Here is a 121,896-nt window from a genome sequence, read left to right on the forward strand (position 1 = left end):
AGGCGGTGTAGGGGCAAGTGCAGCACTTGTCCCACTTGCAAAGATAACTGCCAGGAGGGAGATCAGTGTGAAGGGACAAATGGTTAAGGGAGTTGTGTTGGCAGTGATCCCTGCAGAAAGTAGAAATGGTGGGGGGGGGGGGGGAGTGGACAAGATGCTCATCCTCAGAGAGTCCATCTTCCTCTCACCCCACCTCTCCTGAATGCCCCAACCCTCCCCTTTCCTCAGACAGTACCAATCCTCTTCCGCCTTCTGATCCATGCTGGGTTTTCACAATTCCCTCTGACCTTCTCCTCTTTGGGGCAGGATGTTCTATCCTCAGTCTAGGCCTCGCCTTTGTCCCCTTGCATCCACATCCCAGTGGGTTCTTCCGATGCCCCCGTCTCCGTGCCTGCTTCTTTGCAAGGACTGTCCAGCCCACACTGATCACCCCTTTTCTTACCTGCAACCCTCCCCTGCTTCCTGGACACCTCACTTTGGTCTTCTGCCTACTCTGGATCTTTTCCTTATCAACTGCCTCAACTTTAACACTCCTTTCGCCAATTCTAACCTCACTCTTTCCAAACACTCTGTTCTCCACTCCCTCCGCACTAATCCTACCCTCCCTATCAAACCTGTATATAAGGGAGGTGCTGTAGTAGTCTGGTGGACTGACCACTATCTTTCTGAGGCCCAGCAACAACTGTCAGACATCTCTCAAGTAACCCCCTCAAATAGAACCCCACTAGGGAGCACCAGGCCATTGTCTCCCGCACTGATTTTATCAACTCAACTTTATCCACTACCACCAAACTCATAGTTCCCTCACCCCACACCTCCCATTTTGACCTCCTTCTCAAGATCCATAAACCTCCTGTCCAGGTAGGCCCATTGTTTCTTCTTGCTCCAGATCCACTGAACTCATATCTGCATACTTCAACTAAGTTTTATTCCACCCACCCCTCTGGTTCAATCCCTTCCTACCTTCATCCATGAAACTTGAAATACTCTTGATCATTTCAAGTCCCCTGGCCCTGGACTACTCATTTTCACCATGGATATCCAATCCCTATACACCTCCACCCCCCAACAGGATGGCCTTAAAAGCTCTCCGCATCTTTCAGGACAACAGACCCAGCTTGTTTCCCTCCACCACCACTCTCCTCCACATGACGGAACTTGTCCTTACTCTCAATAATTTCTCCTTCAGCTCCTCCCACTTCCTTCAAACCGAAGGTGTAGCCATAGGTACTCGCATGGGTCCCAGCTATGCCTGTCATTTTGACGGCTATGTGGAACAGTCTATGTTCCAAGACTACACTGGTATCAATCCCCAACTTTTCCTACACTACATCGATGACCGCATTGGTGCTGCTTCCTGCTGAACTCCTCAACTTCATCCACTTTGCCTCCAACTTCCACCCTGCCCTCAAATTTACCTGGTCCATTTCCGACACCTCCATCCCCTTGCTCAATTTCATTGTCTCAGTCTCTGGAGACAGTCTATCATAAACCCACTGACTCTCACAGCTATCTGGACTATACCTCTTCCCACCCTATTACTCACCATCCCACTCTCTCAATTCCTCCACCATCACCGCTGCACTCAACCACATCTCTTCCATTTCATGCATGTCTGCTCTCATCCCTTCCTCCTGCTATCCTACCAGGGATAGGGTTCCTCTTGTCCTCACCTACCACCCCACCAGACTCCGTGTCCAGTACATAATTCTCCGTAACTTCCGCCACCTCCAGCGGAATCCCACCACCAAGTACATCTTTCCCTCCCCCCATCTTTCTGCTTTCCACAGGGTCATTCCCTAGGCAACTCCCTTGTCCATTCATCCCTCCCTACTGATTTCCACATCGTTCCCTCCCCCTCCCTTTCTGCTTTCCACAGGGTCATTCCCTAGGCAACTCCCTTGTCCATTCATCCCTCCCTACTGATTTCCACATCTTTCCCTCCCCCTCCCTTTCTGCTTTCCACAGGGTCATTCCCTAGGCAACTCCCTTGTCCATTCATCCCTCCCTACTGATTTCCACATCTTTCCCTCCCCCTCCCTTTCTGCTTTCCACAGGGTCATTCCCTAGGCAACTCCCTTGTCCATTCATCCCTCCCTACTGATTTCCCTCCTGGCAATCACCTAAGCTCTGACTGTCAGAAAAAGCAGGATCTCCCAGTGGCCACCCATTTTAATTCCACTTCCAATTCCCATTCAGACATGTCCATCCATGGCTATCTCCACTGTCGTGATCAAGCCACATTCAGGTTGAAGGAACAACACCTTATATTCTGTCTGGGTAGTTTCCAACCTTATGGCATGAACATCGATTTCTCAAACTTCCAGTATTATCCCCGCCCCCTCTCTCTCATCTTATCTCCTTGCCCACCCATCGCCTCCCTCTGGTGCTCCTCCCACTTTTTTTATTTCCATGGCCTTCTGTCTCTTTCACTAACTTCCCACCTCTTTTCTTCATCCTTCCACCCCCACCCCAGGTTTCACCTATCACCTGGTGGTTCTCTCTTCCCTCCCCCCACCTTTTAAATGTACATCTCAGATTTTTTTTTCTCCAGTCTTGCCAAAGGGTTTCGGCCCCAAACGTCAACTGTACCCTTTTCCGTAGACCCTACCTGGCCCGGTGAGCTTCTCTAGCATTTTGTGTGTTTTGCTTGGATTTCCAGCATCTGCAGATTTTCTCGTCCCCATGCTGAACTCATTGATTTCATCAAGTTTGCCTTCAATTTCCAACCTGCCTTCAAATTTACTTGATCCATTTCTCCCTTTTCTTGATCTCTCTGTCTCCAGCTCCGGAGACAGTTTATCTATTGATACATTTTATGGACCCACTGATTCTCACAGCCACACACACAAAAAGTTGGAGGAACTCAGCAGGCCAGGCAGCATCGAGGAAAAGAGTACAGTGGACATTTCAGGTCGAAACTCTTCAGTGGGATACCTGTTCCCACCCTGTCATTTGTAAAAATCCCGCCCTCTTTTCTCAGTTCCTCCGTCTATGCCTCATATGCTCTCAGGATGAGGCTTTTCATGAGATGTTATCCTCCTTTCTCTACTATCAATGCTGCCCTCAACTGCATCTCTTCCATTTCATGCGTGTCTGCCCTCACCCCATACTCCCACCACCCCACCAGGGAAAGATTCCCCTTGTCCTCACCTTTCGCCCCACCAACCTCCACGTCCTGCACATAATTCTCCATAACTTCCACCATCTCCAGCAAGATCCCACCTCATCTATTCCTCCCTCCCCCCAACTTTCCACAGAGATCACTTCCTACGTGACTCTTTTGTCCATTCATCATCCTTCCCCACTGATCTCTCTTCTGGCACTTACTCTTGCAAGCGGAACAAGTGCTATACCTGCCCCTACACCTCCTCCCTCAACACCATTCAGGGCTCCAAACAGTCCTTCTGGGTGGGGTGACACTTCACCTGTGAGTCTGTTGGGGTCACTTACTGTATCGGGTGCTCCTGGTGTGGCTTCCTGTTTATCGGCGAGACCCAACGTAGATTGGAAGTCCACCTTGCTGAGCACCTTTGCTCCATTTGCCAGAAAAAGCGGGATCTCCCAATGGTCACCCATTTCGATTCTACTACTCATTCCCATTCCAACATGTCCATCCACTGTCATGATGAGGCCACAGTTAGGTTGGAGAAGCAACACCTTATATTCCATTTGAGTAGCCAACCTAATGGCATGAATATCAATTTATAGAATAGTACACCACATGACAGGCCCTTTGGCCCACAATGTTGTGCTGACCCTCTAACCCTGCCTCCCATATAACCCCCCACCTTAAATTCCTCCATATACCTGTCTAATAGTCTCTTAAACTTCACTAGTGTGTCTGCCTCCACCACTGACTCAGGCAGTGCATTCCACGCACCAACCACTCTCTGAGTGAAAAACCTTCCTCTAATATCCCCCTTGAACTTCTCTCCCCTTAACTTAAAGCCATGTCCTCTTGTACTGAGCACTGGTGCCCTGGGGAAGAGGCGCTGGCTGTCCACTCTGTCTATTCCTCTTAATATCTTGTACATCTCTATCATGTCTCCTCTCATCCTCCTTCTCTCCAAAGAGAGAAGCCCTAGCTCCCTTAATCTCTGATCATAATCCATACTCTCTAAACCAGGCAGCATCCTGGTAAATCTCCTCTGTACCCTTTCCAATGCTTCCACATCCTTCCTATGGTGAGGCGACCAGAACTGGACACAGTACTCCAAGTGTGGCCTAACTAGAGTTTTATAGAGCTGCATCATTACATCACATCTCTTAAACTCTATCCCTTGACTTATGAAAGCTAACACCCCATAAGCTTTCTTAACTACCCTATCTACCTGTGAGGCAAATTTCAGGGATCTGTGGACATGTACCCCCAGGTCCCTCTGCTCCTCCACACTACCAGGTATCCTGCCATTTACTTTGTACTCTGCCTTGGAGTTTGTCCTTCCAAAGTGTATCACCTCACACTTCTCTGGGTTGAACTCCATCTGCCACTTCTCAGCCCACTTCTGCATCCTATCAATGTCCCTCTGCAATCTTCGACAATCCTCAACACTATCCACAACACCACCAACCTTTGTGTCGTCTGCAAACTTGCCAATCCACCCTTCTACCCCCACATCCAGGTCATTAATAAAAATCACAAAAAGTAGGGGTCCCAGAACCGATCCTTGTGGGACACCACTAGTCACAACCCTCCAATCTGAATGTACTCACTCCACCACGACCCCCTGCCTTCTGCAGGCAAGCCAATTCTGAATCCATCTGACCAAACTTCCCTGGATCCCATGCCTTCTGACTTTCTGAATAAGCCTACCATGTGGAATCTTGTCAAATGCTTTACTAAAATCTATGTAGATCATATCCACTGCACTATATACCTGGTCACCTCCTCAAAGAGCTCTATCAGGCTTGTTAGGCACGATCTACCCTTCACAAAGCCATGCTGACTGTCCCTGATCAGATCATGATTCTCTAAATGCCCATAGATCCTATCTCTAAGTATCTTTTCCAACAGCTTTCCCACCACAGACGTAAGGCTCACTGGTCTATAATTACCCGGACTATCCCTACTACCTTTTTTGAACAAGGGGACAACATTCACCTCCCTCCAATCCTCTGGGTACCATTCCCGTGGACAACAAGGACATAAAGATCCCAGCCAGATGTTCAGCAATCTCTTCCCTTGCCTTGTGGAACAGCCTGGGGAATATTCCGTCAGGCCCCGGGGACTTATCCGTCCTAATGTATTTTAACAACTTCAACACCTCATCTCCCTTAATATCAACATGCTCCAGAACATCAACCTCACTCATATTGTCCTCATCATCATCAAGTTCCCTCTCAGTGGTGAATACTGAAGAGAAGTATTCATTGAGGACCTCGCTCACTTCCACAGCCTCATCTTCCCACTTTTATCTCTAATTGGTCTTTTGGGACCAAAGCTGTTTACCATTTACGTTAACAATTTGGATGAAGGCATAGAAAATAACATCAGCAAATTTGCTGATGATACTAAGCTGGGTGACAGTGTGACATGTGATGAGGATGTTAGGAGAATTCAGGGTGACTTGGATAGGCTGGGTGAGTGGGCAGATACTTGGCAGATGACGTTTAACGTGAATAAGTGTAAGGTTATCCACTTTGGGAGTAAGAACAGGAAGGCAGATTATTATCTGAATGGTGTAAGGTTAGGTAAGGGAGAAATACAAAGAGATCTAGGAGTCCTTGTTCATCAGTCACTGAAGGTGAATGAGCAAGTGCAGCAGGCAGTGAAGAAGGCTAATGGAATGTTGGCCTTTTTTTACAAAGGGAATTGAGTACAAGAGCAAGGAAATCCTCTTGCATTTGTACAGAGCCCTGGTGAGACCACACCTGGAGTATTGAGTGCAGTTTTGGTCTCCAGGGTTAAGGAAGGACATCCTGGCTGTAGAGGAAGTGCAGCGTAGATTCACGAGGTTAATTCCTGGGATGTCTGGACTGTCTTACGCAGAGAGGTTAGAGAGACTGGGCTTGTACACACTGGAATTAAGGAGATTGAGAGGGGATCTGATTGCAACATATAAGATTATTAAGGGATTGGACAAGATAGAGGCAGGAAATATGTTCCAGATGCTGGGAGAGTCCAGTACCAGAGGGCATGGTTTGAGAATAAGGGGTTGGTCATTTAGGACAGAGTTAAGGAAAAACTCCCAGAGAGTTGTTGGTGTCTGGAATGCACTGCCTCGGAAGGTAGTGGAGGCCAATTCTCTGGATGCTTTCAAGAAGGAGCTAGATAGGTATCTTATGGATAGGGGAATCAAGGGATATGGGGACAAGGCAGGAACCGGGTATTGATAGGAATTGATCAGCCATGATCTCAGAATGGCGGTGCAGGCTCGAAGGGCCGAATTGTCTACTTCTGTACCTATTGTCTATTGTCTTACCTTCACTCCTGTCTTCCTTTTGTTTTTCACATAATTGAAGAATGCCTTGGGGTTTTCCCAAGGGTAAACTACTAGGGTTTACTAGGGTAAACTACTCGCCAAGGCCTTCTCATGCTCCCTTCTTGCTCTTTTCAGCCCCTCCTTAAGCTCCTTTCTTGCTACCCTATATTCCTCAATAGACCCATCTGATCCTTGCTTCCTAACCCTCATGGATGCTGCCTTCTTCCACCTGACTAGATTTTCCACTTCACTTGTCACCCATGGTTCCTTCATCCAACCATTCTTTATCTTCCTCACTGGGACAAATTTATCCCTAACATCCTGCAAGAGATCCTTAAACATCGACCACATGTCCATAGTACATTTCCCTGAAAAAACATCATCCCAGTTCACACCCACAAGTTCTAGCCTTATAGCCTCATAATTTGCCCTTCCCCAATTAAAAATTTTCCTGTCCTTTCTGATTCTATCCTTTTCCATGATAATACTAAAGGTCAGGGAGCGATGATCACTCCCCCAGATGCTCACCCACTGACAAATCTGTCACCTGACCCGGTTCATTACCTAATACTAGATCTAGTATGGCATTCCCCCAGTCAGCCTGTCAACATACTGTGACAGGAATCCGTCCTGGACACACTTAACAAACTCTGCCCCATCTAAACCATTGGAACTAATCAGGTGCCAATCAATATTAGGGAAGTTAAAGTCACCCATGATAACAACCCTGTCATTTTTGCACCTTTCCAAAATCTGCCTCACAATCTGCTCCTCAGTATCTCTGCTGCTACCAGGGGGCCTATAGAATACCCCCAGTAGAGTAACTGCTCCCTTCCTGTTCCTGACTTCCACCCATACTGACTCAAAAGAGGATCCTGCTACATTACCCACCCTTTCTGCAGCTGTAATAGTATCCCTGACCAGTAATGCCACCCCTCCTCCCTTTCTCTCCCCCCCCCCCCCCGCCCAACCCTTTTAAAGCACTGAAATCCAGGAATATTGAGAATCCGTTCCTGCCCTGGTGACAGCCAAGTCTCTGTAATGGCCACTACATCATAATTCCAAGTATGTATCCAAGCTCTCAGTTCATCACCTTTGTTCCTGATGCTTCTTGCATTGAAGTACACACACTTTAGCCCTTCTACCTTACTACCTTTACACCCTTTATTCTGCTGCTCTTTCCTCAAAGCCTCTCTGTATGTTGGATCTGGCTTTACTCCATGCACTTCTTTCACTGCTCTATCGCTCCGGGTCCCATTCCTCTTGCAAATTAGTTTAAACCCTCCCAAACCATGCTAGCAAACCTACCAGCATGGATATTGCTCCCCCTTGAGTTCAAGTGCAACCCATCCAATCTGTACAGGTCTCAACTTCCCCAGAAGAGATCCCAATGGTCCAAAAATCTAAAACCCTGCCCCCCGCACCAACTCCTCAGCCACGCATTCAACTGCCATCTCCTCCAATTCCTACCATCACTATCACGTAGCACTGCCAGCAATCCTGAGAACACCACCCTTGAGGTCCTGTTCTTCAGCCTTCTGCCTAGTCCCCGAAACTCACACTTCAGGACCTCATCCCTCTTCCTGCCTATGTCGTTGGTCCCAACATGTGTCACGACTTCTAGTTGCTTTCCCTCTCGTACCAGGATGTCATGCACCTGGTCAGAGACATCCCGGACCCTGCCCACCCGGGAGGCAACAAACCATGTGGGTGTCCTTCTCACGTCCACAAAATCTCCTGTCTGCTCCCCTGACTATAGAATCTCCAATGACAACAACTCTCCTCTTCTCCGTCCCATCCTTCTGCTCCACAGGGTCAGACTCAGTGCCAGAGGCCCTGCCACCGTGGCTCACACCTGGTCAGTCGTTCTCACCAACAGCATCCAGGACAGTAAGCTTATTATTCAGGGGAATGGCCACAGGGGTGCTCTGCACTACCTGTCTACTCTCCTTCGCTTTCCCCCTTGGACTGTCACCCAACGACCTGCTTCCGGCAGCCTAGGTGTGACTACCTCCCTGTAGCTCTCATCTATGACTGCCTCATTCTCCCTTATGAGTCAAAGGTCATCCAGCTGCTGCTCCAGATTCCTCACACGGTCTTCCAGATTGCCCAGCCGCATGCACTTCTGGCAGATGTGACTCTGCAGGAGAGGGGAGTTCCCCCAAGACTGCCACATCTCTCAGGAGAGGCACATCACTGTCTCAGTAGGCATTGTAAAGACTAACTGGGAACAAGCTCATCCTCCACCTCTTCTTGTCGAAGCCTCTTGAGACAAAGCCTCAAATCTCCACTCCTTCACTGGCCCACTCACTCACTGGCTGCTTTCCACAGGCCGCTCCACTTGAGGTAACCCTCTATTTATTTGTTTGAGTGTTTCAAACTGCTTGGTCACCTGACCTTGATTGCCCAATCAGCTGCTTTCTGCTGAGTCTGAGCTATTCAAATCTTGATTGACTTGATTGCACAGTCCAACTGCCAAAACTGCCAGAATCTCTGAGTCAAAGCCTCAAATCTCCGCTCCTTCACTGGCGGCTTTCCAGTGAGTGATTTCTCAGATTTCTGGTAATTCCACCCCCCTTCCTTCAACATTCCCCATTGAATAAGAGGGGAAGATTCTGAGCTTGTGTTCTCTCTCTACATGGCCTCTTTAATCCATCAATCAGGTTAATTCAGATAATGTGTTCAGCTGCCTCATTATAAGAAGAATGCAGAAGGTTCAGAGAGGGTGTGGAGGTGATTTACCAGGAAGCTGCTGGATTAAGGAGCATGTATTATTGAGGGTAGGTTGAGCGAGCTAGAGCTTTTCTCTTTGGAGAGGAGGAGAATGAGAGGTGACTTGTTGGAGTTGTACAAGAGGCACAGCTCGAGCAGATAGCCAGAGACTTTTCCTCAGGGCACAAATAGCTAATACAAGGGGCTATAATTTTAAGGTGATTGGGGGCAAGTATCAGAGGGCACATCGGAGTTAAGTTTTACACAGAGTGGTGAGTGTGTGGAAAGCCTTGCCAAGGGTGGTGGTAAATACAGGTTCACTAGGGGCATTTAAGAAAATTTAGGCACATGGATGATAGAAAAATGGAGGTTACAACAGTGTGGGCCAAAGGGCCTGTATTGTCCTCTATGTTCTATTAAACCAGTTTGCAACCCTGTATCTAAGGAGAGATGTGCTGGCACAGACGAAGTTCACAAGAATGACTGCAGGAATAGAAGGTTTGATACGTGAGAAGCATTTGATGTCTTTGAGCCTGTACTTGGTGAAGTTTGGAAGGATGAAGGAGGAGTCTCTTTGAGACTTGAAGACAGGATGTTTCCATTAGTAGGAGAGTCTAGGATCTGAGGGCATAGCCTCAGACTGAAGGGATGTCTCTTTAGAACTGAGATGAGGAGGAATTTCTCCAGCCAGCCCGGTGGTGAATCTGTGGAATTTGTTGCCGCAGACAGCTATGGAGGTCAAGTCAGCAGGTGAGCACCCCATGCTGTAACCAAGATTGGAAAAAGGGCAGATGAAACACGGCAGAGATTGACAGGTTCCTGATTGGTAAGAGGGCTAAGGCGGATAAATGCGGTTTAAACAAACTAGCCTTGAATCAGCAGAACAGACTCAAAGGACCGAACAGTTTAATTCTGCTCCTACATATTATGGTCTAATTCATTAAACAGTGGCAAACCTGACAGAGATGTCCTCTGTGTCCTCACCATCCCACCTGCAGCTTCAAATTGTTTTCTCCTTTGCCAGCTGCCTCTGATTGGTTTTCCACCTGGCGCCTCTAGGCCCTACCCCCTCCCCTATCTCTATTACTGGGCTTCGGCCCTCTCTTCAGGCCTGATGAAGGGTCTCGGCCTGAAACATTGGCTACTCTTTTCTCACGGATGCTACCTGACCTGCTGAGTTCTTTCAGCGTTGCGTACGTATTCTTTGATCCACAGCATCTGCAGTTGTATTTTTGTGTTTTAACTTTTTCTCTCTCCTCAAATGCTGCTGACTGGCTGAGTGTTCCTGCAATTTTTGTCATATTTCAGACTTCCAATATTTGCCAAATTTTGATTTTCACACAAGTAAGGAATGCAGAAAAATGACCAAGGAGACTGAAGTAAATCAAAGTGAGAGATGGGAAAATGTTCCAAATATTTATTACTAAAAACACTGAATTATGTAATGGTTATTACATTGCAAGTGCTAATATTGAGCTAATTGTGCCTAGTTACACCAAGGTCCAATCTTAAAAGGGTCAGGCTGGGAACACTGGATCTCCTGACTTGGATTCTGAGATACATTATTGATCATATCAGTTACTTGAGTATTAAGTAATGTCAATGCTTTTTTGACAATTTAACAATTTATAAAATTATATTAATTTATAATTATATAAACACATAACCATTTATAAAATTAATTTGTCTTTTAGTTACCCTGCAAACATTACTGATAAACACTGCACAGTTTTGTGAAGATATATTACATAAGTTTCAATCAATTTGGTTCCGATCACCAGGCTGGGGGGAGCTACTCCTTGGAAGAGTCTGATGGCAGGGTAAAGGCGGTTGGCGAGACAGGTCTGGCCTCAGGCAGGTTGGCTAATCGGTACTTCTCGATGTATGGATAAGCCACTTCCCAAACCTGTGGGGAGGAGGAGATCAGTCACCAAGGAAGGACCACAACAGAATGGCTGCCGCATTTGAGAGCAGTTGTAGAGACTTGCCCTGGCATGAGGCAAGAATCTGGCTCTCAGTTATACTCTACTAATCACACTAGATCATTATCTCGTACCCCTAGAATCAATAACATTCATAAGAATCATAACATTGTTCAGCACGGAGCCTGGCCGTTTGCCACCTTTCCATGTTAACCCTGTTGCCCAGCACTTGGCCCACAGCTGTACACGCTTAAACAATATCAGTGTTAATCTGGGCACACAAATGTTACCAGTAAAATGGCTGCAAGCACCCTCTCCATCAGGACATCCCAGGTACTCACCACACTCTGGGTGAAAAAGATACCCCTCTGATCCCCTCTAAACTTGTTCCTCCTTTCCCCGAACCCATGTCCTCTAGTTTTATCCACCACTGATATGGTGAAACCTAATATAATTAATTATTCCAGCACCTTTCTATGAGTCACCTATACATATCTGCTCTTCCAGCTCCCACTGTCTGTCAAGTAGCCTGCAGTATAACCTCAGCAAATCATTCGCCCCTGTTAATTTCTAAACTCTACCCACATGACTTCATTTGAAGATCTTTCTACGACATCCTCTGACATTAGTGTAGCGAATAATGTCTGAAACTTCTAAACCCTGAAGCATTAAGCTGCCCTGTATTCAGCCATGACTCAGTGATTGCAACAGTGTCACATTCCCACATACTGATCAACATTCTGTTTATCTGCCATATCAAGAGCCTTCATTAACCAAGCCAGCCCACTTCAGATCCCTGTCTGCATCTTCTTTTGGACTGAATTCTTGAATATTCTGTAATAATGCAGCGACCATGGACAGAATTCAATCAGGCTTGTGAAACATGGCCTACCCCTCACAAAGCCCTGCTGAGTATCTCTAATCAGATGATGCTTCTGCAAATGTTCATAAGAATCAGTCTCTTAAGAATCTTCTCTGATAATCTGCTCACCACTGAAGAAAGGCTCACTGGCCTATAATACCCAGGGTTATCCCTACTCCATCTCTTGAACAAAGGAATAATATTTGTCACCTCCAATCATCTGGTATTGCTCCTATGGCCAGTGAGGACACAGAAGGTTGGACGTTTTTGTTTAAATATGTTTTGTGGGTTGGACATTTTTATCATCTGTAAATGTGGGAGGTACCAACTCGCCTTTTGCTCCAGCAGTAACCGATGGACGACATCAATGTCTGGTGCCATGAATCGGTCTTTAATCCAGGGCCTGGAAAGTGAAGGGCAACAAAACATCAAACGACTTGCAGCAATCTCAGTCAGCACTCCGACATGAAACTTCGTGGTTAGCAGCACACCTTACAGCGCTCAGCTGGAAGATTGGGATCTGATTCCTGCTACTATCTGTAAGCAGTTGTATGCTCTTCCCATGACCATGTAGGTTTCGCTGGGTGCTCCGGTTTCCTCCCACCGGTTAGGATTAGCCAGCGCCGGAAGCTGGGTGACATTTGCGGGCTGCTCCCCGCACGTCCTCGCTGATATGATTTGATGCAAACGATACATTTCACTGTATGTTTTGATTTGATGCACGTGTTTTAAATAAAGTTAATCTTTAAAAAAAAGTGAGTCAGTCATCACTCCAAACATACCTCACTACGGAACGAACCAGATCGTAGACCTTTTCCAGAGGAGTGGTCGTCTTGAGAGGCCGTAAAAACTCGATCCCCTGGCAGGCAGCAAGCAACTCTATGCTGAGCACTGAGTGAAGCAGAAACAGTCAATCCTCAATTATCCAGTTCAGGCACACACAGTCAAAATGGCAATTAACAAGCTGTCCAAATAACATCATCAAAACAGTAATCGACATATCAGCAAAATGCAAGATCCTTTATTGGTATCAAAATACTTTCTAACAGGGTCAGCACTTTCTTAATAGAATGTAGGCCCACCCACAGCATCTCATCAAAAACTCCCAATGTGGTGACTACAGAGGAATGGATCACTCAACCTAAATCCATGCCAATGCTGGTGTTTGGCAACCAAGTCTCACTTTGCCCCAACTACCACCATAATGTCCAATCCCTCCGCCGTGTACTTCTCCAGTTTACCCTTGAATAGTATCTACACTGTCCAACCATTCCCCAGGCAGTGTCCTGGGACTGGGAATGATCTGCTTCTGGTCCAGGTCTGTGGGTTCTGAAGTGGCTGATAAGGCATGGGAAGCAGAGAGATGGTGGATGGTGGGACTCAGGCAGTGTAGTCCTTGCACTGCAATAAATGGCCATGAGGATCAGGAATTGGCTTATTGTTGTCATATGCACTAACATAAAGTGAATAGATTGTTTTGTGTGCCATCCAAACAGATCATGTTGTACATCACTACTTTTAAAAGGTAAACAGAATACAAAATACAGTTGGCCCTCCTTATCTGCAGGCTCCGCATGCATGGATTCAACCAACCACGGATCGGGAAAACCCGGAAGTTCTCTCTCCAGCACTCGTTGTTTGAGCATGTACAGACTATTATTTTCTTGTCATTTTTCCCTAAACAATACAGTATAACTATTTACATATTATTTGCATTGTATTAGGTATTATAAGTAATCTAGAGATGATTTAAAAATACAGGCAGTCCCTGGGTTATGAACGAGTTCCGTTCCTGAGTCTGTCTTTAAGTCGAATTTGAAGTCGGAACAGGTACATCCGGTATTACTTAGCCTCAGTTAGTAAAACGTTTGTCTTAGTATATAGTATATATTTTACCTTTCTATGCATATAAAACACTTAAATATGTATTTCAATAATTAAACCATTGCGTTGCTTAGTAATAATTGTAGCTTTCATCGGGGCAGGGCCTTTCACATGCTCCATTAAAATTGTTCCGATCGTTGACTGTCTGTAGTCTCACACTTTTCGAATGACTGATGGCATTCCACCTCTTTCCGATTGCTTTATTACTTCCACTTTATTTTCAATCATGATCGTTAAAATTTTCGTGAACAGAAACCCTGCGGATTCAGAGCTGTGCCAGATCCTAAAGTCCACCGCACTGATACATGTTAAGTAAGGTCCGGGTTTCCTCTGGGTCCTAAAGACCTCCACATTGAGCCAGGTTAAATAAGAGACTTGAGCATCTGCATTTTTTTGGTATCCACGGGGGCTCCCGGAACCAATCCCCTGCGGATAAGGAGGGCCAACTGTACAGTGTTACAGTTCGAGACTAAGTGCAGTGCGAGGTAGACTGGGAGATCAGAAGCTCATCCTTCAACATAAGAGGTCCTTTCAGGAGTCTGATAAGCTGCCCATGAGCCTGGTGGTACATGCTCTCAGACCTCAGTATCTTCTGCCTGATGGGAGAGGGGAAGGGGTAAAGTCCAGGGTGAAAGGGATCCTTGATAACACTGGCTGCTTTACTGAGGCACTGGGAAGTGAGGACAGTGAATGGAGGGGAGCCTGCTTTGCTTGATTGACTGGGATGCATCCACAACTCTGCAGTTTCTAGTGCTCTTGGGCAAAGCAGCTGCTATAACAAGCCATGATGCAACTGGATAGGATGGAGCCTCTATAAAGACCGGGGAGGGTCACTGGAGAAATGTGGAATTTCCTTACAATCCTGAATTCTCCTTCTCCCCAGGAGACTGAGATAATCCGCTCTGAATTGTTTCCTGTCCTCCTGAGGTTGATGTTCACAATCACACGTGCTGCAGGTGAGTGAGAGATATGGCCAGCGAGAGGACACCGGTGCTGGTTCAGTTATCCTGCTGGTGGATTAAGAGGGTTTTCTTTCCAGTGCTCTGAAATATGTGCTGTAGGGTGACCTTGCCTCAAGAGCATCAATAGGTCAGCAGATCACATGCCTCAGGAGCAGAATTAAGTCATTTGGCCCATCGAGTCTTCCGCCATTGGATCATGACTGATTGATTTTCCCTCTCAACCTCATTCTCCTGCCTTCTCCCTCTAACCCTACTAACCAAGAACCTATCAAGCTTGTTATTAATTCTTTAATATAAGTATAACGTTCTTGTTCGGGTGTAACCGATAACACCAAATTAAACGCCGAGATAAACCACAGTCAATGAAAACCAGGTCGCAGTAAGATTAACCATTTACTGTTCACTCTTCACATTAACATATGGTGAAAACTGTTGATAAAACAATACAAGATTGATACAGTATTTGTTCCTTTCTTAATATCACATTCCCATTGTAAATACTTGTAAAAGTGACTATAACTACATTACATTAAGGTGCAGTATACAGGCAGAGTTTACCTATGCCATTGACTACTTTAAATACACTTCAATGCAAACTATCCGCAACTCTTTAACTAACGAAAACATAAACATTATCGACCGTCGTTACTTTTAACAGGATCGGCGTTAACATCTTAGTTCAATATATCGATTATCTATTAACTTACAGCGTTGCTCTCACTGTGATTTCTAATGCTTGCAAAACAACTCCTGCTCAGGTCTGCCTTGTGGTAAGCCCCCCACCTTCGCGTTGATCTCAAACTGGTATTTTCCCACGAGACACGGCGAAACCGGATGTGACGTCATCACATGCCGATATATTTTACAGGCAATGAATATACTTTAAACACTTCTAATTCTAACTAGAAAATACTAACAAATGAATTACTAAGCGAAAATATTATAAACTAAATAACTGTCATAAAGACAACACACTCCCCGCCTGACCTTCGTAAGGTCACAATGAACAGAGTGCAAAACTCAGTCTCTTAATCAGTCATTAGGTAGAAGTAGAATAACTTCTGTAACTGGCCTTTGGTAAATTTTCACATCGCCTTGGTCGGTGGTCTTCAATTCGATCTTCCTGACATGTCCATCCCCACTAGGGAATGTAGCAGTGATTCTGGCCATTGGCCAGCTGTTGCAGGCGATTTGCTTGTCCCTGAGCAGGACTAAGTCTCCAACTTGAAGATTCCTGCGGGGTTCTGTCCACTTTTGTCTGTGTTGCAACAAAGGTAGATATTCCTGTCTCCAGCGAGACCAGAACCGATTTGCCAGAGCTTAGACTTGTCTCCATTGCTTTGTGTACAGATCCTTGTCTGAGAAGTCTCCTGGTGGAGGGGGAGCTCCTGCCTTCTGCGTAAGGAGCGTTGATGGCGAAAATATGAAGGGGTTTTCTGGGTCAGAAGACACAGGTAGGAGTGGTCGCGCGTTTATAATGGCTGTGACCTCTGCCATTAGGGTGCACAGCACCTCGTGGGTCAATCAGGTGCGTTGCTGCAGAAACATTGAATCAAGAATTCTTCTGGCGATACCAATCATCCTCTCCCATGCGCCTCCCATGTGAGAGGCGTGTGGTGTGTTGAACTCCCAGTTGCATCCCTGCTGACTGAGGTACTTTTGCACTGTTTTGTCCATCCCCAGCTCCTCTGATGCTCCAACAAAGTTCGTGCCACAATCAGATCTTAACTGTTTTGCAGGGCCTCTTATCGCAAAGAACCGCCTGAGAGCGTTAATGCAGCTGGATGTATCCAAAGATTCAATGACCTCAATGTGTACCGCTCTTGAACTCATGCAGCTAAACATGATGGCCCACCACTTGCTCTCTGCTTGTCCTCCTCTGGTGTGTCTAGTGATGATAGTCCAGGGGCCGAATACGTCGAGCCCCACATATGTAAAGGGAGGGCATGCTTCGAGGCGCTCAGGTGGGAGGTCCGCCATGCGTTGAACTTCTAATCTGCCTCGTAGTTTCCTGCAGGTTACACATTTATGAAGTACTGAATTGATCAGTGTTTTACCTCCCAAGATCCACAGTCCCGCTGCTCTTATTGCTCCTTCGGTAAGGTGACGGCCCTGGTGCTTTACCTGTTCATGATAATGGCGGGCGAGCAGTAAGGATACATGGCTGTCTTTGGGCAGGATTACTGGACTCTTTTCTGCGGCCGGAAGTTGGCAGTGTATTAACCGGCCTCCAATGCAGATGATATTGTTCTTCAGGATCGGGCTGAATTTCTTCAAAGGGCTGTCCTTTGGTATTGGTTTGTTGACTTGGAGAGCTGAAAACTCCCCTGCGAAAGCCGCTCTTTGCGTTGTTTTGAAGATGACATCCTTTGCCTGGGCTAATTCGTCCGCGGTGCGAGGTAAGTTACATTTGTGCCATCCCCTACCTTTACTGTTTCCGGATGAATGTTTGTGAGATCTGGCCATATGAATGAGGAACGCAAGTCCTCTCACTAAAGAATTCAAAGTGGAGAACCGCCAAAAGCGTTCGTTAGTACGTATCGATTCTTCGAGGTAGGTGGCTCCTGTTTGTATTTGCGGCCGAATTTCCGAGTCTCTCTCGGGTTCGATCAGTTCAAATGTCTCGTTCATTTGAGTCCTTTCCGATGGTGGCTGATACAGAAAGGGGGGTCCGGTAAACCAGGTTGTCTGAGCCAGACGGGATGCAGGTAAGGATCTTGATGCATGGTCTGCAGGGTTATCCTCTGTACGTACATAATGCCATTATTCGGGCTTTGATGACAGGTGGATACGTTGAACTCTATTATGAACGTACACGTAGAAGCGTTTTGATTCGTTGTAAATATAACCAAGCACGACTTTGCTGTCTGTGTAGAACTTGATATCATCCAGCTCTAGGTCTAGCTCGTCCTGGATAAGGTCTGCCATTTCCACGGCCAGGACGGCTGCGCACAGTTCAAGCCTTGGAATTGTCGGCTCGGACTGAGGAGTGAGCTTCGCCTTACCAGTTACAAATCCTACTTCAACTTGGCCATCCCTCCCGACTACTTTCAAGTAAGCCACAGCACCGATGGCCTTGGTTGTCGCATCTGAAAAAACACACAATTCTGTGTGCACTGCCTCGGTGGGTGAGGTCGCAGTGTATCTACGTTGGATATGAAGCTGTTTTAAATCTGGGAGTGAATCTCTCCAAGCCTCCCACTTGCTTAGCTTGTCTTCTGGTAGGGGAGTATCCCAGTCAGAGGGCTCAGATGTAAGTTCTCTGAGAAGGACTCTTCCCTGGATCATAACTGGTGCCAGTAGACCCAAGGGATCGAAAACACTGTTGACAGTGGAGAGGACTCCACGGCGGGTAAATGGTTTGACCACGGTCGGCACGGAGAATGTGAATGAGTCGGTCGTTATCTCCCAGAGGAGACCAAAGCTCCTTTGTGTAGGTATGGTTTCTCCATCTAAATCTAGGTCTTTGATTGCTGGAGCACAGTCATCGTGTGGAAAGGCCTCCATTACTGCCTGACGGTTTGATGCAAACTTATGCAAGCGGAGGTTTGACTCCGTGAGTGAGGCTTGTGTACGTCGGAGCAGATCGATTGCTTCCTCTTCTGTCTGTAGTGATATCAAGCCGTCGTCGACGTAGAAGTGCCTTTCTACAAACTTAACGGTGTCGTCACCGTGCTCCTGTGCACCCTCTCTGATGGCTCTTCGCAGCCCATAGATGGCCACGGCAGGTGACGGACTATTGCGAAAACGTGGACTTTCATCCAGTACTCGATAACTTCCTTGTTGATGTTGTTGTCCTTATACCATAAGAAACGGAGGAAATCATGATAGTCCTCCTGTACTAAGAAGCAATGGAACATCTGCTGGATGTCCGCTAAGATTGCGACCTTCTCCTTCCGGAAGCGCAGCAGGACCCCGAGTAGGGTATTGTTAAGGTCGGGGCCTGTGAGAAGCACATCATTTAGGGAGACGCCGGCACACTGGGCACTGGAGTCGAAGACCACCCTTATCTGATTGGGTTTTTGTGGGTGGTAAACTCCAAATGTTGGGAGGTACCAGCACTCCCCGCCTTCCGGCAGTGGTGGTGCTACTTCAGCATGTCCATTAGCGAAGATCTTTCCCATAAATACTATGTATTGTTGTTGCATCTCGAGTTTCCGGTTCAGGGTTTTTTGTAAGGACATGAACCGCTTGACCGCTTGCTCTTTGTTATTTGGCAAGTGCTGGCGTGGTTCTCTGAAGGGTAGTGGGGCGACCCAATTATTTGCTTCATCCCTGAAGACTTTGGTGTCCATCATTTTTAAGAAGAAGACGTCTTGAGCTGATGGAGCAAGTTTATTATCATGCTCCGTTTGAGCGAAGACTGACTGGCCCAGCGACTCGTCAGTTACCTCGCGCTTGTTAACGCCTTGTTGTGCTTCCTTGATACATATGGAACTTGTGCAGGGTTGAAAAATTGAATGGCGGCCACTCTCTAGAACATTGGTCTTGAGTGTGTTAACCGTCGGTTTGTGTACGTCACCGAGACACACCTCTCCTATCACCACCCAGCCCAGATCCAGACGTTGCGCGAAGGGGGCGTCGAGTGGTCCATTGACCTGCTGCCTAACCTTGTGTACCCGGATAACATCTCTTCCTAATAGCAGGAGTATTTCCGCTTTTGGATCCAGTTCCGGGATGTGTTTGGCGATGTGGTGGAGATGTGGCTGGTGTAGTATCGCACTTGGTGTCGGGATCTCAGTGCGGTTATTCATGATTTCATTGCACTCTAAGAGCGGAGGGAGACAGATGATGACTTTACCATCCAGGGACTCGATCTGGACGCCTTCTGCCTTCCTTCCATAAGTTTCTATGTTGCCTGAGCAAGTTCTAAGGTAGTATGGGAACTGATTACTCTCAATGTTGAACAATTTAAAGAACTCCGGACTGACTAGTGAGCGATTGCTCTGATCATCCAGAATCACATAGGCTTTGATGGCCTTGTCTTTGGCTCCTTTAGGGTACACCTTAGTGAGGCAGATCTTGGAACAAGAACGGCTTGACTGAGCTTGACCGCAAACTTCTGTACAGTTCGTGCTGACAACTGTTGACCTAGAGTGAGCCTCTCCCTCCCTGCCGTCCTGTTGTGGGGGTGAAGGAGCGTCGTCGGTTTGCGGTGACAGGCCGGGATGCATGGCCCCGACGTGATCCGTGCTATCACATTCCGGACACTTCACGGCGATCGTACACTCTCTGGCGAGGTGAGAGGTCGAGGAACAGCATTTAAAACATATTCTTTTCTCCTTGAGAAGGGCCATCCTCTCTTCAAGGGGTTTTTCCCTAAGCATTCTGCATCCTTTGAGGGGGTGAGGTTTGTTATGCAATGGACAATACTTGCTAGGGTCGTTGTTAGTTGTAAGGGCTTCAGTCTTGAGCACTGAGACGGGTTTATCAATGTTGAAAACATTCGAAGAGGATCTACCTGGCTTGGTGTAAATCATACTGCTTCCTGGACCCGCGAGGCTAGGGTCATTTCGCTTCGTCGCCTCCCTGCACACAAACCTAGTGAGGAGCTTAAAGGGAGGAAATCGATCATCGTGGTCTTCCTTGTAGTCTAAAGCAACGGACAGCCACCTGTCCTACAGCCCAAATGGAAGTTTGTCCACAACTTGTCTAATCCCAGATGGAGTATCTAGGTATACTAGACCAGCTGAGTAGCCATCTTCTTTGGCGCCTTGGATCTCCATGAGTAAATCTCCGAATTCTCTTAATGTGATCTTTGGCTGACACCTTAGGAAAGTTTTCCAGACGTCGATATAGCGCCGCTTCAATAATTTCAGGGGCCCCATAGCCCTCCCGAAGTCTCTCCCACGCTTTGCTTAAGGCTAGTTCGGGTTTGTTGATGTACACTGAACGTATGCGTCTCACCTGTTCGCGTGATTCTTTTCCCAGCCATTTCGCCATAAGGTCCAACTCTTGGGTTGCTCTGAGCTGGACTCCGTCGATAGCGTTGGTGAATGTGGAGTACCATGCACGGTAGTTTTCAGGGTTATCGTCAAACTGGTACAGTCCCGAAGTGACGAGATCCCGTCGTGCTAAATACTGCATCGGGGGATCAACTGTAAGTGGCATGCGGACTGGAGAAATACGTTGGCGCATATATGACATATATAACATTTCTTATGGAATTTGCCGTCCTGAATTCAACCTCTGCATCTCTTCTCACCAAATCTTGTAAGTTTGGTGTTGAGAAGTATTGGTTGTCAGCTCTTTCATTCTCGACTTCGTCACGGAGTTGCGAGGGTAAGTTGTCTTCCTCGTATGGATGTGATGCAATCGAGCCTCTCTGAGGTTCCTCGTGGCTTGGGATGTTATCAAATACATATGAAGAGGAAGGACGAGCCTGCCTGTCTATTTGGGATCGGACATAGTTGATTGTGCGTTCCAACCTGGTCCTTTCTGAAGTAGATCTTACTTCGGCCAGAGCATGCATTCCTTCAGCTTCTTCTATGTACTCTGCTTCCGCCTTGGCAGCTTCTTCTTCTCTTTCTAGCTGCAGCACTTGTAACTTTGTCGATATCCTTGCCATTTCCAACTGGGTTTCGGCATCTCTGGTGGCCGCTTCCATTTCTCTGGCAGCCTTTTCCTTCTGAATTCTGGCTTCTCTGGCTTCTCTGTTCCATTTTCAAATCTGCTTCTTGTCTGGCGTAGCGCAGTCGCACCCTGGCGGCTTCTGCCTTGGCTCTTGCCTGGGTGGACTTACCTGATGTCGTTCTACTGCCCTTGTCGCTGGGTGGCATCGACTTGATGCTGGATCCAGATGACATTGCAGCACTTGAAACACCTGATAATGCCGCTTTTTCACTATAACGTTCTCGTTCGGGTGTAACCGATAACACCAAATTAAACGCCGAGATAAACCACAGTCAATGAAAACCAGGTCGCAGTAAGATTAACCATTTACTGTTCACTCTTCACATTAACATATGGTGAAAACTGTTGATAAAACAATACAAGATTGATACAGTATTTGTTCCTTTCTTAATATCACATTCCCATTGTAAATACTTGTAAAAGTGACTATAACTACATTACATTAAGGTGCAGTATACAGGCAGAGTTTACCTATGCCATTGACTACTTTAAATACACTTCAATGCAAACTATCCGCAACTCTTTAACTAACGAAAACATAAACATTATCGACCGTTGTTACTTTTAACAGGATCGGCGTTAACATCTTAGTTCAATATATCGATTATCTATTAACTTACAGCGTTGCTCTCACTGTGATTTCTAATGCTTGCAAAACAACTTCTGCTCGGGTCTGCCTCGTGGTGAGCCCCCCACCCTCGCGTTAATCTCAAACCGGTATTTTCCCACGAGACACGGCGAAACCGGATGTGACGTCATCGCATGCCGATATATTTTACAGGCAATGAATATACTTTAAACACTTCTAATTCTAACTAGAAAATACTAACAAATGAATTACTAAGCGAAAATATTATAAACTAAATAACTGTCATAAAGACAACACAATAAGTTTCTACACTACAACAGAAAAAACACCAAAAGATTTTTACAGTGCAAAACGAATGTGTCTAATACACAAATCATAACAATACAGAAAAAGCACCCAAAATGAAATCAGATAATGTTAGTATCCTGCCCACCCCCTCACTACAAAACTCCAAGCCAACCATTACAATGTAAAAAAAGCTTTCATCACCACAGAGCTGTAAATATAAAGAAGTATAATGCCGACTACCTAATCTATAATGTATTTCACAACAGAAAAAAACTGTAAAACTTAACCAGAAAAAAAAGCTGAAAGTAATGGATTGCAATACAGAAAAGGATAAACCTTTAATCTAAGGAGGAATTATGAAAGTATTGAAGAAAATGTCCCCACGTCTTATGAAACTTAATGTCTGAATTAAGAAGTGAATAATGAATCTTTTCAAGGTCTAAGCAGGACATAATGTCTCTAAACCATTGAACATGAGTGGATGTGGCAACATCTCTCCACCTAAGAAGAATTAACTATCTAGCCAAAAGAGATGCAAAAGATAATGTTTGACGTTTAGTCGGACTCAAATGCATGTCAACTTCACCCAAGGTGCCAAAAAGAGCAATCAAATGGTTAGGTTCTAAATGGCAATTAAGAATATGGGATAAAGTTAAAAAAACATCTCTCCAAAATTTCTCCAAACTAGGACAGGCCCAATACATAGGAATAAGAGAAGCCTTGCTCCCTTTACACTTATTACAAAAGGGACTAATATCAGGATAAAACCACGATAATTTAGTTTTAGACATATGAGCCCCATATTACCATATAACAATTACAGCACAGAAACAGGCCATCTCAACCCTTCTAGTCCGTGCTGGACGCTTACTCTCACCTAGTCCCACCTACCTGCACTCAGCCCATAACCCTCCATTCCTTTCCTGTCCATATACCTATCCAATTTTACCTTAAATGAAAATATCGAACCTGCCTCTACCACTTCTACTGGAAGCTCGTTCCACACAGCTACCACTCTCTGAGTAAAGAAGTCCCCCCTCACGTTACCCCTAAACTTTTGCCCACTAACACTCAACTCATGTCCTCCTGTTTGAATCTCCCCTACTCTCAATGGAAAAAGCCTATCCACATCAATTCTATCTATCCCCCTCATAATTTTAAATACCTCTATCAAGTCCCACCTCAACCTTCTATGCTCCAAAGAATAAAGACCTAACTTGTTCAACCTTTCTCTGTAACTTAGGTGCTGAAACCCAGGTAACATTCTAGTAAATCTCCTCTGTACTCTCTCTATTTTGTTGACATCTTTCCTATAATTCGGTGACCAGAACTGTACACAAAACTCCAAATTTGGCCTTACCAATGCCTTGTACAATTTTAATATTACATCCCAACTCCTATACTCAACGCTCTGATTTATGAAGGCCAGCATACCAAAAGCTTTCTTCACCACCCTATCCACATGAGATTCCACCTTCAGGGAACTATGCACCATTATTCCTAGATCACTCAGTTCTACTGCATTCCTCAATGCCCTACCATTTACTATGTATGTCCTATTTTGATTAGTCCTATCAAAATGTAGCACCTCACACTTATCAGCATTAAACTCCATCTGCCATCTTTCAGCCCACTCTTCTAACTGACCTAAATCTCTCTGCAAGCTTTGAAAACCTACTTCATTATCCACAACACTATCTTAGCATCATCTGCATACTTACTAATCCAATTTACCACCCCATCATCCAGATCATTTATGTATATGACAAGCAACACTGGACCCAGTACAGATCCCACACCACTAGTCACCGGCCTCCAACCTGACAAACAGTTATCCGCCACTACTCTCTGGCATCTCCCATCCAGCCACTGTTGAATCCATTTTACTACTTTAATATTAATACCTAACGATTGAACCTTCCTAACTAATCTTCCATGCAGCCTTGTCAAAGGCCTTACTGAAGTCCATATAAACAATATCCACTGCTTTACCCTCGTCAACTTTCCTGGTAACCTCTTCAAAAAATTCAATAAGAACCTTGAACTGCAAAAGGCAGTGATGAGCACATAAAGAGGTTGAGTTAACTGACTTAAGAATTGAATCCCAAACCTCATCAGACAGAGAAATATTTAAATCATGCTCCCAGGCAGTTCTGATTTTATTGAAGGGAGCACACCTCAAGGTCGCTAACTTATCACGAATAATAGATATTAAACCTTTGCCCGATGACCACAACATTTTTCTCCAGCACCTCAGAAAAGTTTGATATTAAAGGGTTAATAACATGTCTAATTTGAAGATATCTAAAGAAATGAGTATTAGGTAGGTTAAACTTTGCAGACAGCTGTTCAAAAGTTGCAAATCAATTATCAATGAAAAGATCTTCAAAACACCTAGTGCCCTTTCTGTACCAGTCATGAAATGTTAAGTCCTGCATAGAAAGTCAAAAAAGATGGTTATGTAAAATAAGACTAGAAAGAGAGAAACTGTGAAGGCCATTATATATTCTGAACTGAGCCCATACTCTCAAAGTATGTCTAATAAGAGGAGTAACAATTAGTCCAGGCAAATGACAAGCAAGTGTGGATCCAAGAAGTGCAGAAATGGAAAAATCCTTACTAGAGTTCAACTCCACTGCCTCCCATTTAGGGCAGTCAGGCTGATTATGAAAGAAAGACCAAAAAGTAAGACAATGAATATTGGCTGCCCAATAATATAAACGAAAATCGGGCAAGGCCATACCGCCTTCCCTTTTAGGTTTTTGAAGGTGAACTTTATTAAGTCTGGAACATTTGCCCTTCCATAGATAGGACAAAATAATAAAATCTAACGAATGAAAAAAAAGATTTAGAAATAAAAATGAGTAAAGACTGAAATAAGTATAAAAATTTAGGAAGGATACACATTTTAACAACATTAATTCAACCTACCAGAGACACAGACAGGGGTGACCACTGTGCCATACTCTGTTTTGTAGAATTTAAAAGATCAGTAAAGTTTTCTCGAAAAAGACTCTTAAAGTTCCTTGTTACTGTAATGCCGAGGTAAGTAAATTTATTATTCACTAATTGAAAAGGGAGGTCATGAAATTCTAATATTTCTTCTTCTCTACTAATTGGGAAGAGTTCACTTTTATGTAAGTTAAGTTTGTATCCGGAAAGCTGGCTAAATTTATTAGGAAGTGAAATCATTGGGGGTAAGGAATTCGGCGGATTTGATATAAAAAGTAAAAGATCATTGGCATAATGAGAAACTTTATGCTCAACACACCCCCTCCAAATCCCCATCAATTCAGCACAGCTACGAAACACAATCACCAGTGACTCTATGGTCAGATCAAAAAGTAAGGGACTTAAGGGACACCCTTGCCAGGTGACTAAAGGGCTGGGATTGCTGAGAGTTAGACAAAACAGAAGCAATGGGACATGAATATACCAATTTAATCCATGTAATAAATCTTCATCCAAAATCAAATTTTTCTAAAACTGCAAAAAGATAATTGCACTTCTCACGATCAAACGCTTTCTCCGCATCAAGAGAAATGACACATTCAGGAATCCCAGTTGAGGGTGAATATAAAATATTAAATAGATGCTGTATATTTTAAAAAGAGAGGAGATTTTTTAATAAAACCAGTTTGATCTTCAGAATTAATTGAGGGTACAAAATTCTCCAATCTACAAGCCAAAACTTTAGCCAACATTTTATCATCAACATTTAACAAAGAAAGACGAGCACTCTGTTGGATCTTTTGCTTTTTTGGCTAAAAGAATGATACTTGCCTCATTGAATGATGCTGTCCATGTTTAAACAAATCAGATAAAACTAAGAGTAATTGAGACAAAAGCAGTGAGGAAAATGGTTTATACAATTCTGCAGAAAACTCATCAGGTCCAGGGGATTTACCCGACTGCAGTGCAGAAATGGCTGAAGATACTTCCTCTAGTGATATTGGCTCATTGAGTTTTGCTTTAAGATCAGAAGAAAGCGAAGGAATATTTAAACTATTTAAGAAATGCTCAACAGAAATACCATAATTTAAAGATTCAGACACTCTAAATTAACTGTATAGAGTCAAGAATAATAATTCTTGAATGTGTCATTAATTTCAGAATGATTCAAAGTGATGTTCCCATTTCCTATTCAAAGTTTTGTAATTTGTTGTTTAACTTTAGAGTGACTTAATTGGTTGACTGAAAATTTACTGGATTTATGACCATCAATATAAAATTGGCCCTTACTTTCTAGAAATTGGTGTTCAACTGGGTGAGTGGAAATAAGGTCAAATTTAGTTTGAAGTTCCACTCATTTCTTGTACAGTTCTGGATTTTTGGTCTGGGCATATAGTTGGTTTGTTGCTTTAATTTGACTAATCAAATCTAATCGCTCTAAATAGGTCTTTCTTTCCAGATTCACAGTATGTGAAATTATTTGACCCCTCAGATATGCTTTCATTGCATCCCAGACAACCAGAGATAAGATTTCAGATGACATATTAGTATTTTTTAAAAAAGTTATCTGGTCCTTCATAAATTTTACTAAATCATTATCTGACAACAAGATTGGATTAAAACGCCAATGCTTATTAATTTGAGGGAAACCAGGAAAAATTATAGACAGGGTAACTGGGGCATGATCTGAAATAAGTATACTCTGATAATCACAAGCGAACAGATGGAATCAGCAGGTTATCAATTAAAAAATAATCAATTCCAGTAAAAGTATGATGGACACGTGAAAAAAAAGAATAATCTCTCTCACTTGGATAGAAAAAATGCCACACGTTGGAGATACCATAGTTAGAAAGGAAGGACTGAATCAATAAAGCAGATTTACTTGGTAGTCTAGGAACAGAGGACGATCGATCCAAAACTGGATCTAACCAACAATTAAAATCACCACCCAATATAAGAGGATATAAACTCAGATCAGGCAATAAAGAGAAAAGACAATCAGAAACTCCACATCATCTGAATTGGGAGTGTACAGGTTAGCCAAGACTATCCTAGTATTATACAATTTCCCAGAGATAATAATAAAACGACCATTTGTATCAGATACTTTGTTGTGAAGCTCAAAGGGAACATTTTGACTAATAAGGATTGAGACCCCCTGGCTTTAGCCAAAAAGATAAAATGGAAGTGCTGCCCAACCCACCTTGACATGAGATGAGAATTATCAGACTACGAATATGTGTTTCTTGCAAAAAAGTAATTGCAGTACTTAAGCACCATTTTAATTAATCAGACAGAGTCTGAGGAAGTCGAAGTGACAGGGAGACTTTCGATAAATTTCTGAGCTTCCGTAACCAATTAAACCACTTCTTGTCTCCAGTACTAAGCGTTATTTAAAGATGAGCTAGAAAACGCAGAGAGGGTCTGAATCTGCGATTATAAAACTCTTTCATAACTCCTTTACACTCGACGTGAAGGCTCAGAACTTGGGGAGCATAATCCTCAAGAATACGAATAGAATGACCCTTGTAATCCAACTTCCCTCTCCGACGTGCTTCCATAATCAAAAGGTCTTTTATCTTATAACGATGAAAACACAGAATTACTGGGCGTGGCCTGTGGCCCATCTGGCTTAAGCGCGAAGGTACAATGAGTTCTGTCTAACTCAGGTGGGGTCGGAAGAATGTCCTTCCCAAAAATCTCACAGAGTACAGAAGAAAAAAATTCAATGGGAGATCCACATTCGGTAGCCTCTGGCAAGCCAAGGATTCGTAGATTATGACGTCTGCTCTGACCTTCCAGGTCAGTGACTTCAGATGTTAACTTGCTGTTATGTTCTTTCAAGCTGGAACAAACAGCTTCCAAATCATGAAAACGACGTTCTAAATCATCAGTAGCAAACTCAAGATGAGGAAGACGTTCAGCATGAGCCTCCACTTTGGAATGAATTTGATCCAATTTAGACTCCAACAAACTGAAAGACTTAAATTCAGATATTATGTCATGTCGGTGCTATTACAAAATGGAGACAATCTTGGCTGAGGAACCAGTCGCTGAAACTTCTTTTTTCCCGCTTTGGCGAGCTTTGAAGCCATTATAAGACAGGCGTATAAGATAGGCGTAAGACAGGAAGGAGAATAAAAAAAATTAATAATCTGGAGTGAAAAAAAAAGGAGAGAAGAAGTGCGGAGATAAGAAATAAAATGGAGCGATAGTTTTAAGTGACTAAACCATCGCCAAATTGACCGAAAGTCCCCTATCAACCTATTAACAGTGTTGATGTTTTTGATTACTGATTTACTTGTTCAGCACAACAATGAGGGCCGAAGTGCCTGTTCCTGTGCTGTACTCTAATATGTTCAAGCCTCCATTTTAGATATACCCAATATCTTGGCCTCCACAGCAGTCTGTGGCAATGAATTCCACAGATTCACCATCACCTAGCTAAAAAAAAACCCTCCTCATCTCTGTTGTAAACAGACACTCTTCTAATCTGATGCAGAGCAAAGTCATTGGGTGTATTTAAGGTAGAGACTGATAGGTTCTTGATTGGTAAGGGGGTTAAGGGTTGGGGAGAGGTAAAGTGAATGCTGTTGGAAAAAAAATCAGCCATGATTGAATGGCAGAGCAGACTTGATGGGCTGAATGGTCTTATGTTACACTAGGTGAAGACTTGGGAGATTGGGGCAGGGAGACGTGTATCCATGATTACAGACTGTTGGTGAAATGGAGGGCATTGGGCTACTGGTGGTGTGCTAGGACAGGAGCTGGGAACACCAGTATTTGCAACATGTGTAAAGTCAAAGTCATGCAGTATAGAAAAAGGCCTTTCGGTCCATCTGGTCCATTCTAAACAAGATGTTCCATCCAAGCTAAACCCATCTGTCAGCGTTGGCCTGTAACCTTCAATCCAACAGTTTCCCATTGGTTCTCCGGTTTCCTCTCACATTCCAAAGATGTGAGGGTCAGTAAATTATGCGCATGCTCTGTTGGCATGGCGACTCTTGCAGGCACGTGTCCCCCAGCACATTTACACTACGTTAATCATTAGCGCATAATGACGCATTTCACTGCACAGTTTGATGTATGTGTGACAAATAAAGCCAACCTCTATCCAACTAGCCAGTTCCCCCGGATGCCATGTGATCTGGTCTATCACTGAGTCAGAAAATACTGACAGCAAGGCAGCTGGGTTTGCTGATGATGTGAAGGGGAGTGTGGAATAGTGTGCAAATAGTCGCAGATTAAGCTGAAGGACCTGATGAGAATACTGCAGTGTGAAACTATTCCCTTTGCACAACAGGAGGTAAAATCAGAATCCCTAATAAGTGCAATCACTTCTCACTCTGCTGAAGGCCTGAGAAGAGGTGCCATTTTCTATTATCCTAACACTACAGTCCTCTCACCCCACGAGCCATCAGTAAACATTCAGCAGACAGAGCAAAGGTACTGAGGGATTTCTGGATCACTGAAGAGTAACACACAAGCAAGCCAATGTAGAATCTGGTCAGAGCACGTGGAAGTCATGTGCACTGTGCGAACCAGACTTGGGAGGACAATGTATCATTCTGGGCCAGCCCTGAGGAAGAGCACTCTTGGGTTTACATGGATTAAAGGCAAGTTTATTAAAAAATCCCTAGAGGGCTGAACAAGGTCACAGGAAAGATCTTATGTTGATGCATAGTACAGCAACTGTTCTGAATGTGACTGCAAGAAATTGCAGAGAGTTATGGACACAACTCAGAAACCAGTGTCTCATCCATGGATGCTGCCTATACTTCTCATGACTCAGTAAATCAACCAGCATTATCAAAGACCTCACCAACTCTGGACATTTTCTTCTTTCATCGGGCAGAAGATATAAAAGCCTCAAAGGACCCACCACCAGGCTCAATGGCAGCTCCTACCCTGCTGTTATAAGTCTGTGAAATGGTTCCTTAGTAGAATAAGGTGGGCTCTTGACTTTACAATCTACCTCATCATGATCTTGCAGCTTCATGTGCTGCAGCTTCTCCGTTGCAGTGACACTTTATTCTGCATTGAATAGTTTTACTTTGTACTACCTCAATGCACAGTGTAATGATTTGATCTGTATGAATCGAAGCAAGACAAGCTTTCCACTATATTTCGGTAATGTGATAATAATAATTCAATTCTAATTCCAATTCAGTGCTATGATCCTGGTTCCCCGGCTGGGGCTTAAATTCTCTTCTTAAAATTCAGGACTGCACAACAGAAATGAGGGGAATTTCTTGGGTTAAAGGAACTCTCTATCTAAGATAGCAAACTTGCAAGAATACTCAAGACTGAACACGGAAGATTTTGCCTTGTTGAGGGAATCATTGACAGGGCAGGAAAGAAGGGTCAATTCCTCAGTTCTGCCACAACTTTACTCAATGGTGACACAGACCGAGATCAAACAGCCTAATGTTACTTGTTACTTAATACTAGTGAACTGGCTACAAATTAAGGAATGTCTCATCCTCTCTCCATGCTGAACTACTCTTGAGGAGAACATAATGAACATAACACAAGGAAATAAATGAGCAGCATTTCCCAGCTCTTCCCAATGGTTGGCAGAGTATCCCAGCCACTGGGAGCTTGTCTCACCTTGCTCCACGTGCTCGATGACTTTCAGTGCCTTCCTGGCGGACCATCCCCCCATAGAGACGTGGTCTTCAGTGGCAGCACTGGTGGACAGCGAGTCAACAGACGATGGGTGGCACAGGACCTTGTTCTCAGAGACTGGAGATTAAAAATATTATTTCCAAATCAAACCGGTAATGGAAGGAAAATGACAACAATCATTTCTGACCTTCAGCAGAACCAGAAATAAGCAAACCGTGGATGGAGTGGCAAACCTATGGCACACACAAAAATTTTGTTGCTGCACATCATGCAATGCCAACCTTCAATTCTTTAAATCCCACGAATAATAAAAAATATTTAACGGTTACCTTTACTGGCAAATAAAGCAGTGAATGACTTTTAACAACCCAAGAACAGTAAAAGTCCTATTTTCACAGGAAACGTCTCACACTGGTCTGGTGCCAGCTAGATGGTTGTGAAAATACGTGACATTGGGTGATACGTTTGGAAATACTCACGCTTGTATATCTTAAGCTATACAGTATGCGAGGCTCAATAAAATAGTATTTATAATAATGTTGTTTTTAATTGTCTTTTTAAATTATTTAAATGATTTTTGAACAGGCTTTCTAAAATGTTTCATTTATTTCACTTATCTGTGTCTTCTGTACATTTCATAACAAAACAATGAACATTCATAAATAAGCCACAGAACTAATCTTTTTTCCTTAAAAAGCCTTAATTATTGTGACTAATTCATTAATTAATGATAATCTCTGCTCAAATTACCATGGCATATGAGAGAATTTTTTTGAAGATTTATCATCAATTTGAACAAACATTCTCAAAAGGTTCATCACCCCTACCTAACCCATTAATTGGTTCCCTTTTCTTCTGCATAGGTGCGTCTACCCTGCTTTCTTGTTCACATTCCTCCACCTTCAGTCAGAGATACCCAGCACTCAAACTGACCCTTCAACCCACACCATCCGACCTGGGCACTGCAGCCGACTATACCAATCTCAGTTTCTCTTATGAGGTCCACTGACAACCAGTCGAGGCACAGAAGGCAGCAGATCTGATGTGAGTTCAAGGAATTAGTATTCCATTGTCTTTTGTTTCTTAAGTGTTGTGAGAGCATCTGTCTTCACCAGCTCTTCATGTTCCAAACTCAAGCACCCAGCATGAAAATATCTCCAGAGAGGTTTACACTAAACCATCCCCCTTCAAATGTATGCCATCTTGTCTGAGCATCTCCAACACCATCACACTGAGCACAGGGGCCCCTCAGGGCTGTGTGCTCAGTCCACTGCTGTTCACTCTGCTGACCTACGACTGTGCTGCAACACACAGCTCAAACCACATTATCAAGTTCGCTGATGACATGACTATGGTGGATCTCATCAGCAAGAACGACGAGTCAGCTTACAGAGAGGAGGTGCAATGGCTAATGGACTGGTGCAGAGCCAACACCTGTCTCTTAATGTGAACAAAACAAAAGAGATGGTTGTTGACTTCAGGAGGGCACGGAGCGACCACTCCCTGCTGAACATTGACGGCTCCTTGGTAGAGATCATAAAGAGCACCAAATTTCTTGGTGTTCACCTGGCGGAGAATCTCACCCAGTCCGTCAACACCAGCTCCATAGCAAAGAAAGCCCAGCAGCCTCTCTACTTTCTGCGAAGGCTGAGGAAAGTCCATCTCCCACCCCCATCCTCATCACATTCTACAGAGGTTATATTGAGAGCATCCTGAGCAGCTGCATCACTGCCTGGTTTGGAAATAGCACCATCTCGGATCGCAAGACCCTGCAGCGGATAGTGAGGTCAGCTGAGAAGATCGTCGGGGTCTCTCTTCCCACCATTACGGACATTTACACTACATGCTACTTCCACAAAGGAAGCAGCATAATGAAAGACCCCATGCAACCCTCATACAAACTCTTCTCCCTCCTGCTGTCTGGAAAAGGCACCGAAGCATTGGGGCTCTCACGACCAGACTATGTAACAGTTTCTTCCCCAAAGCCATCAGACTTCTCAATACCCAGAGTCTGGACTGACACCAACTTACTGCCCTCTACTGTGCCTATTGTCCTGTTTATTATTTATTGTAATGCCTGCACTGTTCCATGCACTTTATGCAGTCCAGTGTAGGTCTGTAGTCTAGTGTCGTTTTTGAGTTTCACGTAGTTTAGTCTAGTTTTTGTACTGTTTCATGTAGCACCATGGTCCTGAAAAACGTTGGCTCGTCTTTACTGTGTACTGTATCAGCAGTTATGGTCAAAATGACAATAAAAAGTGACTTGACTTGACATACCTTCATCATCTCACCCCTCAGTCTCTTCCACTACAAGAAAATTCAGCCTAACCTATCCAGCCTCCTGTTATGGAAATGTTCCATCCAAGACAACATCCTGGTGATTTTCTTTTGCACCCTTCCCAGTGTGGTGGCCAGAACTCCACTCCAGGCAATATTCCAGATGTGGCCTAACCAATGTCTTAGATAGCTGCATGGTGACACTCTCCTCAGCTGATTCACGGGTTTGAATCAGTTCTATCAGTGGAGGTGATAGGTTGCCTTACAGGGGGCAGGATTTACCGGACAGTAGTGTTTAACTTTAATCTACACTATTTGGCATGTGCAAAGCGCAGGGAATTAACTCCAGTGTCAACATGGGCGGCAGGCAATGAGAATCAGAATCAGGTTTATTGAGGTAGCTGGTGAAATGGAATCGGGATTGATGGCAGTACCCTTTGCTAAGGAATGGGCTATCTCACGCCAGGGTTATGCAGATGGAAACAGAGTACCCCATTGAGAGATCATGGGGCTTACAGAGCAGAATCCTGGATGAGATTTAATCCAAGCCTCTTCAAGGTGGAAGGAAAAGACCCCGTGGTGATAACTGCAGAGGAGGCAAGTCATCCCCCATGTTAACATCAACAAGAGCCACTGTCTCAATATGGTGACATCTAACATCAAGGTCCCACCATCCGGGCAGCACAGTAGCGTAGAGGTTAGCACAATCACTTTACAGCACCAGCATTCACCGATTAGGGTTCGATTCCTGTTGCATCCTGTAAGGAGTCTGTACCATCTCCCCATCACCATGTGAGCTTCCCTTGGATACTCTAGTTTCATCCCACATTCCAAAGACTTACAGGCTAGAGTTAGTAAGTTGTAGGCATGCTATGTCTGTGCCGGAAGAGAGGTGACACATCAGCAGCATTTTTGCTGATTTGATTGGTGCAATCGACGCATTTGACTCTTATGTACTCTATATGTGACAAATTAGGCTAATGTTGAAAAATCTGATCTTCTCACAGCTACCATCAGTAGGAGATACAGAATCCTGCAGTCCCACACCACCAGGTTCAGGAATAACAAATTCCCTTCAACCATTCAGTTCTTGAACTAACCTGCACAATCCTCAGCAACAGAACACTTCAGACCACCTCTCACTCCCATGGACCTATCTCTGTCTGTGTCTTTTCTTTACACTCAGGTCTTGTTTCTGCATCTTCTTTCACTGTATGGTATAAGCTTGTATAATTGTCTGCACCTACGTGCCTGTGATGCTACTGCAAAAAGATTTGCTGTACCACACGCACACACGACAATAAACTACACTTGATATCCAGATAACATACATCCATCATGCTTGTGAGCATGTATGGATGGTTCCATATTACAAGATGGATAAAGAGCACAGGTGATCCTAAGGCAAGGGAGTAAAGACCATAAGACAGAGGAATAAAATGGAGTTTATCAGCCCATCAAGTCTACCCTGATATTCAATCATAACAGATTATCCCTGTTCTCCTGCCTACTCCCCATGATGCCCTTTTCTAATCAAGAACCTATCAATCTTCACTTTAAATATACCCAATGACTTGTCCTCCACAGCCAATGAATTCCAGATTCACCACCCTCTGGTTAAAGAAATTTCTCTTCATCGCTGTTCTAAAGGGATGCCCTTCTATTCTGAGGCTGTGCTTTCTTATCCTAGACTCCCAACTAATGGAAACATCCTCTCTATGCCCACTCTATCTAGGTCTTTCAATTCAGTAGGATTCAATGAGAACAACCCCCACCATTCTTCTAAACTCCAGTGAGTACAGCCCATAGCCATTGAACACTCCTCATACTTCAACCTTTGCATTCCCCAAATCATCCTCATGAACCTCCTGTAGACCCCAGTAGATGGATAGGGTAAATAAAACTGATAGATAGGATAGATAGAATGGATTGTGTGGATAGAACTGTTGTTCCCTGATGACACGACATGACAGCCTAGGTTCAAGGCAAGAGGAAGGTGATTTAGATCCTGGAACTGACTCAACGATTGGTAAACATGGCGGATGGCTTATTTTGCTGCCACTTTCAGGGACCGAAAGACTTGTATCCCAAGGTCCCTCTGTCTTCCCAAATGCATCACGTTGTCACATCCAGCCCAGCCCTTTGCTCCTTTCTCCTGGTGACAGCCAACTAACCGAGGTCCTCACTACAATGCAGCAACACGGTAGTGAGTAGTGCCTGATCAGATCGTGACTCACCTAAGGCAGCTGCTGTGCAGTGAGCAATCATGAAACCAGAGTTCAGACCCCCTTCATTAACCAGGAAGGGGGGCAATTCACTCAGGGACGGGTTACACAACCTCTCGATGCGCCGCTCACTGATCGCAGCCAGCTCATGTACAGCGATCGCCAGATAGTCAAGGGCCTGTGGAAACACAAAGCAATCAGTCTCCCAGGTTATCACTGCACTCTTGATGACCCAATAACAGTCCATGTGAAAGGGAATTCCTTTCCAGACACTGCCTTTGAAACACATTGTGGTTCCTGCTGTTGAGATGTTGGGTCTAATGTCTGACAAAGTTCAAAAATCTGTTTCATCCACTTCAATATTTCACTTGACATTTTTAAAATATCTGTATCAGTAAAGGAGAAGTAGTCTATAAATAAACCAGCAACAGGTCCTGCACCTGTAGACGAGGTCTCGGGTATCTACACAAAATTTAACCTCACAGCACATAAGGAGATTGTTTGGCCACTGGCGACTGTCCAATCTCTCCATGGGGTCTCTGAGATTGCTTCAGTCATAACCAGGTTTTTTCTTAATTATCCGTTTCAAAATCTTAAATTTTCAAACGGGCTTGGTCTGTACTGACCTTTATTGTGAGTTTTGTTGACATTAAATTATCTGACCTCCTGACCAATGAAATCCTCTGTGGATTTGCTGCCACTTTGCCCTCCCAGAAGTGCACAATCCAGAATCTCTATCCCTAATGAAACATAGAACACAGAACAGCACAGTGCATGCCCTTCGGCCTATAATATTGTGCTGATCCTTTAACTAACTCTAAATTCAATCTAACTTTTCCCTACATAGCCCTCCAATTTTCTATCATCCACGTGCCTATCTAAGAGTTTCTTAAATGTCGCTGATGAATCTGCCTCTGCTGGGGCATTCCACACACTCCCCATCTGTGTGAAATACTTACCTCTGACATCCCCCTGTATGTTCATCCAATCACCTTAAAGTTATGGCCCCCTCCTCGTATTAGCCAGTTCTGTCCTTGACAAAACTTCCTCGCTATCCACTCTGTCCATGCTCTTATAATCTTGTACACCTCAATCACATCATCTCTCATCCTCCTTCACTCCAAAGAGAAAAGCCCTAGCCCTATCTTCATAAGATGTGCTCTCTAATTCAGGCAGTATCCGAGTAAATCTCTTCTGCACCCTCTCTAAAGCTTCCACTTCCGTCCTATAATGAGATGACCAGAACAGAACACAATACTCCAAATGTGGGCTCACCAGAGTTTTACAGAGCTGCAACATTACCTCACAGCTCTTGAACTCAACCCCCTGACTGATGAAGGCCAACACACCACACGCCTTCTTAACCACCCTATCAACTTGTGTGGGATCAATGAACATGCAACCCAAGATCCCTCTGTTCCTCCACACTGCCATTAACCCAGTGTTCTGCCTTCAAATTCAACCTTCCACAGTGAATCAGTTCACCCTTCTCTGGAGTGAATTCCATCTGCCACTTTTTAGTCCAGCTCTGTATCTTGTTAATGTCCCACAGTAACCTATGACAACCTTCTACATTATCCATAATTCCACCAAATTTTGTGTTATCTGCAAACCACGAACCCACCCTTCTACTTGCTTATCCAAGTCATTTATAAAAACCATAAAGAGTAGGGCATCAGAACAGATCCCTGTGGAACACCACTGGTCACTGACCCCCCAGACCGAATTCTCTTCATCACCTACTGCCCCTCTGCATTCTATGGGCAAACCAACTCTGTATCCACACAACCAGGTTCCCCTGGATCCCCTGCTTCATCATTTTCTGAATGATCTTACCATGAGGAACATTATCAAACATCTTAAACCATAGGTATAAATTCCATATACACCACTTTATCTTCATCAATATGCTTTGTCATATCCTCAAAGAATTTAATCAGGCTCATTAGGCATGACCTGTCCCTCACAAAGCCTTGCTGATTATGCTTAATCATTCTACGATTCTCCAGATACTTGCAAATTCTGAATCTTCTCCATTAATTTTCCCACCACTGAAGTCAAATTCACTGGTCTATAATTCCCAGCGGTAACCTACTCACTCTCTTGAAGAAAGAAATAACATTTCCCACCATCCAATCTTCTGTCACTACTCCCGTGGCCAGTGAGGACAGAAAGATCCTCACCAAAGGAACAGCAATCTCTTCCCTCACTTCCCGTTGTAACCTGGGGTATATTTCATCTGGCCCTGGGGACTTATCTATCCTAATGTTTGTGAAAAGTTCCAGCATACCGTCTTTCTTAACATTGAGAGGCTCCAGTGTTTTACACTGTCCTTACAAACATTAAGGTCCCTCTTGCTGGTGAATACTGAAGCAAAGTATTAATTAAGGACCACCCCTACCACTTCTGGCACAGCACATGATGATCAAACCTGCTTCTGACTCCAAACACGTTTCCTCTGTTACTCCTGACAAGCACTACCCTCACTCAAGTCAAGTCCTGCAGTTCCTGAGCTGGCAGGTTGAAAGCCCTGTGACAGGTGTGACACAGGTTCTAGGGAATGCCCTTAAGGTGAGGGGAATAGCTTAAAGGAAAGGTGAAGGACAAGTGCTTCTAAGTTGAGTATGGCATACCTGGAATGGGCTTCCAGGGTGGATGTGAATGGATGTTCAGAAGAGGCATTTGAAAGATATTTAGACAAAGACATCAATCTGCAGGGAATGGAGGGATGTGGATTACATGCAGGCAGAAGAGATTTAGTTAATGTTGGTATTATGTACAGTACAGCCATTGTGGGCCAAAGGGCTATTCCTGTACCATTCTTCCAACTGAGAGATGGAAAGGAGAAAGCTGTTTAATATTTTTAACTGAGGCAACTCAGATACATTTAATTATTTTCATTTAAATTAACAGGGTAAATTTTCAATAGAATTGTGAATATCATTTGTTGCAGAAGCCCTTTCCCCTCCCAGTGTGACTGTGTGGCTAAGCACAGCTCCATGCCATATTCAAGTTTACTAATGACACCACTGGCATAGACCAAATCAATGGTAGTGATAAATCACCATGAGGAAGGGAGATTGAAAATCTGGCCGAGTGGTGCCATAACCACAACCTCTCACTCAGTGTCAGGAGCTGATTATAGATGTCAGAAGAAGGAAAATGGTAAGTCCATGACATCCTCATTGGAGGATCAGAGGTGGAAAGGGTTAGTGTCTTTAAATTCTGAGGTGTTATTAATTTGTAGGACCTGTCCTGGGCTCAGCACACAAGTGCAGTTATGAAGAAAGCACAGCAGCATTTCTTCTTCCTTAGGAGTTAGCAGAGATTCAGCATAACATCTCAAACATTGAGAAACTTCTATAGTTGTGTGGTGGGAGCATATTGACTGGCAGCATCACAGCCTGGTATGGAAACACCAGTGACCTCGAATGGAAAATCTTACACAAAGTAGTGGATGGAGCAGAGTCTGTCACAGGTAAACTGAGCACATCTACATGGAGCACTGTCGCAGGAAAGCAATATCCATCATCAGGGATCTCCACCTCCAAGGAATTGCTTGCTTCTCACTGCTGTCATCAGGAAAAAGATACAGGAGCCTCACACCACCAGGCTCAGGAACAGTTATTACCCCTCAACCATCAGACTCTTCAACCAGAGGGAATAATTTCACTCAACTTCACTTACCCCATCACTGAAATGTTCTCACAACCTGTGCGCTTACTTTCAAGGACTTATCATCTCATGTTCTCGATATTTATTACTTATTTATTTTTATTAATATTTTTCTTTTCTTTTGTGTTTGCGTAGTTTGCTACTGGCAAGATGACGGCGTGACTGGTCACAGCAGCTTCTACAGTGTCAACAGAAGCTGCTACCATTCTACTTACACATACATCCAATGATCGCAAGACCCTGCTATAAGTTAAGAATTTATAGTACTGTGGGTTCTCCCCATCCACAAGTTGCTCCCTGGCGGGGACAATGAAGGAGTTGCACGATGTGCTGCTGCCGGAGTGGGTGGAGGATTACAGACAAATACTGAGTGGCCGTCACGGTCGCGTCTCCTGTGATCACAAACTCCCTTTGGACCGTGTGGGTCTGGCTGTCACGGTCGCTTCCCCTGTGACCACAAACTCCCTTTGGACCGTGTGGGTCTGGCTGTCACGGTCGCTTCCCCTGTGACCACAAACTCCCTTTGGACCGTGTGGGTCTGGCCGTCACGGTCGCGTCTCCTGTGATCACAAACTCCCTTTGGACCATGTGGTTCTGGCTGCCCTGGTCGCTTCTCCTGTGATCACAAACTCCCTTTGGACCGTGTGGGCCTGGCCGTCACGGTCGCGTCTCCTGTGATCACAAACTCCCTTTGGACCGTGTGGGTCTGGCTGTCACGGTCGCTTCCCGTGACCACAAACTCCCTTTGGACTGTGTGGGTCTGGCCGTCACGGTCGCGTCTCCTGTGATCACAAACTCCCTTTGGACTGTGTGGGTCTGGCTGCCCTGGTCACTTCTCCTGTGACCACAAACTCCCTTTGGACCGTGTGGGCCTGGCCGTCACGGTCGATTCTCCTGTGACCACAAACTCCCTTTGGACCGTGTGGGCCTGGCCGTCACGGTCACTTCTCCTGTGACCACAAACTCCCTTTGGACCGTGTGGGCCTGGCCGTCACGGTCGATTCTCCTGTGACCACAAACTCCCTTTGGACAGTGTGGGTCTGGCCGTCACGGTCGCGTCTCCTGTGATCACAAACTCCCTTTGGACCGTGTGGGTCTGGAGGTCACGGTCGCGTCTCCTGTGATCACAAACTCCCTTTGGACCGTGTGGGTCTGGCCGTCACGGTCGCTTCTCCTGTGACCACAAACTCCCTTTGGACCGTGTGGGTCTGGCTGTCACGGTCGCTTCTCCTGTGACCACAAACACCCTTTGGACCGTGTGCGTCTGGCCGTCACGGTCGCGTCTCCTGTGACCACAAACTCCCTTTGGACCGTGTGGGTCTGGCTGTCACGGTCGCTTCTCCTGTGACCACAAACTCCCTTTGGACCGTGTGGGTCTGGCCGTCACGGTCGCTTCTCCTGTGATCACAAACTCCCTTTGGACCGTGTGGGTCTGGCTGCCCTGGTCACTTCTCCTGTGACCACAAACTCCCTTTGGACCGTGTGGGCCTGGCCGTCACGGTCGCGTCTCCTGTGATCACAAACTCCCTTTGGACCGTGTGGGTCTGGCTGCCCTGGTCACTTCTCCTGTGACCACAAACTCCCTTTGGACCGTGTGGGCCTGGCAGTCACGGTCACTTCTCCTGTGACCACAAACTCCCTTTGGACCATGTGGGCCTGGCCGTCACGGTCGCTTCTCCTGTGACCACAAACTCCCTTTGGACAGTGTGGGTCTGGACGTCACGGTCGCGTCTCCTGTGATCACAAACTCCCTTTGGACAGTGTGGGTCTGGCCGTCACGGTCGCTTCTCCTGTAATCACAAACTCCCTTTAGCCCATGTGGGTCTGGCCGTCACGGTCGCTTCTCCTGTGACCACAAAACCCTTTGGACCGTGTGGGTCTGGCCGTCACGGTCGCTTCTCCTGTGACCACAAACTCCCTTTGGACCGTGTGGGTCTGGCCGTCACGGTCGCTTCTCCTGTGACCACAAACTCCCTTTGGACCGTGTGGGTCTGGCCGTCACGGTCGCTTCTCCTCTGACCACAAACTCCCTTTGGACCGTGTGGGTCTGGCCGTCACGGTCGCTTCTCCTGTGACCACAAACTCCCTTTGGACCGTGTGGGTCTGGCCATCATGGTCGCTTCTCCTGTGACCACAAACTCCCTTTGGACCGTGTGGGTCTAGCTGCCCTGGTCACTTCTCCTGTGACCACAAACTCCCTTTGGACCGTGTGGGTCTGGCCGTCACGGTCGCTTCTCCTGTGACCACAAACACCCTTTGGACCGTGTGGGTCTGTCCGTCACGGTCGCTTCTCCTGTGACCACAAGCACCCTTTGGACCGTGTGGGTCTGGCCGTCACGGTCGCTTCTCCTGTGACCACAAACTCCCTTTGGACCGTGTGGGTCTGGCCGTCACGGTCGCTTCTCCTGTGACCACAAACTCCCTTTGGACCGTGTGGGTCTGGCCGTCACGGTCGCTTCTCCTGTGACCACAAACTCCCTTTGGACCGTGTGGGTCTGGCCATCATGGTCGCTTCTCCTGTGACCACAAACTCCCTTTGGACCGTGTGGGTCTAGCTGCCCTGGTCACTTCTCCTGTGACCACAAACTCCCTTTGGACCGTGTGGGTCTGGCCGTCACGGTCGCTTCTCCTGTGACCACAAACACCCTTTGGACCGTGTGGGTCTGGCCGTCACGGTCGCTTCTCCTGTGACCACAAACTCCCTTTGGACCGTGTGGGTCTGGCCGTCACGGTCGCTTCTCCTGTGACCACAAACTCCCTTTGGACCGTGTGGGTCTGGCTGTCATGGTCGCGTCTCCTGTGATCACAAACTCCCTTTGGACCGTGTGGGTCTGGCCGTCACGGTCGCTTCTCCTGTGATCACAAACTCCCTTTGGACCATGTGGGTCTGGCCGTCACGGTCGCGTCTCCTGTGATCACAAACTCCCTTTGGACCATGTGGGTCTGGCTGCCCTGGTCACTTCTCCTGTGACCACAAACTCCCTTTGGACCGTGTGGGTCTGGCCGTCACGGTCGCTTCTCCTGTGACCACAAACACCCTTTGGACCGTGTGGGTCTGGCCGTCACGGTCGCTTCTCCTGTGACCACAAACTCCCTTTGGACCGTGTGGGTCTGGCCGTCACGGTCGCTTCTCCTGTGATCACAAACTCCCTTTGGACCGTGTGGGTCTGGCCGTCACGGTCGCGTCTCCTGTGATCACAAACTCCCTTTGGACCGTGTGGGTCTGGCCGTCACGGTCGCTTCTCCTGTGACCACAAACTCCCTTTGGACCGTGTGGGTCTGGCCGTCACGGTCGCGTCTCCTGTGATCACAAACTCCCTTTGGACCGTGTGGGTCTGGCCTTCACGGTCGCTTCTCCTGTGACCACAAACTCCCTTTGGACCGTGTGGGTCTGGCCGTCACGGTCGCTTCTCCTGTGACCACAAACTCCCTTTGGACCGTGTGGGTCTGGCCGTCACGGTCGCTTCTCCTGTGATCACAAACTCCCTTTGGACCGTGTGGGTCTGGCTGTCACGGTCGCTTCTCCTGTGACCACAAACTCCCTTTGGACCGTGTGGGTCTGGCCGTCACGGTCGCTTCTCCTGTGACCACAAACTCCCTTTGGACCGTGTGTGTCTGGCTGTCACGGTCGCTTCTCCTGTGACCACAAACTCCCTTTGGACCGTGTGGGTCTGGCCGTCACGGTCGCTTCTCCTGTGACCACAAACTCCCTTTGGACCGTGTGGGTCTGGCTGCCCTGGTCGCTTCTCCTGTGACCACAAACTCCCTTTGGACCGTGTGGGTCTGGCCATCACGGTCGCTTCTCCTGTGATCACAAACTCCCTTTGGACCGTGTGGGTCTGTCCGTCACGGTCGCTTCTCCTGTGACCACAAACTCCCTTTGGACCGTGTGGGTCTGGCCGTCACGGTCGCTTCTCCTGTGACCACAAACTCCCTTTGGACCGTGTGGGTCTGGCCGTCACGGTCGCTTCTCCTGTAATCACAAACTCCCTTTGGACTGTGTGGGTCTGGCCGTCACGGTCGCTTCTCCTGTGACCACAAACTCCCTTTGGACCGTGTGGGTCTGGCCGTCACGGTCGCTTCTCCTGTGACCACAAACTCCCTTTGGACCGTGTGGGTCTGGCCGTCACGGTCGCTTCTCCTGTGACCACAAACTCCCTTTGGACCGTGTGGGTCTGGCTGCCCTGGTCGCTTCTCCTGTGATCACAAACTCCCTTTGGACTGTGTGGGTCTGTCCGTCACGGTCGCTTCTCCTGTGACCACAAACTCCCTTTGGACCGTGTGGGTCTGGCTGCCCTGGTCACTTCTCCTGTGAGCACAAACTCCCTTTGGACGGTGTGGGTCTGGCTGCCCTGGTCGCTTCTCCTGTGATCACAAACTCCCTTTGGACCCTGTGGGTCTGGTACACTGCAAGCTCGATTTTGCTGATTTATTGGATGCGAGGAGGAGCGAATGGAGGGGTGAGGACTAGGCCTGAAGCCTCGGTGTTGCCTGTTTGCAGCAGCTCTGAGTGAGGGGATGAAGACACTGCACTTCACCAGGGGAGGTGTCCAGAATGGAGTCGGAGCTCAAACTGCAGGCTCCAGAACAGAGTCATAGCTGCTCTCCCAGGGTGGCTTGCTTTTCAGCTGCTGGTGCAGAAGCGTCCACGCTATATATATATTTGTCTGGTTTTGATTTTACTAATCTATTTGTGCGAGGACTGGGACGTAAAGCGACAGGTTCGCTAAGCGAGAATTGAGCATACAGGTGAGGACTGCACCTCAAAGCCCACACACACATTCTGCTTCACTGTATTTTTACAGAATTCTATATGGGTTTGAAGACTTGTGAGCATCAAGTCGAGGCCTCAGGACTCTCGTAACATGATTGTGATCCTGTGTGTGCTTACTGTGTGTGACTGTTAGTTATGTGCCTTTGTACCTTGACCCTGTGGTAATGCTGTCTCATTTGGCTGTAATCAGGAGTATTCCTGTATGGTTAAATGACAATTAAACTTGAATTGAATTGAACTGAATTCTGCAGACTGTTTGAAAGCCCTAGTTGAGCGGTCTTTCAATGATTCTGTTTATAATTCATTGATTATGTTTATAATTATAAAGATTTATTAGGTTTTCCCCACAGGAAAATGAATCCCAGGGCTGTATATGCTGACATATATGAATTTTGATAAAAAACTTTAATTTGAGCTCTCAACCAACTCACATTGGTAGAACGGCTAGAGGCTGGATCACACAGAAAACACATGCCTTCTGGGATATGGACACCAGACCAGCAGATGGTTTCTGAGACCTGGGAACCAAACCAGCAGATGGCTTCTGGGACCTGGGAACCAGAGCAGCCGATGGTTTCTGGGACCTGGGAACCAGACCAGGAGATGGTTTCTGGGACCTGGGAACCAGAACAGCAGACAGTTTCTGGGACCTGGGAACCAGACCAGCAGATGGTTTCTGGGACCTCAGAACCAGACCAGCAGATGGTTTCTGGGACATGGGAACCAGGCCAGGAGATGGTTTCTGGGACCTGGGAACCAGAACAGCAGCTGCTTTTTGGGACCTGGGAACCAGACCAGCAGATGATTTCTGGGACATGGGAACGAGACCAGCAGATGGTTTCTGGGACCTGGGAACCAGACCAGCAAATGGTTTCTGGGACCTGGGAACCAGACCAGAAGATGGTTTCTGGGACCTGGGAACCAGACCAGAAGATGGTTTCTGGGCCTGGGAACCAGACAGTTTCTGGGACACGGGAACCAGAGCAGCAGATGGTTTCTGGGACCTGGGAAATAGAGCAGCAGCTGCTTTTTGGGACCTGGAAACCAGAGCAGAAGATGGTTTCTGGGACCTGGGAACCAGACCAGCAGATGGTTTCTGGGACCTGGGAACCAGACCAGCAGTTGGTTTCTGGGACCTGGGAACCAGAGCAGCAGATGGTTTCTGGGACCTGGGAACCAGACCAGCAGATGGTTTCTGGGACCTGGCAACCAGAGCAGAATATGTTTTCTGGGACCTGGGAACCAGACCAGCAGCTGCTTTTTGGGACCTGGGAACCAGACCAGCAGATGGTTCCTGGGACCTGTGAACCAGACCACCAGATGGTTTCTGGGACCTCGGAAACTGACCAGCAAAGGGTTTCTGGGACCTGGGAACCAGAGCAGCAGATGGTTTTTGGGACCTGGGAACCAGACCAGCAGATGGTTTCTGGGACCTGGGAACCAGACCAGCAGATGGTTTCTGGGACCTGGGAACCAGACCAGCAGATGGTTTCTCGGACCTGGGAACCAGACCAGCAGATGGTTTCTGGGACATGGGAACCAGACCAGCAGATGATTTCTGGGACCTCGGAACCAGACCAGCAGATGGTTTCTGGGACCTCAGAACCAGACCAGCAGATGGTTTCTGGGACATGGGAACCAGACCAGCAGATGGTTTCTGGGACCTGGGAACCAGAGCAGCAGATGGTTTCTGGGACCTCGGAACCAGTCCTGCAGATGGTTTCTGGGTCTTGGGAACCAGACCAACAGATGGTTTCAGGGACATGGGAACCAGACCAGCAGGTGGTTCCTGGGACCTCGGAACCAGACCAGCAGATGGTTTCTGGGTCTTGGGAACCAGACCAGCAGATGGTTTCTGGGACATGGGAACCAGACCAGCAGATGGTTCCTGGGACCTCGGAACCAGACCAGCAGATGGTTTCTGGGTCCTGGGAACCAGACCAGCAGATGGTTTCTGGGTCCTGGGAACCAGACCAGCAGATGGTTTCTGGGACCTGGGAAACAGACCAGAAGATGGTTTCAGGGACATGGGAAACAGACCAGCAGATGGTTCCTGGGACCTGGGAACCAGACCAGCAGATGGTTCCTGGGACCTGGGAACCAGACCAGCAGTTGGTTTCTGGGACCTGGGAAACAGACCAGAAGATGGTTTCAGGGACATGGGAACCAGACCAGCAGATGGTTCCTGGGACCTGGGAACCAGACCAGCAGATGGTTCCTGGGACCTGGGAAACAGACCAGAAGATGGTTTCAGGGACATGGGAACCAGACCAGCACATGGTTCCTGGGACCTGGGAACCAGACCAGCAGATGGTTCCTGTGACCTGGGAACCAGAGCAGCAGATGGTTTCTGGGACCTCGGAACCAGAGCAGCAGATGGTTTCTGGGACCTGGGAACCAGACCAGCAGATGGTTCCTGGGACCTGGGAACCAGACCAGCAGATGGTTTCTCGGACCTGGGAACCAGACCCGCAGATGGTTTCTGGGACCTGGGAACCAGACCCGCAGATGGTTTCTGGGACCTGGGAATCAGACCAGCAGATGGTTCCTGGGACCTGGGAACCAGACCAGCAGTTGGTTTCTGGGACCTGGGAACCAGAGCAGCAGATGGTTTCTGGGACCTCGGAACCAGACCAGCAGATGGTTTCTGGGTCTTGGGAACCAGACCAGCAGATGGTTTCTGGGACCTGGCAACCAGAGCAGCAGATGGTTTCTGGGACCTCGGAACCAGACCAGCAGATGGTTTCTGGGTCCTGGGAACCAGACCAGCAGCTGCTTTTTGGGACCTGGGAACCAGACCAGCAGATGATTTCTGGGACATGGGAACGAGACCAGCAGATGGTTTCTGGGACCTGGGAACCAGACCAGCAGATGGTTTCTGAGACCTGGGAACCAGACCAGAAGATGGTTTCTGGGCCTGGGAACCAGACAGTTTCTGGGACACGGGAACCAGAGCAGCAGATGGTTTCTGGGACCTGGGAAATAGAGCAGCAGCTGCTTTTTGGGACCTGGGAACCAGACCAGCAGATGGTTTCTAGGACCTCGGAACCAGACCATCGGATGGTTTCTGGGACCTGGGAATCAGAGCAGCAGATGGTTTCTGGGACCTGGGAACCAGAGCAGCAGATGGTTTCTGGGACCTGGGAACCAGACCAGCAGATGGTTTCTGGGACCTGGGAACCAGACCAGCAGATGGTTTCTGGGACCTGGAAACCAGACCAGCAGATGATTTCTGGGACATGAGAACCAGACCAGCAGATGGTTTCTGGGACCTGGGAACCAGACCAGCAGATGGTTTCTGGGACCTGGGAACCAGACCAGCAGATGGTTTCTGAGACCTGGGAACCAGACCAGCAGATGGTTTCTGGGACCTCAGAACCAGACCAGCAGATGGTTTCTGGGACCTCGGAACCAGACCAGCAGATGGTTTCTGGGACCTCGGAACCAGACCAGCAGATGGTTTCTGGGACCTCAGAACCAGACCAGCAGATGGTTTCTGGGACCTCGGAACCAGACCAGCAGATGGTTTCTGGGACCTCAGAACCAGACCAGCAGATGGTTTCTGGGACCTCGGAACCAGACCAGCAGGTGGTTTCTGGGACCTTGGAACCAGACCAGCAGATGATTTCTGGGACATGGGAACGAGACCAGCAGATGGTTTCTGGGACCTGGGAACCAGACCAGCAAATGGTTTCTGGGACCTGGGAACCAGACCAGAAGATGGTTTCTGGGACCTGGGAACCAGACCAGAAGATAGTTTCTGGGCCTGGGAACCAGACAGTTTCTGGGACACGGGAACCAGAGCAGCAGATGGTTTCTGGGACCTGGGAAATAGAGCAGCAGATGGTTTCTGGGACCTGGGAACCAGAGCAGCAGATGGTTTCTGGGACCTGAGAACCAGACCAGCAGATGGTTTCTGGGCCTGGGAACCAGACAGGTTCTGGGACACGGGAACCAGACCATCAGATGGTTTCTGGGACCTGGGAACCCGACCAGCAGATGGTTTCTGGGACATGGGAACCAGACCAGCAGATGGTTTCTGAGACCTGGGAACCAGACAAGAAGATGGTTTCTGGGACCTGGGAACCAGACCAGCAGCTTCTTTCTGAGACCTGGGAACCAGAGCAGCAGATGGTTTCTGGGACATGGGAACCAGACCAGCAGATGGTTTCTGGGTCCTGGGAACCAGACCAGCAGATGGTTTCTGGGTCCTGGGAACCAGACCAGCAGATGGTTTCTGGGACCTCGGAAACTGACCAGCAAAGGGTTTCTGGGACCTGGGAACCAGAGCAGCAGATGGTTTCTGGGACCTGTGAACCAGACCAGCAGATGGTTTCTGGGACCTGGAAACCAGACCAGCAGATGATTTCTGGGACATGAGAACCAGACCAGCAGATGCTTTCTGGGACCTGGGAACCAGACCAGCAGATGGTTTCTGAGACCTGGGAACCAGACCAGCAGATGGTTTCTGGGACCTCGGAACCAGACCAGCAGATGGTTTCTCGGACCTGGGAACCAGACCAGCAGATGGTTTCTGGGACATGGGAACCAGACCAGCAGATGATTTCTGGGACCTCGGAACCAGACCAGCAGATGGTTTCTGGGACCTCAGAACCAGACCAGCAGATGGTTTCTGGGACCTCGGAACCAGACCAGCAGATGGTTTCTGGGACCTCAGAACCAGACCAGCAGATGGTTTCTGGGACCTCGGAACCAGACCAGCAGATGGTTTCTGGGACCTCGGAACCAGACCAGCAGATGGTTTCTGGGACCTCGGAACCAGACCAGCAGATGGTTTCTGGGACCTCGGAACCAGACCAGCAGATGGTTTCTGGGACCTCGGAACCAGACCAGCAGATGATTTCTGGGACATGGGAACGAGACCAGCAGATGGTTTCTGGGACCTGGGAACCAGACCAGCAAATGGTTTCTGGGACCTGGGAACCAGACCAGAAGATGGTTTCTGGGACCTGGGAACCAGACCAGAAGATAGTTTCTGGGCCTGGGAACCAGACAGTTTCTGGGACACGGGAACCAGAGCAGCAGATGGTTTCTGGGACCTGGGAAATAGAGCAGCAGATGGTTTCTGGGACCTGGGAACCAGAGCAGCAGATGGTTTCTGGGACCTGAGAACCAGACCAGCAGATGGTTTCTGGGCCTGGGAACCAGACAGGTTCTGGGACACGGGAACCAGACCATCAGATGGTTTCTGGGACCTGGGAACCCGACCAGCAGATGGTTTCTGGGACATGGGAACCAGACCAGCAGATGGTTTCTGAGACCTGGGAACCAGACAAGAAGATGGTTTCTGGGACCTGGGAACCAGACCAGCAGCTTCTTTCTGAGACCTGGGAACCAGAGCAGCAGATGGTTTCTGGGACATGGGAACCAGACCAGCAGATGGTTTCTGGGTCCTGGGAACCAGACCAGCAGATGGTTTCTGGGTCCTGGGAACCAGACCAGCAGATGGTTTCTGGGTCCTGGGAACCAGACCAGCAGATGGTTTCTGGGACTTGGGAACCAGAGCAGCAGATGGTTTCTGTGACCTGGGAACCAGACCGTTTCTGGGACACAGGAACCAGACCAGCAGATGGTTTCTGGGACCTGGGAATCAGACCAGCAGATGGTTTCTGGGACCTGGGAACCAGACCAGAAGATCGTTTCTGGGACCTGGGAACCAGACCAGCAGATGGTTTCTGGGACCTGGGAACCAGACCAGCAGATGGTTTCTGGGACCTGGGAATCAGAGCAGCACACGATCCACAGGATCAACTCGACCCGACCTCCACATTTTTATGGCCAACTCCTTGCAATACTGAACACCCTGCCACTTGCCTTCCTTTTCCCTTTTTCCTTTTCAGTTTTTCCTTTCCCATTATTTCATCAAACATTTTAATTCCCAGTGGCTCTTCCATTAATTTCTCATCTGTAAATATTTTGAGAAACACTTACTTTTGCAGGATATTCGCCATGAAAGTTTCCACCAGAAATTGTCTCCCCTCGTTCTGCAAACACCATCTTAAGCAAAGTTAAGGCTCATAAACATAAGCTGTGAGGTTACCAGAGGTTAAACCCTGGAACCCAGGTTAATCCCTGCTTTCCAACAGAGTTGAACTATGTGAGAGGATTTAAGATTATATTTTGTGATGGCCTGAACAAAAACTGTTTCAAAAGTCTCAGTTACTAGCCAACCCCCATCAACACTCTGGCTGCAGTGTGTATCATCTTCACTACCTCCAAAGCTTCTTCAACACCTGTGCAGACCATGGCATGATTTGATGCTAACACGGCCATCTCCAGATACCTGAACGTACAGTACCGGACAGATCATTCGGCCCACTATGTCTGTGCTGACCATGCCAAATTAAACTACATCTATCTGCTGCACATGATCCATCTCCCGCCATCCTCTGCATGTTCACATGCCCGTACAAATGCCTGTTCAATGTTGCTCATGTTTGCTTCCACCACTGCATCTGCCTGTGTAAAGCACCTCACATTTCATCTGGATATCCCCTAATCTGATGACACTAACATCAATTTCTCTAACTTCCAGTAATTTCTTCCCCATCCCCCTTCTTTTTCCATTCCTGTTTCAGCTCCTCTCTTACTCTCTTTTCTTCTCCTCACCTGCCCATCACCTCCCTCTAGTTTCCTTCCTCCTTCCCTTTCTCCCTCGGTTCACTGTCCGCTCTTGTTGGCTTCCTTTTGCCCTTTATGTCTTCCACCTATCAGCTCCCAGCTTCTTATTCATCCTTCCCTCCCCCACCCACCCACCATTTCCCCTTTTGATCAGATCTATCATCTGCTAGTTTATAATCCTTCCCCTCGACCTACCTTATTCTTCCCTCTTCCTTTCTCAACCTGAAGAAAAGTCTCAGTTAGAAATGTTGACTGCTGATTCCCCTCCACAGATGCTGCCTGACCTGCTGAGCTCTTCCGGCATTTTGTGTGACTCTCCATTTAAATTATTTTTTGGCCACTTTGCACTGGATGGAATCCAATGCCATTTTACTGATTTCCATCCTATGCACATCCTTCACAAGACACGGTGTCAGGAGTTGATAAAGGATACTGGGTTATCTGTAGCACTGTTGATTTCAGTCTCAATGATATTTTTGACAAAGGCAATCGTGTCATTCACAACCCCATGTACCTGAGGGAAATAACACAAGTACACAAACTGAATCTTTACTTTTCCTTTTAAAATAATAAATGCAAACAATTAATGTAAACATTGAAAAAGCCAACAGAAAGTGCTGGATACAGCCCAGTCCATCACAGGCAAAGCCCTTCATATCACTGACACATTCACAGAGAGCGCCACCACAGGAAATAGAATATAGAACAATACAGCAGAGTACAGGCCCTTCGGCCCACAATGTTGTGCCGACCTTTAAACCCTGTCTCCCATATAACCCTCCACTTTATATTCCTCCATATACCTGTCTAGTAGTCTCTTAAATTTCACTAGTGTATCTGCCTCCACCACTGACTCAGGCAGTGCATTCCACGCACCAACCACTCTCTGAGTAAAAAATCTTCCTCTAATATCCCCCTTGAACTTTCCTCCCCTTACCTTAAAGCCATGTCCTCTTGTATTGAGCAGTGGTGCCCTGGAGAAGAGGCGCTGGCTGTCCACTCTGTCAATTCCTCTTAATATCTTGTATACCTCTATCATGTCTCCTCTCATCCTCCTTCTCTCCAGAGAGTAAAGCCCTAGCTCCCTTAATCTCTGATCATAATCTATATTCTCTAAACCAGGCAGCACCCTGGTAAATCTCCTCTGTACTCTTTCCAATGCTTCCACATCCTTCCTATAGTGAGGCAACCAGAACTGGACACAGTACTCCAAGTGTGGCCTAACCAGAGTTTTATAGAGCTGCATCATTACCTCGCGACTCTTAAACTCTATCCCTCGACTTATCCAAGCTAACACTCCGTAACCTTTCTTAACTACTTTATCTACCTGTGAGGCAACTTCCAGGGATCTGTGGACATGTACCCCCAGATCCCTCTGCTCCTCCACACTCCCAAATATCCTGCCATTTACTTTGTACTCTGCCTTGGAGTTTGTCCTTCCAATGTGTACCACCTCACACTTCTCTGGGTTGAACTCCATCTGCCACTTCTCAGCCCACTTCTGCATCCTATCAATGTCTCTCTGCAAACTTCGACAATCCTCAACACTATCCACACCACCACCAAACTTTGTGTCATCTGCAAACTTGCCAACCCACCCTTCCACCCCCACATCCAGGTCGTTAATAAAAATCATGAAAAGGTCCCAGAACCGATCCTTGAGGGACACCACTAGTCACAACCCTCCAATCTCAATGTACTCCCTCCACCACGACCCTCTGCTTTCTGCAGGCAAGCCAATTCTGAATCCACCTGGTCAAACTTCCCTGGACCCCATGCCTTCTGACTTTCTGAATAAGCCTACCATGTGGATCCTTGTCAAAAGCTTTACTAATATCCATGTAGATCACATCCACTACACTACCCTCATCTATATGCCTGGTCACCTCCTCAAAGAACTCTATCAGGCTTGTTAGACACGATCTGCCCTTCACAAAACCAGGCTGACTGTCCCTGATCAGACCATGATTCTCTAAATGCCCATAGATCCTATCTCTAAGAATCTTTTCCAATGGCTTTCCCAGCACAGACGTAAGGTTCACTGGTCTATAATTACCCGGACTATCTCTACTACCTTTTTTGAACAAGAGGATAACATTCGCCTCCCTCCAATCCTCCTGTACTATTCCCATGGACAACGAGGACACCCATCATTCAGGCACTTCCACCGTACAAGCCGTGCTCTCTTCTCACAACAACCATTGGGCAGGAGATACAGGAGCAATGGGTCCCAAACCACAAGGTTCAGGAGAAGTAGACCACCTGGCCCGTTGAGTCTGCTCTATCTTTCAATAAGATCAGGCTGATCTGACCATGGACAGCTCCACCTACCTGCCTTTACCCCCATGCTCCACCTACCTGCCTGTAATTCCCTGCAAAGCAAAAGTCTATCTAACTGTGATGAAATGATTAAATATATTAATGAGGTAGCTTCTACTGCTTCCCTGGGCAGAAAATCCCACAGATTCTCCGCTCTCTGTGAAAAGCAGTTTCTCATCTCCCCCAAACCTGTGTCACATAGTTCTAGTCCACTCCTTTCAAAATGTTATGTTTCTATCAGATCCTCTCAGCAAATAAAGTCCCAGATGACTCGATCGTCATAGGCTTAACCCTTCGACTCTGGTATCATCCTCTCTAAAGTCAGTATTTCCTTTCTCAAGTAAGGAGACCAGAACTACCCGCAGTACTCCAGGGGCAGCCTCACCAGTACCCCGTACAATTGCAGCATAACCTCATGTCTTTTAAACTCAATCCCTCTATAAAGTTCAGTCTACAACTGGAGGCCACAAAGGCTGAAGTATTTCGGCCGCAGCCTAGGTACATTCCCAAAGCAGAAAAGAGGCAGAAAACTCAGACCAGAGCTTCATGTGTGACCTGTGTGGAATCCGCCTACTTTTGTTGCTGCCTCAGAAAGCAGCCAGCGTAATCAAAGACCCCACCCACCCCAGGCATTCTCTTCTATCACACAGAAGACACAAAAGCTTGAAAATATGTAGCACCAACCCTATAGGCAGTTCCTACCACGCTGTGATAAATGGTTCCAAGACAGGTGAAACCTAATGCTGAAAAATATTCTGCTAAGAAGAACGAGAAACAGGTATAGACCACAGGGCTTCAGATCAGGAGGGAGTATGAAGGTGATAGTGCAGGCTGAGTGAAAAATATCAGGGCTCCCATGTTCAAGAGTACGAAGAGCACGGAAGTTCAGGTGAACCTTTATAAAGCACGGTTTCAGCCACAAGTGTCCATTCTTTAGGTAACATATGAAAGCTTTGGAGAGGATGCAGAAGAGACTTACAACACTGAGGCACTCTGTGATATTTTTAAATGATGTATGAAGAAGTGGAGGGTGGGTTAGTAAGTTTGCAGATGACATGAAGGTTGGTGGAGTTGTGGATAGTCTGGAAGGTTACTGTAGGCTGCAATTGAACATTGACCAAATGCAGAGCTGGGATGAGAAGTGGCAGGTGGAGTTTAGATGTTAAGAGGGTGTGTGGTGTGTTGGCATTCATCAACCATGGGATGGAGTTCAAGAGTCATGAGGTAATGTTACAGCTATACAAGACCTTGGTCAGACCCCACTTGGAGTACTGTGTTCAGTTCTGGTCACCAGGAAGGATGAGGAGGCATAGAGAGAGTGCAGAGGAGATTTACAAGGACGTGGATGCCTGGATTGTGGAGCATGCCTTATGAGAATAGGTTGTGTGAACTTGGCCTTTTCTCCTTGGAGTGACGGAGGATGAGAGGTGACCTGATAGAGGTGTACAAGATGAAGAGAAGCATTGATTGTGTGGGCAGCCAGAGGCTTTTCCCCAGGGCTGAAATGGCTAGCACAAGGGGGCATAGTTTTAAGGTGGTTGGAAATAGGTTACCGAGGGGATGTAAGGGGCAAGTTTTTCCACACAGAGGGGTGGGTGCCGGCAATGGTGGTCAAGGCCGATACAATAGGGTCTTTTAGAGGGTTATGCAGTAGGGTAATTCTAGGCAGTTTCTAGAGTTTCATGGTTGGCACAACATTGGGGGCTGAAGGGCCTGTGCTGTAGATGACTATGTTCTATGATTCACTTTGGAAGGGTGAATTTGAAGGCAGAACGCAGGGTTAATGGCAGGATTCTTAGCAGCGTGGGGGACAGAGGGTCATTAAGAAGATGTGTTAGCCTTCTTAAGTCAGGCAATTGTATTAAAGAGTCAGGAGGTAATTAGACCACACTTGGAATATTGTGTTCAGTTCTGGTTGCCTCACTATAGGAAGAAGGTGGAAGCTTTGGAGAGGGTACAGAGGAAGTTTACCAGGACTCGGCCAGGACTGAGAGCATATCCTAACAGGTAAGCTTGGGCTTTGCAAGAGGTGACTTGATGTACACGATGCTAAGAGGTACAGATCAAGTGGACAGCCAGATATTTTCCCAGGGCGGTAACAAGGGAGCATCATGTTAAGGCAATCAGAGGGAAGTATAAGGGGGACGTCGGAGAAAGCATCCCAAGTTTCTCCAACCTCTCCTTAGAGTACATGCCCTCTAATCCAGGCAGCGTCCTGACATACATCTTCTGCACCTCTCCAAAGATCACGTCCTTCTGCAGTCCTGCTGACCAGAACTGAATGCAGTACTCCAGATGCAGTCCAATCAAAGTTTTTATGAAGCTGCAACTTGAATTTAAAACAATAAAGAGTTTGACCAGAACAGATGAAGTAAGTCATTTGGTGGAGACGTTAGCCAGGGGACAGAGAATGATGGAGATTGACAAAGGAACCAAAGAGGCCTAAGAGAAAGTGCTTTTACACACTGGGTGTGTGGGTGGGAAAGGGGCTTGTTTTGCTGCAGGGGCTTTGTTGCCTGTTGCGTTCTGTGTTGTGGACGTTGCTGGTGTCAGAATGTGTGGCTGCCCACAACACATCCCTAAGTTGTGTTGGTTGTTAACATAAACAAGGTATATTACTGTATATTCTGATGTACACATGATAAATAAATCTGAAAGACAGTGGTTGAGTCTGAAAGACACTGATGGGGTAGTTGTAGATGCAGGTGCAATTACAGCATTCAACAAGGAACTAGATAAGTGTGAGGGAAGGAAGCCATGGAGGAAGGGGTGGTGGGACTTGACCCTGCACCTGGACAGGAGTAGGTGGAGAGAAACTGCTTCAGTTGGCAGAGGAGATGGTTCAGAATGAAGGTGAATGAATAAATTCTGTTTCTCTCTTCACAGATGCTACCTGACCTGCTGAGTGTTTCAATGTTTTATATGCTAGGATACGGAGGCTTTGGAGGGGACTCAGGAGAGGATGTCTGGATTCAAGGGTTTAACTATAGGGTAGGTTTGGTTTGGCTTACTTTGGCATCATGCCAAGCACAGACATGAACTGAAGGGCCTGATTGTGGGCTGTACTGCTCTGTGTTCAAAGCTCTAAAGTTATCAACACTCTTCATCAGACCTCTCTTTTCAAAACTTAGCAGCTGTTTCTTACAACTGGGACTATGAAGTGGATTGGGATATTAAAAATTGGTGGCAGACAATTCAAGAACTAGAATCAGGATAGGAACAGCTCATCACTTGTGTAGTGGGTGGAGGGTTGGCTTGTCTGACAAGACCTGCACCATCAGTGGGTACCGCCTTACCTGTGGGCAGCACCTCAGGGTGTAGGCATCCTGTACACGATTACAGAACCGGTGGCTTTCTGTGAAGGAAGAACAAGGTTATAAGAAGGCAGAGAGGAAACAGATCCAACTTATTCTCTGACCCCACCGTGTGAGGGAAGCTTTACCTGCTATCTCAGAGGGATGATGATCAGAACCCAACAGTGACCTGAACCGGAAGGCTACCTCCACCTGACCAGGGTGTGGCCGCAGCTCGTGGATGTCTAAACACGCGGGAAAGGGGAGAAGGTTAGACCAGCAGTGATCAATAGGCAAAGTCAACCTTAGATTTTTGGAAAAGCTGTAATGTCTTGTCATGCAAAGCTATCTTCACAGCCTCCCTCTCCATTGCTGTTCTAAAGTGATACAGTATGGAAACAAGCCGTGCTGTCCAAGTTTCCTAGCAAAGCTCATCCATTTGTCCATGTTTGACCCACACAGAGTCTCTATATCCATGTGCCTGTTTAAGTAAGTTTGAAGAGTTGTTAATGTGCTTTTCACAGACCCAATGCTCTTGCACAATTACTGACTTTATTCACTTGGGGGGATCTCTTCCTCTCCCTTGCCAACTTCAGCAACACAATCACCTGTGGAGTAGAAGGGTCACAAATCTATCTCCTTCAAATCAGGACTGACACCAACGTTACTTGCTACATAGATCGAGTTGTCAATGGATTCACAAAGGCAGAGGTGGCTAGATATGTGGTAAGAGACATACTTGAGTGAGTAAGGGCCTCTTAACTGAGCCGCGAGAATATTTTATGTAGAATCGAGTCAACCCAGCACCCACATTATAGTTCAGTTTTGGATGTGCATTCCTAGCCGCGCCCATGCTTATATACCACCCATCACTACCACATGTCCTGTGCAACGTGAGGGTTTGGAAAAGCACCATTAAACATGTCATAGGACCCAAGAAGCACTCACCACTGTCGAAGGCTCTAGTGGTCCCTTTGAGAACCTCCAGTGTAAGAGCTGCAATAATGTCAGCCTGCCGGGCTATTGCCGTCGCTCTCTCCACCGCCTCTGCACCCAGCGAGGTGATCATCTGTGTCCCGTTGATCAGCGACAGTCCCTGGGGTGAACACAAAGCACCATACACTGATAACACAGCATGCCCTGTGACTAGAAGTTACTCGTCATTCAAAACCATGAGGAGGCAAGTTAGAGGCATCAGGACAGGAAGGGGAGATAATGCTGTCTTCCTGTGGAATGGTCCAGTCGATGAAAGGACAGTGATAGGCTGTAAAGTGTATGAATCAGGATAATGCAGAAGGAATGGTCTAGCTGGTGGTGATAACCCAACACTGCCCCAGTCACTGACCCATCCCACTGGCACTGCTCCAGCATCGCCAGCACAGCCCACTGGCACTTCCCTCATGTCACTGACCCAGCCCACTGGTACTGTACCCTCAAGGATGATTTGACGAGTCAGTCCACTGACTGGGCATATCCCTCACCAGAGAATGAAGACACCAGCAGCCATAGGAAGGGTACTGACTACCCATCCCTGGTCGAGACTCTACCAACAGTGGACAGGAAAGTGGCCAGTTTACATGGGAGGCAGGGGCCAATAATGAAGGTGGGGCGAGGGATGATTGTGCAGATGGAGTGGGAAGCCATGGTGAGGTTATCTGACAACATATTGAAGCCAATGTGTCAGAAGAAACATTCAGACCTTACTGTAAAATAAAGCCAACAGATCTCTGACATCTGACAGGTAACCAGCACCAGGTCAACACTGCACTGGAGGACAGTTACCTCCCTCAGCTGGAGGAAGGTGAGCCCTCAGCTATCCCATCCAAAGGTCAGGGTGTAGATGGCAGGCTGTAGCCAGCATGACACAATGACACATAGAAACATACAAAATAGGTGCAGGAATAGGCCATTCGGCCCTTCGAGCCTGCACTGCCATTCAGTATGATCATGGCTGATCATCCAACTCAAAACCCTGTACCTGCTTTCTCTCCAGACCCCCTGATCCCTTTAGCCACAAGGGCCATATCTAACTTCCTCTTAAATATAGCCAATGAACCAGCACAGGAAACAACTGTTTCCTGTGGCAGAGAATTCCACAGATTCACCACTCTCTGTGTGAAGAAGTTTTTCCTCATCTCGGTCCTAAAAGGCTTACCCTTTATCCTTAAACTATGACCCCTCGTTCTGGACTTCCCCAACATCGGAAACAATCTTCCTGCATCTAGCCTGTCCAATCCCTTTAGAATTTTATACATTTCAATAAGATCCCCCCTCAATCTTCTAAATTCCAGTGAGTATAAGCCTAGTCGATCCAGTCTTTCTTCATATGAAAGTCCTGCCATCCCAGGAATCAATCTGGTGAACCTTCTTTGTACTCCCTCTATGGCAAGAATGTCTTTCCTCAGATTAGGGGACCAAAACTGCACACAATACTCTAGGTGCGGTCTCACCAAGGCCTTGTACAACTGCAGTAGAACCTCCCTGCTCCTGTACTCAAATCCTTTTGCTATGGATTGACACACAATGTCAAAGACCTCACCTAACCAGATTGTCCAAATCTCTCTCACAAAAGGCAGCGCAAGCCCTTGCCTCACCTCTCTGCGAGAAACAGGGAATAGCCGGAGGAGAGAAAGGGCCTTCACTTGTCCCAAAAGGTCGGGGGGGGGGGGGGGGAGAAGCTGATGCTCTTACAACCATCCAATACACTGATGCACTAACATCGCTGGTGAAGATCTGAGGGGTGACTTTGTCTGCAGAGGATGACCTTTAGCCAATGGTTTACAGCAACAGCCTTCAAATGCAGCCAATGTTTGCACAGTGGCACAGGTCAGCAAGGCTGACCCATAGATAGGGCGGCCACAGCTTCTGGCTCTGGACAGAGTCTGACCAGGATGGTGCGTCCATGGGGCAGAGGGTGCCTGTGCCTGTTCAAAAACAGTTCCATCCAGAAGGCTCTAGCAACCAGCACCATCTTAAGTCCCGGCATGATTGTGCTCCCTGGGCATTAGAGTCTGAGAGTCAACACCGATCCTTCAGCCCATCTATTCCATGCCAAACCATTTAAACTGCCTACTAGTATAGCTCTCCATACCCATGTACCATCCATGGACCTATTCAAACTTCCTTTAAACAATGAAATCAAGCTCCCATGCACCACTTGTGCTGACAGCTTATTCCACACTCTCATGACCCTCTGAGTGAAAGTTTCCCCTCATGTTCCCCTTAAGCTTTTCACCTTTCACCCATGACCTCTGGTTGCCATCCCACCCAACATCAGTGGAAAAAGCCTGCTTGCGTTTACCCTATCTGCACCCCTCATAATTTTAAATCTCCTCTCAGTCTTCTACACTCCAGGGAATAAAGTTCCAGCCTTTCCTTATAACTCAGGTCTTCCAAACCCAGCAACATCCTTGTAAGTTTTCTCTGTACTCTTTCAACCTTGTTCTTTCCTGTAGGTAGGTGACCAAAACTGCACACAATAATCCAAATTAGGCCTCACCAATGTCTTATACAATGTCAGCATTACATCCCATCTCCTGTACTCAGTACTTTGATTTATGAAGGCCAATGTACCAAAAGCTTTCTTTATGACCCTATCTACCTGTGATACCACTTTCAGTGAATTATGGACCTGTATTCCCAGATCCCTTTGTTCTACCACACTCCTCAGTGCCCTACTGTACACTGTGTAAGACCTACCCTGGTTGGTCCTACCAAAGTGCAACACCTCACACTTGTCTGCATTAAATTCCATCTGCCATTACTTAAGGATTAATTGACCACAGAAGCAGAACACAATCTGTAAGCTCGCCCAAAGCCAAAACAAATGGCCTCCACAAACAGCCCAACAGGGATCTGGGCAGCACAAGAGATCCCTGCTGTCTGCTCCCTTGAGCCTTTGTGAGCAGCCGGCTCAAGTTGTCTGCAGACACTGCCTCAGTGGGTAAGCTGGATGACACAACCATGTAACAACACCCTCCTTCTGGTCTCATAGTGAAGACAGATGAGAAGTATTCACCTCAGACCTGACCTATGTCCTCCGGCTCCACACACCAGTCTGTCTCCAATGGAGCTCTACTCTTTCCCTTGTTACCCTCTCGCTCTCAATACACTGACAACATACTCTGTGGTTTTTCTTAATCTTGCCCCAGTGCTATTGTCCCTTCCAGTTAAGTCTTTGGTTACCCCACTGTGCTTCTTATACTCCTATGGGGCCACTCCTGTTTTTAGCTTGGCCTAAGTGTTGAATGCCCTCCCATTACTAGCCTGGGATTCTTGCTTCTCCTGTGTAGCTGAGTCACAAACCCAAAATCAGACCCAGAGCAGCATTCATCCCCACTGTCTCCTGGAGTGGAGAAGTAGTTCTGGAGTGACTAGTTTTAGAAAACTAATTAATATTAATTATTATTGGTATAATATTATATTACATTAGATATTAATATTGAAGTAGTAAAATGGATTCAACAGTGGCTGGATGGGAGATCCCAGAGAGTAGTATCTGTACTGGGTCCAATGTAGTTTGTCATATACATTAATGATCTGGATGATGGGGTGATAAATTGGATTAGAAAGTATGCAGATGATACTAATGTGGGTGGCGTTGTGGATAATGAAGTAGGTTTTCAAAGCTTGCAGAGAGATTTGGGCCAGTTAGAAGAGTGGGCTGAAAGATGGCAGATGGAGTTTAATGCTGATAAGTGTGAGGTGCTACATTTTAGTAGGAATAATCCAAATAGGACATACATGGTAAATAGGAGGATGATCTCCTCTGTAACATAGTAACCAGAGTTGGTTTAGTTGGTATCTAGAAGGGAAATGGAGCAGGTGGACTGGAAGGGAAGTGGAGTAAGTAGTCTGGATTTTGGACAGGGAGTGATCTAGGAATAATGGTGCATAGTTCCCTGAAGGTGGAATCTCATGTGGATAGGGTGGTGAAGAAAGCTTTTGGTATGCTGGCCTTTATAAATCAGAGCATTGAGTATAGGAGTTGGGATGTAATATTAAAATTGTATAAGGCATTGGTAAGGCCAAATTTGGATATTGTGTACGGTTCTGGTCACCGAATTATAGGAAAGATGTCAACAAGATAGAGATAGTACAGAGAAGATTTACTAGAACGTTACCTGGGTTTCAGCACCTAAGTTACAGAGAAAGGTTGAACAAGTTAGGTCTTTATTCTTTGGAGCGTAGAGGTTGAGGGGGGACTTGATAGAGGTATTTAAAATTATGAGGGGGGTAGATAGAGTTGACATGGATAGGCTTTTTCCATTGAGAGTAAGGGAGATTCATACAAGAGGACATGAGTTGAGAGCTAGGGGGCAAAAGTTTAGGGGTAACACAAGGGTGAACCTCTTTACTCAGAGAGTGGTAGCTGTGTGAACAAGCTTCTAGTAGAAATGGTAGAGGCAGGTTCGATATTGTCAATTAAAGTAAAATTGGATAGGTATATAGACAGGAAAGGAATGGAGGGTTATGGGCTAAGTGCGGGCCAGTGGGACTAGGTGAGAGTAAACGTTCAGCACTGACTAGAAGGGCCGAGATGGCCTGTTTCCGTGTTGTAATTGTTATATGGTTATATGGGTTTCTTGACTACCTGCCTGCCTAGTCTTTCCTCTGCCTGGTCATCTCTCATTCCCTCTCCAAATGTCTGCTCCTTTTCCCATGTCTCTGCATCTTCATCAGAACATAGTAACCAGAGTGGGACCAGTCCAGGCTTGAATGCAAGTTCAGAGTAACTTCCTTAATTTTCATCCCTCTCAAGTTCAGTTTGTCATTTTTATGCTCTTGCTAACCAGGAAGGCAATTTTTGGTATGTGTCAGGAGACCCTTCCCACTGCCTATCACACCTAGGCCCCACCTCCCATGTCTTCACCCACTTCACATCCATCCTACCAACATACACTTCCTTCATTTGACCTTTCTGCAAGTCCATTAGTGCTATCTGTTTGACTCTCCCACACGAACTTAGAATGTCTATGAATGTAAATAATGATGAGCAGAAGACCCAGTGCCTATGAAAAGACCGGCTTTCAGTAACTCCTCCTGCCCACTCTCAGTGTGAAGCCAACCAACCATTCTATCTTCTTCTTTCCTGACTCTATATTCTCTGGCCTTATTCATTAGTCTATTATAGGGATTCTTAACAGAAGACCTTATGAAAATCTGGATCAATTACATTGAGTGCATTCTACAACTTCCACAAACAAAATAGTTAACATTGATTAGACTTTCCCCTTTGCAATCCATCCAATTTATTTTATACTTCTAATCTCTGGATGTTCTTCTGATCCACTATTTTAGGCATTCCATTGCCTTTCCAACAACCTGTCCTGTGGTCCCACACCATTTCCTAATGAATTATTAAATATTAGTGGCTCTGTTATCTCCTCCCTAATGCAACCAGAAATTTAGCCTCTTTGAGTCTGGTTTATCTAATACAGCCACTTTTCCAACTTTAAATAAACTTGCTTCATTTCTCCTCCCTGTCCAAAATCCAGACTACTTACTCCACTTCCCTTCCAGTCCACCTGCTCCATTTCCCTTCTCGATACCAACTAAACCAACTCTGGTTACTATGTTACAGAGGAGATTTAGCAGTATGTTGACTGGACTAGAGAGCATATCTTATGAAGAAACATTGAGAAAACAAGCGCTTTTCCCTCTGGAGTGAAGGAGGATGAGAGGTGACTTGATAAACCTGTACAAGATGACACGAGGCATAGATCAAGTGGACAGCCAGAGACATTTTCCCAGGGTGGAAAATGGCTAATACCAATGGGTACAATTTTAAGATGACAGAAGGAAAGGATAGAGGTAATTTATTTTTACACGGAGAGTGGTGGGTATGTGGAACACCCTGCCAAGGGTGGTAGTAGAGGCAGATTCATTACAGACATTTAAGAAACTCCTAGGCACATGGATGTTAGAAAAATAGAGGACTAAGTAGGAGAACAGGGTTAGATTAATCCTCCAGTAGGTCAAAAGGTTGGTATAACATGGGCTGAAGGGTCTGTTCTGTGCAATAACCTCATCTAGAGAAGTTATAAGCTATGCTCATTCCCCATTATTTGATCCACTGCTGCATCCTCCCTCTTTGGATATATATATATATATGCCTTTGAATGGAAAATCCTACAAAAGGTAGTGGATTTGGCCCAGTACATCACGGGTAAAGCCCTTCCAATGACCACGCACTTCTACATGAAACATTGTTGTAGGAAAGCAGTATCTATCATCAGAGATCCTCACCACCCAGGCCATGCTCTTTTCTTGCTGCTGCCATCGCTAGAAGGTACAGGTGCCTCAGGACTCGCACCACCAGGTTCAAGAACAATTACTACCCTCAACTACCAGGCTCTCGAACAAAAGGGGATAACTTCACTTGGTCCATCATCCACAACTAATGATCTCACTTTAAGGACTCTACCTTATTATCTCAATTTCTCGTTATTTATTGCTGTTTATTTATATTTGAATTTGCACAGTTTGGTATCTTGAGCACTCTGGTTGATAACTGGTCTATAGATTTGCTGAAGTCTGCCCACAAGTAAACGAACCTCAGATCTGTATATGATGACATACACATACTTTGATAATAAACCTTAGTTTGTAGGAATCCTGTTCCCTGATCACTTTTACTAACCTTTGCCATCAATTAACATTGGGGTTATTAAAATTGAATTGAATTGACTTTATTTTTACATCACATATATGAGGGATAAAAACTTTTACATTAGATCTCCATCTAAATGTGCAATGTGAAATCATAGTAATTTATAATAATTTATAAGTAGAACAGTCAATGTAATACAGAGTACACTAAGTTAGTGTGAGTTAAGCAGTCTGATGGCCTGGTGGAAGAAGCTGTCCCGGAGCCTGTTGCTCCGGCTTTTATGCTACAGTACCACTTCCCAAATGGTAGTAGCTGGAATAGATAATGGCTGGAATGGCTCGGGTCCCCAATGATCCTACAGGCCCATTTTACATACCTGTCCTTGTAAATGTCCTGAAGAGTGGGAAGTTCACAATTACAGATGTGCTGGGCTATCCATACCACTCTCTGCAGAGCCCTACAATTAAGGGAGGTACAGTTCCCATACCAGACAGTGATGCAGCCAGTTAGGATGCTCTCAATTGTGTCCCTGTAAAGTTCTTAGGATTTGGGGGCCCAAACCAAACTTCTTCAACTGTCTGAGGTGAAAGAGGCTCTGTTGTGCTTTTCTCACCACACAGCTGGTGTGTACAGACTATGTCAGGTCCTCGGTGATGTGGATGCTGAGGAACTTGAAGCTGTTTACCCTCTCAACCCTGAATCCATTGATGTCTCCATTCCTCCTGTAGTCCACAACCAGCTCCTTTGTTTTGGCGACATTGAAGGAGAGGTTGTTTTCTTGACACTACTGTGTCAGAGAGATGACTGCTTCCCTGTAGCCCACCTCGTTATTGTTTGAGTTAAGCCCAGTCAATGTAGTGTCATCGGCAAATTTAATTAGCAGGTTGGAGCTGTGGGTGGTGACACTGTCATGGGTGTACAGCAAGTAAAGGAGGGGACTCAGTACACAGCCCTGAGGGACTCCTGTGTTAAGAGTCAGAGAGGTGGAGGTGAGGGAGCCCACTCTTACCACCTGCCAGTGATCTAACAGGAAGTCCAGGATCCAGCTGCACAAGACAGGGTCAAGGCCGAGGCCTCTGAGCTTCTTGACGAGCCTGGATGGAACTATGGTGTTGAATGCTGAACTTAGTTCAAGAACAGCATTCTCACATAAGCATCCTGCTTCTCCAGATCCTTCACTTCCCTGATTCTTTCCTCCACCTTTATTCAGCTCTTAGATAAACTAAACTCATTCATGTAACAGGGTCTCCACCTTTCTTTTCAGTCCACATAGTTGTGCTGTTCACTGTAGCCATTTTACTCTTCCCAGCAAGCATGACCCATCCACCCCTTTCACCTTCCTTAACTTTTCTAAATGTATTGCATCCTATATACTTTAACATCTAACCTGATGTCTCCATAGCTACAGTTACCACTGGCCCCGTTTTATCATTGCATCACCACACAGAAGGATTTTTACTCATATTTCTCACTACTTAGTGGTTTTAAAAGACCCCTTTCACTCCTATACCATTACTGCCCTCCCCTAGTTTCCTTGTTCTGTTGAAATCAGGAAGGAAGCTCGGATGCTGAAGCTCCAGTGGCTGGTGGCCATATCAGTAAGGAAGGAGGGAACTAAGGTCAGCTCTGAGGGGGAAAGGCCACATATGGAATCTCATGCGGGCACTTGGGTGGGCAGGCCAAGGAAGCCCAGTGGGCATCATAACAGCATGCCTGGTACATGGCATTCAAGCTAAGATGAGCTTATAAGTACAGTGAGGTACCAGAACAATGGAAAACTTGCATGCAGCAGCATCACGGGCATGTAGGTCAGATAACACACATAATATAAAGTAATGCCAAGGAGAAAGCCACTGCAGTTAGAGACTTTGGGAAGGGGGGAGGCGGCTGGATATTCTACACCACGTTTTCATGAAAGAGGGAGGAGGTACAGTACCGTCAGTCACCTTATACACAGACACTCCTGTGCCTAGATTCACTTTATGGCCCCAATCAAACTCTATATATATATATAATATAAAGAATCTCATACATTTATATTTATTGTGTTTTTATCCTTATTATTGTGTTCTTTACTGTTTGTGTTTTTTGTGCTCGATTGGATCCATGAAACAAATATTTTGTTCTCCTTTACACATGCACAGGAAATGACTTTAAGCAATGTTCAGGGGGCAGGGTTCATAAAGGCAGATAAACCCCCAGGACCTGAAGAGTTCAGGCCAGGCTACTGTGGAAGGCAAGGAAGGAGATTGCTGACCACAGGTGAGGTGCTAGATGAATGGAGGACAGCATTTTTTGTTCAGTAAGAGCAACAGAGATAAGCCAGGTGATTACAGGCCAGGGAGTCAAACATCAGTGGTTGAAGAAATTATGGGTAGAAGTTCTATGGATGGCATTGACCTGCAATTGGAAAAGCAGATGCATAGCCTTTTTGTAGCAGATTTGGCCTGACTAACTTCAATGAACACTGAAGAGGTAATAACATGTACCGAAGACAGCAGCACAACCAACATTGTCAACATAATCTCAGTAGGGCCCTCGACAAGGTCCCTAGTCCAGAAGGTGAGAGTCTACAGCAGGGGTCCTCAAACTGGGGTCCACGGCATAAAGAAGGTTGGGAACCCCTAATCTATGGAATCAAGACAAATTGGCAAACTGGATTCAAAACAGGCTTGGTAAAAGACATGGGGTGGTGGTGATGGGTATTTCTGAGATTTTCAAAGCCAGTGAGCGGTTTTCAAAACCGTATGGTTCGGGGCTGGGGTTCATCCTGTTTGCTACATACTGTAATGATTTGTACATGGATGTGGGAAATGATATGATTGTGTTGCTGACAGTCAGGCGGATAGTTGCGGGCTCCAGCATAATACTGATCAGCTGGGAATATGGTCAAAGCAATAGGAGATGGACCAATAGCACCTGTTTGTGCAAGGTGATACACTCTGGGAAGAGTGATAGAGCCAGTACAAGAATCATATATGGTCGGGCATAGACTGCACCAAGGAGCAGAGAGTTTTAAGGACTAAGAGAGGCTACAGAGACTCAGAGGGTAGGCTCATTTTCAAGGACATTTTCAAAAGGTGATGCCTCAAGAAGGCAGCATCCATCATTAAGAGGTCATGCCCTCTTCTCTTCACTACCAAACAGGGAGGAGATACACAAGTTGGAAGGTTCACAGTTTGTGTTTCATCAACAGTTTCTTCCCTCCATTGTTAGATTTCTGAATGGTTCCTCCCTCTTCTGCACTATTTATTTATTTTTTGTAACTTTTATGTATTTCTGGTAAAAAAGAAACATTTTCTGACATACATCAGTGATAATAAACCTGGTTCTGAAGTAGGCAAATGGGATACCTGTCTTCTTTAAAGTGATAGAGCACAAAAAGAGGCCCCTTTGGCCCAAATGATCCACATTTACCAAGATGCCCATTTTCCAGCATTTGGCCCATGGCCTTCTCAACCTTTCCTAGCCGAGGCACCGACACAGGCAAGGAGGCTATACCATAACGTTATGAAACCTCAGTTTGGTCACACTGGCCACTGTTCTACAGGAGAGGGTGCAAAGGAGATCCACCAGGATGTCAGCTGAGGTTGAATGGATTTGTTTGCACCGAGGCCAATGGGGGATTTCACAGAGGTGTGCAAAATTTCACAGACGGGTTAAACCTTAATAGGCAGGGAACCAGCATTGTGGCAGACAGGTTTGCCACTGCAACACGGATGTGTTTAAACTAAGTAGTGGGGGGGGAGGGGATGAACTGGAAATATAAAGATGGAGTTAAAGGGAAAGTGAAAATAAGAAAAGTTAAAAAGGACAACAGAATCAATGGAGGAGAAAGCTCAAGAAGAGATCATACAGTATGGCCAAGTGAAATAGGAATTGATATGAAAGGAGAGGGGAGTAATGAATTAAAAGTATTATATATGAATGCACAAAGTATAAGGAATAAAGTAGATGAGCTTGAGGCTCAGTTGGAAATTAGAAAGTATGATGTTGTGAGAATAACAGAGACATGGCTTCAAGTGGACAGGGCCTGGGAAATGAATATTCAAGGATATACATCTTATCAAAAGGACAGACTGACTGGCAGAGGGGGTGGGGTGGCTCTGTTGGTGAGGAATGATATTCAGTCCCTTGTGAGGGGGGGACATAGAATCAGGGGATGTAGAGTCAGTATGGATAGAACTGAGAAATTCTAAGGGTAGAAAGACCCTAATGGGAGTTATCTACAGGCCCCCAAACAGCAGTCTGGATGTAGGGTGTAAGTTGAATGAAGAGTTAAAATTGGCATGTCGCAAAGGTAATGATAGAGTTGTCATGGGGGATTTCAACATGCAGGTAGACTGGGAGAATCAGAATGGTACTGGACCCCAAGAAAGGGAGTTTGTGGAGTGCCTCCGAGATGGATTCTTAGAACAGCTTGTACTGGAGCCAACCAGGGAGAAGGCAATTCTAGATTTAGTGTTGTGCAATGAACTGGATTTGATCAGGGACCTCGAGGCAAAGGAACCATTAGGAGGTAGTGACCATAATATGATATGTTTTAACCTACAATTTGAGAAGGAGAAGGGAAAATTGGATGTGTCAGTATTACAGTTGAACACAAGGGAACTATGAAGCTATGAGGGAGGAGCTGGCCAAAGTTCAATGGAACAATACCCTAGCAGGGAAGACAGTGGGACAACAATGGCAGGTATTTCTGGGAAAAATGCAGAAGGTGCAGGATCGGTTCATTCCAAAGAGGAAGAAAGATCCTAAGGGGAGTAAGGGGTGGCTGTGGCTGATGAGGGAAGTAAAGGGCAGTATAAAAATAAAAGAGAAGTATAACATAGCAAAGATGAGCGGGAAACCGGAGGACTGGGAAGCTTTTAAAGAGCAATAGAAGATAACAAAAAAGGCAATACACCAAGAAAAAAATAGGTACGAAGATAAACTAGCCAAGAATATAAAGGAGGATAGTAAAAGCTTCTTTAGGTATGTGAATAGCAAAAAAAGTTAAGACCAAAATTGGGCCACTGAAGTCAGAAACGGGTGAATTTATTATGGGGAACAAAGAAATGGCAGATGAGTTGAACAGGTACTTTGGATCTGTCTTCACTAGGGAAGACACAGACAATCTCCCAGATGTAATAGTGGCCAATGGAACTAGGGTAAAGGATGAACTGAAGAAAATTTATATTAGGTGAGAAACGGTGTTGGATAGACTGTTGAGTCTGAAGGCTGATAAGTCCCCGGGACCTGATGGTCTGCATCCCAGGGTACTTAAAGAGGTGGCTCTAGAAATCGTGGATGCATTGGTAATCATTTTCCAATGTTCTATAGATTCAGGAACAGTTCCTGTTGATTGGAGGGTGGCTAATGTTGTCCCACTTTTCAAGAAAGGAGGGAGAGAGAAAACAGGGAATTATAGACCGGTTAGCCTGACGTCAGTGGTGGAAAAGATGCTGGAGTCAATTATAAAAGAGGAAATTACGACACATTTGGATAGCAGTAGAAGGATCAGTCTGAGTCAGTATGGATTTATGAAGGGAAAATCATGCTTGACTAATCGTCTGGAGTTTTTTGAGGATGTAACTATGAAAATGGACAAGGGAGAGCCAGTGGATGTAGTGTACCTGGACTTCCAGAAATCTTTTGATAAAGTCCCACATAAGAGATTAGTGGGCAAAATTAGGGCACATGGTATTGGGGTCAGAGTACTGACATGGATTGAAAATTGGCTGGCTGACAGGAAACAAAGAGTAGCAATTAACAGGTCCCTTTCAGAATGGCAGACTGTGACCAGTGGGGTACCGCAAGGTTCGGTGCTGGGATCACAGCTGTTTACAATATACATTAATGATTTAGATGAAGGGATTAAAAGTAACATTAGCAGATTTGCCAATGACACAAAGCTGGGTGGCAGTGTGAAATGTCAGGAGGATGTTATGAGAATGCAGGATGACTTGGACAGGTTGGGTGAGTGGGCAAATGTATGGCAGATGCAGTTTAATGTGGATAAATGTGAGGTTATCCACTTTGGTGGCAAGAACAGGAAGACAGATTACTATCTAAATGGAGTCAAGTTAGGAAAAGGGAAAGTACATCTAGAAAGAAACATCTAGGTGTTCTTGTATATCAGTCAATGAAAGCAAGCATGCAGGTACAGCAGGCAGTGAAGAAAGCTAATGGCATGCTGGCCTTTATAACAAGAGGAATTGTTATAAAGCTGTACAGGGCCCTGGTGAGACCCCACCTGGAGTATTGTGTGCAGCTTTGGTCTCCAAATTTGAGGAAGAACATTCTTGCTATTAAGGGAGTACAGCGTAGGTTCACAAGGTTAATTTCCGGAATGGCGGGACTGTCATATGTTGAAAGATTGGAGAAACTGGGCTTGTATACACTGGAATTTAGAAGCATGAGAGGGGATCTGATTGAAACGTATAAGATTATTAAGGGATTGGACATGCTGGAGGCAGGAAACATGTTCCCACTGATGGGTGAGTCCAGAACTAGAGGCCACAGTTTAAGAATAAGGGGTAGGCCATTTAGAACAGAGATGCGGAAAAACTTTTTCACCCAGAGAGTGGTGGATATGTGGAATGCTCTGCCCCAGAAGGCAGTGGAGGCCAAGTCTCTGGATGCATTCAAGAGAGAGTTAGATAGAGCTCTTATAGATAGCGGGGTCAAGCGATATGGGGAGAGGGCAGGAACGGGGCACTGATCAGCCATGATCACAGTGAGTGGCAGTGCTGGCTAGAAGGGCCGAATGGCCTACTCCTGCACCTACTGTCTATTGTCTATAAAATATGAGCAGAGACAGGGTAGATGGTAGGAATTTTTTCCCATATCAGAAGCACCTAAAAAACTAAAGTAAAAGGTTGAGAGAGGAGCTGAGGAAGGACCCTTTCAGCCAGAGGGATGCTAAACCCTGGAATACAAGAGTTGAGGGGGTGGTGGAGGCAAGCACTCTCTCAACAGTTATAAAGTGCAGTATCTCAAATGGCATATAGAACTATAAGGCAAGACCAAGATTAGCATAGATGGTCAGATGGACATTGTGGGCTGAATGGCCTCTTTTACTGACATCATCTGCCGAGAAGCATTGCATCATCACAGGCCCCCTTTTACTGCCCAGCATTTCCAGAAGGTGAGAGTGATGAGCTGCCTTCACTGTAATAACACACAAAGTGCTGGAAGAACTCAGCGGGTCAGGCTGAATCCGTGGAGGCAAATGGAATTGAAGCTTCTGGTTGCAAGCCTTCATTAGGACTGAAAAAAGTGAGGTAACCAGTCTTTAAAAAGGTGGAGGGAAGGGGAGGGTGGGGCAAGAGGTGGCAGGTGACAGGCAGATGGTGGAGGCAGAAAGATATCAGAAGTTGGAGCATGGATTTAAGAGAGGGTGGTGGGGCGGGGGGAAACCAGTGGGTGGAGTGTGTAGGTGAGGGGCATGTGAAGAGGGAGGGGAAGGGGGAAGAGATGCAATGCAGACCATGTGGGGGCAAGGGGGGAGTGGTTATCAAATGTTTGAGAATTCGATGTTCACACTACCTAGTTGGAAACTGCCCAGACTTCTTGTACTGGCCATCTTCCTCTATCTTTCAGTCCGATGAAGGGCCTCAACTCAAAACGTCGACTGTCCATTTCCCTCCCTTGATGTGCCTGACCCATCGAGTTCAGCCTGCAGGTTACTGTCTTGTGTCTCCCTCTGGCTTTTACTGCAGTCTGACAATGTTGATGTTATAAAGCTGGTCTGTTATGTGCACTCCTCCTTTCGTGCTGCGCCCTGATAGTCAGCAACCATTTGTGATTGGGAGATTCGGCTCTACTCTATTCCTCAGAAGGTTGGAACAGTTCTCATGCTGGCCATGGATGCTGAGCCTATCCTCACAAAGTAGTCACCTTGACAAGATTGAACAGTAGGACTTAACCCTGAGAGATCATGAGGCTGGTACCTGAGAGAGAGGTCACTGACTACTACCCCTGATCCAGGTGGCTGGGGGAATCTGTCAAACAGACTGACCAAAGACCTGGACCTGATGAGTGGCATCTTCACACCTCACCCCAGAGTAGTAGGTACACTCAGAAAGCTTCCAGGGAGCAGCAGAGTCGCCATTTCAGGTCAATGGAAAGGTGACTGAAAGTGGCAGGGAGGGGGAGGGGGAGGGAATAGTGTGTGATAAGGTGGTTAACATAACAATTAATTTTAAAACTAACATATGAAAGAAAATAAGATACAATCCAAACACAGTTTTGGAGCAGAGGGCACAGCAGTTAGAACAGAGATGAGGAGGAATTTCTTTGGCAAGGGTGGTGCATTTGTAGAATTCATTGCCACAGGTAGGACTGGAGGCCAAGCCAATGGGTAAATTTGACAGGTCCTTGATAGTAAGGCTAAAGGTTATGGGGAAGGCAGGAGAATGGGGCTGAGAGAGAAAATAAATCAGTCATAATCGAATGGTGGAGCAGATTTCACGAGCCAAGTGGTTTAAATCCTATTAAATTGAAGCAAAAATGCAGCCACTAAGGGTGGGCTGCATAGTTGACCTGAAATTGTTAAACTAAATTGTTTCTCAGACTAGAGGCTGTGTTTAGTGATGCATTATAGTGCTGGGACCTTTACATAAATGATTTGGACGTACAAGTATTGGGTATGGTTAGTGAGATTGCTGATCACACTAAAACAGATGGTATCATAGACAGTAAAGATTAGCAAAAATTACAGGGGAGTCTTCATTGGTTTGGTACATGGGCCAAGGAATGGTAAATGGCTTTCAATGCAGAAGAGTAGAAGGTGTTGTACTTGGGAAGTCAAGCCAAGGTAGGACTTATACAGGTCATGGTCAGAGCCTGGGGAATGTTGTGGAACAGAGGGACTTAGGATTGCAGGTACATCATGTGTTGAAAACTGTGTTACAAGTAGACAGCATTGAGAAAGCAGTTTATACCGCTGACTTCATAGGTCAGTGAATTAAGTATAGCAGTTGGGATGTTTTGTTGCAGTTGTACACACGGAGTACAACACACTGTTTTGGTCGCCCTGTTCAAGTAACGATATCATTATCCTGGAAAGAAGATTTATGAGGATGTTACTATGACCTTCGGAACTGAGGTGTCAGCAGAAGTTGGATAGGTTGGAACTTTATTCCTTGGGGCATAGGAGGTGAAGGGGTGAGTTATAAAGGTATATAAAATCATGAGGGACACAGATAGGGGTGAACACAGATACTCTTTTCCTTGGAAAAGGGGAACTAAAAACTAGAGGACATAGGTCAAAGGTAAGAGGTTAAAGATTTAAAGGGGATCTGAGGGACAACTTTGTCACACAGAGGGTGCAGTGTACATGGAACGAGCTGACATAGGAACTGAATGAAGCTATACAATAACAATGTATTAAAGACTTTTAAATAAGTACAGAGATACGAACCATTTAGAGGGTTATGGGCCAAATACGGGCAAATTAGACTAGCTTGGTGTGGTTAGAATGGATAAGTTGGGCTGAAGGGCCTGTTTCCATACGGTATGACCACAAAATACTAAATCCAAGGGTTACACCAACATGCCTGGTTTTGATACTCGGGTTTACATCATTAATTATGTTGGAGACCAACAATGGGAATGAGTGGAGAAGCTCAGTTATCCCTGCAGAATGAATGGTGGTATCCTGGAAATCACCACCAATGCACAGAAGACTGCGCCGTGATCACTAAATGCAACACATAGACTGGAGAACAGCAAAGGAAACACACTTCAGCCGAAGGGATTCCTCGTGTCCATGGACGATGAGAAGGGAAGCGATGAGGGGGCAGGTGTGGCGGCATGCTTGATCCTCCCTGAGTGAGATTGTAGCCATGCAAAGACAATGAGGTTCTGCAGCACTACCCTCACTAACAGACATGGCCCACTCTTGGTACTTGCTGACTTAAACTTCTCTATGTGAATTGGGTAAATTTAACCCGTTCATAATATTCAGTGTGAAGTTCTCTCTGTTAATAAATGCTAAGAAACTTCGTAAAGTTTGCAGCACGTGTATTGTGTGATTGGCTCATCAAGATGTACTCCAGGCATAACCCATCAGGTGTGGGTATTCCTTCAAGTGCACTGTGTCAGACTGATGTGAAGAGTGCCGAGCAATGATACATGCACCTCACAGTGTCAGCACACTACAAATTTCCTTACAGCTCAGGTCAGCCCCACAGTTACTGGTTGTAAACCAGTGAGAACCAAAGCCGGTTATGTCTGGCTTAGGCCAACACATTTGTGACTGGATTAGAAGGTTAAGTGTTTAAAAGCACACAGCAGTTTTGAGCACCAAATCCAGGATGGCGTTACAGGAGAGACCCCTCCTGAGCGCCATCAACTAGATATGATCTTACACTGATCCTCACGTTACGAGTTGAAGATTAACACTGCTCTTTCTGCAGTCCTGATCAACTCTTGGAGTCTGCTAGGCACAAACTGGATGCTGAGTTTTGCACCTCAGCCTCTCCTCACTCCCCTTTCCAGTACATCACTGCCCACACAAGCACTTTGCTCAGATTAGTTCTACACAAAATGCTAAACTTTTGACTGACCAAGCAACAGCTAAACAATCGAGCTGATGGTACACATGCAGATATATAAACATTGAAAGAGGGTGTTAATGTAAATGATGCAAATTGTAGTTCGTGAGCAAAAAGAAAACACAAAATCTGCAATTACCTCCTTTGGTTTCAGCGAAACAGGTTTCAGTCCATGTGCCTGCAAGACCTAGACAAAAGATCATTCCTTATTGTATTTATCTCCAAACAAAACCAACATTTATGACTGCAAAGTTACTGCAAGATATCTCCTCTTAACTGAAAACAGAACACTGGAACCACTCAGCTCAGACAGCAATACAGTACACTCAGCTCAGAATGCTGTTCTGAACTGTTAACCTACTCGAAAATCAATCCAACTTTTCCCTCCATCCTGCTATCAGTGGAGAGCGAAACAGTTCCCGTTTTAGGTCAAAACCTCACACCTGTTCCACTGGAGATGAAGGACCTTTGGCCTGAACATTTTGATTGTTTATTCCTTCACAGGTGCTGCCTGACCTGCTGAATGCTTCCAACATCTTTGGTTTTTATTTCAGATTTCCAGCATCTGTATTTTGATTTAGACAGACATCATCCAGTAACAGATTAAATCCACAACACTCACCAGCCCTGAGAATTGCAGCAGGCTGGAAATGCATCCCTCTGCATTTCAATAGAACAACTGAAAGATCTGGCGAGCACCCAGTGGAGATTCACAAGAGTGACCCCGGGGGGGGGGGGACATCACGTGATGACGTAGGATCGAGACGCTGGAGCCCAGCCCTCCCGTAAAAAAGTTAATAAATTAATGTTTAAGTGAAGAAAAGTTAATCAATACTTTTTTAAGGTTACTTATAAACTACTCCGGATTGTTTTAAGCCATGCCTCATAAACAGAGGACGAAGAAAACTACTACCGCGAAGACAGCTCAAGTTGGAACAGAATCAAGGCCTACTTCTACCGAAGAACCGCGGACTCAGGTACAACACATCACCGGTGAAACAGAACAGGAGACTGCGGCAACATCGGCCACTTCTAAAGGAAAAGATCAACGAGAACTGCGCAAGCGTAAAGGAACGAGCATGCGCAAAAGAGAGCAACCAGAACTACAAAACCCAGCAACGACTGAAACCGACAGTGAAAGTGAGTCTGAGAGAGAGGCGGACTCTCTGGAAAAATCAGACGAAGATGGAGAAGAAAGTTCCTCTGAAAATACAAAAAAGACTTTGAGGCAAATAATGCATAAATTAAATGCATTAAAAGTAATTAAAGAAAAAATAATAAATATGGAGACTATGTTTGATAAAATGACAAAGAAACAGGAAAAAATGGAAAAGAAAATTACAGATTTGGAAGTCAAAATAGAAGATATGGAAGGAAGAATGAAGAATATGGAAGACGATAATATTGCCTGGACATCAGAAAGAAAACAACTCGTGGAAAAAATTGATAAGCTTGAAAATTTTAGTAGACACAACAATATTAAAATTGTTGGACTTAAAGAAGATACCGAAGGAGAAGACCCAATAAATTTTTTTCAAAAATGGATTCCTGAAAAATTGGAAATGGGAGAAGAAACTTCAATTGAGATTGAAAGGGCGCACAGAGCCTTAAGGCCAAGATCTCAAGATGATCAAAATCCATGATCAATTTTGTTAAGATGTTTCAGATACCAGGATAAAGAAAAGATTTTGAGGGCGGCTGCCCAAGGTGCCAAAAGAAGAAAGGGTCCATTGATGATAGCAGAGAAACCAGTTCTTTTTTATCTTGATATAAGTTATAACCTTTTGAAGAGAAAGAAAGAATTTAATCCAGCTAAAAAAGTCTTATGGGAAAAAGGTTATAAGTTTTTAATGCGTCACCCAGCAACACTGATAATTTTTTTGGAGGAGGGAAAAAGATTTTTTCCCGATTATCGAGATGCAGAGGTGTTCGCACAAAAACTTCCATTTATTCACTAATTAAACGTAGAGACTTCTAAATGTAATGGTTAAAGACGAAGACAGAGATAGCAAATGGAAATGATGGACATTTAAGGATGATATAAGGGAGAAAAGTAAAATTTTAGAAATATTAATTGAGATTAGCATGTTTTTTTTCTTTTTTTATATATATACTTTTTATGTTGCGGGGGGCTGGGGAGCTTTGAATTGGTTACTACGGGATTCACGTGTGTAATCATGGCGATTGCCATGACCCGTACAACAGAGGGGGGTAATGTTGTGTTCTTTTTCTTTCACATTAGTAGAGGGGTATTTTGTTTTTTTCTTTATATTCTATTTTTCTTCTATTCTTTTGCCTGGATGATTGGTGGGGACACACATAGCAACATGGAGACTTCTAAAAAGATTTCCCAGGATACCATGAAAGTTGAAAGATTAGGTATTATTATAGATTGGAGTAACATAATTAAAAATAATGACTAATTTATTGAATTGTTTAAGTTTTAATGTTAATGGGCTTAATGGACCAATAAAAAGAAAAAGAATTTTAACATATATTTAAAAAATAAAAATAGATATAGCTTTCTTACAAGAAACTCATTTAACGGATATAGAACATCAGAAATTAAAAAGAGACTGGGTTGGAAATGTTATTGCAGCTTCATTTAACTCAAAGGCGAGAGGAGTTGCAATTTTGGTTAATAAAAATTTACCAATTAAAATACAAAATGTATTAATTGATTCGGCAGGAAGATATTTAATTATACATTGTCAAATTTTTTCAGAACTATGGACTCTTATGAATATTTATGCACCAAATGAAAATGATGTAAAATTTATACAGGAGGTCTTTTTGAATTTGGCTAACGCACATGATAAAATATTAATAGGTGGAGATTTTAATTTTTGTTTAGATCCAGTTTTAGACAGATCAACAAAGGCTATTACAAAATCAAAAGTAGCAAAATTAACTCTATCATTGATGAAAGACTTAAATTTGACTGATATATGGAGAAGAATCAATCCAAAAGAAAGAGATTATTCATTTTATTCAAATAGACATAAAACATACTCAAGGATAGATTTTTTCCTATTATCAACAAATACTCAAGATAGAGTGAAAAATGTGGAATATAAAGCAAGAATATTGTCTGATCACTCTCCTTTAATGACAATGATAATGATAGATAAAGAGGAATCAATTTATAGATGGAGATTTAATTCAATTCTACTAAAACGTCAAGATTTTTGTGATTTTATGAAAAAGCAGATTCAGTTCTTTTTAGATACAAATTTACATTCAGTTGATGATAAATTTATATTGTGGGAAGCAATGAAAGCATATTTGAGAGGCCAGATAATAAGTTATACTTCTAAAATTAAGAAGTATATGATAGAAATAGATCAATTGGAAAAAGAGATTATAAAATTAGAAAAAGAATCTCAAAGAAATATGACAGAAGAAAAATGAAGACAACTTATTAATAAGAAGTTAAAATATAATACACTCCAGACATATCGAACAGAAAAAGCAATTATGAGAACTAAACAGAGATATTATGAACTAGGTGAAAGATCACATAAAGTCCTTGCATGGCAGTTAAAAACAGACCAGACTTCTAAAACAATAAATGCAATTCGAACAAAAGTGAATGAAATTACTTATAAGCCTCTAGAAATTAATGAGGCTTTTAAGAATTTTTATTCTGAGTTGTATAAATCAGAATCAAAGAATGATGACGTTAAGATAGAAGGATTTTTATCACAAATAACTCTTCCAAAATTAAATACAGAAGAACAGAAGGGATTAGGTATGCCTTTTACATTGAAGGAGGTTGAAGAAGCTCTGGGATCACTTCAAAGTAATAAATCTCCAGGAGAAGATGGTTTTCCGCCTGAATTTTATAAAAAGTTTATAGATTTATTAATCCCTCCTTTTATGGAGTTAATACAGCAAGTGGAAAGAACGCATAAACTTCCAGAATCTTTTTCAACAGCTATTTTAATAGTATTGCCAAAAAAAATATAGAGACCTTTTAAAACCAGCATCATATAGACCTATTTCTTTATTAAACACGGATTATAAAATAATAGCAAAAATCTTATCTAATAGATTATCTAAATGCTTACCAAAATTAGTGCATATGGATCAAACAGGATTTATCAAAAATAGACAATCGGCAGATAATGTAGCCCGGTTATTTAGTATAATCCATTTAGCGCAAAAGAGGGAGGAAACGACTGTGGCAGTTGCTTTAGATGCAGAAAAAGCATTTGATAGATTGGTATGGGATTTTTTATTTAAGGTATTAGAAAAATATGGATTAGGAACATCATTGATAAAATGGATTAAAACCTTAAATACTAATCCCAAAGCTAAAGTAGTGACAAATGGTCAAATTTCAACATCATTTCAGTTAACAAGATCAACTAGGCAAGGTTGTCCATTATCACCTGCTTTGTTTGTGTTGGCAATAGAGCCACTAGCTGAATTAATTAGAATGGACCCAGATATTAAGGGTTTCAGAGTTAATCAGGAAGAATACAAGATTAACTTATTTGCTGATGATGTTCTACTTTATTTAACAGATCCGTTACATTCACTACGCAAATTATCTTATAGATTAGAAGAATATGGGAAAATATCGGGTTATAAAATAAATTGGGATAAAAGTGAAATTTTACCTCTTACTAAAGGAGATTATAGTCAATGTCGATTAATAACTCAATTTAGATGGCCGGCAAATGGTATAAAATATTTAGGTATAAGAGTTGATAATGACATAAAAAACTTATACAAATTAAATTATTCACCACTTTTGAAAAAATTCAGGAAGATCTTGATAAATGGATGGCATTACCAGTAACATTAGTAGGTAGAGTAAATACTATAAAAATGAATATATTCCCTAGACTACAATATTTATTTCAATCATTACCAATACAATTACCCCAACAGTTTTTTCAAGAGTTAAACAAATATGTGAGGAAATTTCTCTGGAAAGGTAAGATGTCAAGAATATCGTTGGAAAAATTGACATGGAAATTTGATCCAGGAGGATTACAACTTTCAAATTTTAAGAATTATTATAAAGCAAATCAACTTAGATTTATTGCATTTTTTTTCGAGAAAGATAAACTGGCATGGATTAGAATAGAACTAGATAAAATAGAAAATGTACCAGAAGATTTTATATATAAATGGGAATCTAAATGGATACGGGAAAAGAAAGAATCTCCTATATTAAAACATTTGATTGACTTATGGAATAAGATAAATGTTGATGATGAGACAAAAAAATCTTTATTAGCAAAGAGATCTTTAATTCAAAATAGACGTATTCCTTTCACAATGGACAATCAACTTTTATATAATTGGTTTCAAAAAGGGATTAGATATATAGGAGATTGTTTTGAAGGAGGTATGTTAATGTCATTTGATCAATTAAAGAATAAATATAAAGTATCAAATAACACTTTATTTTGTTACTTTCAATTAAGGGCTTATTTAAGAGAAAAATTAGGTCAAACAATGTCATTGCCGAAATCTAATGAAATAGAAATTTTAATTCAAAAAGGAAATATTAGAAAAATTTATATCTTGTATGTATAATTTGATTCAAAAACAGGCAATTAAACAAGGAGTCCATAAGTCAAGACAAAAATGGGAAAGTGACTTGAATATTAAAACTGAAGAAACAAATTGGTCAAGACTATGTCTTGATAGTATGACAAATACAATAAATGTTCGGTTAAGATTAGTGCAGTATAATTTTCTACATCAATTATATATTACACCACAAAAAATAAATTAATTAAATCCAAATTTATCAGATCAATGTTTCCGATGTAACCAAGAAACTGGTACTTTTTTACATTCTACATGGTTTTGTTCTAAAATTCAACCTTTTTGGACAAATTTAAGACTTTTACTGGAACAAATTACAGGAACACAATTTCCTCATAATCCAATATTACTCTTACTAGGTGATATTGAAGGGATAAAACCGAAACTCAAACTAAATAAATATCAGAAAGAATTCATAAAAATTGCACTGGCAGTAGCCAAAAAAGCTATTGCAGTTACTTGGAAATCGGATACATATTTAAGTATAGACTCTTGGAAGAAAGAAATCTATGGCTGTATTCCATTAGAAAAAATTACTTATAATTTAAGAGATAAATATGAAACATTTCTGAAAATTTGGAGCCCTTATTTACAAAAGACAGGACTAAATATATAGATGCTCTGAAGATGAAACAATTGGTTATTTGGGGAAATAAATAAATATACATATTAAAGTTATTACGAATTCCATGGAGCATATGGAGATCTTCCAACAACCAGGCACTCTTTCTTTCTTTCTTTTTTTTTCTCTTTCTTTCTCTTTTTTTTCTATAGGGTAGTCAGGGGGGAGGGGTTAAGGGGAGGGGGAAGGGTTATATACATTTTTTCCATACTTCACTCTGTAATTACTTAAAAATGCAATAAAAAAAGTTTTCAAAAAAAAAAAAGAGTGACCCTGGGAATGAAAAGCTTAACTTATGAGGAGTGTTTGATGTCCCTGGGCCTGTACTCGCTGGAGTCCAGAAAGGTAAAGGGAATCTCACCGAAACTTACTTTGGCCGAGGCAGAGTGGACACCAAGAGGATGTTTTCATGAGTAGAAGAATCTAGGATCTGAGTTCACAGCCTCCGAATAAAGGGAAATCCCTCTATAACTGAGAAGAGGAGGTTAACCTAAAGGTTAATTTGCAGCTTGAGTCTGTGGTGAGGAAGGCAAATGCAATGTTAGCATTCATTTTGAGAGGACCAGAATATAAAAGCAAGGATGTAATGTTGAGGCCTCACTTGGAGTATTGTGAGTAGTTTTTGTCCCTTTGTATTAGAAAGGATGTGCTGAAACTGGAGAAAGTTCAAAGGAGGTTCACAAAAATGGTTCCAGGATTAAATGGCTTATCATATGAAGAGCATTTGATGGGTCGGCCTGTATTCACTAGAATTCAGAAGAATGAGGTGTGATCTCATTGAAACCCATCAAATGGTGAAAGGTCTTGATAGAGTGGATGTGGAGAGGATATTTCCTATGGTGGGAGAGTCTAAGACCAGAGGACACAGCCTCAGAATAGAGGGACGTCCTTTTAGAATGGAGATAAGGAGGAATTTCTTTAGCCAGAGAGTGGTGAATCTGTGGAATTCTTTGTCACAGGGAGCTGTGGAGGCCAAGTCTTTGTGTATATTTAAGGCAGAGGTTGATAGATTCTTGATTGGTCAGGGAGGGCCCAGGAAATAGACCAAAATGGGATGTGCAGTGGGTTTGAGGACATCTTAGAAGAGCAGGTGGTAGGAGACAAAGCTTTCACCACAGAATCAGCAATCGGGCATCCTGGTCAGACTGGAGATGTCATTGGGACCAGACCAGATGCAGTGGCAGAAAAGCCAGACAGTAAAGACCACTCTGAGTCAGCCAATTTAAAATACATTGTAGCCTGGCTTCCTGACTCAGCACTGTATTCATAACTTTCTCAAAATGACTTTGCAACTTAGAAATACAAATAAAACTAAAGGACTCACGTATTTAGCATCAGCCCAGCCACTTTTTGGCGACCACATTTTCCCTTCACCCATCAGTCCAAGGGCAAGGTGGGCAAGGGGAGCAAGGTCCCCACTGGCCCCAACGGTTCCCTTCTCTGGGACGTAGGAGAGGCAGGAAGCTGCAGAAGGCAGAACATCTCTGATTACCAATAGCACTGAACACACATTACTTTTAAAGGTTTAAATATTTCAACACATTTTTTTTTAGAAAACATGCCAAAGTAAATGATTCTAAAGCAGTGGTTTGCAACCTGGGGTCCACAGACCCCTCGGTTAATGTAGGGGTCCATGGCATAAAAATAATTGGGAGCCCCTGTTCCCAAGTGAAACAACAGCATGGTGGCATGACTAATAGAGCCAGACACACAGGTTCGATCCTGACCTCGGCTGCTGTGTGGGATTAACACGTTCACCTTGTGACCATGTGAGCTCCGGTTTCAGTTCCAGATTTCCATACTCTAGCTTGACTGACCGCTAGAGTGGAGGCAGCAGTAGGAGCTGGAGAGAGTTGACCGGAACATGGGATAAAATGAGATGAATGTAGGATTTGAGGTATAAATCAAGTGGATAGCCAGAGACTTTTCCCCAGGGTAGAAATGGCTAACACAAAGGGGTATAATTTGAAGGTGATTGGTGGAAAGTATAGGAAGTATGTCAGAGGTAGGATTTTACGCAGAGTGGTGGGTGTGTAGACCATTCTACCAGGGGTGGTGGTTGAGGGAGATATACTAGGGACAGTTAAGAAACTCTTAGATAGGCACATGACAACAGAAAAATCACCTGTTTATTATCCACTGATGGTAGGAAAGTATCCGTTGTTCTTTTGAAATGCATTTCTAACCTGCTGCAATTCTCAGGGCTGGTGAGTGTTGTGGATTTAATCTGTTACTGGCTAATGTCTGTCTAAATCAAAATACAGCAGATGCTGAAAATCTGAAATGAAAACCAAAGATGCTGGAAACACTCAGCAGGTCAGGCAGCATCTACGGGGGGATAAACAGTCAATGGTTCAGGTCGAAGGTCCTTCACCTGCTCTCATCTTTCAGCTGCAGTGGAACAGATGTGAGTTTTCCACCTAAAACAGGAATTTACTCTCTCCATTGATTGAAAAGTGGGGGTCTATGTAGAAAGGAAGGGTTAGATTGAATTTAGAGTAGGTTAAAATGTCAGCAGAACATCCTGAGATGAAGGGACTGTACGATGCTGGAATGCTCTATGCAATTGGGTGGTGTGTGGACTCCAGGGTGAAGGGGATGCTACTATCTGTATAACCCTGGAAGGTAATTTTCAGATGCAGACACAATGCTTGGGGAATCCCCTGGTGTGCTGCAACAACTCAGTGAAATTAGCAGAATATGCATAAGTAACTAACAGAAATGTTAGTGAGGATACCTTATGCTGTTATGGAAGCTGATGCTCTTAACTCTCACTCAGAATTAGCACCCAAAAATATAACAATCCACAATAAAACTGGTTAAAGCTTCAATTAATTCAGTGTCGGTAGCTCAACATCCAACGTTAACTTGACATAACAGTCCATCAGATTATCCTGCATGATCTCTAAACTAAAGGCCTTTAACACAGAGTAAAGCATGCCTACAGGAAATGCCTAGTAGAATAGTACAGCGTAGTACAGGCCCTTCAGCCCACGGTATGCTAACCTATATAAACTTATTCCGCGACCAACCTAACCCTTCCCTCACTCACAGCCCACGACACTGTTTTTCTTACATCCATGCTCCTGTCTCTTTAATGTCCCTAACACATCAGCCTCTGCCAGTAATGCTCAAACACTCAAAAGGCAATCTTACTTTCAGTGATGGGAAATTGTGTGGCTCAATTAGAAATGAAGTGCTTTGTCCTAACCCACCACATTAATCCATAAGCTGGATCTTGCAGTATTGCAAATATCAGGTCAAATCTGGATCAGTGATTTGGAGGAGACCAGAAACAGTGGATTCCAGTTCACCTGGCCACTTTCAAGCCCAATTAATTAGCTGCCCCAATTAGTCAAAGTTTCATGGAAATAATTAAAAAGATATGAATAAAAGAAAATACCATTTATCTGAGTAACAAATTATGTATTTAAATGAAATACAGAACAAATTAGAGCAGTACCAATACTACTACAGTACTATAAACAGTATATTAATTCCTAATAGTTATAAATGGAAGAATTCATCCAGTGTACACTGTGGTGTTCTTTTGGTTGGCTCTAAATGAACAAGATTAGTGCAGACACCTAGTGCAGATAATGGACTGCAGTCATACAATGCTTTCAATGATCACATCCTCTTAATCTTCAGAATGAATGAGCAGAGATTATATTGAAACTAATTAATCTTCTCATCCCAACAAACACAGATCATTTTTAAAAGCTTTTCACATAAAAGGATATGAATGCTGCAGAGGGAGTGTGGTGATGATTCACCTGACTGGCTCCTGGCTACAAGGAACATCAAAGAATACAGGGTGGCCTCTTCAAAACACACAAAAGCCATAAAGTGCTTGGCAGCGTGGACACAAGGAGAATGTCTCCCCTAGCTGGGGAGATTAAAACCAGGTCTTCTAAATCCAGAAATAAAGGGTCTGCCATTCAAGGCATGTTTGGGTTTTTGGTGGGTGGGTCCATAGTATTTCCTCATCACTGGCCTTCAGCAGGAGAGTATGACATTGCTGCCATTCAAGCAAATGCTTGCCAAGTATTTCTATTTCTTAAAAAAGATTAATTTGATTACATTTTAAGCGGTTCTTTCTAAAATAAAAGCACAGCAGGTAAGCAGGTCTTGTGTGTTGTGAAGTTTGCAGCCAGTGGGAATTCTAAGATACTCCTTGTGGTTTGGACTGGGGTGGCTTTGAAGGCAGTTCAGAGGAGGTTCACCAGGTTGATTCCAAAGATGAGGGGGTTAGACTATGAGGAGAGATTGAGTTGCCCGGGACTGTACTCACTGGGATTTAGAAGAATGAGAGGAGATCTTATAGAAACATATAAACTTATGAAAGGCATAGATAAGAGAGGTAGGAAAGTTGTTTCCACTGGTAGTTAACATTAGAACTAGGGGACATAGCCTAAAGGTTCAGTGGAGAAAATTTAGGACGGAGATGAGGAGGAACTGCTCTTCCCAAAGGGTAGTGAATCTGTGGAATTCTCTGCCCAGGGAAGCAGTGGAGGCAATTTCAGTTAATAAATTTAAGACAAGGTTGGATAGGTTTTTGCAAAGTAGGGGAATTAAGGATTATGGGGGAAAGGCAGGTAAGTGGAGGTGAGTCCATGACCAGATCAGCCATGATCTTATTGAATGGCGGAGCAGGCTCAACCGACTAGATGGCCAACTCATGCACCTATTTCTTATGTTGTTATTTTATTTAGCAATACAGCAGGGTGACAGGCCCTTCCAGCCCAACAAGCACACTGAGCAATTACACCCAATTAACCTGCTAACCATACATCCTTGGAATGTGGGAAGAAACTGGAACACCCAGGAGGAAACCCTTGTAGTCACAGGGAGACTACAAACTCCTTACAGACAGCTGTGGAAATTAATCCTGGGTTCAATTCCCACTGTGCTGTAACCACTACACTGCTGTCCCACTACCACAGGGCCACTCCGAGAGTCTAGGGCACTGACAGTTGTTAATGTTGGGAGATAGAATTCCTACTCCCCCAACACCCATCAGTGCCCAAGGCTCATACTAACTCTTAGTAATTATGAGTCACCAAAGACTGAGGTGCTCTGAAGCAAGGTATCATTGTACAGTGACTGAGGTTAATATTCCACACGGTGCTGGTGCATTTGAATAGGGACTGATGCTTCACAAAGTGCTCCAACACTCTGCCCGAACTCTCAACAACATACTCCATCACCAGGCATCACCCAACGAGTGGCACAGCAGGCGGAGTACTGTCTCAGCTCCAGAGACTCAGGGTCAATTCTGACCTGGAGCCTGCAAGTTCTCACTGTAATCATTGCCCGATTCCCTCCCACCTCCACAGGGATACGCAGGCAGAAGAGATTTATTCAGTTTAATTTGGTATCATGGCCCATCCCTACACTGTACTGAGTGTGAGAGTGTGAGTGTGTGAGTGTGCACCCTTAACTCCTGGTGGAGTTGTCGGGGCGCCGTCATGACAAGCTTTTTGCACCGATCTTTTTTTGGTGATTGCTCATTGTACAGCGTGTCAAACCTGAATTCTGAAATCTGAATCCTAGCAGTGCCCATCCCTCTCCAGGTTTTTCTTTACGAGGTCAAGTTGCTAGCTCGACACTCAACCCAGGCACGGATGGAGAGCGTGCAAGGGAGCTGGCCAGATTCAAATTCTTGACCAATTGCCCCAAAGTCCAGCGCTGATGCCACTACGCCACCAGCCAGCATTGTTGTGTGTGTGACTAGTGATTTGTGTTGTGAGTGGTGGGATCTGGGGAATTGGTTGGAATATGTGGAGAATAAAATGGGATTAGTATGAATGGGGGTTCAACGGTCAGCACAGGCTCAGTCTATTTTCATGCTGTACAACTCCAACAAGAGATCGACCCTTCAACCAAAGTAATAAAAGGGTATACAGTACTCAGTGGTCACTTTATTAGGTACACCTATACACCTGCTTGTTAATTCTCATCATCCAATCGTGAGGTAGTACCTCAATGCGTAAAAGCATGAGGACATGGTCAAGAGGTTCAGCTGTTGCTCAGAACACACATCAGAATGGGGAAGAAATGTGGCTTCGATTGCTGGTGCCAGATGGGGTGGTTTGAGTGTCTCAGCAACTGCTGATTTTTGGGGTTTTCATGCACAACAAGCTCTGGGGTTTACAGAGAATGGTGTGTGAAACAAAAAGCATCCAATCAGCAGTAGTTCTGTGGAGGAAGATGCCCTGTTAATGAGAGAGGTCAGAGGAAAATGGCCAGTCTGGCTCGAGCTAACAAGGAGGTGACAGTAACTCAAATAACAACAGTGGTGTGTAGAAATGCATCTCCGAGTGCAAAGCACAGCAAAGCTTGAAGTGGATGGGTTACAGCAGTGGAAGACGACAAGGGGCTCCCCTCCATTACCTAATAAAATGGCCACAATTCTGGTGAGGCACGAGGCAAGGCGGCAGCACGGCACTGAACGCTGACATATAACCCTCCTTTTTCATGTTCTTCAGGGCTCATAGATGGTCTTAATACAAGTTTGAGTTGGAGAAAGATGTAACTAAAGACATGACCTCAAAAAAAGATCTAAATTCAACCAAGAAACAAGATACCAGCAGACAACACCAAGCTAGCAATTCATCCGAGGAAATAGCTATGCCAATTAAGCAAACAATGGCAATGGAGATGGAATCGCTGCAAAAAGACGGTGGCCCACATGCTAAAGGAATCGCTGGAAAAGGCTCTCGAGCCTTATGGCAGAGAATGGCAACATTCTCCGGTCATTAAAGGATCAGGCGGACATTCATGCTAAAAGAATTAGCACAGTCTTCAATAAAATAGACAACATTTAGGTTAGCTTACGCAAGAATGAGAAAGATACTACCTCCTGTCTCGGGGAGGTGACTAAGATATGGAAGAAGTTAAACGACTTGGAGGACATATCCAGGAAAAACAATTTGTGACTGATCAACTTACCGACAGGCGCTGAGGGTGACGATCAAGAAGCTACCTCCAGGAGATGCTGCCTAATTGGATTCCAGAGCTCAAGAACTCCCACCGCACTCCACTGAGATCGATAGAGCACATAGGATCTTTTCCAACAACACCTCAAGACCACAGACCATGGTCTTTAGGCTTCTACGGTACACCGACCAGCATGCTATCCTGGAGGGCACAAAGAATGCCAAACCTACTGTCCCTGATGGCACCCAGCTACAGTTCTTCACCGACTACAGCCCCAGTACAACGCAGGAATGGCAAGGATACAAGGAGATCCGTGCTAAGTTTCAACTCATTCCTCGTATACCCAGTGAATATCAAGGGCATGAAGATGTCATTTAACTAGGCAGAGAAAGCGAAAGAAGCCCTGAAATCATTGGTGCTGGGAGATATGGAAGAAGACCCTGGGCAAAGTCCAAACGCTCCTCAGGAGGAGATAGAACTGCATTAAGAGCTTGGACCAGCCTGTATGCGCAATCTAACAGGCACGGGCAAGTTAACGTCTTAGGTGTGAAGTTTCCTGGTTATTCTTTTATTGGAAAGTCATTCGACGCACTTTTGTATTTAGTTAATTAAGGGGCCAGTTTGTTTCAGAGTATTGCAGGTCAGAGTTTTAAGACAATGACTCAGTTAACTTGTTAGTACAAGGATAACATGGTAAGGTGATGCAAGTCCACCTAGAATATACTTTTTATCTTTTACTTTCAACACACCCAAATGTCATATTTCATCAAGAATGAAGCTGAAAAACAGCAGTTTTGTCTGAATACTTTAGTTGTACATGTACATTTCGGGTTATGTCTCCAGTAGACTTGTTTACATTCCTGGGCACGAGATAAGAGGCCACTGGCCTCATCGTTAAGCGACTGTCTATTAAAGCAACAGTCTCCCGCAAGAGAGCTGTTGGGGTCTTGATTATACTATATTCGAGACGGGAATGGTTTTAATTACATTGGTTAATGGGTTTGACCAGGTTTTTTTTCTTGTCTCTCTGATACGATTGTCAATGAGAACCGCTTTGCCTTTCTAATTTGTTGGTGCTAGAGGGGGGCAGTTAATGTTCAGTGTTTGACATTGCTAAGTGACACTCACAAAGTAAAGGGTTGAAGGAGGGGTGATGGGAAGGGGGTAACTCGGGGCTCCACCACCAACTTACAACAACAGATCCAGGGGAAGATGAGCAACGCAGATAAATTAGAAAATCTTAGCATTTAATGATAGAGGATTAAACTCTCCCTACAAGCATTCAAAGGTTTTGGATTTCTTACACAGAAAGAAAATAGATATCGCACTGTTACAGGAAACAAATCTTACACATAATGACATTCTCAGGGTTCAAAACTGCTTTTATAAACCTGTTGTTGCATCAGCTGATGGTACTCGTATGAAAGGAGTTATGATATTAATGAGACGTAGTATTAATGTATCAATTGAAAGGTCTGGTGCCGACAATGAAGGACATCTAGCTTTTTGCTATACATCCAGTCAGGGTAAAAAAGTTGCTTTCATTTGCCTATATGCCCCAACTATATTCAAGGCTGAATTTTTTCCCTCAATTACCTCACAATTACTTAAGTTAAGTGACTACCAACTATATGTTGATTCAGACATGAATGCTTTGGTAAACAATAACCTCAGTAAATCTTGCTCAACTATAGCAAGCTCTCAAGCATCTGCTTCCAAAGCACTTAACCTCTTTCTAACGGATTTAAATTTAACTGATGTGTGGAGGGTGCATAATCCATCTGCTAAAGACTATACCTTCTTCTCCACGAGACATAAAACTTTCTCTCGGATAGATTACATTCTTATATCCTCCAGTTTGCTGCCTTTGGTACACTCAATAGAATTTTTGCCCAGACATCTATCTGATCACAATCCAGTTATTCTACTTTCAATTATGACAAAAGCAAAAATAAGGCTACTAAGTGGAGGTTTAACTCCACCCTTCTAAAAAATGATGTATTTCTAACACAACTGAGAACAAAACTGACAGAATTTATAAATTTAAATAAAAATAGTGCCTCGGCTGTGACAGTAGTTTGGGCCTCCATCAAGTGTTTCTTACAAAATAACGCCACATGGTTCAGCTCCCACCTACATAAAAGCTGCCTTCAAAAGATTTCCATCCTAGACAAACAATGTAAGGTTTTGGAGAATGATCTCAAAAGGAGATACACCATAAAAAAAGAAAATGAGCTCAAAACAAAACAAGCAGAATTAAATGATTTGTTAAGAAACAGGGCAGAATATATGATCCGTATAACCAAACGTTAAGTATTATGCAGAAGGCATCTTTTGGCACTAACGCTCAAACAACAGGAAGCTAAAAGGTCTATACCAGTGATCAGATGTGCTAACTGTGGAGTAGTATCTTCAACAGAGGAAATAAACAAGACATTCAAGAATTACTTTAAAGAACTGTATACAAGTGGCTCAGTTTCTTCTGAGAATGACTTCACTGATTTATTTAGTGGATTAGATCTCCCTGCGTTGTCATTAGAGGACACCAAAACTCTAGACTCTTTATTACACTGGATGAGCTACTCAAAGCAGTCAAAGCTACAAATAAGGGCCGTATGCCAGGTATAGACGGCAAACCTATGGAACTTTACCTAGCACTTTGGGATATTCTTGGACCAATATGGTTAGAAACATTAAATTATGCTATTGGAAATGGTGCTTTCCATAGAGATCAAAACACAGCCCTGATTACAGTTATACCTAAGCCCGGTAAGGACCCCTTGGAGTGTGCCAATCACCGTCCAATTTCCTTGATAAATGCCGACCTCAAGATATTTTCCAAAGTCTTAGCCAGTAGACTTGAGACAGTCATTGGAAAAATATTTAGCCCAGATCAAATGGGCTTTATCAGGGGACGTCTCGCATCTGATAATATTCGCCAGCTCTTACACATAAAATCCCGCCTGCCTGTGTCCTGCTATTTCTAGATGCTGAAAAAGTGTTTGATGGCCTAGAATGGCCGTATCTTTAGGGAGTTCTAAATGAATTTACGTTCAGTGATAAATTTATCAATGTGATTCAAACACTGTATGCTAATCCTTCAGCCCGGGTATGTGTGGGAGGAGATTTCTCAGAGCTATTTGACATAAGACAGGGCACACGACAAGGGGACCCTCTGTCTCCTTTAATTTTTACTATATCTATTGAACCGTTTGCACATTTAATTAGAAACTCTCCTCTGATCTCCCCTCTTACAATAGGTACAACATCACACTCGATATCACTTTACACGGATGACAAACTCTCCCCTAGGTTTTAAAAACACTGGTGCAATTTGGATTTCTTTCAGGATACAAAGTTAACCAGCACTGATGCTGATTAAGGTGTCTCTCCCTCCCCAGATTAATGTTACAAATGAGGTCCTCTACTTGGGTATTAAAGTTAATACTTCCCTATCATCTGTGGCTAAAACAAATTACTCTTTAATTTTGAAAAAATTAGAAGAAGATATTAACAGATGGAGACACCTGCCAGCATCAGTCCCAGCCCATATATCGGTCCATACATCTTGCTCCACATTAATATTATCATCTCATTAACCTCCTTGTGCCTCCAGCAGGATATTGGCAAAAACTGGACTCCTTACTATGATGCTCTGTTTGGAACTGTAAATGACCCAATATAAAGTGGTCAGCTCCACAATTCAAAAAGTTGGATGGGGCACATCAGGAATGAAAGCCTGGGATAGGGGCATATCTGAATTGGGACAAGACTTAGACTGGGATGTGATTTGGGATAATGCTGCCGGTGCTTCTAAAAACCCAAAACATCGGTATTTACACTTGAAATTTTATCATAGAGCATATCTAACACTGAGAATTAGACATCAAATGGGACTGGTTCCTGACCCATATTGCTCATTTTGCCCCCCACGAAACCGTCGACTCTTTTATACATGTTGTATGGGAATGTCCAGGGGTTTTTGGTTTGTGGGGGAAGATTATCAGTACTGTACTATGGTGAGTACAGAACTAACGGGGGGTACAATTACCAATGGACCCCGCTGTACATCTTCTAAATGATGACTCCCACCTTTCCCTTACGGAAAAAACACACAAAATCTGGCTGGCAGGCTTGACTGCAGCTAAGAAGATTGGAAACCACCTCATGATATTTCAAGTACTCACTGGCTTCGGAGCTTTTTGGACGTTTCTTACCTGGAATTATCCTCAGCAAGAGTAAATGATGCACAACCAAACACAATCTTAATGTGGACAAATTTGATATCTAACTTAAAAGATCTTCTGCTAAAATAGGAATGCCCTGCCTGTGTATGCACTACTATTCAGCTGGTTGGTGGAGGGGAGAGGGAGTGGGGATGAGGGTTGGGGTGTGACTGGGTTAAACAGTCAAAGTGTAATCAGCAACTGGTTGTATTGAATGTAATTTGTTGGTGTTGCAATAAAAATTAGTGATAAAAAAAATAAAATGGCCACAGAGGATATAGTCATTAACATTTATCTAATTCTACCTAATAGACTAAAAACATCTTACCATTGAAGGCCTGGATCACCTGATCAAGAGTCTCCAAGGAGATTCCACTGTAACCCTTGGCAAGGACATTGATCCTGAGAGCCAGAAGCATTCGGCACCTCTCCGGTGACAAGGGCTCACCCACACCTGGTAGACAGAGAGCAGTGGGTAAGTGAAGAGAAGCAACAGTGCGGTGAACACTGAAAACAGCCGCACAACACTGAGATATAAGGGCCATACCGGCTGAGTGGGAGCGAACAAGATTCTCTTGGAGTTCCCTGAATGAAGAGAGAAAAGATTACATGTTGGAGAACTTAGCTTGATGGAAATTATTAAAACACTTTGACAAAAGGGGAGAGGGAAGAAGACATTATCTAACATTATCTAAAAATGCAGAAAGATTTGGGCCCTGGGAACTTCAGCGATAGGGAAGTAGTGCAATTGATCAGAGGGTTCCTGGAAGGGGCCAGGACGGGAACAGGGAGAGACAAAGGAGACTGCAGATGCTGGAATCTGGAGGAGAGCAGCTGGAGGAACTTGGTGGATCAGATAACACTTGTTGGGGAACAGACAGTCAATATATTGGGTCTCAGCTTTATTGCAGATTTTATAACACAGACCTTATTTTGTTATTGGCTATCAGCTGTCCTCATCTGTTCAGGGTCAGCGAGGAGAGGTTCTCCTTCGCAGTGTCCACAGTAACCCAAGTAGAACAGATGTGTAATAGTCCTCGGCAGATGGATATGTCAAGCAGCAAATCACCAAGGCCAATTGAACTCATTTGAAGCAAAAGAGACCATCAGTGCCACAAAAATGATTGATGGCAAAACGTTTTGAAAATTTAGCTGTAATATTTAAATTTCCATATTGAACACATTGACCTATCAGGAGAGCCACAGTTTAGGTCAGTATTCATTGGAGTTTAGATAAATGAAGAGTGACCTTAATCAAACATACAAGTGGTCTTGACAGGGATAAAAAAAACAAACAAACAAGAAAATCTGCAGGTACTGGTAATCTAAGCAACACACAAAATGCTGGAGGAACTCAGGTCAGGCCGCATCTATGGAAAAGCATTTACGGAAACAGTTGACGTTTCAGCACTGGGAAAAAAGTAAAACTGGAGAAGTTAGAACAAGGTGGGGGATGGGAGGGAGAAGTACACAGTGGTAGGTGATAGGTGAAACCAGGAGAGAGAGGGATGAAGTAAAGAGTTGGAAAATTGATTGATGAAAGAGGTAAGGTCTGGAGAAGGGGGAATCTGAAAGGAGAGGGTAGAAGACCATGGAAGAAAAAGAAGGTGATGGGCAAGGAAGGAGACAAGAATGAGGGAATGGTGAAGGATTACTGGAAATTCAAGAAACCGATGTTCATACCATCAGGTTGAAGGCTACCCAGACGGAATAATAGGTGTTCCTCTTCCAGCCTGAGTTGCCTCATCGTGGCAATAAAGAAGACTGTGGACTGACATCTTGGAATGGGAATAGGAAGTGGATGGCCACCAGTAGATCAACTTTTTCTGGCGGACACAGCATAAGTGCAAGACAAAGCTGTCTCCCAATCTATGTCAGGTCTCACCGATATAAAGGAATCCACAACCACACCGGGAGCACCGGACACAGTAAATGACCCCATGAGACTCATAGGTGAAGTGTCGCCTCACCTGGAAGGACAGTTTGTGACCCCAGGAGGAGGTATAGGGGCAGGTGTAGCACTTGTTCCACTTGCAAGGACAAGTACCAGGAGGGAAATCAGTAGGGAGGGACAAATAAGTTGCATAGGGATTGATCCCTGCGGAAAGTGGAAAGTGGAGAGGAAGGGGAAGATGTACTTGGTGGTGGGATCCTGTTGGAGAATTATGTGCTGGATGTGGAGGTTGGTGGAGTGGTAGGTGAGGACAGGAGGAAACCTATCCCTGGGGGGGTGAGGGCAGACATGCATGAAATGGAAGAGATGTGGGTGAGGGCAGCATTGGTGGTGGAAGAAGGAAAGCCCCTTTCTTTGAAGGAGAAAGATATCTCATTAGTTCTGGAATGAAAAGCCTCATCCTGAGAGCAGATGTGGCAGAGGTGGAGGAACTGAGAGAAGGGGATGGCATTTTTACAAGTGACAGGGTGGGAAGAGGTATAGTCTGGATAGCTGTGAGAGACAGTGGGTTTATAAAAAATATCAGTAGATAGACTGTCTCCAGAGATGGAGACAGGGAAATTGAGAAAGGGGAGGGAGGTGACAGAAATGAACCAAGTGAATTTAACGGCTGGGTGGAAATTGCTGGCAAAGTTGATGAAGTCGACAAGCTCAGCATGGATGCAGGAAGCAGCACCAATGCAGTCATCAATGTAGTGTAGTAAGAGCTGGGAGCGATATTAATGTAGGCTTGAAACATAGACAGTACCATGCAGCCAACAAAAAGGCAGACATAGCTGGGACCCATGTGAGTGCCCATGGCTACACCTCTTGTTTGAAGGAAGTGGGAGGAGCCGAAGGAGAAATTATTGAGAATAAGGACAAGTTCCACCCGACGGAGGAGAGTGGTGGTGGAGGGGAACTGGTTGGGTCTGGTGTCCAAAAAGAAGAGCAAATCTTTAAGGTCTTGTTGAATGAGTATGGAGGTGTATAGGGACTGGACATCCATAATGAAAATGCAACGACTGGGGCCAGAGAACCTGAAATCATTGAAAAGATCCAGAGCATGTGAATTGTCATGGATGTAGACAGGAAGGGACTGAACCGGGGGACAAAACAGAGTCAAGATATACAGATATGAGTTTGGGGGGGCAGGAACCTGCAGAAACAATGGGTCTACCTGGACAAGTGGGTTTGTGGATCCTGGGTAAGAGGAAGAAACTGGAGGTGCAGCAAGGGAACTATGAGGTTGGTGGCAGTGGGTGGGAGATCTCTAGAGTCAATAAGGTTGGTGGAGGTGCAGGTGGCAATGGTCTGGTGCTCCTTAGTGGGGTCCTGTTCGAGGGGTAAATAAGAGGAGTGTCTGAGAGTTGTCGACTGGCCTCAGCAAGGTAGAGGTCAGTTAGCCAAACTACTACAGCACCCCACTCCCATTTGCGGTTTAGATGGTGAGGTTGGGATTAGTATGGAGAGAGTGCAAAGAAGTGCATTCAGAAGGAATGAGGTTAGATTTGGGGGTGAGGAGTGATAAAGTCAAGATGGTTGATGTCTCATCAGCAGTTAATAATGACAAGATCCAGAGCAGGCAGAAGACCAACGCGGGGAGTCTAGGAAGAGGAGGAAAAATAACAAAGGGCAGGTCATTTAAAAGTGGGGTAATTAGAAGACGGGGAGTAGATTTGCTACCTCAGAGGCTGAAGGATGAATCTTTTGATGTATTTAAGGTGGAGATAGCTAAATATTTGAAAGATTGAGGAATTGCATGCTGTAGGGAACTGTCTTAGAAGAAGAGTTAATGTTGTTGGATAGTACAGCAAGTTTGATTGGCCGAAAGGCCTTCTCCTGTGTTGAATGCAATCTTTGCCTCATGGTCTGTAGATGTTAAAATTAGCAGACAATAGTTTTTCTCTTCCTAGTTTGGAATGCCTCCACAAGATACAACAAACTGCTGGAGGAACTAAGCAGGTCGAGCAATATCTGCAGGAGGAAAGGGCTCTGATCAGGTCTTGATGCTGGGTTTCAACCTGAAACTTCAACAATTTCTTTCCTCTCACCAACTCAATCAGCTGAGTCCTTTCTGAAGATTATCTGTTGCTCCAGATTCCAGTATCTTGCGCCTCCCTTCCACTGACTGGCCGCTCAGTGAGCCCGACCTCTGGCAGTCAATGACATCTTTCAGCTGTTGCCTGCTGGCAACCAACATTGGAGTAGGGGACTGGGACAATCCAGATGATTAATGTCTTGTTGGCAATGATGTAATGGTGGGACACATTAGCAATCAATGAAGGTACAATCCCTGAGGAAGGGCCTAGATGGACTGGAAATTCTGGAGATGTGAGAAAGGAATAAGGACTTTTGGCCAAAGAAATAGACAACGAGGTGGAGGAAGAAAAGTTCCAATGTCATTTTAGGCTTGGAATTCCTTAGGACATGGGGGGGACAAGGAAGGAATCAGATCTTGTTGACAGCCGTCTGAGCTCAGGGGTGAACCCTATCACTTTACTGCCAAATTCCAGCAACTCGAACAGAGACTGGGGAAGGGAATTGGTGGGGGGGGTGGGGGAGTAAAATGCATATTGCTCCCAAGCTACCAGTCCGTCAGCAGACGCACCAAACTAAAACTGCTGCAGAATGCTAAAACATGAAGATGCGAATCCATATAATCTACTGGGAATCAACAAGGATATTGTTCAAATTATAAGGAAGAACTTACTTGAGCTTACTGTGTGGGATAACAGTCCGAGCAAATTTCCCAAAGCCAGTTGTTATTCCATACACAACTGAAAGACAAAGAAGTGTACAGATATTTTCCCTTCATGCCTCAGCTGCTATAACCTGTAACATCACTTTTAGGGAACATGCAAGGGTTGAGAAGAGAACTTGTCACAGAAGTTGGTCATGAATATAACTTACAGGATATACACACTGTGGCCATTTTATTAGGTACATCTGCTTGTTAGTGTAAATATCTAAATATCATGTGGCAGCAACTCAATACATAAAAGCATGCAGACATGATCAGCAGGTTCTGTTGTTGTCAGACCAAACATCAGAATGGGGAAAAAATGTGACTTAGAGTGTGGAATGATTGTTGGTGCCAGATGGGGTGGTTTGAGTATCTCAGAAACTGCAGATTCCTGGGATTTTCACACACAACAGTCTCTGGATTTTACACAGAATGGTGTGAAACAATTCAGCCAGTGAATGTCAGGTCTGTGGGCAAAAATGCTTTATTGATGAGACAGGTTAGAGGAAACAGGTCCGACTGGCCCAAGCTGGCAGGAAAGCAACAGTAACTCAAACAACCACACCTTACGACAGTGGTGGGCAGAAGAGCATCTCTGAACACACGATACATCAAACCTTGAAGTGGCTGGGCTACAGCAGCAGAAGACCATACCAGGTTCCACCTAGCTAATAAAGTGGCCAATGAATGGACATCCAGGGTTTACCGAACGACACATATTTTACTAGATCTCATCTCCTGCAGCTTGTCTTTCTTTTCTTTTTGACTTACCTTTATGTTCTTTCACAATATTTTCCAGAAGTAATCTTGACTGTTTGATTTTCTCTTCAGCTTCTGCAGTGAGCTGGGATGAGGGAGAAACAGCGGAGTCTGTCATTCATTGTGTGGTTAAACATGAATCCTGCAATCAGGTATCACGAACACAATTACCTTGATCTTGTATAGTCCTCTTCCCAAACGAACTAGTTCTTCAATTGTTAAATGATTTCCATCTAAATAAATACACTGAAAGATTGCATTTTCCTTTAGTTTATTTGATTAGCAAACTACAAACATACCAGCAGCTCACTTTCATGACAGGTTAATGGTACAACCTCCAGTGAATTTTCATACACCGAATCACAAAAATTGGCTCAACATCTGCCGTTTCAAATTTTCATCAATATATGAGAAGAATTTTAGAACCTGTTTATAGAAAATAACGTGCATTGTATTCTCTTGCAAGATAGTGTTGTTCAAGAAGGGCAGCAGGAATAAGTACTGATCAGTGAGTCCTACATCAGTGGAGGGAAATGGTTCAAAAGTCAGAGGGATAGGGTTTATGTTCACATAGAACGACTAGCATTGATTAAGAGTCAGAATGGTTTTGTGCAGAGCAGATCACATCACAAATGCACTGAGTTAGGAGTTAACTAAGAAAATTGGTTAAGGCAGAGCATACAGGTGGACTTCAGTAAACCAACTTGGTTGGTTGATCCACAGGATAGGCATGAGGTGTCTGAGTTGTGCTGGTGAAATGGATCCAAAATTGGCTGATGACTAGACAGCAGTGATGGATGGGTGTTTTCTGACTGAAAGTCTGTAACAAGGGGTTTAGCACATGTATTGGTGCTGAGACCTTTATACTGTATAAAGAAGAATGCAGATAGTGTGATTACTAAGTCTACAAAGAACAGGATATTTGTGAGGTAATAGATTGCAAAGAAGCCTGTCTAATAATACAGCTGGAAAGTCGGGTGGAGTGGTGGTAGATGTAGTTTAATCCAGGCAAGTGTGAGGTGATGCATAGAAACATAGAAAATAGGTGCAGGAGTAGGCCATTTGGCCCTTCGAGCCTGCACTGCCATTCAGTATGATCATGGCTGATCATCCAACTCAGAACCCTGTACCAGCTTTCTCTCCATACCCCCTGATCCCTTTAGCCACAAGGGCCATATCTAACTTCCTCTTAAATATAGCCAATGAACCGGCCTCATCTGTTTCCTGTGGCAGAGAATTCCACAGATTCACCAATCTGTGTGTGAAGAAGTTTTTCCTCATCTCTGTCCTAAAAGGCTTCCCCTTTATCCTTAAACTGTGACCCCTCGTTCTGGACTTCCCCAACATTGGAAACAATCTTCCTGCATCTAGTCTGTCTAATCCCTTTAGAATTTTATACGTTTCAATAAGATCCCCCCTCAATCTTCTAAATTCCAGTGAGTATAAGCCTAGTCGATCCAGTCTTTCTTCATATGAAAGTCCTGCCATCCCAGGAATCAATCTGGTGAACCTTCTTTGTACTCCCTCTATGGCAAGAATGTCCTTCCTCAGATTAGGGGACCAAAACTGTACACAATACTCTAGGTGCAGTCTCACCAAGGCCTTGTACAACTGCAGTAGAACCTCCCTGCTGTACTCAAATCCTTTTGCTATGAATGCCAACACACCATTTGCCTTTTTCACCGTCTGCTGTACCTGCATGCCCACCTTCAATGACTGGTGTACAATGACACCCAGGTCTTGTTGCACCTCCCCTTTTCCTAATCAGCCACCGTTCAGATAATAATCTGTTTTCCTGTTCTTGCAACCAAAGTGGATAACCTCACATTTATCCACATTAAATTGCATCTGCCATGAATTTGCCCACTCACCTAACCTATCCAAGTCACCCTGCATCCTCTTAGCATCCTCCTCACAGCTAACACCGCTGCCCAGCTTCGTGTCATCCGCAAACTTGGAGATGCTGCATTTAATTCCCTTGTCTAAATCATTAATATATATTGTAAACAACTGGGGTTCCAGCACTGAGCATTGCAGTACCCCACTAGTCACTGCCTGCCATTCTGAAAAGGTCCCGTTTACTCCCACTCTTTGCTTCCTGTCTGCCAACCAATTCTCTATCCATATCAATACCATACCCCCAATACCATGTGCTTTAAGTTTGCACACTAATCTCCTGTGTGGGACCTTGTCAAAAGCCTTTTGAAACTCTAAATATACCACATCCACTGGCTCTCCCCTATCCACTCTGCTACTTACATCTTCATAAAATTCTATAAGATTTGTCAGACATGATTTTCCTTTCACAAATCCATGCTGACTTTGTCCGATGATTTCACCTCTTTCTAAATGTGCTGTCATCACACATAGAGTTGTTAACCGACTCTAGCATTTTTCCCACCACCGATGTCAGACTAACCAGTCTATAATTCCCCGGTTTTTCTCTCCCTCCTTTTTTAAAAAGTGGGGTTACATTAGCCACCCTCCAATCCTCAGGAACTAATCCAGAATCTAAGGAGTTTTGAAAAATTATCACTAATGCATCCACTATTTCTTGGGCTACTTCCTTAAGCACTCTGGGATGCAGACCATCTGGCCCTGGGGATTTATCTGCCTTTAATCCCTTCAATTTACCTAACACCACTTCCCTACTAACATGTATTTCCCTCAGTTCCTCCATCTCACTAGACCCTCAGTCCCTTACTATTTCCGGAAGATTATCTATGTCCTCCTTAGTGAAGACAGAACCAAAGTAGTTACTCAATTGGTCTGCCATGTCCTTGTTCCCTATGATCAATTCACCTGTTTCTGACTGTAAGGGACCTACATTTGTCTTGACCAATCTTTTTCTTTTCACATATCTATAAAAGCTTTTACAGTCAGTTTTTATGTTCCCTGCCAGCTTTCTCTCATAATCTTTTTTCCCTTTCCTAATTAAGCCCTTTGTCCTCCTCTGCTGGTCTCTGAATTTCTCCCAGTCCTCAGGTGTGCCGCTTTTTTTTTGCTAATTTATATGTTCCTTCTTTGGACTTGATACTATCCCTAATTTCCCTTGTCAGCCACGGGTGCACTACCTTCCCTGGTTTATTCTTTTGTCAAACTGGGATGGACAATTATTGTAGTTCATCCATGCGATCTTTAAATGCTTGCCATTGCATATCCACTGTCAACCCTTTAAGTATCATTTGCCAGTCGATCTTAGCTAATTCACATCTCATACCTTCAGTTATTCTTCTTTAAGTTCAGAACCTTTGTTTCTGAATTAACTATGTCACTCTCCATCTTAATGAAGAATTCCACCATATTATGGTCACTCTTACCCAAGGGGCATCGCACGACAAGATTGCTAACTAACCCTTCCTCATTGCTCAATACCCAATCTAGAATGGCCTGCTCTCTAGTTGGTTCCTCGACATGTTGGTTCAGAAAACCAAACCGCATACATTCCAAGAAATCCTCTTCCTCAGCACACTTACCAATTTGGTTCACCCAATCTATATGTAGATTGAAGTCACCCATTATAACTACTGTTCCTTTATTGCACGCATTTCTGATTTCCTGTTTAATGCCATCCCCAACCTCACTACTACTGTTAGGTGGCCTGTACACAACTCCACCAGCATTTTCTGCCCCTTAGTGTTATGCAGCTCTCCCTATATCAATTCCACATCCTCCAGGCTAATGTCCTTCCTTTCTATTGCGTTAATCTCCTCTCTAACCAGCAATGTTACCCCACCTCCTTTTCTTTCCTGACTATCCCTCCTGAATATTGAATATCCCTGGATGTTGAGCTCCCATCCTGGAGCCATGTCTCTGTGATCCCAACTATATCATATTCATTAATAACTAACTGCACATTCTATGCAGACATAGAAGCATCATGTACAGAGGAACCTTGGAACGTGTAGAACGTGTGCCATAAACGGTTCTGGAATATTAAGTGTGTAGTAGAGAAAGGTGAGGCGGAACAAGTGATAAGGAGGACACATGTACAGAGGGATGGTCTGATGGAACATGGAGTTAAATGTGCCGAAAGAGTAAGTAAATTTAGGAAGGACAACAAAATTCAAGGGGCGTATAGCCCAATGGGAGTTCGGGGAGCTGGGTTAAGCACAATAGGCAGCAATTTAAACAGAGAGAGGAGAAATGGGCTAAAAATTCTATATCTGAATGCATGAAGTGTCAGAAATAAGGCAGATGAGCTTGAAGCTCAGGTGCGAATGGGTAACTATGATGTTGCTGGGATAACAGAGACATGGCTGCAGGGAGATCAGACCTGGGAAATGAATGTACAAGGGTATACGTGTTATCGTAAGGACAGAAATGTGGGCAGAGGGGGTGGGGTGGCCCTGTTGGTGAGGAATGAAATTCAGTCCTTTGCAAGGGGGGACATAGGATCAGGAGAAATAGAGTCTGTGTGGATAGAACTGAGGAACAGTAAGGGCAAAAAGACCCTAATGGGTGTTCTCTACAGGCCACCAAACAGTAGCATGGATATTGAGTGCAAGTTGAATAGGGAGTTAACATTGGCATATGGCAAAGGTAATGTCGCAGTAGTTATGGAGGATTTCAACATGCAGGTGAACTGGGGGAATCAGGTTGGTGCTGGACCCCAGGATAGGGAGTTTGTAGAGTGCCTATGGGATGCATTCTTGGAACAGCTTGTATGAGAGCCGACCAGGGACAAGGCTATTCTAGATTTAGTCTTGTGTAATGAACAGGATTTGATAAGTGATCTGGAAGTAAAGGAGCCATTAGGAGGTAGTGACCATAATATGATGTTTTTATCTGCAATTTGAGAAGGATAAGGGCAGATCGGAGGTGTCAATGTTGCAGTTGAACAAAGGAGACTATGGAGCCATGAGGGAGGAGCTGGCCAAAGTTAAATGGACGGATATCCTAGCAGAAAAGACAGTGGAACAGCAATGGCAGGTATTCTTGGGAATAATGCACAAGGTGCAAAATCAGTTCATCCCCCAGAGAAGGAAGGATTCAAAGGGGGGAAAGGGGCCACAGTGGTTGACAAAGGAAGTCAGAGATTGCATAGCATTAAAAAAAAAGTATGACAGAGCTAAAGTGAGTGGGAGGACAGATGATTGGGAAAGTTTTAAGGAACAACAGAACTTAACTAAAAAGGCAATACGAGGAGAAAAAATGAGGTACGAACGCAAGCTAGCCAGGAATATAAAGGAGGATAGCAAAAGCTTTTTTAGGTATGTGAAGAGAAAGAAGATAGTTAAGAACAATGTTGGGCCCTTGAAGAATGAATTGGGTGAAATTGTTATGGGAAACAGAGAAATGGCAGAAGAATTTAATAAGTACTTTAGATCTGTCTTCACTAGGGAAGACACAAGCAATCTCCCAGATGTATGGATGGGCCAAGGACATAGGGTAACAGAGGAAATGAAACAGATTGACATTAGGAAGGAAACGGTGATGAGTAGACTGATGGGACTGAAGGCTAACAAATCCCCAGGTCCAGATGGTCTGCATCCTAGGGTACTAAAGGAGGTGGCTCTGGAAATTGCGGATGCATTGGTAATCATTTTCCAATGTTCCTTAGATTCAAGATCAGTTCCTGAGGATTGGAGAATGGCTAATGTTATCCCACTTTTTAAGAAAGGAGTGAGGGAGAAAACAGAGAACTATCAGCCTAACATCAGTAATGGGGAAGATGCTAGAGTCCATTATTAAAGATGAAATAGTGGCATATCTAGATAGCAGTGATAGGATTGGGCCGAGCCAGCATGGATTTACCAAGGGCAAATCATGCTTGACTAATCTATTGGAGTTTTTCGAGGATGTAACCAGGAATTTAGTCAAGGGAGATCCAGTGGATGTAGTGTACCTCGATTTTCAGAAGGCATTTGATAAGGTCCCACATAGGAGATTGGTGGGTAAAATCAGAGCTCAGGGCATCAGGGGGAAGGCATTGACATGGATAGAAAACTGGTTGGCAGATAGAAAGCAAAGGGTAGCGGTGAATGGGTGTTTCTCGGAATGGCAGGTGGTGACTAGTGGGGTGCCACAGGGCTCGGTATTGGGACCACAGCTGTTTACGATTTACATCAACGATTTAGATGAAGGCATTGAGAATAACATCAGCAAGTTTGCTGATGATACTAAGCTGGGTGGCAGTGTGACATGTGATGAGGATGTTAGGAGAATTCAGGGAGACTTGGATAGGCTGGGTGAGTGGGCAGATACTTGGCAGATGACGTTTAATGTGAATAAGTGTAAGGTTATCCACTTTGGGAGTAAGAACAGGAAGGCCAATTATTATCTGAACGGTGTAGAGTTAGGTAAGGGAGAAATACAAAGAGATCTAGGAGTCCTTGTTCATCAGTCACTGAAGGTGAATGAGCAAGTGCAGCAGGCAGTGAAGAAGGCTAATGGAATGTTGGCCTTTATTACAAAGGGAATTGAGTACAAGAGCAAGGAAATCCTTTTGCATTTGTACAGGGCCCTGGTGAGACCACACCTGGGGTATTGTGTACAGTTTTGATCTCCAGGGATAAGGAAGGACATCCTGGCTGTAGAGGAAGTGCAGCGTAGATTCACAAGGTTAATTCCTGGGATGTCCGGACTGTCTTACGCAGAGAGGTTAGAGAGACTGGGCTTGTACATGGTGGAATTAAGGGGATTGAGAGGGGATCTAATTGCAACATATAAGATTATTAAGGGATTAGACAAGATAGAGGCAGGAAATATGTTCCAGGTGCTGGGAGAGTCCAGTACCAGAGGGCATGGTTTGAGAATAAGGGATAGGTCATTTAGGACAGAGTTAAGGAAAAACTTTTTCTCCCAGAGAGTTGTGGGGTCTGGAATGCACTGCCTTGGAAGGTAGTGGAGGCCAATTCTCTGGATGCTTTCAAGAAGGAGCTAGATAGGTATCTTATGGATAGGGGAATCAAGGGATATGGGGACAAGGCAGGAACCGGGTATTGATAGTAGATGATCAGCCATGATCTCAGAATGGCAGTGCAGGCTCGAAGGGCCGAATTGTCTACTTCTGCACCTATTGTCTATTGTAAATGTCTACAATTCTGAGCTTTCCCACAACAGCAGTTATTTTTGTCAGAATTCTTTGTTCCTTGAATCTGATCAACCCCCCCCCCAACACTCTTCCAGCAAATTTCCATGTCAAAGCTTCACTGGGAGACAGGATCTGTGCGTTGTGAGTGTCACTGCCGAAACATCTCAGTTTTACCTGCTATTGTCTCACACACATTCAAGCTTTAACACCACTAATTGAATCCTCTCCCAAATGCAGGCTGTTTTGAGAAGAGCACGGGTAAATCAAAGCTACTAGAGTAACCGCAAGTTTACCTCATCAGGCTCCCGATAGTTAGCGGAGCTGGGAGCAGTTGGTTAAGGCATTTCGTTCTGTTTAAGATTTTTGTTTACAGTCCAAAGATCTGCAAATATTTACTATAGCGTAGAACGAACCAAACCGGAGCTACTATAGTTTAGACTAGTGTTCAAAGGTAGGTGGCTCTGGTGAACACCGTTATCTTGAGGCAAACATCACATTGAATGAACACAGGGATCACAGTCACCAGCAGTTCCACCTCCAAAAACTCGCTGGCTTTTGCTGGGGTGACCTGGGGACTCCATCAATTCACAGCAAGCAATGTCCCTTCTAACGTGTGCCCACACACCTTTTGCTACCTCGTTGGCAGATTTCGCGATCGTACACAATCACTTTTCCTTTTACTGTTTCTAATGCGGACGATGTTGATAACGTGGAGTTTGCGATGACCTGTCTGCAGCTTTTAGAAATGACTTATTTATGCTGTTTTTAAAGAAGAAATTATTCATTGCGCACATGTTGTCACTGGGCAAAAAAAAATGCACAGCACAAGATTTTTGCGCACACTGGTTCTTACAAATTAGAGGGAACATTGACTGGATATTCGGTAACATTACTTCAAACAGAAAGTCACCTAATCTCATGCTGGTCCGAAACACAATCTTCACCACACCCCCCTCCCACCGACCCGGACCAATACACACCCCACCCCCGACACAGTGCTCAGAACCGACGGAAGGTATAGGACCAAGGATACGGATGCACGGCGGCGGGCTGCCGCTGGCTGAAGTCAGGAGACACAGCATCGTCCTCCAGCACTGAGGTGAGGTGGGGGGGGGGGGGAGGTGGAGAGAAACAGGCGGTGGTTAGCAAGGGTCCAGTTCGGGATTCATGGTTAAGTCTCCAGAAGATGGGGAGGTGTTTTTTTTTATTACAAAATCCTTTATTACAAGTTTCGGTGCTATACAATATATACAAAACAGTGGCAAACACAATTACTGCACTACAAATAGACAATAGACATTACACCAGAATGTTGCCATCCCTATCCACGATGGCATTTACACCCCGCGGAGCCCAACGGTCTCGAAACTCCTCCAAGGCCGTTGGGGACTGCGCGTGTTCCTTTTCAATAGTTACCCGGGCACGAACATACCCCCTAAACATTGGGATTGGAGACCTCATGGTGGGAAGTCGGGATGGCTGAAATTTCGAGCTTCCGCGGTCAGGACTTGGATCGGGAGGAACCGGGGTCCGGCAGGGAGTGTTTGGGGTATAGGAGTATGACGAGCTCCTCACCCACTTCCACGAACTCGTTGTTCTCCAGTACGTCTGCCAGCGCATCGTCGAGATCGAGCAGTGCAAGCTCCCGGCACCGTCGCACCACGAAACCTGCTCCACTCAGGGAGACGCTGCCTGGCTTATTCTTAGTATAACGACGGAGTGCCTCCCGGCCGAGCCAACCCACACTGGCTGCCCCGTCTCGGCAAGGTACCGTCAGCCACTCGTCGCGCACATGCACCGTGTAACGGGACATCGCCGCACCGCCGTTGCCCTCTGCCACTGTGACCCTGGCCAAGGCCCCGTTAGCTTGCCCGCCCACAGATCTCCCCACCCCTTCACCACCCCTTGCCCCTACCCTGTCCCTCCCTTCCAGCCCACGGCGGCTGACCCGCCCACGCACCCCACCACACGTCCCCCCATCCCACTCTGTAGCTGCTGTTCCCACCCACAAAGTCCCCCAATCCAACTGTCCTACACCGTCCCTCCCCTCCGTTCGCCTCTCCTCCCTGTCCCGCCCTTCACTCCACGGTCGGAGCCGTAAGTCCCCGCCTGCAAAGTCCGCTCGATTCCCACTGTCCTTGACCCTTGTTTCTCCCTTCCGCCCCGTCCATAGGGGTACTCTCTCGTCCCACACCCCCTACCGTTTATTCTACCACTCCCACCCTTTGCAGAGCCCCGGACAGCGTCCTACCCACCCTCTGCTCCGGCTGTCCTGTTGCCGTCGCCCGCACTCTCGCTGATACAATGTGTTAAGGCGCTGATGACGCGGGCAGTGAGTGTCCTCCTCTCCAGGGACACAGGAAAAATAAACTGGTTTCGGTGTAGAAAGGGGCTATTGAGGCGATTTGAGGGAACAACCTGGCTCTCCACCCGCTGGCCAAATCCAATTCCACTCGAAAGGCTTGGATTGGTACAATGCCTCGCCTCAGGCAGTGAGCTTCAGCTTGTAACTGGACGCGCACTAAATCAGCTCCTTACTGCCACAGCCTCAACAACTAGGAATGGAATACCGGGTCATGTCTATTCCACTGCCCAAGTAACAGAGTGGGGGTTAGTCGGAACTTCCTACGGTGTAGGAACAGTTTGAGGGTTGGAGGCCGGGCCTCTGTGGAATGGCAATATGCTGGGATTTGCTTCATAGTATCATTCCAGTGAGAACAGTGCTCATCAAGGAACTCCGCCCGGGGTATGTGTCACTGGGAAAGTTCTCACTCCATGTATCCCAACGTGGAAGTTACGCCTGTTAGTCGCGGAAGTGTTGGCTGTACTTCCAAATGTTACTTAATTTCATTCACAGATGCATCAATGCCCAACTCTTAATGAAGAAAATATAATAAAATAAGAAATTTATTTTAGAATTAGAATCAGGCTTATTCTCACTGTCTGGTATATCATATGTTTCACATGCCATGACATGATCCCATAGTTGCTAGCATAAGCTTTACTCTGGGTTATTATTAATTTAAGTAATTTTTATTGAGATACAGAGCAGAATAGGCCCTTCCAGCCCTTCAATCTGCCCCTCCCAGCAACCCCAGTGAATCTGTACCAGAGCTGTGTTCTGTCCACACTCTTGTACCAGTCAGAATGCTGACAACAAACGACCTTGCCAAGCCATCATCCTTCTACACCATGAGCCTCCGGAGGTTCCACTGTATTTTCTGGCCAACCACGCCCTACTCCTTCAGTCTAATCAAGAGGACATGGCCACAATCATGAGGAAACATTGGAAATGGGTCGGCATGTGATGATAAAAGAGGCCAACTCCATCATCAAGATAGGTACTCCATTAGACTGCTATAGGGTGGAGGAAATGTTGGAGACCAAAGACGACTTGGTACCAGAAATGAGGACCCTGACCACACCAGGGTACAATAGAGAAGATGGCCAAGGACAGACCTTCACTGTGGCTCTTAGCACCAGCAGCAGAACATTGTATCATCATGGGAAAATTTACAATGACCAGTTAACCTACCAACCCATGTCCCTCTGGACTGTGGGAGGAAACCAGAGCACCCAGAGGAAACCCACACAGTCACCGGGGAGAATGAACGAACTCCTTACAGACAGCAGCGGGAATTGAACCCAGGGCACTGATACTGTAAAGCATTGTGCTAACCACAACACCACCATGCTACCCCGTGGTTCATGGTCTGATTCCTGCCACATATCCGTAAGGAGTTTGTCTGTGGGTTTCCTCTGGGTGTTCTGGTTTCCTCCCATGTTCCAAAGAAGTAAGGATTAATAAGTTGTGGGCATGCTATGCCAGTGCCAGAAGCATAGCAACACTTGCGAGCTGCCCCCAACATATCCACTGATTGTGTTGTTCGTTGACATAAACAATACATTTCACTGTTCCGATGTACATGTGACAAATACAGGCAATCTTATAAATTTGTTGTTTCATGGCATAGACATTTAATTTACAAAAAAAGAAACAAAAAAGGAATAGTGAAATAGTATTCATGAACCATTCAGAAATCTTATCGTGGCAGGGAAGAGGCTATGACTGAATTGTTGAGTGTGCGACTCCTCCTCGATGGTGGTAATGGGAAGAGGGAATGTCGCAGATGGTGATAGACCTTATGATGGATGCTAACTTCCTGAGGCACTGCCTCTTGAAGATGACTCAGTGTGGGGAGGGTCATGCGTCTCTTGGAACTGGCTGAGCCCACAACCCTCTCCAGCTTCCTGCAATTCTATGCAATGAAGCCTCCATACTAGGCAGTGATGCAACTTGTCAGAATACTTTCCACCATACTCTATTCCACCATTCCACCAGGGCTCTATAGAAATTCTCAAGAACCTTTCATGATGTACTAAATCATCTCAAATTTCTAATGAAATGAAGCCTGTGGCATGGCTCATTGTGATTGCATTAACGTGACGGGCCCAGGGTGGATCCTCTGAGATACTGACACCCAGGAACCTGATTCTAGGGACCTTTAACCAACATGATTAATCCTTACCTTCCAATCCTTGAACCATCTCCCATTGGGGATAGTTTCCTTCTACCTGCTTCTTAAACCCGTTGTAATTTTGTCCATCTTTATCATATCTGCATGTTGCTTAAGAACGTTACTAGCTTCTCCTGTCAAAGCCTGTTGCTAAAGTCCCTCATTCTCAGAACGTTCCCAGTAAACCTTTCCTGCACCATCTCCAGGGCTCAAGACATCCTTCTTGAATTGTGGTACTGGATAGCTTCATTACCCCACCCATGGTCCAACCTGTACGTTGTACAAGTTCAGCGTAACCCTCTTGTCAATTAAATCAATACAAAGTAAAACACACCAGACAATGACTTTGCTTAACAACTCTGTTCATCAGAAGGTGTTCAAAGAACTCAAAGCTTCTCTGGGTAGTTTGAAACAAGACTCATTAACTCTATTTTTTTGGCTAATTACTATTATCACATGACCTGAGGGATAGTGAAAAACTTTGACTTACATTCATTCCATGCAAAGCATCTCATCATATCGGTATTTCTAGGTATTACAAGTGAAAAGCAATAACAGAACGCAGAATAAAGTATTGCAGTTACAGAGAAAGTGCAGTGTGGTAGACAATAAGATGCAAGGCTAAGGAGGGTCAGCCTGTCAGCAAAACACTCTAACAAACTTCTACAAATGTACTATTGAAAGTATTCTGACCGGTTGCATCATAGTATGGTGTAGTACTTTGAATGCACAGAAACAGAAGAGAGTTGTGGACTCAGCCCAATACATCATAGGCCCATCCCAACCTCTCACTGGTAGATCCACAGGAGGAACTGCCTCATGAAAGCAAAACATCCATCATCAAAGGTCCCCACCATCTGGGCTATGCCGTCTTCTCACTGCTACCATCATGAAAGGTACAGAAGTGTGAAGTCCCACACCACCAGCTTCAAGAATAACTCCAACGGGCTTCAGGATTCATTTCCAAGCCTCTCTGCCGGCATGAACACTCAACTCACAGACCTCCATTGATACCCCTGCCCCCCCCCCCTTACCCCATCCCTATCTATAATTTTAGTCCGGTTCTCTTTCTCTCTTCTTTTCCCCTATCACTATTATCTCCCCCCAGCCCTACCTTTCTTTCTCTTTTATTCCCCATAATTCTCCACCTTCCCCCTAGCCCATTTCCCTGGAGCCTATCACTTCCTAGCTCTCTACTTCATCCCTCCCCCCACTTCTTATCCCCCCTTGACCATCCCATGTTACTTCACTCCTGATGAAGGGTTTCAGCCCGAAACGTCGTCACTACCTCCTCCCATAAATGCTGTCTGGCCTGCTGAGTTCTGCCAGCATTTTGTGTTTTTATCAAGAATAACTTATTCTTTTCAATAATTCGGTTCTTAAAAGAACCTGCACAACTCTGATCAGTATAATCATAGCAACACTATGGCCACTTTGATCACAGTTTTTGATCTATTTGTGCTCTTTCTTGTAAAAATTGTATATAATTTATATTCATCGTGTCTGATGCTCTGTGCCAATGATGTTGCTGTAAGTTTTTCGATGCACCTGTGCATAGATGTACTTGTGCATTAGACAATATACTCACTTTGACTTTAGTTACACAGTTCTTTAGTTTACTTTCACAACTTCCAAAACCCACCAGCTGTATTTAGATATGACTTGTTTTTGATGAGATGGAGCAGGGTTTGATTCTGATGACTTCTCTGAGTCTCTAACACAAAGACATCTTGAGTGGTTAGTCTCCAGAGTCACTGCTGATCATCCCAAAACTTACCTTTTTATATAGTTCTCTGCACACTTTAAAATATTGCTGCCATGCACAAAACTCTTGAGGAGCTCAGCAGGTCAGGCAGCATCCTTGGAGGAAATAAACAGTCAACATTTCAGGCCAAGACTGGAAAGAAAGCAGGCAGAAGCCAGGATATAAAGGTGGTGGTGGGGAGGGGGGAGCAGGGGAAGGAGTACATACTAGCAGGTGATAGCTGAGACCAAGTGAGTTGGAAGGGGGGTGGTGGGGAAGGGGGAATGAAGAGAGAGCCTGGGAGGTGAGAGGTGGAAGAAGTAAAGGGCTGAAGAAGATGGAATCTGATGGGAGAGGAGAGTAGGCCATAGGAAAAAAGGAAGGAGGAGCAAGGCCTGAAGGATGTGATGGGCAAGTGAGGAGAAGAGAAGAGGTATGAGGGGAGACAGACTAGGGAATGGAGAAAGATGGGAAGGGTGAGAAATTCCTGGAATTCAGTAAAATCGATATTCATGTCTTCAGTTTGGAGGCTACACAGATAGTATATGAGCTATAAGAGTCATCCCATTGTGGCAGTAGAGGAAGCCATGGACTGACCAGTATAGGAATGGGAAGTAGAATTAAAATAAGTGGCTACCGGGAAATCATATCTTCTGTGGTTGCAGAACGAAGTGCAGCCATCTACACAGATATAATTCAATCCTTATCCACATTAGTGTGATCCTTTAATTTTTTTCAAATTCCTGATAGCGCCACCCCACAACTACTTGAAGTTCTTTGTGTTTTTAGTCACTAGAATGTTTAAACTTTTATGATTTAACTATTTGTCCTTTAGAGACCATAAGACATTGGAGCAGAATTAGGCCATTTGGCCTATGAATCTACCCTGCCATTCCATCATGGCTGATTTATTATTCCTCTCAACTCCATTTTCCTACCTTCTACACGTAAACTTTGAGGTCCTGACTAATCAAGAACCTATCAACTTCTACTTTAAATATTCTCAATGACTTGTCTCCACAGCCATCCATGGTAATGAATTCCACAGATTCACCACACTCTGGCCTATTTAATAATCTTTAATAATGGAGTGCGGTATCTTTCCTACCACTGAGGTCAGGCTAACTGGCCTATAATTTCCTTTCTTCTGTCTCCCTCCCTTCTTAAAGAGTAGAGTGATATTTGCAATTTTTCAGTCCTCCAGAACCATTCCAGAATCTTGAAAGATCATTACTAATGCATCTACAATCTCTTCAGAACCCTGGGGTTTAGTCCAACTGATCCAGGTGATTTATCTACCTTTCAGTTTCCCAAGCACTTTAACAGCAAATAAACTCACTTCTGCTCCCTGACATTCAAATTTCTGGCATACTGCTGGTGCCTACTACAGTGAAGACTGATGTAAAATACTTTATGTTTGTCTACCATTTCTTTGTTCCCTATTACTACTCCTCAAGTTTCAATTTCCAGCAGTCCAATGTTCACTCTCTTTTACTCTTTATATATTTGAAAAATATTTTGGTATCATTGTTGATATTTTTAGCTAGCTTACCTTCATAGTTCATCTTTTCTCTCCTTATGGTTTTTTTAAATTGCCCTGATAGTTTCATGTGTCATGAATTTTGTTGTTTTGCAACAGCAGAACCATACAAGACATTAAAAATCACTAATTTACAAAAATAAACAATGTAAAAGAGTAACAGTGAGGTTGTGTTCATGGTTCATACTCCATTCAGATAGCACAGGGGAAGATGTTCCTAAAGCATTGAGCATGGGTTTACAGGCTCTTGTACCTGCTCCCTGAGGGCAGTGATGAACAGAAGGCATGTTCTGGATGATGAGGGTCTTTAAGGATGTAAGTTGCCTCTTGGAGACGGTTGTGCCTGTGATGGTCTGGCTGAGCCTGCAACCCTGTGCGGCCCCTTGTGATCCTGTGCATTGCAGCCTCCATATCAGACATACTCCTGCTCTTATTTTCCCATACTCTTAGGTACAGAGTCCCACACTAAAAGCTAGTCAATAAAATTGAGGCTCATGGAATAAAATCATTGGTGGCAAAATGGGTAAAAAACTTTAGATGAAGGATGTAAAGAAGAAGGATACTGGTAAGTGGTTGATTTTCCTCTTAGGGGAGTTGAAAGTGTCAGCCTTGGGACTACAGCTCCTTTTGGTTGAGGGATGCAGAGTCAACTTCAGATTTGTGAATGTCCTCCAATGTGGTGGACAGTGAACCAATGATAGGGTGACAGCGGCTGGGAGAGTGAGCGTGTAAGAAGCAGGAAGGACAGAGAATATGTTGAGACTGTGTAGCCAGAGAGTACTCCTTCAGACTTTGGGAGGACATTCTGCCGTCTAGGATGAGAATTTGGGAACCGTGTAACAAAGAAGCAGAGTGAAGAATGGTCATGTAATCAACACCTTGTCCGAGTTAGCTTAACCATCCATTTGTGTGTCTCTCCACTGTGAACTGCCCGAGGACACGACAGCAAATGGGGATGCTTATTGAACTCAACAGGTTGGTGCTGGATCACAAGTGAGGGAATTTATATACCACACCCTGTAGCCCAGATACGGGATAAAAATTACAGCAGGGGATAGAAAAGGCATGTAAAAATGGCAAAGTTACAATAGTCATGGGGGATTTCAATATGCAAGTAGATTGGGCAAGTCAGGTTGGTGCTGCATCCCAAGAGAAGGAATTTGTAGAATACCTACAAAATGGATTTTTAGAGCAGCTTGTGATTGACCCCACTAGGGATCAGCTATTCTGGATGGGTGCTGTGTGATTAAGCAGATTTGATTAGGAAGCTTCAGGTAAAGGAACCCTTAGGAAGCAGTATTCATAATATGATAGAATTGACCTTATAGTTTGACAAGGGAAAGATAAAGTCAGATGTATCAATATTCCAGTGGAGAAAAAGGAATTTCAGAGAGAATTACAGAGAGAAGCTGGTCAAAGTTGATTGGAAAGGGACGCTATCGGGATGCTAGCAGAATAGCAGTAGCTGGGGTTTCTGGGGGCAATTTGGAAGGTACAGGATAGATACATGAAGAAGAATAGATGAAGAAGTATTCTAAAGAGAGGATGAAGCAATTTTGGCAACAAGGGAAGTCAAAGACAGCATAAAATATAAGTGAGGACATACAATACAGCAAAAATTTGTGTGAAGTTAGAGGATTGGGAAGCTTTTAAAAAGCAACAGACAGCTACTAAGGAAACAATAAGCAGAGAAAAGATGAAATACGAAGGTAAGCTACACCTTAATATAAACAGTAATAGAGAGGCAAGACTGGATATTGGACCACTGGAGACGTAGTAATCGGGGACAAAGAAATGGCGGATGAACTGAATGAGTATTTTGTGTCAGTTTTTACTGTGAAAGACACTAGCAGTATGCCAGAAATTTGAGAGTATCAGGGGTAGAAGTGGGTGCAGTTCCTATTACTAAGAAGGTACATGGGAAGCTGAAAGATCTGAAGATAGAAAAGTCACCTAGACCAGATGGACTACAACCAGGGTTCTGAAAGAGGTTGCTGAAGAGATTGCAGAGGCATTAGAAATGATCTTTCAAGGATCACTGGATTCTGGGATGGTTCTGGAGGACTGAAAAATTGCATATGTCACTCCACTCTTTAAGAAGAGAGGAAGGCAGAAGAAAGGAAATTACAGGCAAGTTAGCCTGAATTCAGTGGCTGGGAAGATGTTGGAGTCCATTATTAAGAATGATGATAAAGTAGACCAAAATCAGCATGGTTTCCTTAAGGGGAAATTTTGCCTGACAAATCTGTTGAAATTCTTTGAGAAAATATCAGGAAGAATAGACAATGGAGAGTCAGTGGAGGTTGTTTACTTGGACTTTCAGAAGGCCTTTGACAAGGTACCACACAGGAGGTTGCTTAACAAGATAAGAGCACATGGTATTACAGGAAAGATGCCAGCATGGATAGATGATTGGCTGACTGGCAGAAGGCCTTATTTGGCCTTATTTGGCAAGAGAAAGCAAAAGACAGATTATTATTTGGAACATGAATCACAGAAAGTTAGCAAGCAGGTCCAACAAGTAGTTAATTAAGTTAACAACATATTGGCTTTTAAGCAAAGAAGTAGGAATTGAAGAACAAGTAAGTTTTCTTACATTTGTACTGGATGTTGGAGAGGCTACACCTGGAATACTGACCATAGATTTAGTCCCCTTACCTAAAAAAATAAGATATAGTAGTATTGGGTGCAGTCCTGTGGAGAATTACCAGGCAAATTCATGGGATTAGAATGTTGTCCTTTCAGGAGTGGCTGGACAGTTAGGGTCTGTAATTCCTTGGAGTTTAGAAGAATGAGGGATGACTTTATTCAAACATATAAGATTCTCAGGATGCTGAGATGGTTCCATCAGTGGGAGAGTCACAAACAAAGGACATGCTTGAAAATCAAATCATTTAATACCAAGAGTATAGAAATTTCTTTTTTTAGAATGTGGTGATTCTCGGGAATTCTCTGCTCCTGAGACAGTGGAGGTCAAATCATTAGATATACTTAAGGTGGTGATAGATAAACATTTCAGTGATCCGGGAATTATGGGGAACTGGCACAAAAAATGAGTTAAGACCAACATGGACCAGTCTGAGTCATATTGATGGCAAAGGTTTCTTGAGTGGCCTGATGACCAACTCCTGTTCCAATATTCTTATATATTCCATCCATCTCCAGCCTCTCTGGTACCTGTCTGCAGACATCCTGCACACCTACACACAGATGCTGTATCGACACACAATGCAGTGATTGCTGGTTACCTCTCCCTGACCCAACTGTGTGTGCACTGATGTGAAGAGTGAAACTGAAGTTCTGCTTGACTCCAAAACTTTGCTGTATCTGCACAGGAATATTTTCAATCCACTTCTGGAACTGTGATCTTCTTTGAGAATTATGTTGAATTGTTCAGCACATTAACAGGTGATATGTAGCCTATCCATTTAGATGCATAGTTTAAGCATTAATCCCTCCTCCCTCTCGTGTTATCACTTCCTTCTCCCGATCAGTTAGTGAGACTTGTACATCTCAGCTAGATGTGGTAGATGGGAATCCAGACCTAACTCCCTGCAGTTATACTCTAGCATGGTCAGCAAAGCAGTCTGTCACCTGGGATGTTCTCAGGGCTGAGAAGCATCCTACAGTGTGAAAGAAGTGGGGAAGGAAGAGGAAGGGGGTAATGATGGGAAAGGAGGGAGGAGTGGAAAGGGGAAGGAGAGGAGGGGAAGGGTATGAGGACGTGAGGATGGTTCTCACCCTGAAATGTTTACTGTTTGTTTAGGATGCTGCTTGAGCTATTGAGTTCGTCCAGGATGTTGTGCATGTTACTTTGGATTTCCAGCATCTGCAGAACTTTTTGTGTTTATGATTTGCTGCTCCACTGCAAAGTCTCTTTGAAGGATGCCTACCCTGAAGAAGGTTAAATCTTCTCTTCAACGGGAGATCAGTGAGACCCTCTCTCACTGCTCCCCTTCTGCAATGTCAGATTCTCTCCAACCCTTTGACCATGTGCAACCACAGCTACGTTTCCTCCCTGGGAACTTGTCTTTACTGCTTTCTTGGCTTCCATCTCTGTTTTCAGGCCTCCCAGTATAAACCCACCATCCCATTTCACAGGTGCTCAATGAAATAGTCCCTGCGCTCCATCCACCAAAGGTGGGACTTCCTGGTGACCAAACATTTTAATTCCAATTCCCATTTCTGTTCTGACATGTCCGTCCATGGCCCTCTCCTGTGCCACAAAGTGGCCGCCCTCAGGGTGGAGGAGCAACACCTTATATTCCACTTGGTTAGCCTCCAACCTGATGGCATGAACATCGATTTCTCCTTCTGATTAAAAAAATTCCACCCACATCCCCTCTTCTTCTTTTCCCCGCTCTGACCTCTTCACTTTTCTCGCCCGTCTATTACCTCCCCGGTGCCCATCCTTCTTCCCCCTTCTCCTATGGCCCACCTTCCTCTCTATCAGATTCCTTCCTCTCTAGCCCTTTACCTTTTCCACCCACCTGGCTTCATCTATCACCTTCTAGCTATCGTCCTTCCCCTCGCCCCATTCTGGCATCTTCCCCCTTCCTTTCCGGAACTGAAGAAGGGTCTGTCTCAAAATATTGCCTGTTTGTTCACTTCCATGGATGTTGCCTGATCTGCTGAGTTCCTCCAGCTTCTTGTATATGTTGCTTAGGAAGAGCATGAAGACAGCTGGTCACATAAGTCTCTTCGGATGGGCAGCTATTACTAATCGCAAAGGACTTTGCTCAAAAATAAAGACCCTTTGGGTGCAGTAGCTGAGCCAGCCACAGGATTGTCACAATCCCATAAATGGCCGGATCTACCCCAGACCTTGAAATGAGCAGCCGTGACTGCACCACATCTTTCTTCAGGGAATGAGAGATGGGCCAAACATTTCACTGTGTAAACAGAGATGCGAGTTCAACAGTGAATAATAATACAATCAACCAGTTATCATCCCTTGTAGTGGAGGAGGAGGCAGCAAAAATTCAGTGAGATGGGCATTGAGAAGTTCCTTCTCTAGCAGTGAGGAATCTGGACATCCTGTGTGGTGTTCCCCACAACAGCCTGACCCCCACTATATATGTGACTTGCTTGAAGGTGCAGCAGGTGATGCCAAGGAAGCCTCCTCCACATGGATCTCCCCCACCATGACCTCCTCCACATGGCAGCCACACCATGATCTCCTCCACATGGATCTCCCCCACCATGATCTCCTCCACGTGGATCTCCCCCACCATGATCTCCTCCACATGGATCTCCCCCACCATGATCTCCTCCACGTGGATCTCCCCCACCATGATCTCCTCCACATGGATCTCCCCCACCATGATCTCCTCCACATGGCAGCCACACCATGATCTCCTCCACATGGATCTCCCCCACCATGATCTCCTCCACATGGATCTCCCCCACCATGATCTCCTCCACATGGCAGCCACACCATGATCTCCTCCACATGGATCTCCCCACCATGATCTTCTCCACGTGGATCTCCCCCACCATGATCTCCTCCACATGGATCTCCCCCACCATGATCTCCTCCACATGGCAGCCACACCATGATCTCCTCCACATGGATCTCCCCACCATGATCTTCTCCACGTGGATCTCCCCCACCATGATCTCCTCCACATGGATCTCCCCCACCATGATCTCCTCCACATGGATCTCCCCCACCATGATCTCCTCCACGTGGATCTCTCCCACCATGATCTCCTCCACATGAATCTCCCCCACCATGATGTCCTCCACATGGATCTCCCCCACCATGATCTCCTCCACATGGCAGCCACACCATGATCTCCTCCACATGGATCTCCCCCACCATGATCTCCTCCACATGGATCTCCCCCACCATGATCTCCTCCACATGGCAGCCACACCATGATCTCCTCCACATGGATCTCCCCGACCATGATCTCCTCCACATGGATCTCCCCGTCATGATCTCCTCTGCATGGATCTCCCCCACCATGATCTCCTCCACATGGCAGCCACACCAGATTTTAAGCAAGGACAAAAAAAGAATTCAATCATACAATTTACATCCCCCCCCCATTCTCAGCTCTTCCACTCTCCAACACATACGTCATTCAGCCCAGAAACTGTCAAGCCGTCCATTCCCCACCCCTCCACCTCTCTCCAGTCCTCCTTTTCTCCCATCCTTTCACATCTCAATACCACAACTTCTCTAATATCCCTCTAGCCTACTCCACTCAACCCTTGTTGTGGGGACAACTACACAGAAGGTTGTTTGTACACCCCAATCTCTCCCTACTTCTCACTACCCTTCTTTATCCACATCACTCCAGAGTCATTCTTGGGAAGTCCTTGTACTTGGTGACCAAATATGGGTTATGATGTTGTGGCCACCATTAAATCGCGGCTGAAGGATGGTTGTAGGTGGGAGCTGAATGTCCAAGATTACATGTTATATCAGACGGATAGGAAGGTAGGCAGAGGGGGTGGTGTGGCTCTGCTGGTAAAGAATAGCATCAAGTCAGTAGAAAGACGTGACATAGGATCAGAAGATGTTGAATCCTTGTGAGTTGAGTTAAGAAACTGCAAGGATAAATGGATATTGATGGCAGATATACAGGCCTCCCAAAAGAGGCTGGAGGTGGACCACAGGTTACAACAGGAAATAGAAAAGATGAGTCAAAAGAGCAAAGTTACAGTAGTCATGGGAGATTTTAACATGCAGGTCAATTGGGAAAATCAGGTTGGTAGAGGATCTTAAAAGAGTGAGTTTGTTGAATGCCAAAGAGATAGCTTTTTAGAGCAATTTGTCATTGAGCCTATTAGGGGATCAGCTATAATGGATTGGGTGTTATGTAATGAACTACAGGCAATTAGGAAGCTTAAGGTACAATAACCTTTTGGATCCAGTGATCACAATATGATTGTGTTCAACTTGAAATTTGATAGGGAGAAAGTAAAGTCTGATGTAGCAATATTTCAGTGGAGTAAGGGAGATTACAGTGGTATGAGAAGGAGTTGGCCAATGTAAATTGGCAGGGATGTTAGCAGAGCAGCAATGGTGTGAATTTCTGGGAAAAATGAGGAAGGTACAGGACATGTGTATTCCAAAAATGAAGAATTACTCAAATAGTAAAATAGTGCAAGGGAAGTCAAAGCCATTGTAAAGCAAAAAGAAAAGAAAGGGTATACAACAAAGCAAAACTTAATGGGAAGACAGAGGAGTGGGGAGTTTTTTTAAAACCTACAGAGAGCAACTAAAAACTCATTAGAAAAGAAAAGATGAAATATGAAAGCAAGCTGGCAAATAATATCAAACAGGATAATAAATGTTTTTTCAAGTATGTTAAAAATAAAAGAGAAATGAAAGTGGATATAGGACCACTAGAAAATGAGGCAGGAGAAATAATAATGAGGGACAAGGCTAATGAGTTAAATGAGTATTTTGTGTCAGTCTTCACTGTGGAACACACTAGCAGGATGCTTGATGTTGTAGTGTGTGAAGGAAGAGAAGTGGGTGTAGTCACTGTTACAAGAGAGAGGTGCTCAAAAAGCTAAAAGGCCTAAAGATACTGTACATAAATCACCAGGACCAGAGAAACTGGGGTTCTGAAAGAGGTAGTGTTAGAGATGGTGGTAGCATTAGAAATGATCTTTCAAAAATTACTGGAATCTGACATGGTGCCAGAGGAGTGGAAAATTTCAAATGTCACTTCACTCTTCAAGAAAGGAGGAAGGCAGCAGAAAGAAAATTATAGACCAGTTAGCCTGACCTTAGTGGTTGGGAAGATGTTAGAGTCAATTGATAAGGGACTGGTGAGGCCTCACCTTGAGTATTGTGAACAGTTTTGGGGCCCTCATCTTAGAAAAGATGTGCTGCCCTTGGAGAGGGTCTAGAGGAGGTTCACAAGTTGATTCCAGGAACGAAAGGATTATCATATGAGGAACGTTTGGCTCTGGGTCTGTACTTGCTGGAATTCAGAAGGATGAGGGGGGATTATTGGAAACTTTCAGATGTTGAAAGGCCTAGACAGAGTAGATATGGGAAGGATGTTTCCCATGGTGGGAGAGTCAAGGACAAAGAGGGCAGAGCCTCAGAGGGACACTCTTTCAAAACAGAGATGTAGAGAAATTTCTTTAGCCAAAGGGTGGTGAATTTGTGGAATTTGTTGCCACATGCAGCTGTGAAGGCGAGGTCATTGGGTGTATTTAAGGCAGAGATTGATTGGACATGGCATCAAAGGTTATGGGGAGAAGGTTGGGAACTGGAGTTGAGAAGGAGATTAAAAAAAAAGGATTAGCCATGATTAAATGGCGGAGCAGACTCAATGGGCCAGATGCCCTAATTCTGCTCCTATGTCTTATGATGCGTTACTGTCAACACATGGCAATGCTGTGCTGCACATGGACACTCCTCATGTCATTTAACACCTTACCTATTCCTTGCTCACAGGGTCCAAAGCTCAGTCTGATTGTTCCTCTAACAGTATTACCACTCTCCCAATGGTTCAAATCAATGAATTTGGAGAACTGACAATTTAATATATTCCAGTCACAGATGAAGGGGTCCATGATGACTGCACAATAAATTTCCTCCTATAGCATGGAAAATGTAACATTTTACTTATGATTAGCACATACATTAATATTACCAGATCTGGCTCCAGACCCAGCCTCACCATCAAACCAGCAGACAAAGAGGGTGTTGTAGTGTGGTGGAGTGACCTCTACCTTACTGAGGCCAGCAGCAAATCTCAGACACCTCCTCTTACTTACATCTTAAAAAGGAACCCACGCAGGACCATCAGGATATTGTCTTGGAACTTATCATCTCTGGTGATCTCTCATCCACTGCTACCAACCTCAAAGTTCCCTTAGCCTGCACTGCTCATTTTCACCTGACCAACCTGAATGCCAGGATAGGCCCATTGTTTCTGTCAGCTGCTGCCCCACCTAACTTGTGTCCACGTACCCCCTTGGTTTAGTCCCTTCCCACCTACATCCATACCGCTTCACATGCTCTCGATCTCCTCAACACCTATGGCATTTTGCGTGCCACATTTGCAAGGAAACACCAGATTGCATAGAGGGAGAGAGAGTGAAAGAAGTGAAAGAAAACAGTCAGCTTATTTTGTGCGCCATAGTCCCAAGGAGGCACCAGATTGCATAAGGGAGAGACAGAGAGTTTAAAAGAAGCAAGCAGCAGCAGTTGGCCCATTTTGCTTGTCACAGTCCAGAGGAAACACCAGATTGTGTAGAGAGAGAGTTTAAAAGAAGTGTGCGGGAGCTGTCAGCACATTTTGTGTGTCAGAGTTTCCAAGGAGACATCGGATTGCACATAATTAGGCACTTAAGTTAGGTTTAAGTGGAGCAGCGATGTGTGAATGGGCCTATGTTGGAGTGGGGAGTTGAGGCTTTGGTTCATAGGAGAGGAGAAGAAAGGGTAACAGGCTTAGGGAAGCTTGGTTTTGGAGAGACATTGAGGGCCTGGTTAAGAAAAAAAAGCAGGTGCACAGCAGGTACAGGCAGGTAGGAACAAATGAGAGACTTGAGGAGTATAAGAAATGCAAGATAACACTTAAGAAGGCAATCAGGAGAGCTAAAAGAAGACAAGAGGTTGTTCTAGCAGATAAGGTAAAGGAGAATCCTAAGTGATTCTACTGATATGTTAAGAGTAAAAGGATAGCAAGGGACAAAATTGGTCCTCTGAGAGATCAGACTGGTAATCTATGTGTGGACCCGTAAGGGATGGGAGAGATCCTAAATCGATTTTTTTTTTTTGCATTTGTATTTACTTGGGAGACTATGATAAATTTTAATCTACAATTTGAGAGGGAGGAGGGAAAATCAGAAGTGTCAGTATTACAGTTGAACAAAGGGGACTATGGAGCCATGAGGGAGGAACTAGCCAAAGTTGACTGGAAGCAGGGATGACAGTGGAACAACAATGGAAGGTATTTCTGGGAATAATACAGAAGGTGCAGGATCAGTTCATTCCAAAGAGGAAGAAAGATTCTAAGATGGGGTAGGGGGCGACCATGGCTGACAAGGGAAGTCAAGGACAGTATGA

At 44.7% G+C, this 121,896-nt stretch overlaps 1 protein-coding gene across 4 annotated transcripts; it reads right to left on the reverse strand.

The window, feature by feature from the left end:
* Positions 1 to 10,539: 10,539 nt before the first annotated feature.
* Positions 10,540 to 106,322, reverse strand: hal (histidine ammonia-lyase). Of its 4 annotated transcripts, none has more exons than XM_059987812.1 (20): positions 106,306 to 106,322; positions 105,084 to 105,144; positions 104,344 to 104,371; positions 97,186 to 97,260; positions 97,027 to 97,099; positions 96,223 to 96,289; positions 92,124 to 92,161; positions 91,905 to 92,030; positions 81,733 to 81,872; positions 74,358 to 74,405; positions 57,014 to 57,161; positions 56,215 to 56,310; positions 56,069 to 56,127; positions 50,887 to 50,967; positions 49,764 to 49,829; positions 35,375 to 35,540; positions 30,843 to 30,977; positions 12,704 to 12,812; positions 12,255 to 12,324; positions 10,540 to 11,043 (listed from the first exon to the last, which is right to left on the reverse strand). In XM_059987812.1, exons 8-20 carry the CDS (start codon positions 91,993 to 91,995, stop codon positions 10,930 to 10,932), a joined length of 1,323 nt encoding a protein of 440 aa, XP_059843795.1. In that variant the 5' UTR covers positions 91,996 to 92,030; positions 92,124 to 92,161; positions 96,223 to 96,289; positions 97,027 to 97,099; positions 97,186 to 97,260; positions 104,344 to 104,371; positions 105,084 to 105,144; positions 106,306 to 106,322; the 3' UTR covers positions 10,540 to 10,929. The 4 variants fall into 4 exon arrangements, with proteins under 4 accessions (XP_059843795.1, XP_059843792.1, XP_059843793.1 ...); XM_059987809.1 differs by lacking the exon at positions 106,306 to 106,322 and adding an exon at positions 105,626 to 105,932; XM_059987810.1 differs by lacking the exons at positions 74,358 to 74,405; positions 106,306 to 106,322 and adding an exon at positions 105,626 to 105,933.
* Between the last annotated feature and the right edge of the window lie 15,574 nt (positions 106,323 to 121,896).

This window comes from Hypanus sabinus, chromosome 13, assembly GCF_030144855.1.
Source record: "Hypanus sabinus isolate sHypSab1 chromosome 13, sHypSab1.hap1, whole genome shotgun sequence".
Lineage (NCBI taxonomy): Eukaryota > Metazoa > Chordata > Chondrichthyes > Myliobatiformes > Dasyatidae > Hypanus > Hypanus sabinus.

Coding starts and splice junctions, on each gene's coding strand:
- hal (XM_059987809.1), bottom strand. CDS start 105,863: ATGTCCCGTTACACGGTGCATGTGCGCGACGAGTGGCTGACGGTACCT. Junction 105,145..105,625: donor CAACGAGTTCGTGGAAGTGG/GTGAGGAGCTCG, acceptor ACCTCACCTCAG/TGCTGGAGGACGATGCTGTG. Junction 12,813..30,842: donor CATCGAGCACGTGGAGCAAG/GTGAGACAAGCT, acceptor TGCTTCACTCAG/TGCTCAGCATAGAGTTGCTT.